Source organism: Ahaetulla prasina, chromosome 5 (assembly GCF_028640845.1).
Source record: "Ahaetulla prasina isolate Xishuangbanna chromosome 5, ASM2864084v1, whole genome shotgun sequence".
NCBI classification, from domain to species: Eukaryota; Metazoa; Chordata; class Lepidosauria; order Squamata; family Colubridae; genus Ahaetulla; species Ahaetulla prasina.
In genome coordinates, this window is record NC_080543.1 from 58,976,371 (window position 1) to 59,120,549 (window position 144,179).

The 144,179-nt window shown below is 37.4% G+C and overlaps 3 protein-coding genes, 1 long non-coding RNA gene and 2 pseudogenes across 6 annotated transcripts; 2 read left to right on the forward strand and 4 right to left on the reverse strand.

Annotated features, from left to right (window-relative positions):
• Positions 1–5,412: 5,412 nt before the first annotated feature.
• Positions 5,413–10,140, forward strand: LOC131199924 (uncharacterized protein K02A2.6-like; annotated as a pseudogene).
• A 1,854-nt stretch (positions 10,141–11,994) lies between these two features.
• Positions 11,995–22,533, reverse strand: LOC131200044 (uncharacterized). Its single transcript, XR_009155486.1, has 2 exons — positions 22,478–22,533; positions 11,995–20,514 (listed from the first exon to the last, which is right to left on the reverse strand). It is a non-coding gene; the product is annotated as an uncharacterized LOC131200044 (long non-coding RNA).
• A 6,978-nt stretch (positions 22,534–29,511) lies between these two features.
• Positions 29,512–114,174, reverse strand: BRWD1 (bromodomain and WD repeat domain containing 1). Of its 2 annotated transcripts, none has more exons than XM_058184953.1 (42): positions 113,851–114,174; positions 113,570–113,628; positions 113,427–113,456; positions 113,199–113,258; positions 110,803–110,953; positions 103,370–103,468; positions 102,358–102,518; positions 100,311–100,532; positions 98,448–98,548; positions 98,095–98,165; positions 96,711–96,811; positions 95,873–95,913; positions 94,435–94,533; positions 93,704–93,854; positions 92,851–92,985; positions 88,056–88,184; positions 86,799–87,024; positions 84,992–85,177; positions 81,195–81,378; positions 80,674–80,767; positions 80,128–80,268; positions 75,803–75,888; positions 74,918–75,107; positions 72,362–72,460; positions 68,909–69,016; positions 66,385–66,509; positions 66,216–66,298; positions 65,105–65,216; positions 62,639–62,700; positions 58,388–58,543; positions 58,074–58,194; positions 55,892–56,017; positions 54,639–54,711; positions 54,402–54,437; positions 54,117–54,263; positions 48,625–48,777; positions 46,937–47,109; positions 45,486–45,721; positions 42,909–43,076; positions 37,785–38,675; positions 34,927–35,772; positions 29,512–32,343 (listed from the first exon to the last, which is right to left on the reverse strand). In XM_058184953.1, exons 1-42 carry the CDS (start codon positions 114,002–114,004, stop codon positions 31,313–31,315), a joined length of 7,617 nt encoding a protein of 2,538 aa, XP_058040936.1. In that variant the 5' UTR covers positions 114,005–114,174; the 3' UTR covers positions 29,512–31,312. The 2 variants fall into 2 exon arrangements, with proteins under 2 accessions (XP_058040936.1, XP_058040935.1); XM_058184952.1 differs by having other exon boundaries at positions 29,513–32,343; positions 93,704–93,857.
• Positions 114,175–123,847: 9,673 nt separating this feature from the next.
• Positions 123,848–127,569, reverse strand: HMGN1 (high mobility group nucleosome binding domain 1). Of its 2 annotated transcripts, none has more exons than XM_058184577.1 (6): positions 127,358–127,569; positions 126,863–126,883; positions 126,724–126,753; positions 126,590–126,640; positions 125,750–125,873; positions 123,848–124,954 (listed from the first exon to the last, which is right to left on the reverse strand). In XM_058184577.1, exons 1-6 carry the CDS (start codon positions 127,370–127,372, stop codon positions 124,941–124,943), a joined length of 255 nt encoding a protein of 84 aa, XP_058040560.1. In that variant the 5' UTR covers positions 127,373–127,569; the 3' UTR covers positions 123,848–124,940. The 2 variants fall into 2 exon arrangements, with proteins under 2 accessions (XP_058040560.1, XP_058040559.1); XM_058184576.1 differs by having other exon boundaries at positions 125,742–125,873; positions 127,358–127,563.
• A 28-nt stretch (positions 127,570–127,597) lies between these two features.
• Positions 127,598–133,524, forward strand: GET1 (guided entry of tail-anchored proteins factor 1). Its single transcript, XM_058184574.1, has 5 exons — positions 127,598–128,148; positions 129,558–129,723; positions 131,460–131,527; positions 132,117–132,231; positions 133,213–133,524. Exons 1-5 carry the CDS (start codon positions 128,026–128,028, stop codon positions 133,284–133,286), a joined length of 546 nt encoding a protein of 181 aa, XP_058040557.1. The 5' UTR covers positions 127,598–128,025; the 3' UTR covers positions 133,287–133,524.
• Positions 133,525–136,371: 2,847 nt separating this feature from the next.
• Positions 136,372–144,179, reverse strand: part of LOC131199925 (lebercilin-like protein) — an 11,644-nt pseudogene continuing 3,836 nt past the window's right edge.

The following is a 144,179-nucleotide window of genomic DNA, read 5'->3' on the forward strand; positions in this document are numbered from 1 at the left end:
ACCTGAATTCTCTCCAAAACAACAGTAGTGTACTGTTATGAGATCAGTATACTACATTGATATAGGCATGTATTTTTAAAAGGCTTTCATTATAGAAAAGTAATTATTAATAGTTAAGGCAATTCACTGCATTCAGCTTTAAGTCAGTGATGTTTTCATAAGAAAACATTCACAGAGCTCCATATGCTTTCTAAGACCAGATGATCTTTCGAAATCATGATATAATCACAATTTTCCTTAAAACGTGGTACAATCCTTCATGTCAAGTCCATATGTATCAGAACAATGATTCCCAAAGAGAATTGAACAATTCTTTATCCAGTCTATTAAATAAGGAAATCATACTAGTAATAGGGTATTTTTTATGTTCAGAGCAAGTGCACATTTCAGTACCGTAGCTTTAAATTATTTATGCAAAGTTTATATAAGCAAAAGATGAGGCTTTTGTTTAGGCAGAAGACCTACCTTTGGTTATTGACAATATTGTTATTTTTGAAAAGATTAGATGAAAATTATTTTTAAAAAGTTGAAAGTGAATTTTAATCAGTTTATTCGGAATCTTTTTTTAAAAAAAGTCAAAACCACTTCTTGCAATGATGGAAGATTATTGTACCATTCATTATTTGCGATAAACAGTGACTTAGAAGTGCTGGTGACCCCCCAGGTTTCATAATGCATGAAGCAAAGGAATGGATTCTGGAGTGCTACTGTCACATTTTCTTCAGATAGATTTTGCAATTTAATAGTTGGAAGGAGATCCTTTCCCTGCAATGGAAAGAATACTTGGGAAGTATTGCATTAGGAATAGTCCAGGACCGGGGTCCCCTCAGTAGGTAAATAAGACTTGGTCACTGCTGGGGTTTTTTTCTTTTTTTCTTTTTTTTTAAAAAACACCGTTCTATTCTAGTTAGTACATTTGCCTAGTTGGCCTATTGTGCTAGAAGCTTTTTAGATACTACTAATTCTCTCTCTCTCTCTCTCTCTCTCTCTCTCTCTCTCTCTCTCTCTCTCTCTCTCTCTCTCTCCTCCCTGTCCCTCTCTCTCAGAATAGAGCTGGAAAGGACCTTGGAGATCTTCTAGTCCAATCCCCTTCTCAAGCAGGAGACCCTATAATTTGAGACAAGTGGCTCTTCTTAAAAACATCCAGCGATGAAGCACCTGTCAGGGTTCCAAGTAACACCCTCAACCAATGAAGATTCCAAGGCTGACAGTTCCTCAAAGTTTCATTTTATTAGAGATGTCATATTGGCACATCTGGGAAAACTCAAATCTGAAAGCTCTCGGGTTTTCCCCACCCAAAAGAAAGTCCTTTCCCCTGCACCCACATGTCCATGCTTGGTCCAATCAATCCATCATCCCAATTGGGGATGCCTCCCAGTCACGCCACTCCAGGTGCAGGCTGAATGTCCTTGACTCGCAGAGAAAAGAATGTTGTTATGGCTAAATATTTCTACCAACTCCATACAAATCCCCCTCCCAGTTTCCCACAGATTAAGTGTGGCAGCCCTGAAGATCCAAAAGAAAACCTCCAGGGCTGATAGTACCCACAATTGTTGAAGCACCCAAAACTTCTGAACTATATTCTGAAAACAATATGACCTAATTTTTTTCAAATAAATACATAAATGACAGTTTCCTTCAGCAATTTCACATTTGTCTACTAAAGTCACATATGTTAGGCTTCATATGAGATTTTTTCAAAGGACATGGGGCTTTAGCAAGTTGCATCTGTATTGGAACAACAATGTTTACATGCTCTACAGCAGGGCTGTCAAACTCACGCCCTGCAAGCTGGGTGCGTCACGTGCTGGCCACGCCCACCCCTGGTTTAGCAAAGGGGGGAAAAGTCCCGTGATGTCACGTGATGAGAAAATGAGTTTGACACCCCTGGTCTACAGTATTCTGATTATGCCTTTGCAAAAAAAATGCTCCCAGTCACAAGAAATGTATCAAAAGCTGAGGAAAGGGAGTTTCCAAAGTTTACAGATTATGGAATCATTCATGTCATTTCTATATGTGTCACCAATACTATACAACTTCAGATACAGTTCTAAAGATAGGAGGAAATCTCAAAGAAGCCACACATTTCAGTGCCATATAAAGGCATTCACAGCACTGAGAAAGAAACAGCTAGGATTTTGCATTTATAACTGTAGAAGTGAAAATGAAAGAGGTCACTTGCAGTTCACAAGCATCCCTTTTGAAACAGAATGTTCTGTCACAAAAAAAAAATCTAGAATAAATTCCAATGTATTATCTAAAAGTTTTCTGCACTTAATTCAGTATTTTAAACAATGTATCTTCTTTATCTAATGTACAGGAGTGTTTTACAAGATCACTAATTTTTACAGCTTTTCATTTTATAATCACTGAGTGGAAATTAAGAAATAGTGGTATCTATGCAATGAGAAGTAGATGCTATTTTTCCAACGAAGAACACCAATGAACAAAAAAAAGGCATAATTGGAGGGGCACGACCACATTTTTCCCTTTTTAAAAAAATGGATTTGATATGTTTTCCATACTAAAATAGATTTATTAAGCTTATTGAAACATAGATTTTCATGAAAATGTTCAGTTACTCCTAATCTAATTATACATTGAATCTCTATGTGAATAGAAGCAGGCATAACTTTCACTTGGTACAAAGTCAAACAAGCATTTCCACAACTTTGAATGCACACTTGCTCTTCACAGTATGTGTGGTTGGTTAGCCATTCGAAAATTAGTGAATTTGACAGGTGCTAAAGTTTGAACCTCTTTTAGTCAATACTTTCCAAATCTGTTTTGGCAGCAATAATAGTTTCCAAATTTTTCTTACAGTAAGGAGATTTCTGTTTTGGGAACTTTTCCCATACTCTGCTTTATAGAACCTTGGTTTCAAAATATTCTCAGGCCTCTTTGCATGAAACTGTATGTTTCAAAACTTCCCTCAGATTTTTAATAATATTCAAATGAGGGGACTGTGAAGGCCATTTCAATATCTTTAACTTTGTTTCTATAAATACATAATAGTTGATTTGAAGGTATCTTTTACATCTTTGCCTTGCGTAAATATAAATTCCCATTTCCAGAAATTTTTTATTTAATCTTGTATATTCTAGAGGTGGGGTAAATTTCTTTTCACTTAGGGATTCATTGAAACATACAATTCCAAACAGAATTATACATGATTGATACCATTTAAACCATTAAAAACAATAAAATATTGTTGTTAGTCGTGAAATTGTGTCCGACTCATTGCGACCCCATGGACAACATTCCTCCAAGCCTTCCTGTCCTCTACCATCCCCTGGAGTCCATTTAAGCTCACAGCAACTGCTTCAGTGATTCCATCCAGTCACCTCATTCTCTGTCGTCCCATTCTCCTTTTGCCCTCAATTGTTCCCAGCATTAGGATCTTCTCCAGTGAGTCCTTCCTTCTCATTAGGTGGCCAAAGTATTTGAATTTCATCTTCAGGATCTGGCCTTCTAAAGAGCAGTCAGGGTTGATCTCCTCTAGGACTAATCAGTTTGATCGCCTTGCAATCCAGGGGACTCGCAGGAGTCTTCTCCAGCACCAGAGTTCAAAGTCATCAATTCTTTGGTGCTCAGCCTTCCTTATGGTCCAACTTTCATAGCCATACATTGCAACTGGAAAAACCATAGCCTTGACTATATGCACTTTTGTTGGCAGGGTGATGTCTCTGCTTTTTAGTATGCTGTCTAGATTTCCATAGCTTTCCTCCCCAGAAGCGAGCATTTATTAATTTCTTGGCTGTGGTCCCCATGTGTGGTGATCTTGGAGCCCAGGAAAATAAAATCTATCACTACCTCCATTTCTTCCCCATCTATTTGCCAGGGCCAGATGCCATGATCTTAGTTGTCTTAATGTTGAGGCAACTTTTCAAGGCAACTTTTGCAGTCTCCTTTTTCACCCACATCAAGAGGCCCTCTTGATTCTCTTGATTCCTCTTCACTTTCTGCCATTAGAGTGGTATCATCTGCATATCTGAGGTTGTTGATATTTCTCCTGGCAATCTTAATTCCAACTTGTGATTTGTCTAGCCCCGCCTTTCTCATGATATGCTTTGCATATAAGTTAAATAGGCAGAGTGACAGTATACAGCCTTGCCAAACTCCTTTCTCAATTTTGAACCAATCAGTGGTTCTGTGTCCAGTTCTCACTATTGCTTCTTGACCCACATATAGGTTTTTCAAGAGACAAATAAGATGGTCTAGCACTCCTGTCTCTTTAAGAACTTGCCACAATTTGTTGTGATCCACACAATCAAAGGTTTTAGCATAGTCAATGAAGCAGAAGTAGATGTTTTTCTGGAACTCCCTAGCTTTCTCCATGATCCAGCGTATATTGGCAATTTGATCTCTAGTTCCTCTGCCTCTTCAAAATCCTGCCTGTACTTCTGGTAGTTCTCGGTCCACATACTTCTGGAGCCTAGCTTGTAGGATTTTGAGCATAATTTTCAGGGGTGAAATCTACTTATCTTCCCAACTGGTTCGGAAGTGCACATGTCACATGTGCGGGTGGACCCTCTGCGCATGCGTAAACCCTTCTTTGCATGCACAGAGGGCAAAAAACAGGTTATGTAATGTATTTGAATTTTTGGAGGGAAAATTGGGCGGGAAAATACACGTTCCTGATTGGCTGGTGCCTCAGCCAAAACACTATATAAAGAGAGTTGTTTGCCTATTGTTTTTGCTGGGTTCTCACAATAAACCAAAGAGCTATTGTCACTTACATCATCTCCTGCCTCTTCATTGCCCAGACTTAACATTGGCGATGAGGATGGGATTTTGAGGGCAGTGAGACTAGGAAAAGAGCTGAAGGAGCAAACTTAGTTTCAAACCCAGCCAGTTGTTGAGGGCGGCTACATAGCGATGTCTAGCTATACCCTGCCAGCACCATTCGACCCAGCCAAAGAGAAATGGGGGTCTTACATGGCTCGCTTCGAGTGTTTCCTTGAGGCAAACGAACTGCAGGGGCTATCGGACAATCGGAAGCATGCATACTTCCTGAGCCACTGCAGACCAGAAGTCTTCGATACCGCCGAATCGCTGTCGGAACCAACGCCGGTCCAGTCGGTACCGTGGCCCGTGCTCCAGACAACGCTCCGAGCGCACTACGCTTGGGTGCCATCGAAGTTCGTGCAAAGGTTTGAACTGAGGGAAAGAGTCCAACACGAGGGCGAATCGATCAGCGTTTATATGGCCGCTTTTAGAAAAGCTGCGACTCACTGTGAGTATAGGGACTTGGAGGACACCCTACTAGAACAACTCATTTGTGGGGTCAGGGACATCCGACTACAGAGGCGGCTACTCTCAAAGAGCAACCTGACCCTAACGATAGCCCTAGATGAGGCCAGGGCACACGAGATGTCCACCAAAGCAGCAGAAACCCTGCAAAAGCCGAACATGCCGAATTCCTCAGCGAAAGTGGCACCAGTCCACAGCAAGGAGATCCAGATGGAGTGGGAAGGCGAAGATGAGGAAGAGGTTTTCCAAACCGGGAAACCAGAGAGAAGCGACCGTGACGAGTGTGTGAGTTGCGGAGGCCAACACCAACGACAGAACTGCCGTTTTAAAGATGCCATTTGTCGAAGGTGTGAAAAGAAAGGGCACCTAGCTCAAGTTTGTCAAGCTACCCAACCATGCCGCCAAAAATTCAGGACTGAGATCAAACCGGCCAATGAGCAAAACCCCAGTTCCGCGAGACGACCGGCAATTGGGCAATTCAAAAAAGGTGCGAAGTCAAACCACACAATCGTACGAGTGGGCCACGCATCAACACGACTGGAGAAAAAGATATTCACCAGGATCTACATAGAAGGAGTATCGTGTAAAATGGAGGTGGACACCGGATCATCAATTACGATCATGTCCTGGGACATGATTACCAAAAATCTCCAAAGAATCGCAACTGCAGCTGCAGCCTCAGAAGCTGAGAGTACAAGACTACCAGGGAAACCAGATCCCTGTTTGAGGCACCACCACGGTTCAAGTTAAGTATGGACGGTTCAACAAATCACTTCCGATCACCATAGTCGATGGAAACCTGCCCAGCTTGCTGGGTCTCGATTGGTTCCGGACCCTGGGAATGGGCATCACCAGAGTTCACAGCATCGGTGGCGACCTAAAGGAGGAGCTGTTGCAAGAATTTGAGGACGTCTTCCAGGACAGCCTGGGCAAGTATGTGGGGACTCCCATTTTGTTCAATCTAGACCCACAAGTAGCCCCGATTAGACTGAAGGCGAGGAGGGTTCCGTTTGCCTTAAAGCCCAAGATTGATAAAGAGCTAGACAAACTAGTAGACCAGGGCATATTAGTCCCAGTTGACCACGCAAAGTGGGAGACACCAATAGTGACCCCAGTAAAGCCAGACGGATCTGTCCGTATTTGTGCTGATTATAAGGCAACGCTCAACAAAGCATTGCTTACCCGGTCCCCATCGTACAACATCTGCTGCACTCATTAGGACCGGGACAAATTTTTGCCAAACTTGACTTAGCACAGGCTTGACTTAGCACAGGCTGTTGACCACGAAACAGCTGAAGCACAAACAATTGTCACACATAGGGGCGCTTTTAAATGCACTCGACTACAATTCAGTGTTAGTGTAGCCCCTGGGTTATTTCAAAACCTAATGGAATGGCTCCTGCAGGGTCTACCGGGAGTGGTCCCCTATTTTGACGATGTATTGGTATCAGCCAGAGATTTAGGGGAATTAAGAGAGAAATTGCAAAGGGTTCTGGAAATTTTTAGAACTGCGGGACTTAAGGTCAAACTCAACAAATGCCAAATCGGAGTAGAATCTGTTGAATTTTTGGGATATCGTATAGATAAGGAAGGCATCCACCCTACAGAAAGCAAGGTGCAAGCAATAAGGAAGGCTCCACCCCCAAAAAACAAAGCAGAGTTACAAGCATTTTTGGGACTCTTAAACTTCTATGCGGTTTTTCTAAAAAATAAGGCAACTGTGGCCAAACCACTACACAAACTGCTAGCAAAAAATTCTGTGTGGACTTGGGGCAGGACTGAGGCAGCAGCGTTTGAAGCTGTTAAGAAGCTATTGTCTAGCGACAGCCTTCTAATTCAATATAATGGAACTTTGCCCCTATTATTGGTATGTGATGCTTCACCCTATGGAGTAGGGGCAGTCCTCAGCCACAAATTACCGAACGGGATGGAAGCCCCAATTGCTTATTTTTCCCGCACTCTATCAGCAACAGAAAGGAACTATAGTCAACTAGATCGGGAAGCATTAGCCATAGTTTCGGGCGTGAAAAAATTTCACGAATATTTGTTTGGGAGACAGTTTGAAATCATCACAGACCATAGACCATTGTTGGGACTCTTGGTGGGGGACCGTCCGACACCAGTTGCATTGTCTCCCAGACTGACCCGTTGGACTATATTCCTGGCAGCATATTCTTACCAGCTGTCTCACTGGCCTGCAAAGACTTGGGACATGCGGACGCTTTAAGAAGATGTCCTTTGCCAGACACAATTGAAGACCCGACCCCGGAAACACCGATTTTATTAATTGACTCTCTGGACTCTGGCCTGGTCACTTCTGCCGAAGTGGCTAAGGCATCTTACAGAGATATTATTATCCGTACAGTAATTGGCTGGGTGCAGAGGGGATGGCCCATTGCACCGGGTGAAAAGTTTAAAGAGTTTACAAAAAAGCATTTGGAACTGTCTGTACAAGGGGGTTGCTTGTTATGGGGGGATAGAGTGGTTATTCCGTTGCAGTTACGAGGGCATGTTTTAGAATTGTTACATGTGGGACATCCTGGAATTGTGAGAATGAAAAGTCTAGCAAGGAGCTATGTGTGGTGGCCACAGATGGACACAGACATTAGTGACCGGGTAGGAAAATGCCAAGATTGCCAAGAATCGAGACCGTTACCCCCTACAGCCCCAGTAAGGGAGTGGGAAAAGCCCCAGGGACCTTGGTCAAGAATCCATATAGATTTTGCGGGACCCTTTCACGGACAAACATTCTTGATTGTCGTAGATGCCTACTCAAAGTGGTTGGAGATAATCTTAATGAAAACCACGATAGCAGAAGCCGTAATTAGAGTTTTGCGGCAACTATTTGTGACACACGGGTTGCCAGACACTACAGTGTCAGACAATGGGCCACAATTCACGGCACTCAATTTGACGGGTACTTGGCCGAAGTGGGCATCCGCCATGCCCTCTCAGTGCCTTTCCATCCGGCTACGAATGGCCTTGCAGAACGTTTTGTGCGCAGTGCCAAGGAGGACTATCAAGAATTAGCCCAGGAGATTGGCAAACCAAAATTGACACCTTCCTAGCAGCGCAACATGGGACACCTTGTGTAACCACTGGCCGCAGCCCAGCGGAGTTATTAATGGGGAGGAGGCTCCGGTGTCCCTTAGACAGACTAAACCCGACATACTCCCCTGGTGGGTATCAACCTACAAGGGACAGAACCAGACTAATGGCCACAGGCGACCTTGTGTGGGCACACAACTACAGCGGGGGTCCCTCGTGGTTAGGGGGAAAGATTGTAGGGGTGACAAACCCCAAATCATACTTAGTGGACATGGGGGATGGCAGAGTTTGGAAACGCCATATAGATCAGTTACGAAAAAGAATACAAACCAATCTAGAAACCAAACAACCAGACCCTGACTACCAAACAATTGAACCAACAGCTAGCTCAAACCCGAGGCGATCGGAGAACTTATCTGAAAATGAAGAAGTCCAGCGACGCCACTCGGTTACTCCAGAAGACAGCAGGGACGACTCTGCCAATAATCCAGGGCCGGAGGGCCAAAGGGAGGAGCTGGGAGAAACAGATAGTCCCTCCGACCAGCTCGACTCCCCTCCAGGGAATGAATTGCGCAGGTCAGAAAGAGTTAGGAGACGCCCTGTCTACCTGAGTGACTACGTGTCCAAATAATATGCGAATATTATGTAAATAGTGGGCTAAGTGTTTTCTGGGAGGGGAGGAGTGTAATGTATTTGAATTTTTGGAGAGAAAATTGGGCAGGAAAACACACGTTCCTGATTGGCTGGTGCCTCAGCCAAAACACTATATAAAGAGAGATGTTTGCCTATTGTTTTTGCTGGGTTCTCACAATAAACCAAAGAGCTGTTGTCACTTACATCGTCTCCTGCCTCTTCATTGCCCAGACTTAACAGGTTACTTCCTGGTTAAAACCAGGAAGTAACGATGAGCGGGTGGGTGTACGGAGCCTTGCACCACCATTGCTACTGGTTCTCCGAACCACTGGCCACCATCGCTACTGGTTCGGCCAAACCGGTCCGAACTGGGAGCATTTCACCCCTGATAATTTTGCTAGCATGTGAAATTAGTGCAATGGTGTGGTAGTTTGAAAAATCTTTTGACATTGCCCTTCTTTGGAATTGGAATGTAAACTTTTCCAGTCCTGTGGCCACTGTTGAGTTTTCCAAATTTGCTGGCAAATTGAGTGTAGCACTTTTACTGCATCATCTTTTAAGATTTTGAATAGCTCAGCTGGAATACTGTTACCTCCACTAGCTTTGTTGTTGCTCAGTCTTCCTAAGGCCCATTTGACTTTACATTCCAGGATGTCTGGCTTGAGGTCAATGACCACCCCATTGTGGTTATCAGGGGCATTAAGCTTGTTCTTCTATAGTTTTTCTGTGTAATTTTGCCACCTCCTCTTAATCTCTTCTGCCTCTGTTAGGTCCCTGCCATTTTGGTCCTTTATCATGCCCATCTTTCCATGAAACGTTCCCTTCATATCTCCAATTTCCTGAAGAGATCTCTGGTCCTCCCTATTCTATTGTTTTCTTCTATTTCTTTGCACTGATCATTTAAGAAGGCATTCTTATCTGTTCTAGCTATTTTCTAGAATTCTGCATTCAACTGGGTGTATCTTTCTTCTTCTCCCTTGCCTTTTGCTTCCCTTCTTTTCTCAGATATTACAACCATTTTGTTTTCTTGCATTTCTTTTTCTTTGGGATGGTTTTAGTTGCTACCCCTTGTACAATGTTGAGAACCTCCATCCATAGTTCTTCAGGCACTCTCTCTATCAGATCTAATTCCTTAAATCTTTTTGTTACCTCTACTGTATATTCATCAGGGATATGATTTAGTTCATATCTGAGTGACTTAGTGCTTTCCCCTACTTTCTTCAATTTAAGCCTAAATTTTGCAATGAGAAGCTCTTGATTTGATCCACAGTCAGCTCCTGGTCTTGTTTTTACTGACTGTATAGAGCTTTTCCATCTTTGGCTGCAGAGTACATAGTCAATCTGATTTCTGTGTTGATCATCTGGTGATGTCCATGTGTAGAGTCATCTCTTGGGTTGTTGGAAAAGAGTGTTTGCTATGAGCATCGTACTCTCTTGACAAAATTCTACCAGCTTGTGCCTTGCTTCATTTTGTACTCCAAGGCCAAAGTTGCCTGTTGTTCCGGTTATCTTTTGGCTTCCTATTTTAGCATTCCAATCCACTATGATGATAAGGACATCATTTTTTGTTGTTAATTCTATAAAGTGCTGTAGGGCTTCATAGAACCGGTCAACTTCATCCTCTTCAGTACCAGTGGTTGGGGCATAGTGTCGTGTCCCCCTCCCCCTCCGACAACCGGGTCTAGGAAGTCCATATCAGGCATGGCAACGAAGCCTCTGCAGCTTTGCCAAATTCCTCCGAGGTTTCTCAGGGCAGGCAGGAGTCCAAGTTGCGACTTCAGCAAACTAGATGAGACTTTGCTTGACTCAAGGTTGCTTGACTCAAGCAGGTCCTTTATATAGGCTGTGGGATGTGGCTCCATGACTCAGCATTTATCCAGGCCTGCCCCTCCCTTCCTTCTGCTAGTGTCGCCTCTCAGATCTCCGGAAGCGAGGATCCTCCCACTTTGAATTGTCTTCTGCTGTTTGAGAAAGGGAGGGGTCAGAAGGAGTAGGCCCGAGTAATTCCAATCCGTGGCTGACTTCCTCTGATGGCTGAGCCAAAGGAACACACGCCGTATGAGTGAGGTTTGTTTGTTCATTCCTGACATCCTGTCCGGGCATGGGGCCAGGGCTGGGGGCTGGAGGCATGACAGGCTGTTCATCTTCATTATCAGACTCGGAGTCTGATAGCAGGCCCGGGAGGAGACAGGAGGGGCCTGGCTGAGGAGAGGAGGGAGGATGAGGCACAGCACATAGACTTGGACTACTATGATGTTGAATGGTTTGCCTTGGATGTGAACTGAGATCATTCTGTCATTTTGGGGATTGTATCCCAGTACTTTCTTTCCTACTCTTTTATTGACTATGAAGGCTATCCATTTCTTCTGAGGGATTCTTGCCCACAGTAGTATATCTGATGGTCATCTGAATTAAATTCACCCATTCCTGTCCATTTTAGTTTGCTGATTCCTAAGATGTTGATGTTCAGTCCTGTCATCTCTTGTTTGACCACGCCCAGCTTGCCTTGATTCATGGATCTTACATTCCAGGTTCCTATGGAGTATAGATCTTTACAGCATCACACTTTCCTTTTACCACCAGATACATCCACAGCTGAGTGTCCTTTCGGCTCTGACCCAGCTTCATTCTTTCTGGCGCTACTAATACTAGCCCTCTGCTAGTGCTAGCCCTCTGTAAAAAAAATTACATTTGTATAATTCAGCTGCCTCTGAACTTTAGTGGCAGGGATCTGTGGATTATTTACTGAAGGCAAGGAGCTACTTGGGTCATGGGCTATATACTAATAATTACTATATTTATAAAATGTATATGGTTTTGAGTTTTTCCAATCATAATAGTATCTATCTATCTATCTATCTATCTATCTACCTACCTACCTACCTACCTACCTACCTACCTTCTAACCACTTGGAGTTTTGAGCAAAGAAATTGCTACTTCAGTATCCCTGATTAATAAGTAGGACTTATCTTCAGTGTGGATGTGCTGTTTAGTACTCCCAGCAGGGATGTTTTTCAGTAAGTATTGTATTACATTGGAAACATTTAGGCATACACTCATGAGATTACTGTATTTAATAACATTTTAGAGAAATTTACGATGTAATAGTTTTAGTGCTAGACATGACTTCAATATCTATATACATGTGTTAAAATAAACATGGTATATTTTTTAATTTGGTTTTGAGAGTCATGATATAGAATGAAAAGCAAATAAGGCAGAATGAAATACAGTCGCCAATACAGAGTACAATCACCATCTAGTGGTGTCAGAGAAATTCAGTTACACTGACCCGAAAGCTGAAGAGTGGTCCAACTAAACTATAGCTAGATGAGTATCCAGAACAAACAAAATGCTTCATTGAATGAAATATCCGTAAGAATGAAGCTCAGATGAAATGCTAGTGGCACGAAGAAAGGTTTTCTAGCAGTCCAGAAACAGTTTGGTATCTGCTTAATTTCAGTATCAGTTTCAGCTGCTAAATTAGCTTATTTCTGCTATTTTTTAAAAAAAATAAAATAGAATTAATTTTTGCAGTACAGGTAGTCCTCAAGTTATGACCATAATTGAGCCCAAAATTTATGTTGCTAAGTGAAACATTTGTTAAGTGAGTTTTGTCCATTTTATGACTTTTCTTGTCACAGTTATTAAGTGAATCATTGCATTTGTTAGGTTAGTAAGATGATTGTTAAGTGAATCTGGATTTCCATTGATTCTGCTTGTCAGAAGGTTGCAAAAGCTGATCACATGACCCTGGGACACTGCAACTGTCAAAAATATGAACCAGTTGCCAAGCATCTGAATTTTGATCATGTGACCATAGGGATGCTGCAACAGTCATAAGTGTGAAAACTGGTCATAAATCACTTTTTTCAGTACCATTGTAACTTTGAATGGTCACTAAATGAATTGTTGTAAGCTAAGGACTACCTGTAATCAAACAGGTAGTTTGATTTTATTTTTATTGTCTCATGCTGATTCTGAACTCAGGGTAACTGTTATGTCCTTTACTATCGTCATAGTAGAGCTTCTGTATCCTTTTCCGGGTATCAATCTGTAATTGTTATTCTGAGAACTGCTGACCCACTTGAATCATTGCAGTAACATGGGAAAAGCACCTACTTGCAAAATGTTTATAATGCTATCATCATGACAATTTACATGAACTTTTAAAGCAGGAAAATAGAATTAGTATAGTATAGTCTTATTGTCATTGTACATCTTGTATACAATGAAATTGGTTATATTACAATGAATTTTGTAACCTGCAAGCTTAAAGTAACTATTGAGTTGTACATGTGAATACTAATTACCAGATATATGCTCAGAACATGTTCTGAAACTAGGGATGATTGAACTAGCAGTTTATTTTATGTGTTTTAACTGGATGGGGATTGTTGGTTTGGATTTTGTCTTTATTTTTAGCTTCAGTATCAGCAGTGGCCAGTTATTGATATTGCCTGAATGATATTCTTTTATCTTATTGATCAGCTGGGTGGATATTTCTGGAAGTTCTCAGTGGTTTGTGGTTTGCAGAAATGAAGAAGTTTGCAGGCCAGTCAGACATTACTTTCTAACAGATTAGGAAGTAGAAATGCTCTGTGGAAGCCCCCTTGGCTAACTCATCTATATTCAAATTTAGAAATCCCAAATATGATTTAGCGCTAACATACAAAAGCATAGATCTCCTTCCAAAAAGCCCATAGTATTTTCCATCCAACAGTATTCTCCTAGGCATCTCCATTTGTAACTCAAAACTAGGAAAGAGCATTTTTCATAGTTATCACAGGTTTGAAAACACTTGAGTCTTTTCGAAAGATTGCATTTTTTCCAGTTTCACTTTTGGGGTTTATTGAAATCAGCAGGAGAATTGGGACTGGAACTTCAGTTAGTCTAACTGAATGTTAATCTATTCTAAGGGAACATTCTAGTGGATTTTGTTATATTCTTCTGTGGCCTTTGGGGTCTGATGAGTTATGCAATATAACTAAACAAATGGAGCAAATAATATTATAAGATTGGAAACAATGGTTCTTGCCCCTTAAATAGCAAAAGTTACAGAAGATTAGCTCTGAGAGTCATTCCATGTTGACAATTAATGTATGGATATTATTATTTTTATTCACTCTAGGTTTTTTTTCCCCCAACCCAATTATAATGGAGAGGAGCATAGTAGGACAGATTAGCTTGTGAAAGTAGCTGCTGTAATTACACTGACACAAACCAGACTTTAGACTTACTTTGATAGCACATTATTTGATTTTACTTAGATGAATTACATGACCAAAGCTACTGTTTATTTCCAGAAATAATATTAAATCTGCTATGGGATTTGAATTATGACTTGACAGCTCCAGGGAGCAAAGTTGGGGAAGTTTGTCTTAGCCAGAATTGCCACAATCAAACTATTAGTCCTTAAGACCATCAAAGGATTCTTTATAGGATTTTTGCAAGAGAAAAATAAAAACAACCCAGGTAGGTTAATAACATGCATAGAGAAGCAGCGCTCCAAAATAACAAAAGTAGGTCAGAGAAGAAATTTCTCTTCTTACAAAGCCACAGTTCTGTTTTGCAGTTTGCTTATTGGCAAGTCACAGGTGATTTAAGAGATCCACCAAGAAGAATGCTCATGGGAAAGGATTGATTTCATGAGATCACATGGGAAATAGATGGGCACCAATGTGTTTATTTGGTGAAACAACAAGAATTTCTCCAGGGATAGCTTTCATTAGGCAAATTCAGAGAAAGAGTCAAGGCAGGTATGGGCATTCTATCCCTAGATATTTTCAAGCAAATGATGAACAAGACATCACTCTGGGATGATTTTAACTGGATTCCTGCACTATGCAGGAAGTTGAGCTTCATGATCCCTATGTTTCCTTCCAAATCTGTCATTTTACCTTCCCACAGTCATGACTTTCTGAAATGTTATTAAATTTTCTTACGAAGTGACAGGAGATTCATCAACACCCTACTTAATATACTGGGTTTCTTATAATAGGACACTTAGTTTAGATTTGTAAATGTTTTATGGGTATAAACACTCATTAAAGTATATTAAGAATACAGAGGAATACTTGGTGTGATCACAACTTTACAGCATGAATCAGCATACAAAAATGACATTATGAGATGTTTCCTTTATGTTATGCTCCTCCTAATAAGTTTTGTAATAGGCTAAAGCTATCCCAAAGTGTTTTCTCTAGTTAATTTGTACAGCTGTGAACTATGTCACAATTTTTACTAGAAGAGTTCAGTTTGGGGGCCTATTACAGACATATTTACTTATCTTAATCATGTTACTAAATTTCATGTCTCTGTCACTTTCTGGTATAAATAATATATGCCAAATCATTGTGGAATTCAAATAGGTAAAGTAGGGGAAAGAAAAAGAAGAAAGGAAGCTTTATAATACACTTTTGAAGTCCAAACAACTCTGTTGTAATTCTGCAGAATCCCTGTGACATGTACAACTTGAAGCTTATTTTTGTCAATTTCAGTAATTTGTATTATTACACTCAAAGTTTTCCAAAAATGTGAGAGAGGTTTACCAGAATAATTAAGCTGTCTACCATCTGCAAAAGATTTAGCATAGAGGTTTCTGAATTCTTCCCTATCATCCCATCAACATATATTTTACTGAAGCTTTTCAACAATTTCCCTTGTAACCAAAATCCAAATGACACCCACAATTGCAAAATTATTTTGGCAAAACTGTCTTTCCAGTATCTTATTCTTCACTGACATTATTAAATCATGTGTTGTCATATATGACATAATTTATATCACACCAAATGTTTATTATTAAAAAAATATTAGTTTTATCTGTAAATTATTTATTTTGTGAAGCTGATGTTAATAGCACTCGTCTATAATTATCAACATTCATAACCACTTTCATGCTCATCTTTATTCTTAAAGTAAATTATTAAGAGGTGTTATTACTTCAACATATCCTGCTTTTTACACATAAATCACTAATGGTGCCTATAACATACTACCCTTCAGTTGCTTGGAAAATAATTCTTAAGAACAAAACATAACTCGGAAATACATCTTAGGGGAAAAGCTTAACACTTCCCTGCTCTCTCTAAAATTTCAGATATTTTCAGAAACATTTGCTCTAGTGTGAATTTAATGGATCTACTCTGCTATGTTCTCCCTAAGAAGGGATAAGGATAATCAAACAATAATTGAGGATATTAAGCATTGTCTAGGGAAGCATATTTTAAATCAGTTTTAGACTATAGCTAGTCTATAACTGTCCCAAACAGAGAGTATTTTTTTCTGCTACTGCTTATATGGCTTGCAAGCTTGCTGATTGTTTCCAGTTGCCTGATTCAATTGTTATTTTTCACTCCTCCCGATGGAAATTGCTCCAAAGGCACTCTAGGTGTAATTTTAAAACTCTTCAATAAACAGAAATTGTATATGACAAATAATCAGGCTGCCTACTTTCCATGCCTTGTTCTTGCCAAGGAATTTCATCATTGAGGACCAAGGCCCTTAATAGAGGAAGGAAAAGTTAAATTAAGAACAAGACTTTTATTGTTGTGATATATGCAATCATCTCAGTGTGTTGGATTTCAATTCCCAGCCTCTTCAGAGGGTTGACCATAAATATGAAACATGAACTGATATTCATCTATAAGTAATAATTAGCTGAATTTCTCTGTGTGTATAATGGGCAGCAAGACTACCACTTTATTCGCAAAAATGAAGTACTGTGCCTAAATATGTTACCAGGCAGTTATATCTGTCAGTGAATTGTTCTGTTTTGAGTTGTATTGATATCTGCTTGCAAGCAGGTACCTTAAAAAAGCTAGACAACAGTAAGGAGAAATGTAAGAGGATATTGCTTACACAGAATCTCCCATAATTTAGAATACATTGTTGTTGTAGGCAACATTGCAGGTGTGTTAATGCAAGGTTGAGCTGCAGTCACCCTCTTACTGTGATTAATATATTTTAGAGCATGAAAATCATTTCTAGTCACAAGATAATACTTGGAAAATTCTTGAGGTATTTAGGATTATATACCACAAATTCCATATACCTACCTTTCCAAATTCACTAAGTTAATGTTTGAAGATCCTAGATTTTGTATTTTGTGAAATATTCAAATTTTAAATCATTGCTCCAAAATTTAGACAGATAAATTATAGATTGATATTCATATTCAGTGAGTAGATTAACATTCTACTTGATAATACAAAATAGAACTGACAATAATATACTAACTCAGATTCTTAGCTGGCAAACATTGTTCCAGGAATAGGTAAACAATAGAGGTGCTCATTGGTATGTTCTCAGCTTGTACTTTCAATTTTAAGTTTCAATGGTAAAATCATTCACTTTTTAGTAGACTGCACAAATTATGTCAACTTTAATGCTATGCTTGGTAAATCTGTGGTGCAGTTTATATGACAGATATAAAGTAATGAATGACATTACACTTTCAAGGGAGGGAGAGCAAAAAAAAGCTGGGTTTAGGGTTATATTAAGGTTTGAGAACCTCTTCCAATGTTTATTTGTTTGTTAATGGAGGTAGTGGTTTTATCTATGAAACTTATCTGATGCAATACATTTCTTGTTTTTAGAAAATAGGTACAGTATGTCAGATATTATACCCCAAATGTTCCTAATATATTAACTTTCTGCTCAAAAAATAGTTTGCACCTTTAGTCGAGAACATTCTGACAGCCAGGAGGGAACTGGTTGGGAGTTCTGGGAGTTGTAGTTCAATGCATCTGGAAAGTATCAAATTGGGAGGAATTGCAATATATTTAGGTCATAAGATTATGCATCCATAATTGGTCAGATTAGGCTAAAACAGTCCAAGCACATGTTTGAAAACGGAGACCTTATAGAGAGACTCTCATGCTGATTACTCAGGGTGTATGAATGGTGTGGTTTATTGGGATAAATTGGATGCTTTATACTTTGTAGACATCACATCAGTATTTTCCTCAGCATAATATATCAGAGTGAAGCTCTATTTATCGTTTTCTCTGTCACACAGAGCAGGATTTGGCTTGAACTGAACTATACACAGCCAGAACAATTGGCAAAGGCAACCTAACACCTCTTGCCAACTGATTTATTGCCAGTGTTAAGACTGCCAGGCTCCTGTCAACGGATGCTATTTCTTTGGGGTACTTTGCTGGGTTTACAGCCAATATACCATGATGTAATGTCTCTGGTTTCTAAGATACATAGTACAGTAGCTGATAGTATTAAACCTATATCATAATTTTAAAAGGAATGCAGTTATTTCAGATGAGCTTTCATGTTTTTCTCCATTTAGCCCAATTATGCATGGTGAGCTAATGTGTACTGCCATTCCTTACTTCACACCTTATTATATCTTTTCTATTCCCTGTGCATTTTTCACAATACATTTACTGCTAGATGCTAAAAATATATTTTGGAAATGAATTGCTATCTGAAAGACCTTTTGGTTTACTTCAGCCACACATTCTTATGAAAAAGGCATGAAAATATAACAAGGTTAATAATATAATAATATAATGATGAAATAATGTCTCAGAAAATTATGAGCTCATTTCTATTGGTAGCTGTTTCTTCCAGGAGGGTTTCAGCTGGAACGTATAGCATTGTTGTTTTCCACTTCTGGGTTAGAGTAAAACCTAAATATGAGGATACCCTGTTATTACCAGTGTAGATGCTTCACCCAAAGGCATCTACATTGCACACAAACTAACAATATTCAGTAAGAACAATAAAGCAAGCAGTCACAATGCAATTAAACTCCAAATATTAAAACAATATTCCTTTTTCAAAAGCATTCTAAAAGGCAGACTGGTAATACAATTTGTAGTTGCCACTCGAGAAATGTCTAAGAGTACAGGCAGGCCTTCTAAAAGGCAGCCTTAGTGATTTGAGAAGGCCTGATTCCTGACTACCCTTCAATGAACCAAATCCACCATAGGGACCTTGAGCAGCTAATAAATTCTTTTAGGCAATTTTAGTCGCCAGGAAACTGATTCTTGGTTTCTTTCCATTTTTTGGGCACGGTTAATATTTTCGGGAGAGACATACTTCTCCTCCAAGGCCTAGCTTCAATAGACTGGCTGCTTCTCTGTTTGTTGTTGCCATTGGGTTTTTCCAATCTATTTCTGCTATAGCAATGTGTGTGTGTGAATTTACTCAGCCAATCCAGGATTGTGTTATAAATCTCATGGTTTCAGGATGCCTTTGGTGACAAAGAAAAACTGCTACTGAAGGCAGAATGAAGGGTCTTCATCTCCTAGATTTTATTTGTTTGTTGTGTAGGAAGTTAGCACCCACCCCTCTCCAAGAAGAATGAAATATTTTAGAAAATATTAAAAAGGCAGAATATTATATTTCCCTGGATGAGAAATGGAGAAACATGTTTTAAGGACAAAGCAACTCCCTGCAGCTTCCTGCCTCCCCCCACCTTTGTCAGTGGGTCAGAGGCAGAAACTCATTCTCCCCACCTTTGTCACCACATCTGCAACACAATAGGACCCATCTAGCAACAGAAACTCACCACATGGCACCTGGGAAGATTACATCAGCCAGCAAGGCTAGCTAAGACCCCCACCCCCTGGGGGTTTGACAACCAATCAGGATACCCGTCCTGTGCCCCAGGAAGTTCAAAGCTCAGAGAAAGCATAAAACCAAGGCACGCTCAGTATCTCATCCCTTTTTTGTTCAGGAACTCAAACCATGTGATCCTGACCACCATTAAACCATTTTTCCAAACAGTCTACATGTTTCCAGTGTCTTTTTCCCCACTTGGAACTGAACTCAGATGGACGTTTTCTTCCAACTGTTTCTTCATGCCACACATCTCACTGATACAGTGACTTTGGGTAACTTACAATATAATAAAAGGGTTATAAAGGTAATAAATACAAAGTGATTAAAATTAAGAGAATTAAGTAGTAAAGTAAAAAGTAAGAAGTGGGGCAACATGAGCATGGGGAACTTCTCTCTACCCTATCAACCATCCCCACAGTGCACTCCTATGGGTGCCCCAGGCTAGCCAGCAGGTTTTCAGGCTCTTCCAGAAGAAGTGGAAGGGGGAGGATCTCACTTCTAGCAGGAAAATATTCCAGAGAGCCACTGCAGAAAAGGCTCTTCTCCTGGACCCCACCAGCTAAAATTCTTTAGCCAAGGGGTCCCCAACTGTGACCTGTTTAGAACCGAGCAGCACAAGTAGCAGGCACGCTTGCTCGTGCATGCACTCCACTTGCACAAGGAGGCAAGTGCATGCACTTGCATATGAATCTCCATTTGTGTGAGTGGTGGGCGCTTGCCATAGGTGCAAATGTAGCTGCGTGCGCTCACCCGCTCACCCTGCTCATGCAGAACCATCCCCTCTCCCCGCCCCCTCACTGTCAGCAGTCCACAAAGTCGAAAGATTTGCTGCTTTAACAGACAAGAGCCAAAGTAGGTCTTTCCTGCTACAGTGGGACTGAAATGCCTCCTCATAGATCAATCATAAACAAACAGAAATAGTCAGTTAAACCAATTTTAGGTCTAAATAGATGAAATAACTTTTCTTTATGATGATCCACCACCTCAAGAAACTGTCAAAAAGAAAAGAAATTGATTAGAAAATCATATACAGTAATAAAATCTACCATCATATTTTTTTGATTTGTTAGATGTCATACGATTTCAAACAGAGGCGGAAACCTTTGCATGGCTGATGGTTAGCCTTTTGTTTGAATGAGGTAGAACTATAGCAAGCAGGACAATAAAGTGAAGAAAATGGATCAATGGCTGGCATTATATAAATGAATACAAGTAAAAATTTCCAGCTGTTTATTTGGCATGAAGTCTGATCATTTTTTAATTTATTTTTACCTGTGCCTATGTTTTGTTTTAAGGAACAATTTCATTTTATCCCAATTTACTTCAATATCAACAATGAGACTTGCCTCCACATCAGATCAATCTAGAGCAGTGTTTCTCAAACTTGACAATTTTTAAGATGTGTGAACTTTAATTCCATGCTGGCTGGAGAATTGTGGGAATTGAAGTCCACACGTCTTAAAATTGGCAAGAGTGAGAAATGCTGATCTAGAGAGTTCCTCTTGAATTGGTTCCCCAAACCTCTAATATATCAGCCTTCATTTCAGTGAATTTTCCATATGATATGGGGGCAGCTGGTTGGTGTTAGGAAGGGATATATCAATTGTCCTGCAGGCAGAGTTTGTTGTATTTTCTGGACTGTGAACAGAAAGATGAGAGTTTGGTGAATAAAGGACAAATTCATATCCCTGCTGAATAAAAGCAGATCAAATATATCCTTCTGAGAGGCAATTAAACAGAGATTATCCTTTTGCATATGTACCACAAAATGTATGAATATATTCAGCATATATAAAAGAACCAAAAACAATCAGGGCACTTTATTGAGGCCCCAAGATGGAACAGATCAATTATTGTAATAGCAATAGCATTTAGACTTATATAGCGCTTCACTGTGCTTTACAGCCCTAAATGGCTTAGAGTCAGCATATTGCCCCCAACGATCTGAGTCCTCATTTAATTCATTACTTATCCAGAGTTCACTTTATTGTATATAGTTTTGCTTATTGATTATTTGTTCTGAATGCAAAACTATAGATAGTCTCAAACCACAAAGCTGAATCTTGAAATCCCTAGGTTCAAATAAGGAACAGTATACAGCAATTTTGGACATGACTTACTTTCTTCTGAAATGTAACTTACTTTTATGATCATATTATTTGTATTGGCCCTATTAGGTTATAAAATATATTGTATGCTACAAGAGTGGATGTAATCAGTGGTAATTTTATGAACCACAGTATGTGAAATATAGTTTAGTAAATAAGCGCTCATGTGAAAAGTAAGTTTATTGAGGTCATAGACCAGGGGTGCAAACTTATGGCCCACGCGCTGGATGCGATATGCACTGGCTACCAACATCCCCATTTTAACAAAGGGAGGGAAAGTTGCGATACATCATATGACGATGTGTCGTCACAAGTTTGACACTCTGTCATAGACCATTGGGAGGGGCAGGAGGAGGTTCGCTTTTCTCACTATTAAGATTATTTTCAGATAATATTTTAGTTAACATTTATAAAAAAAAAGTATTGGAAGATGAGCACTCTTTTATCATTAGATCAAAACAGAGGTACATTTATGTCAGCTTTATTCATTAAAGACAATGATTTATTCTTCTTCAGTATTCACCCCAGGGCCAAAAAAAGTCGATTACATGGACTTTTAAAGGTTTAACAGAAAAAAAAACACAAAAGTTATTGAAACTAATGTTATAGTTCTAGAACCAAGAGACACAAAAAATCTTGCCTGGCCAATATATTTTAAAGTAGACACAGAGCCAAGTAACTTGAGACCTTTCAAATCTGTTCAGTAATTATCACCTTACTGCAGCCATTTTATATATCTCAGAAACTAAGTATTAAGATCTGGCTCAGTGACACAGAGTTTACAGTGGACTATAAATTAGAAGAGATGGACTATAATAACTTATTAACAAGTTACCAATCAACTTACTTTCCCAATGAAAGCTGGTATGCTGAATAAATCAGGAAGGCACCAGTTACCTGTTTTTGGGAAAAGGAAAATTGAGATCCTAATAACTTTTTAATATGTAAAATGAATTCCAATAATTAACATTTATCCTGGGAATTATTGTTTCTGCTATGCCCAGCAAGATGCAATTTATTTTTGACTCAATTCACTTTATACCATGACTTACTTCTCATAACATAATTGCAATATTTAGCTCACAACTTTCATGCCACAAACCCCACAATCTGATCAATGACTTCTGTTCAGATGGAAAACCTGCAAGAAGATCTTTGACGCATCACTCTGAATACAATTTAAGATTAGTTTTTTTTTCCAACTTCCTCTGCATAGAAATTCCTCTGTATGGAAATATAACATATGGAGTTAGCACAATGGCTGACTGGATTTTGATTGCTCTGAAACATAGCCAAGTTTAAAGTGGAGAGTGCAGCCTGAAAGGAAATGCAATAGACACTAGACAATTTATTTGTTTCTGAGAAAGAACCTGGTTGACAGGCTGCTTCGAAGGTGGCTAACAAAACCAGTATGTTTCCATCTGGAAGCCATGTGGGGAACTCAGTTACTATCTTGAAAATGTTAGAATAGATACAAGTACTTGGAAAACAGATATTGCAGTTTTCTAAAACTGGAGCAGATCGTGAGTATAATGACTAACCAATAGCCCCAATGAAGATTTGAAACAGTTAACCTGAAAACAAATACATAATAAAATAGCATCAAATCAATGCCCTGAAACTTGCAAAGGTAGGTAACTGCTGAATATAAAAAAAAATGGTCTTGGGGACTGGCAAAACTATTCACTTCACACACATTTCAATTAACACATCTTCATTTGATTGCCTGGCAGAGGGAGGGAGGGAAGGAGGAAGGGAGGGAGTTGCCTTACACTGAGAACTGATCCATTTTACCCAGCATTATAATTGAATGTTCTAGGATTCAATGTCAATGACAATCCTAAAGAAAAGGATATGCATTGTGACATTTCAGTTTGTGTTTGAAAGCATCTTTATCCAAAAACAAACATTGCATTGTTTCCATATGAAAAATATAAAATTGCCATGCTCAAAATTAAGTATTTCTCTTGTTTTTCAATGCATGTTCATGGGCAATTGCGTGATTCAGTACTAGCAGCAAATGGTCAACATGCAATACCAGTAAGCAGGACCTCTTGTAAAAGAAGGAAAACATTCCTAATTTCCTTTTTTAGTCTTTAAGATTTATACGGCACCCTGCACAAAATGCTGCACAAAAAGTGTTCCAAGAATGTAATGTAATTGCATTATATTGCAATGTTATTGCGCATATCTGCCATCAGTGTTTAAATGTTCTCTGGTAATCTTAGTTGGAGAAATAATTCTACTTTAGCAATCGTGACATCAAGAAAGGTCAGCCTAGAAAAAATGGTGGAAAATGTAAAGTTTTTATTGTCTGGTGAAGCAGAAGTTGTGAAGGGACAGGGATAATTCTTTGAGAATATTGTCCCAAAACGTACGTGTCACCCAATAAATTGCACAGGGAAAAACAAAAGGAAGAAATGCGTAGGAAGATTTTAGCACAACTTGTGCTCTCTGGGGAAGTCTAAGAGTTGAAGTCCATGCAGTTAAAGGATTCTCAGATTGGTAAAGACTGATCCAAAGTGTACCAGAAAAATAAAGGCTCAGAAGACACTGTCAAGTCTTATAATTGATGGAGACAATTCCTTACAACATTAAATTAGCTCATGGAAACATCTTTATAAATTTACCTCCCAGATGCTGTTCAAAATAAAACAGAAAGACAAAATTTAAAAATGTTGTCCATGTGGTTTGCACAATTTATAAATTATTTACAGGTGCATGCTGAAAGTTATTATATGTTGCTACTGCCTGAAAAAAAATACCAAATAAGAACAAACATATAAAATGAATTGCCTAGTGGATTTCCTATAAGCTAGTTATGGGGAAAAAATCACTTATCTTAAACAACATTGCCCTCTTGTGTTTGTTATCTAAAAAGCTATCACAATATTTGCAGTAGAAAATCTAGAGTTCTTTAGCACAACGTATTCTTTGTTTTTTCGATGGAGTGATGATTAAAAGTGAAATGTAGTAGAATCTTGTAGTTATGTACAAAAGCAATATTCCATAAGCCTCTAGTTTCAACTGTACATTAATCTCTAAACTCTTCTGAATCAATGTATATTTTTGAATCCAAAATTTTCTAACATTTTATATGTTCACCAAACATGATAAAATGACCGTTCATTTTGTTGTTAACAACATAAATTTTAAGTGCCTTTATATATTCTAGAGAATTTCTCTGGTGACATACCAAGGATATATCATTTTATAAACATTCTCTTTAAAATTATAATATAATCTAAATTTTAATCCTTTCATACACTTATTTTCTCATTGTTCTGTATGTATATTATAACCCAATTTTTAGCCCATTTTATCATACATTTTTTATTTGTTCTTTTTCATATTTCAATAGAAGTTTATGCCTTTTAGCAATTGTTCATTATTTGTACATAATTCTCCGTCAAACTCAATCTTACAATGTTCAAAACCATAAATTCTTTTGTCAACTTAAATTTAATAATTGTAAATAAGAGAACCGTGGACTATATTCATTTGCCACTAGTTTTTCTTTAAATTGCATTTTACATTTCCCTTGACAGATTTTAATAACTTGTGATAAATTAGCCATTTGTTTGCCTGTTATTTGTCTATAAAATACTTTTTGTGCTGAGAGCTACTGTTTTGGGATGCAATCTATTCCATATTCACAATACGGCATGTTTAACGTAGTGATTTTCAAAATTCATATTACTTTTGACTATCACAAATATCCATGCCACCCAGTTCTCAGGTCATAACTCAAAGTGCCTTCTAATTCTCACCAACACCTACTTTCATATAAACTAAACTGGGAGTAACACAAGATAGTGTTTGTGTATGTGTATTGTCAGGGTAGAGATTTAAGAGCTGACCAACTGCTACAATGATGCACAGATGTAATAATAGGAATGGGTCAGCAAGGTTTTTAGCTGTTATCCCTTTAAGAGCCTGTATAAGAAGAGGCCCTGTTATGGCCTCTTTCTCTCATCGTGTGTTCTTCCCTGCTGTAATTTACTGATTGTTTGACTTCTGCCTATAATACGTGTCTATGTAGTATATATTCTTTTGTACATAAAACCACTATTTATTACAAACCTCTGTTTGCCGTTATTGCTCCTGGGTTGTCTCATGTAGTAAAGCTGTGTGCATTCTGACACACACACACATTCATCTTTGTGAACTATGCCATGATATGGCCTGAGACGCTACCTCTGACTTAAACTGATACTAGGAATAAATCAAATCTTAATTTTTTGGCAAGAAAAGGTGGCTGCTGACTATCCCAACAAATGCAGTGCCCATTTTATTGTCAGGATGATGGAAAGAGGCTGCACATAGTACATAAAAAGTCAGATAAGCCCCTATCATCATGAAATAAACGGCTCAATGAAGAAATTCAGTGGAACATGAATGTAAGTATTAGAACGTTTATTAAAGAATGTGTCAACAATTAGATACCTGCATATAAGGTTGTACTATTCCGCAATATGGAATTTTTGTTTTCAAACTTGTACATGCAGTGATGTGAGGGCTACTGGAGCTGATTGGGAGGGAGAGAAAAGTCTTTTGGAACAAGTATCTTGAGCTTTGTGAAACAGGAACAGAATATCCTGACAGTCGCTCGCCCAGCAAAATTTGAGACCCGAGTTGAAAAAGATACCAAGCTGGTGTAATCTGCATGCAGATGTGCAAACTGGAAAATTAGATCCCGAGACTGGGGAGCATCAAAACTCAAGCAGCCTGAAAAGGTTCTACAGATTAGAAAGATGGCAGACCAGTTGAAGTGTCAGAATTCCCAGGAATTCAGTTCAAAGTTGGTTTGCATCAGAAGTGGCTTTCAAATAAAAGCAGCACAGGGAATTCTACAGGGTGATATTTTTTTTGGACTAGATGTTAGAATGATGCCTTGATCTGAAACACCATCTTGTTCTACTACATGGTAATTTTCTGTATCAAACCAGTCCATTAGAATGGCTGGCATATTATTTACTTTTATATTTAATAAATTGATTGTGTGATGCATTTGTTGTATTGTCTCCCTTTTTAAAAGATGATAGCTGTGACTTCCATTCATTGGACAGCCACATCAAATGGATTTTACGTGTAAAAGGGGATGCTAGTAGAGGGTGAAATTCATTTGTTTGGACTAAAGAGGATTAAATAAGAAACATAGTTTCCAATGTCTTGTACGCTGGAGCAGCTAAAGGGAGTCAATGAGATTTCCACACTGAAAGTAACTAGACTGAATGTCACTGGGTGTTGTGTCCTGTGATTCTCGACGAGTGTATCTTTTTAGTACACTGAGAGCATATGCACCAAAGACAAATTCCTTCCGTGTCCAATCACACTTGGCCAATAAAGAATTCTATTCTATTCTATGTAATGTGTTCTCTATTAGCCTCAGATAATTTCTAGAATTTTCTAAAACTTGATAAATGGTTTACACAGCGATTTACAAAGACACAGATGAATTAAGCCAAGAAATGCAAAACTGGCCTTATCAGGTAGGCTATATGGGTCATGGCTTGGGCCATGGGATCATACCACATTGGAAGCCTATAAAGAAACAATGTAATTATTCTAGGAGCTGGCCAGCTACTAGATGTTTGCACCCAAATGCACAACAGGACCTATTAATTTAGGTGCTGTTTCCATGTTCTGTGTAGTAGCATGTAGTATTATCTTGACATGATTGTATACCTTTCAGGTACTCCCAGAAGCCAGGACAGCCCAAATACTGCTTTAATTCTCTACTGCCTTTTTCAAAAAGTTGTGCAGTTTTTCTATAGTGTGTTTGCCAGCGTATATGCAGCCATGTATCTCAGTCCTGCCTCTGATGGAAATAGAAAAGGGTCAGTCCTTTGGAACATAAGAACAGAATTTGGACAAATTCAGCTGAAGTCCTGACTCTTTATACTAGCCTTTGTCTCTTTCTGAAGTGTGTGTTGTTGTAGCCCAGCTTTGACATATTTTGTTCCTTTTGCTTTTATTTTGTTCCTATTATTTTACTGCTATTCTTATTTTAGTCTGTGAACTGTGCAGAGTTGCTGAGTCAAGTTGTGTACAAATTAAGTAGGTAGGTAAATGCGTGTTCTGCAATTGAGAAAAACGCAGGACTACCTTTGTACCTCACAGCCTTTGATCAAATTTGAGGTGTTCAGGAATCTGGAGGAAATTCAGTTAAACAAAGTAGAAAAACTTTTCCTTTGAAAATTCTATTACTGTAGACATTGATAAATAATTCAGCCAATAATTTGTGTTAGGATTTTGATTTTTTGCTGTGCTACACATCTCCTGTCTTATTTTTCTGCATAACTTATGAACTTAGATGTCTAACTCCACAAGCATTATTTGTATTTCAGGTTGAGTTCAAATGCATTTTTCTTCTTTAGAATCTACTTGTGATTAATAAAATTTTGAATTAACTCTCTAGTATAAATCTGGCAATTCTTGGAGAAAATTTATTTCATTTATAACATATGCACACCATCTTGTGATGAGACCAGAACAATAGATTTCTTTTTGACTTTTAAATTGCCATGATTTTGGAAACTCTGCCCTTTATATTCCCCTATAATTAAATGTTTGTACTTTAACACCCAACATTAAAAGGTACATTTACATGTTATCTTTCCTTGTTAAAAATAGTTTGATTTTTCTTAATCTCAATTGGCCTGTATCCCAAGGAGGGAAGGCTCTGCACCACATGCCTTTATATCATACAGCCAGGGGACTGCATTATGAGTTTTTGACATTTTAATCAGCAAGGGCACAGTACAGGTTGTGTAGGTCCTCCCTCTCATACCACCTGGGATTTAAGGTGGATACCAGGTGATCCCTCCATCCTCACAAACACAGATGGTTGCAGCACCAAGCTTCTACCCCAACATACTTGCACACATAACCACCTGCCATTTTCTCTTCTCTTTCCCCAATTTTGTTCTTTCTCTAAATTACACATTGGGAGGAGGGGGGAGAAACAATGGTAGAGCAACTAATTGCTGTGTGTTATTTTTGGCAAAAGTGTTATCTGCAATCTTATGCTTTCTAGGTATACTAAGCTGCAACTCAAGAATTCCCAATGGAAGCTCACTCTTTTAATCTAAGGCTTAAATAATTACCTTTTCCAACCAAAGGTTGTTGAGTTTTTTGAGTATTACTTAAAGTATGGATAGTATTTTTTTTAAAAAAAACTTTAAAAATGTGAACATGAAAAGCAATTATCTTTTTTTCCTTAACTGCCCATAGCAGTAATATAAAAGGTGTGAAAAGAAACTATTCAACCAAACCTAGTATTCCACTAAAGTTACCACAACATGGATTTGTCTTCTAATGTTCACAAACAGAAATTGAAACAAAAGAACTTCTACTCTACTTCTTCTACTTCCACCGACCCATACGCTCTCACAGAGAGGGACTTCTCAGGGTGCCATCCCCCAAGCAATGTCGGCTGGCGGCCCCCAGGAGAAGGTCCTTCTCTGTGGGGGCTCCCACACTCTGGAATGAGCTTCCCCTGGGTTTACGCCAAATATCTGACCTTCGGACCTTCCGCCGCGAACTGAAGACACATCTTTTCATTCGTGCGGGGCTGGCTTAAATTTTATTGATTTTAAATTTTAAATTTTATTGATTTTAAATTTTCTATTATTAATTTTAAGGTGTTTTACTTCTATATATTTTAAAGTTTTTTAGGCCAATTATAAAATAAGTTTTTTAATTTGTATTTTAATTGTATATTGTATTGCCTGTTTTTACTTTTGGCTGTACACCGCCCTGAGTCCTTCGGGAGAAGGGCGGTATAAAAATTGAATAAATAATAATAATAATAATAATAATAATAATAATAATAATAATAATAATAATAATAATAATAATAATAATAATAATAATAATAATAATACTCCTTTGATTTTTCAAGGTAATTTGCAGCCATTACTACAATAATGATGTCGTTTGAGAACATTTCATTTATTGTATGTCACTGGGCAATTAATTAATACCTTAAATGTTTTTTGGTGAAACTATTTAATGTTGTATTAGTTTTCTATTATATATATAGAACACAAACAGTTAAAATTCAAGATTATTCCAAAATTGCAAATAAAGGTGCATTTTATGGGCAGTGCAATTCAGATAAATTACCGAACTTTGGGATTTCTCTTTATCATTTGTTATTCCAGAAATAAAATTACACTTTTAAATTCCTAAATAAAATCTATTACATTCATCTTTACTTTAAATTCAAAAATGTGCAATTCTTCTCTAAAGCACATTTTAAACTTAACATACAAAAATAAAGAATTCTGAATATTAGAATTTAACATAACATAACATAACAACAGAGTTGGAAGGGACCTTGGAGGCCTTCTAGTCCAACCCCCTGCCTAGGCAGGAACCCTACACCATCTCAGTCAGATGGTTATCCAACATTTTCTTAAAAATTTCCAGTGTTGGAGCATTCACAACTTCTGCAGGCAAGTCGTTCCACTTATTAATTGTTCTAACTGTCAGGAAATTTGTAGACAACTGTCTTATCTGGATAATTTTATTTTGAGAAATCAAAAAAGTGGAAGACAAAACCAACATTCAGGATTTTGTTTCATAAAAATATCACATACATAACCCTGAATAAATAGTTCTCAAAATAAAATTTCAGGAGACCTGAAGAGAAAAATAAAACTGAAAGTTGTTAATAGTACTTTTGAAAAAGAAGTCACTAACATCTCAATATGTATACACTTACATAGCAGCATGTCCTTCCCATTTTTCATATGCTACATGAAATGTAATGATTTTATTATTTCAACAATGCCAACTTACACACCACCAACGTGAAGGTGCTTTATTTAGTTAAATCAAGCGGTGGAGTGGTTCAATTGCACTAACAATCTGAATGATAAATAATTAAATTTGAGGAACTTCAGTAAATATTAAACTTTACCAATAACACCTTAAATATAGTATTCTACAGAACAGAAGCTTTAATCATTTTAAAGAAAAAGCACAAAACACAAATTTTCACACACAAAAAAGGAAAGACCTGTATCCTAATGATCTTAAATTTACAGCATGGGTGCCATATATTAAAAGGGATATGACAACAAATTTTAATCCACATATTTATAAAATCAATAAACTTTTTTTTAATTATCTATTTGTTCAAGCTGTTTTTTTTTTCAAATCAATAGTACTGCTTATTTTACAAGTTGCTATAATATTTGGTAGCCATTTTTCACATTTTTGTTCTTTAAAATTAAGATTAAGATTAACTATTAAGATTTGTTTACAATATATTCTAGTTAGTTCTATTCATTACTGATCAATTAAATATTAAACACCTTGGTAGTCAGATTCATCTGGTTCTGAACACACTAATATAGTATGACATAGGTAGTCTCAGTCTGCAGCACCATGCTATTTAATCAAACAGCATTAAAGCTGTTTTATAATGTTATTCCCCTCATCATTTACTACACTAATAAACAAAATATTATTAAAGAAAACAGTTCTGCCTTCATAATGAGGCACATTTGGCATATGTGCACAGATAGGCAAGTGCAAGTCATATTATCAAAACAAGTGTGTCCACATTTAACTTTTTCATAGAAAAATATATATATATTCCCTGAATTAGAGGAAGAGAAGTTCCAACGTAAGTCTAGTATTACTAATAAAAGGAAAGTGGGTTAGATCTTCATGTTTCACAATCCTCTTCATCATCTGCATACCTTACAGTTCGCCTGCCCCTATTTCTAGTTCTGATTTTGGAGCGTCGATTTATTCTTTTGTATTTTGTGTAATGCAATTCGTCAGAATCATTCTCTTCATTTGCTTTTGGCCGTTTCCTTCTCTGAGGTATTTTGGAAGATTCAGAAAAGCCATTTTTACTTGCTGGCGTGGCTTTCCTTTTCCTTTTAGTTGTTTTTACACCTCCATTATTATTGATGGGTTTGGAGTCTGTCTGAGTTTCTGAATCAGAAGAAAAATGGGAACTTCTATCAGCTTCAGATTTTGAGCTCTCTGGAATGCCTAGTTGTTTATTCTTTGACAAATCACTACTTTGTCCCATTTTCTCCCTTTGTCCATTGTGCCTGGTGTTCCTCACATTTGTAAAATTATATTCCTTTTCCAGTTCAGAGTCTGCAGCAGAGTCACTTGTTACATTATCTTGACTTGAACTTTTTTGTTCCTTAGATGTAATGCTGCTGGAAGATTCTTCATCAAAATGTTTTACTGTGATTTTTTTACATACAGATTTGATAGAATCTTGTCTTGAGCCATTGCTATGACCACTCCTCTGTTTTAACATACTTTCTTCTTCAGCATCTAAATATCTTGCTTTTAGCACTTTATTAGATTGCCTAGATGAATAAGAACAAGTCTGATTATTTCTCTCCTTTATTTTATGTCCTTTCAGTTCTGTTCCACTATCTGAGAATGAAGATAAATCATCCAGTACTTTTCTAGCTGCAATAGAGGCACTGCGGAGTGGAAGTATTCTGTTCTTTTTTCTACAGTATCCAACTTCTGAGCTTGAGAATTCTTCCTTTGTATCACTAATAAGTTTTATTTTGCTTGCAGCTACAGCAGCACTTCGACGTGGAATTTTCTTTCCATTGAGGGATTTAATATTCATTGACATGTTATTCAACTCTGTACAACTTTTGTAAGTATTTCTGTTCCTGAGTACTACTGGACTTTGGTTCAATAGCTGAGAAGCTGATTCTGTAGGAGGAAGAATTTCTAGATTAAATATTGTTACTTCTAAAACAAGTTAAGACAAATGAAACAATACTTTAATCATAATTAGTCCAAATTGTTATACACTTGGTTGTGTACTCTGCCTAAAAGGTTATCTTGGCTTTTCCCTTCACTGTGAAAACATGCTATACCAGGGGTCGGCAATCTTAAATACTCGAAGAGCCACTAGGACCTGTTTCCTACATGAAAAAAACACACTGGGAGCCGCAAAACCTGGGTGGGCGTGGCCAACTCAATGTCACTCACTCCCACCCAGTCACATGACCACCTACCCATGCCTACCCAGCCACAAAACCATTCTCTATGTCTCTCTCCCCCTCTCTTCCCACTCTGTCTCCCTCTCCCTCTGTATCTCTCCCTCTCCCCCCCCCATAATTCACTCTGTATGTTTTTCTTTATGTCTCTCTCACCTCCTCTCTGTCTATCACTCCGTCTCTCTCTCTCTCTCTCTGTGTGTGTGAGTGTGTCTCCCCCCTCCCTTCGGGTGACCGTCTTCCTCCTCACCTCCTCTTCTCGCAACTCCCTGGCTGGCTGTGGCTGAGCCAGGAGCATGCGCATGCACGGAGAGACTTCAGCCTGAAGTAGCAGGAAGCGAAGGCTGCCTTATGTGCAAATGTGGCGCGAAGACAGGTACAGGGCAGCTTCGCTCCTGCACTCTCCGGTGACCCTCTTCCCCGTCTTCCTCTCAGGACACCCGGGACAGCTGTGGCTGAGCCAGGAGTATGTGCACGCGCGGGGAGACCCTCCTCAAGCGAGTGCCAAAGCTCAGGAAAGGCGCTCGCAAGGCAGACAGCAGCTCACCTACGGAGGGTTTCTCCGTGCGTGCACATGCTCCCAGCTCAGCCACAGCTGGCCCAGGGTTTCAAGAAGAGGGGCGGGGGGAGGAAAGTGCAGGAGCGAAGCTGCCCTGTACCTGCTTTCATGCCATTTATGTGTAAGGCAGCCTTCGCTTGCTGCCACTTTGGGCTGGAGTCCAAAAAAGAAATAAGAAGGGCGGGCAAACTACTGATGTGACAGGGAGCTGCAGCAGAGGGCCCAAAGAGCTGCTTGTGGCTCCGGAGCCGCAGGTTGCCGACCCCTGTGCTATACTATACTGAAAACTATAACGAAGTTCTCTAATTCAACTACTATTTAGATATTTTTGATGCTAATCTTCTAAGTGATCTTTGGAACTGCAAGTACCGTATTTTTTGGAGTATAAAACAACCTTAGTTTTTGGGGAGAAAATAAGAAAAAAGCCGATTGGCAAGTTGATCGGCTCCCATAATACCCCCAATCAGCTGTTCTAGAGATGAATTTTAGCAACAGGTTCATTGGATGTGAGCTCTATGCCTTTTTTTTCAGCCTCTGAAACAGAGGTTTCAGAGGCTTTTTTTTTCTGCCTCTAAAACTTCTGAAGCTCTGTTTCAGAAAAAACTTTTTTTTCTGCCTCTGAAAGCCTCCGAACCAGAGCCTCCGAAACAGAGCTCAAAAGGCTTTTTTTTCTGAAGCTCTGTTTCGGAAGCTTTTTTTCTGAAGCTTCGTTTTTGAGGCTTTTTTTCTGAAGCTTCTTTCAGAGGCTTTTTCCAGCCGCTGAAATCTCTGTTTGAGAGGCTAGGCGAGAGTATAAGACGCACCAAGATTTTTACCCTCTTTTTTTTTTTTGGGGGGGGGGGGAAGGTGCATCTCATACGCTGAAAAATACGGTACTCATCAGTAATGTTAATATAAGAAAATTGTTAATATAAGAAACAATTTTCCTCAGTTTAGTTTGCAATTTTTTGCTTTTCCTATTTCATAGCTTTGTATAAGAAAATCATATGTGCATTTTGTATTGTAGAATCCTGTACTATCTTTTTTGACAAACCTTTTTTTTTTTTTTTTTTTGCAAATGTTCATTTATTTTAAATAAAAACAGGTAGCCCCGACTTACAGGCATTCATTTAATAACTGTTTGAAATGCAATGGCACTGAAAAAAGTGGCTTATGAGTGTTTTTCAAGCTTATGACCATTGTAGCATCCCCAAAATTCAAACACTTGACAACCAGCATGTTTTTATGATGGTTGCAGTATCCCAGGGTCATGTGATTACCTTTTGTGACCTTCTGACAAGCAAGGTCAATGGAAAAGCCAGATTCACTTAATAATGGTTATGGTTATAGTAACATGGTTATGTTACTAACTTAACCTGATTATAAAATGGGGCAAAGCTCACTTAAATAACTGTCTTGCTTAGCAATGGAAATTTTGGGCTCAATTTGTAATCATAAGTTGAGGAATTCCTGTAAGTCTACTGGAATTGGGCAGCCTATAAATTTAAATAATTTTAAAAAACATAAAAATTAAAAGAAGCACAAACCCCAACATACAAAAGCAGTAACATATTGAAGGGAAAGTAAATTTTTTTAAAAATATTAGCTATCTATAACAAAACAGATAGATATTAAACAATATTTAATATTTTCTAGATGAAAAGGGAAGATATTGTAAAATATCAAGAAATCTGTACCCAAAACACTGCATAATTCTTTCAATATTATCAAAGATATCAGTATTATAAAAATTACCTTCCTTAATGTCATCTGTTTTTTCTTTCTTTTTCTTGGGTTGTGTTTTGACATCACTGTAGTTGGTGTAAGATTTGATTTCCAAATCAGAAGGGCAACTGGAATCTACTCTGGTTTTAGATTGTGGGTTTTTTGAAGATTCTTTTCTATTTGGCAGAGAATCAGTTCCATTTCCTTTATGCTGTCTTTCAGATTCATTTTTTGATTTTCCTGAAGAGTCTACAGTCTTCTGACACATGTGTTCCCCCTTAATATTGTCACTATATTGGTCTAATTCAGAATCTCCCTCAAATTCAGAAGTGACTATAGTATTATGTGTAAATAAAGGATGTTTATCAGGATTTCTATTCTTTGGGAGTTGGCTTTTCAGACTTTTCTCTAGAATCGGATTTATACTTTTATCATATGCAGTTCTAGGCTTGTGCCTGTGGCCTTTTTTAATATGCATTTTTTTTCTTACAGCACCTTCGGAATATGAACTGTTTTCAGAGTCACTACCATCTATCTTGGCAGCTTTGGAAGACTGAATACACTTTCTTTTACAGTACTGTTTCCTTTTTGCTTCACCAGACTCTTGGCTTCCATCTGCTGAGCTATCTACTAGCTTTCTAGTTGTAGAAACAATATTGTGACAGTTCAGTTTTCTATTATTGTCACTGTAGGTTCTGGTAGTTTCTGAATTGGTAAAGTCTTCCTTATCATTCACAAGACTTAATTTATTAACAGTCACAGTACCAGGCAATTTTCCATAGATGTATTCTGATTTACAAGCTCCTGTCTGACAATCACTTTGGAATGATCTTTTTCTGGTAGATTTGCTGAGCCCATTTGCTTTGGCAATAGAATCTATAAAAGCACATAGAATAATTATATTAAAATATAATTATATTATATTGCAATATAAAAGCATTAAAAACTCATAAAAACTGGTTGAAATAAACATATTTATTAGCAACTGTAAATAACCTAATTGAAGATAATAAAGGTAAGTAAATATCCTTGTAGCTAAGGCAAAAATTTATTCATCATTATTATCAACCTTAGAAAAACTGCAAAAACTAACAAGATGTATAACAACATTTCAGTATGTCAAACCATTAAATACTAGATTTAGTAGATAGTCAATCAAGGTTGAGGTTTTGAGCACTGCAATTTGAAGAATTACTCAGTATACCATCAAAATATGGCTGCCAATGAGATTCTTTTTTTAAAATAAATTTTTATTGTTTTTTTACCCTCACACCCACCTACACATTTTATGAACAGAGTATTGGCCAAATCATATCTTATACAACTTAACATATCCAAATACATTTTACTTAGTTACAATTTGTGCCAGAATGTTCTTTTTCTGTATAAGAAAAAAAAAGACCAGTAGATGAAATGTGAAAGATAGAATGGTTTATAGATGAAAATAATTGAAAGTGAGATATAAAGTTGAATAAAATTGAAATGTTAGTAAATGATGTATGTTAATGAAAGAGAAAAATAATTATTGAATTGGGAATAAGAATTTAAAGAAAATAAGAGGTGGAAGGTTGAATTAACTAAAAGGCTGTAAGGTAAAAATGGAATAAGTTGAAAGCCAATGTTAACAATTAAAAATATATAAGGGCAATTCTGAGAAATATACTCAATAAATGGAAAAACCGGGGTTGTCTGGATACCATAGTGAAAAATATTGAAAATGAATACAGGAAGAGAGAGATGGAAGAAAGGGAGAAGGGGAGAGAGGAAAAGAAGAAAGGGAAGAGGAGAAAGAAAGGGACGGAAAATAAGAGTAGGAGAGAAGGTTAGATAGAGAGGAATAAAGGAGGAGGGGGAGAAAGGAAGGGGAAGTAGAGAAGGAGTAAGAGAAGAAAGTAGGTAGGATAAAGGAAAGGAGGTAGAGGAACGAGAAAGAGAAGAAAGATTGGTGTAAAACGAAAAAGATGAAATGGAAGAAAGACAACCCCAAATACGTTTGAATATGTCAGGATAAAAACTGAATTATTTAAAAAATAATAAGAGAATATATATTAGCAAAAATGAAGAAATTAGAACATGAGGGCAAAAGAAGATGCGGCTTACATAAATAAGCATAGAAATACCAAGATACGATTAAATATATGGCTGCCAATGAGATTTATAGGAAGAAAAATTGTTAAAGCCTGACAAAAGTAATGGATATAAGGGAGATGGAGTTTTGACCCTACTTCTGCAAACTCTATTTCTTGCAGAATTGGTTTTCTAAGCTAATTCAAGCAATCTTCTTTCTCAGACACACACAATCCACTGTAAAATATACATAACATGTAAACTGCCTATTGCTACTTAGCCCAATTTCTTATCTTTCCTTCTGTATTCCAGTAACTCGCTTCCACAGCTTAATCTCAATTACTTCCTGTGCTATACTGCATTACACCAACTTTCCCACATGTGATGCTCAATACATATTTTATTTTCCTGCTTGTTACCTTCAAGCCTCCCTTCAAATTAGGCAGTGGCAAACTCATGTAGAACAAGAAGCAGTTGAGGAGATTGGGTTGGAAGCAAGATAGTGGATTACAAAAGGGTTCCTTCCTTTTATGGGGTGAAGAAGTGAAGGATAAAATCAGAATTAGGCTAACCCTAACCCTGCATCAGTAACTGTCTATTGCTTATCTTTTTTAAAAAAAATATGCACCTCTCAAACAATATATTACAAATATTTATTTGATGTGACTAAGGCTGTATTCCTAAAATGAATTAAGGTGGATAAATTGCACATAAGTCAATAGAATACTTTGTTGTGCTAAATGACACTAAAAGAAAAATATGGAGCATGCATTACATTACACCCTTTTATTCTAATACTTCATATATTTTATATACATCACCTTTTTTGATGCCTTTCCTTCCCTGACTTTTTCTTGAATGGCTGCTATCGGTTCCAGATTCTAAATTAGATGAGTCATTTTGGCCGTGTTTTGAAGTTTCAGGAAAGATTCTGATCTTTGAAGGAGTCGTCGTCTCATCATCCTTTCCTAACTCCACTCCTTCTGAATCACTCAATATTTTAGCTTTCCTGAAGCGAAATGATGCCCTTTTAAAAGTGTGTCTTGGTAAAACTTTACATTCTTGTTCAGAATCTGTCTCAGAGCTGCTATTGGCATTAATTTTGTATGAAGATGACAACTGATGAACTGTTTTCTGAATGCTCTCATCATCTGATATATGGTTTTTGGAGTCATCTTCTGAACATTCTGGGCTGTGTTTCATTTTGGGAGATACACGGCAAGCAGTTCTCAAATGTTTTTTATAATCTTTAACAGGGTACCTCTTTGGTGTTTTTTTCATCCCACTCTCAGAATTTGAATTACCACTTTCAGATTCACTACTATGCCTTTTTTTAACAGCAAAATATTCAGTTTTAGGAGCTTTTCTTCTGTCAGACTGTTCTTCCAATTCTTTGTCACTTTCAGAATGCATGGAACTTTCTTTATCAGAATCATTTAATAATAACTTTCTGGCTGCAGCAGAAGCATTGCGATGAGGTAGTTTTCTGTTTTTGCTTCTGGTACCACCACTTTCTGAGCTGGAGAACTCTTCTTCCACATCACTCATCATTCTTAATTTATTAGCTGCCACAGTAGCACTTTTGCGTGGTGTTTTTCTATGCCTACCAAAACTATTGCTCAAAGTTTCAAAATGTTCATTTGAATTATCAGTTTTTCTTTCCCGTATCCTTTTCCTTGAAGTCCTTTGGCTATCTGCATTCCCTTGTGAAGCTGGACATATAAATGAATGAATGAATACACATACCCATATACACACTTACAATAAACATTACATGGGCTTCAAAATGCCTTTATGCCCACAAGTACAAGGTTGCATTAAGATGCACTTTCATATAATTATCCCATTCTACCCTAGATGGGGCATTTTGGGGAGGGGGGAAAGATATACAATATTTCAGAAGACTTTTGGAACAGGAATTATACAATTCCATTATTTTTGCTTTTTTGCATTATTTAATGTAATCTCTTGACATTTTTGAAATTCTCTTAGTAGACCACCTCCCGTTTGGGCTACTGTAATATGTTCTACCTAAGGCTGCCCTTGAAAACCACCCAGAAGCTGCAACTGGTCCAGAATGCAGCACTGCTACTACTAATAGTACTACTAGTATTAGTAGTAGCAGTAATATTAGTAATAGTGTTAAGAAGGTGGACCACAGTGTACACATGTCAAACTACCACTTCATGAGCCACAGTGGCTCCCTATAATTACTAGCACCTTGAACTCTGGGTACTGGTAGTAATCACCTATTAAGCCTTCATTGCACCAGGCCAGGTTATTTGTGGGGCTGCTTCTTTTCAATTTGTTATTTTCCTCCCATGGGATCTAATATAGTAATTATGTTTCAGGTTTCTTACATGGAACAATGTCATCTGATGGGAACGAAAAGGCATGGCTTCTCTGTTGGAACCACTTCCAACCTTGTCCCTGCTAACCATCAGAAATGCAGGACTCCTGGAAACCATTTCCCCCCCCAGGCATTGAGCTAAAGTATTGGATGAGCCCATCCGAATGGAAAAAAAGACTTGAATGGAATATGCTGTGGTTGGCATTTATTTTCTTTTGGATGGTGATTGTTTTTTACTTTTAATAATTTCTAAGCTGCCAAGAGTCACTTGTATGCATTGGTAGTCATATAATTAAAATAAATAAAATCTTGTTACAATGTTTTCATGTTGTGTTTATCATACTTTTTAACAATTCTGATAGTCATTAAGTTGCTGAGGACTTATAGATATGATATACATTTTAATGGGTTCGGAGGTTATGGGGGGGGAATGTGTTCCTTTTTGTGAGGGTGGTTCCATTTGCACGGTAAGTGGGAGGGGCAGATATGGCGGAAGGGGGGGATCATATCGGTCTAGGGGGTCACGCGTTCGATGTCTGCAAGCGATCGCGTGCCCCGATCCCTCTGACTTTTCCCGTTCCCCGGATGGTCAAGACCCTCAGAGCCTGGGCCTTCGTCTCATGTTATGCAACGCACGGTCCGTGGCCAATAAGGCCCCCCTAATATACGATCTTATTCAGGGGGGCGCCGCGGATCTTATAGGCGTTACGGAGACCTGGTTGGGCACTGAAGGCGTGCCCTGGTGAAATGTGCCCACGGGTTTCCGTGCATTCCATCAGCCGAGGCCCAGGGTAGGGGTGGGGGTGGCGGTTGCTATTAAAGAGAGTCTAGAGCCGAGGGAGACCACTGTACCTCAGATTGCGGGTGTGAATCCCTCTTTGTGAGATGGGGTCATAGGTGTCAGATGGGCTTGCTGGTCACGTACCTGGCTCCTTGCTGCGTGACAGCTGCCCTGCCCGAGCTCCTGGAGGTGCTTGCCGGGTGGCAGTGGAGACCCCAGACTTTTAGTCATGGGGACTTTAACTTGCCATCTGCCGGCTTGTCATCGACAGTGGCTCGGGAGTTCATGGCTTCCATGACGGCCTTGGACCTGACTCAAGTAGTGGATGGCCCCACTCACATGGGGTGGCACACTGGACCTGATTTTTATCTCTGGTCAGTGGTTGAAGGATCTGGATTTGAGAGATGTAGTCATAGAACCTTTGTCATGGTCAGATCACTCTCTCCTTCGCCTGGACTTTCTGACCGCCACTCAACCCGCAGGGAGACGGAACCACAACGCTGGTTCCGCCCCAGGCGCCTGATGGACCCGGAGAGGTTCCGGACGGAGCTTGGGCCACTTCCTGAGGGTCTGGCTCACGGCACGGCAGAGGAACCAGCCGCAGCCTGGCAACGGGCTGCGGCGGGGCTTTAGACCGTGTCGTGCCTCTGCGACCTCTGACCCGCGCAGATCCCAACCGCCCTTGGTTCTCCGAGGAGCTGAGGGGATGAAACGCCGGAGAAGACGCCTAGAGAGCTCCTGGAGGTCTAGCCGCTTAGAGGCTGATCAGACACTAGTTAGGTCCTATACTAGGACCTACCTAGTGGCACTGAGGGAAGCGAGGCGTTGCTACGCCTCCTCCCTCATTGCGTCGGCAGATAACCGCCCAGCCGCCCTGTTTCGGGTGACCCGTTCCCTCCTTCACCAGGGGGAGCGGGATGACCCGTTGCAGGGACGTGCTGAGGAGTTTAACGGTTATCTATACAATAAAATCGTTCAGCTTCGAGACGGTTTAGACCAAACTTGCGGCGATTCAGATGAGGCGTCTGAGGGTGGTCTTGGTGATATTTTCTGGGATGAGTTTGACCCTGTCGCTCCCGAGGACATGGACAGGTTGTTGGGTAGGCTGAATGCCACCACGTGTTTACTGGACCCGTGCCCCTCCTGGCTGGTGCTGGCCACTCAGGAGGTGACACGAGGCTGGCTCAGGCGATTCTGAGTGCCTCCTTGTTGGAGGAGTCTTTCCGGCCGCCTTGAAAGAGGCGGTGGTGAGGCCCTCCTCAAGAAGCCCTCCTGGACCCGGCTGTTTTAGGTAATTATTGTCAGTCTCCAACCTTCGCCGGCGAAGGTTGTTGAGAGTATGGTGGCATATCAGTTTCCCTGCACCTGGATGAAACTGTCTATCTAGACCCGTTCAGTCCGGTTTCCGGCCCGGTTACAGCACGGAGCGGCTTTGGTCGCGTTGGTGGATGATCTCTGGAGGGCCAGGGATAGGGGTTGCTCCTCTGTCCTGGTCCTATTAGACCTCTCAGCGGCTTTCGATACCATCGACCATGGTATCCTGCTGCGCCGGTTGGGGGGATTGGGAGTGGGAGGCACCGTTTATCGGTGGTTCTCCTCCTATCTCTCCGACCGGTCGCAGACGGTGTTGACAGGGGCAGAGGTCGGCCCGGCGCCTCACTTGTGGGTGCCGCGGGGTCGATCCTCTCGCCCCTTCTGTTCAACATCTATATGAAGCCGCTGGGTGAGATCATCAGTGGCTTCGGTGTGAGGTACCAGCTGTACGCTGACGACACCCAGCTGTACTTTTCCACACCGGGCCACCCCAATGAAGCTATCGAAGTGCTGTCCCGGTGTTTGGAAGCCGTACGGGTCTGGATGGGGAGAAACAGGCTCAAGCTCAATCCCTCCAAGACAGAGTGGCTGTGGATGCCGGCATCCCGGTACAGTCAGCTGAGTCCTCGGCTGACTGTTGGGGGTGAGTCACTGGCCCCGATGGAGAGGGTGCGCAACTTGGGCGTTCTCCTGGATGAACGGCTGTCTTTTGAAGACCATTTGGCGGCCGTCTCCAGGAGAGCTTTCCACCAGGTTCGCCTGGTGTCCCAGTTGCGCCCCTTTCTAGACCGGGATGCCTTATGCACGGTCACTCACGCCCTCGTGACGTCTCGCCTGGATTACTGCAATGCTCTCTACATGGGGCTCCCCTTGAGGGGCATCCGGAGGCTTCAGTTAGTCCAGAATGCGGCTGCGCGGTGATAGAGGAGCCTCGTGGCTCCGTGTGACACCTATCCTGCGCAGACTGCACTGGCTACCTGTGGCCTTCGGGTGCGCTTCAAGGTGCTGGTGACAATCTTTAAAGCGCTCCATGGCATAGGGCCGGGCTATTTACGGGACCGCCTACTGCTACCAAATACCTCTCACCGACCGTGCGCTCTCACAGAGGGACTCCTCAGGGTGCCGTCAGCTAGGCAGTGCCGTCTGGCGACACCAGGAAGGGCCTTCTCTGTGGGGCTCCCACCCTCTGGGCGAACTCCTCCAGGACTTCGTCAACTTCCGGACCTCCGAACCTTTGTCATGAGCTTAAAACACACCTATTCATCTGCGCGGGACTGGATTAGATTTTAAAAAATTGGTTTTAAGGGGTTTTTATTATTTATATTGTTTTAAAAATTAGGCTATAGAATAAGTTTTTTAATTGTTGTTTTTAATCTGTATTTATATGTGTTTTAACTGCCTGTGAACCGCCCTGAGTCCTTAGGGAGATAGGGCGGTATATAAATATAAATAAATAAATAAATAAATAAATAAATAATATATATATAAATATATACATACCTATTTGTTTTTGCTGATATACTTTACTTCTAGTAATCCTGAATATACTTCGTTTTTCTCCAAAAGTTCCATTATGTAGCACTGGAGATGACAGAGCTGTAGAACTCTCTTTGCTCTCCTCTGAACTACTCAAAGATGAAGCAGTTGATGAATGTTCTAACTCACTTTCTGGAAGAGTTAAACAATATAAAGCTAATCAAAATTTTAAATATTTCTCTCATGTATTTTAACATAAGAAGAAGTTGAAGACAGTCTGCATTTTGTATAACTAGAACTTAATATATTATGTCAACAGAATAGCCACCAATACTTTACTATGTGCTGTGTAAAGTTTTGGTAGCTCACCAGAAAAGGTTTAGAACAATATAGAATAAGAAGAAAAAAATTATGTCAAATCCTACAACACAAAAATCCAACTGTTTAAGAATGATTGCTGCATAAGTGAGCTTTATATAATCTAAGGTTATTGTTTCTCAAAGTTCAATAATTAATGTTAACTACAGATTTAAAAGATTCTCAAGTTAAACAGATCCCACTCCAAAGCCATTTTAAAAAAACTTGGAACTTATTTGCTTTTTAGTTACATATGAAACACAGGGGTGATAAAATTAGGACTCAAAATAGAAATATTGCAATGTAAAATATAGGACATGTATATCAACTTTAGCAGAATAAAAATATGTTGATAAAGCTGTAATATTTTAAAAATAAAATTATCAGTCTTAAAAACACCAAACATTAAATCCCAATAGAGGTGACTGTTTTTCCTACATTTTGTTAACAATTGGTAAATCTGGAGCAATCTGACTATTTAGAATATTGGTTTATTTTCCCGTAATTTAAAGATAATGGAATTCTAAATAAATACAAAATATTAAATTTTATGGAAATATAATAATCACATTGGAAAATGAGAAACACTTCCATGATTATTTGACACGTGATTACTTTGCAAAAGATTAATGCTGGCATATTCCAATTTTAGAAGGATATACCAAGAGATCCTGGAGGCTTCAGCTTTATCTCTCAAAAGTCAGTGATAATTATTCACATACAGACACAAGAAGATATTATGACTTCTGAATGAGTTATGGCATCCAGGTTATGAAAAGACTATGATGGGTTATATATCCCTACAAATGAGAGATTGAAAGATCATGCCCTTGCATTCTGGATAATTGCTCCTTGTAAGGAATCTACCGGAACTGAGTTTCTTATGGTTGATTGTGAGTTGAGTGGCTTGGGAGCCAAATGATTACCATTATGCTCAAAATCATTGTGCAGCCTTGATGAACACTTGACTTGCAAAAACCCTCTTTTGGATCTAATAAATGTACAACCTAAAACAGATTTTTTTCACCAGCAGGAAAAAAAATGAAGATATTCACTGAGTCAATTTCTTTTTGGAATTAAGAAGGAAAAAACCCATATTTTAACTTAAGATTTTAACTTAAAAGAAAAAGCTTAACAGGTCTATATTTAAGAAATTTTTAAAACAGATAAAGGAACAATTATTTTAGAAGACTGATTTTTTTCTTTCTTTCATAAAAGTACTTTTGAAAATAGTAAAGCTAACTAGAAAATCATGGGACTGCTGTTCATTTAGTTGTTAAGATATATTTTACAAAATAACATGTTGTGTTACAAATCTTTAAGCTTGTAATTAAAGCACTTTTTAAAAAGGATTGAAGAAAATATCTGATGATGTCCTGGTCCTTAAACTGTACTTCCTTCTCCTATTTTTGATGCTTTTCTTGTGGTCGCCATTATATTTATATAATGGCGTAATATTTATGGCCCAAAAGTGAAAACATGTAATTACTAGAATGAAAGTAAAATGCCAAGGGATTCAATGTTCTGATGGTTCTCCTCCTGAGGTCCCATGACTGTGTTTTGCATTGATTTTGCAGAACACCAACATTTACAGTTTTTGGCAAAAGTGTGCCCATAATGAACCATTGGTTCTCTTAACAACCATTGCACTTGCTTAGGTCTCTCAAAAAAGGTCATAAAATCATGGGAAGAATGTTCTGAAGGACAGATATTCCCAAAGATTGATGGTCAAAACTGAATCTGAATTAATTTCTATTTGTTTAAAAACTGGACACTGTTACGACATTGACTAGTACTTCGTGACCAGTATGATTTCAAAAAGATAACTTAAAAGCAGAAAGAACTCTGAAAACAATGGACGCTTTAACGAATTTATAAACAGAACAACATGGCAGTGCTGTTCCTCCTTGCAAAAATATTTATAGTGACTTTTAGCCCACCATAGTCCTTTCATGTCCTTGAATATCAAAGAGGCCCCTCCCCATATGGTTGGGGTCCTAGGTGCTCTCTGAGCTTGGTTGTTTTCTTGCAGATGTTTCATTACCAAATTAGATAACATCATCACCTTTAAAAACTGTAAATTCATAAAGGATTTTTTTCCTCAGTAACGTTTTTTTTAAAGAAAAAATTCTCTTTGAAAGAGTCCCACCAATTCCTTACTCTAAAGTCAAGCAGAGAAGAAAGCAATATTAATAAAAACTGAGTAGGGTTTTTTTAAACCAAGTTTTAATTCAGTTCATTTACCTGTTGATAATGTACAACTGTGTGCTACTGCAGTGTTTCTGGTCCGTGTATTTGATCCAAAATACGATGCAGAGGTAGAGTCAGAAGATATTCCAGCAATACTACGAGTAGAACTAGTAGTATACACCTTATGGCTTGTGACACAGGATTTTTTGCCTGATGTATTTTGATTAGAAGAGTTTTCTGTCTCAGACTGAATTTCTGTTTGAGATTTACACTGCTTCTGTTTTGCATTTCTTAACATACAGAATGAAAGCAATATGTATTCAATTAATGTATTTTTTTTTCTAAATGCCTTGGTATTTAATTATGCTGTACTGGCTAAAACTTTGGGCTAAGAATGGGGGTACCCAGGCATTATTTATTTATTTATTTATATCCCACTCTTATTATTTTTATAAATAATTCAAGGTTGCAAACATACCTAATACTCCTTCTCCTCCTATTTTTACCGACAACAACAGCCCTGTTAGGTGAGTTGGGTTGGGAGACTGACCGGCTTAAAGTCACCCAGCTGGTTTTCATGCCTAAAGTGGGATTAGAATTCACAAGTCTCTTGGATTCAAGCCTGGTGCCTTAACTACTAGATCAAACTCTACATCCTCACTCATCTATGCAATTTACTAGGTGATTTTGAGCCATTCATGAACTCTCAGCCAAACCAACAATAAAGGAGAAGGAGAAAATTTAGAGGGGGAAGTGCTATGTATGATGCCTTAAACTTTGAACAATAGGTAAGATTATTTGTAATAAATAAAATAAAACACTCAATGAAAGATGTAATTACTTTATTAGATATTAATAAATATTAAAATCATATTAAAATGATGCAATATAATGCACAATATTCTTAAAAGTATTCATTGTTTGTAGTTTAAAATTAAAACTTTAGAGTTTAAAGACTAACAAAGAGAAAAAGAAAATTAGTTATTAATTAAGGAACTTGCTTGAGGTGAATTACAGTTTATTAAAATTTCTGTGGGGAAAAATGCTAAAGAAACAGCCCAGTTTAATTTTAGCAAATTTTGAAATGGGAAAGAGGTTGGACTCAATTATTTTAAAGGGCCTTTCCATCAAATGGTCCTTTTCATTTGATGCTTATATTCACTATGGAAAACAAAAAACAATAACAATTAACAAACATGAAAGAAGTAAACAACAATCACAACCAGGTATCTGTTTGATTATCTGTTTTTGTTATGACTGGTTTTCCTTCAGTATCCATTCCTGTATCCATATAAGTATTATTAATATATCCATGGATATAATTTTCTTATATGTTTATGCGGCAGAAAATAGTTTATGATATTAAAAAAAATACTAGAACAAAACCAAATGAAAGTGAGAATTTACTCCAGTCAGTTATTGGGGTTAATAAATACTGTTTAAATACAGACCAAATATTCTAGTACCAATATGATTCTAAAAGTAATATAGATTGAAAAATTTACCTCAGTATTTTGGCAGAGTGTTGTACAGATTTATTCAGACTTTGCAACTTCCTGCTGGATCTCTCACTTCTCCATATTCTTTCATTGTGCTTTTGCCCAGTTCTAAAGTCAGAGATAATTCTTCTAATTTTTTCCTCAAATAGTGCAGATAATCTCAGTGTCATACTATATATCTAGATTAAGAAATGCAGACTGAATTAATATACTATAAAGGTTATGCAACGCATAAATTAATAATTTTATTTTTAAAAGTATGAACTAACAATATACAACCTACTACACTATTCCTTTTCAGTTAAACGGTAGAAAACCAAGGAAAAGGAGCAACAAAACAGTAAACCAAAAAAATTAAATGTATAAGAAAAATAATGAAATTGACAATCTGGGTCCTCATTTTACCTACCTTATAAAGGATGGAAGGCTGAGTCAACCTTGGGCCTGGTGGGGCTTGAGCCTGCAGTAATTGCAAGCAGCTGTGTTTAATAACAGGCTGTCTTACAGCCTGAGCCACCCACGGATTTATTTCTATTCACATTAACTTAACCAGCACCTGTTCTATTTGACTACATTCATACTAAAATATGAAGTATTTTCTCTTCCTCAATTTTTCTGCAGCAGTAATTATCTTTTAAACTTTTCTTCATCCATAATCTTTTTCACTTTTACTTTCTACCAAGCACTCATTTTATATCCTGCATTAGCATAACTTCACAGACTTCTGTAGAACGTAATACAATTATTTTTACTCTGTTACAAGCAATCCCACACATCCTCTTTCCTCATCCCCCACTTGCTATTCATTCTGTTGAAATAATAATTTATTTTCTAATACCTTTTATATAGGATTTGCACTTTCTCTTCCTGCAGTCGTTCAATTATGGTTGTATGCAAATTTACCTAAAAGTATCACCTATTCAATCACAGGACATTTTTAGAGGAAATATGTATATGGTAGCACTCGTTACCCTACTGAGCACATTACCATATATACTCAAATATAAGTCCAGGCATGAAGAATAATATTTTAAAACCAATCATCAAATTTTTTATCCAAATTACCATTACCAATGTTCCATCTGTAAGAAGCTGACCGTCAAAAATTACTGTATGTTTTATTATTCAGAAGTGTCTTATCTGCTGGTAATACATTTTTAATTGTATTTTGGTTAAAAAAAATCAAAGGTTGGCTCAGCCACAAATGTATGGGATATATGGATACTTTAAAAAGTACTACTGTATCTACTCACAGATAAGCTGAACACAATTTTAGGTCTGTATTTTGGAACATAAAATTCTCCACTTATTGGCAAACATGTAGAGTGCTGTTTCGGTAAACTATTCTTGTATTTAGGCATTCTATTTCTCATTTTCGAGAAGTAGTTGAAAATATTATCCAACACATTTTAATTAAAACACATTTAGCCACATAGTTGAAAGAAGCTGCTTACACATTCAGAGCCTGTATTAAGGACTGTATAAAGTTTTGTGTTTAGTCCCCTTTAAAGTAATTATGTTTTTAAAGTAAAATTATTTACCAATTGTTCCTTAAGTTCTCATAACAGAGTTTCAATTGATTTCACACTTTCAATGATCTTCCGACATGACTTTCATTTCCTATCCATCTAACCTTTGCCTAACTGCTAATAATACTTATTTGGTTATTGCAGTAAATAGTATAGAAATGTTACCTTAGACCTTTTGTTTGGGGTATATGCTTTAGCATTGTTAAATATTAGTTTGACATCTTTCCACAGTTCCATTGGAGTATCATAGTTTTCAGCTTCTAGTGTTTCCTTTACTGTGGCTAAATCCATTGGTGTGTCTATAATTTCTCTGTAGTCCTAAATAAAGATAATCAAATGGCTCCATTATTAAAAGACTGGGGTGGAGTTTCTCATATACAGGTGGAAAGCCTGTAGACAGATAGACAAGACAGACACAGAGAAGAATTGTGCAGACTAAGTAACTTTAATACACTTTTTTAAAGGACTAAAAACAAGCACAACTAATAGTCACAGGAGTATGCAGCTTGAAATGAAGTCTAAGACAGAAATTAGTATGTCTATCTCAAATAGCATTTGAAGAACTGTATTATAATATAATATAATATATTTATATTTATATATTTATATTTAAAACCTCAGAAAACAAATATATATATATATATATGTGTGTGTAGGTCTTTGGTTATTCGGGTTTTCTCCCGCGTAAGATTGGAAGTGTCTTGGCGACGTTTCGACGAAGTCTCATTCGTCATCTTCAGGCTTCAGCTTCGTGCTTCTGGGAGCAATGTGTGATTGCAGCTGTTTCTTCCTTTTTAACTGCTAGTGGGGGTTTGAACTGATTGGGTGGGAGCTTGGCTGTGCTCTGACTGGATGGGGTTTTTTTGTGCTCTGATTGGCTGGGGGTGTGTCCTGTTTGGGTGGGGGCTTGGTTGTGCTCAGATTAGTCTGAGTTGCAGGGGGATTTGAGCTGGTGAGCTGCATTGCTGTTGTTTGGCTTCGTGTTTGTGGTCATTCTACATCTTCATAGTGGGTGTCTGTCTGCTGTATGTATGGATTGGAGGGGTTTGAAATGACTAATGTTGCAGCTGCGGTCTGGCTTCTGGTCCTTGGTCATACTTCCTGATCAGTGTGGGTTTGGGTCTGCTTTCTGGGTGGATGTGTGGTGGTGACATCCTGTGTGGACCTCGTGAGTGTGGGTATGGTGTCATTCCTCGTGTTAGGGACTCGTTTGTCAATAAGGGCAGGTTTCCAAATGGCTGGTAGGCGGGAGGTATCATCTCGTTTGTTCATGCTGTGTGGGTGTTTTTCTATCTCGATGGCTTCTCTGATTTTCTGTTGTTAAAGTGTTCAGTTTTGGTGATAGTTCTGGTCTTTTTAAAGTCAATATCGTGTCCTGTGGCTTTAAGGTGTTCGACCAGGGAAGACGTTGGTTCTTCTTTTTTGACTGAGTTCTTGTGTTCTTCAATGCGTGCACTTATTCTTCTGTTGGTTTGTCCGATGTATGTGGTGGGGCAGACAGTGCATGGGATTTCATATACTCCTTGATTTTCTAACTCAATTTTGTCTTTGGGGTTTCTTAGGATGGTGGATATTTTTTGGTTTGTGCAGAATGCTGTCTTGATGTTATGTTTGTGGAGGATCTTGCTGATTCTGTCTGTGGTGCCTTTTATATATGGAAGGAGGGCTGTGCCGTTTTCTTGTTCTCTGTCTTGAGTTTTAGTGGGGGGTTCTTTTTGGATTAGTTTTGTAATCTTATTTCTCTGGAATCCATTGGATGTTAGTACGTTTGTGAGAGTGTGTAGTTCGGTTTTTAGGTGTTGTTCGTCAGCTAAGCGTTTTGTTCTAGAGATGAGTGTCTTGGCTACGGAGTTGATCTGTGCTGGGTGGTGGTGTGAGAGTGCGTGCAGATAGCGGTTTGTGTGTGTTTTCTTCTGGTAGATGGTGTGTCCTAGGGAGCCATTGGGTTTCTTGTAGACTAAGACATCTAGGAAGGGAAGTTGGTTGTTAACTTCTGTTTCCATGGTGAACTGTATTTTGGGGTGTAGGCTATTGAGGTGTGTGAGGAAGTTGTCAAGTTTTTCTTTCCCGTGTGGCCAGATTATGAAGGTGTCGTCTACGTATCTGAGCCAGAGTTTGGGTTTGTGATCAGATTTTTCTAGTGCTTGGGTTTCAAAGTGTTCCATGTAGAGGTTGGCAATGACAGGTGAGAGGGGTGATCCCATGGGTGCTCCTTCTATTTGTTTGTATTTTTGTCCGTTATAGATGAAGTATGTGTTGGATAGGCAGTGGTTGGTCAGATCTAGGATGTGCTTGGGGGGGTTATATTTGTTTTGGATAGCTGTCAAGGCTTCTTTGATTGGCACTTGGGTGAAGAGGGATATGACATCAAAGCTCACGAGTAGGTCGCTGGGCTGTAAGTTTTGTTTCTTTATGATATCTATGAACTGGAATGAGTTTTTTACGTGTGAGGCGATGGATTCTGCATAGGGCTGTAGTTGTTTGGTGAGAAATTTGGCTAGGTTTTGTAGAGGTGAGCCTATGGAGCTGACTATGGGTCTGAGTGGGGTTCCTTCTTTGTGTATCTTGGGGAAGACAGACACACACACCAAAAAACTCCGAAGACTACAAGAACGCCAGAAACAAACCCCTCCCCCCTCACAGCCACACATGAAACAAACAGTGCATAACATCTCAGATAGGATCCTCACCAAAGCTGAAACCGATGTCCTTTCCAAAGGATTCAACTTTGCAGTCACTCCCAAATACATCCCCACTGAAGCCATTATATGCGGAGTTGAAACCAGCCTGACCAAAATCAACCCCAATGACGCTAACAAAATCAGACTCGAAATCACCAACATCCTCTGCAGCAGCAAGCCACCCAAAAGCAACTTACCCAAAGAGGAACAGACAGCACTACTTGAGTTAGAAAATCAAGGAGTATATGAAATCCCATGCACCGCCTGCCCCACCACATACATCGGACAAACCAACAGAAGAATAAGTGCACGCATTGAAGAACACAAGAACTCAGTCAAAAAAGAAGAACCAACTTCTTCTCTGGTCCAACACCTTAAAGCCACAGGACACAATACTGACTTTAAAAAGACCAGAACTATCGCCAAAACTGAACACTTTAACAACAGAATAATCAGAGAAGCCATCGAGACAGAAAAACGTCCACACAGCATGAACAAACGAGATGATACCTCCCGCCTACCAGCCATTTGGAAACCTGCCCTTATTGACAAACGAGTCCCTAACACGAGGAATGACACCAGACCCACACTCACGAGGTCCACACAGGATGTCACCACCACACATCCACCCAGAAAGCAGACCCAAACCCACACTGATCAGGAAGCACGACCAAGGACCAGAAGCCAGACCGCAGCTGCAACATTAGCCATTTCAAACCCCTCCAATCCATACATACAGCAGACAGACACCCACTATGAAGATGTAGCACGACCACAAACACGAAGCCAAACAACAGCAATGCAGCTCACCAGCTCAAATCCCCCTGCAACTCAGACTAATCTGAGCACAACCAAGCCCCCACCCAAACAGGACACACCTCCAGCCAACCAGAGCACAAAAAAACCCCCAGCCAATCAGAGCACAGCCAAGCTCCCACCCAATCAGTTCAAACCCCCACTAGCAGTTAAAAAGGAAGAAACAGCTGCAATCTCACATTGCTCCCAGAAGCAGGAAGCTGAAGCCTGAAGATGACGAATGAGACTTCGTCGAAACGTCGCCAAGACACTTCCAATCTTACGCAGGAGAAAACCCGAATAACCAAAGACCTACATACAAACATCCGCGAAAACCTCAGAAAACATATACATACATACATATATATATACATACACACACACACACACACATATATACAATAATTGTTTATTAAACTCTAAAATCCTAGTGGGATTGGCTAATCCAGTATAATTTGTTTTTCTTATATTTTTACCATTCCTTTGCAAAACTATTTAACAAGTCTCATGCTAATGAAACACACTCCCTTGGCCCACAAATATCCAAATTTCAAAAGTGAAGTTCTGTTCTCAACTGTGATAAAAAGGGGACAAAAACTGCAACAGTTTCTTTCTGAAGATTGAAAAGGCAGAATAGAAAGTGAGAAAAAGAAGAAAGACAGAGCTAGGGAAAGCATCTTGGATATATTTCCAAAAATTTGCAAGCATTTTAATTTGAGATTATTTAGAACGTGGTTCATTAAAATAACATTAGTATAGTATAGTATTAGTATTAGTATAGTATAGTACAATACAGTACAGTACAGTACAGTACAGTACAGTACAGTACAGTACAGTACAGTACAATACAATAATAATATAATTGTCAACCCTGAAGGTGACCTCACCAGAGCCATATTGGAGCTTCAGTGTTGCCACACTGGAGCTGAAGGAAAGGGAAGGAGGATTAGAGAGAGGGGATTGTACAGCCAAAATAAAATACTTTCTCTTGAGAACCAAGGACATTCTCACATCTGAACCATGGAATGAGGAGTCACCAGACAACCAGACAGCGAGGTTGTGGGAAAACTCTCTTTTAATTAGGTGAAAACTGCAGGAACCTTCAGAATCAGTTTTCACCAGAATTGTGCCAATGTGATATATCCAATAAAGCTATTCTTTGAGGAATTCATCTGCTATGGAATTTTGCTTAGTATGGGTCTATTACTTGATACGCTGACATTAAACTGACTCTCCTAAAACTCTAACTCCAACCGGAGCCGCTATTCGGAGTCCTGAGCCCTGGCTGCTTACCCGGTCTACCTGGGCAGCGGGAAGACACAGGGAAGATGACAATAATGTAATATATGGACTTTTTTATATCTAATAGGTCCATAAGTGCATTTAACTTATGAAGGGGTAGCTGATAACTGTACTCAGATTCTTCAACTACCTTCCAACCAAGACTTATCTCCTTCCTCTCCAATGGTCTTCTGCCAAACTGTTAAAGTTTTCTTTCTCCAGAACATTTTGGGGAGATTCATGCTTCAGACATTACATAATTTTTAACTTGCTGGATATGGTAAATTAAATTATTTTCATTGTTTTATTCTGATGCTGATAATATTTGTTTGATTAAGATTGTACTCTGTGACTCAAAATCAAACATGGAATGCAAATGCTTAGTGTGTCCATCTCCATTTCCATAACAAGCTTTGAGGTTCACAACATGGAAAAGATAGTATTGTTGCATGGCAAGTGTTCTTTTTGTTTAAAGTACCCTTTCTGTGCTTAGGAAATACTAGATTCAAGGTTTAGAAGCTGTATATAAAATAGGGAGTGACTTGTCATCAAAACAACTATAACCTCATTTACTTTTGGGGCAGTGGTAAGATCATGAGAGATTGCAGAAGATTTATGCATTGTTTTATGGCTGTGCTATGAATCATATTCAAAAGAGAAAAGGAGACTGCACATCATCATGGAATTGTAGGCATTCTCTTTACTTAGGAAACAAAATACTGTACTTTCTCTTAGGTGTACTATGATTGAATAAGGGTGCTTTCAGACTTATCCATCAGAGATTCCTAACTGAAGCAAACGTTTTTCTTGTTTTGAATAAGAAAGTACAATGGATAAGAGAATGCTTTAAAATGTGGCATGTTTGATGTTACTGTAACTGATCAAAGAATAATTACTTACAGGGTACTGCTCCAGATCAACAGGCTGTCTAAAGGGTTCTGAATCCTCACACTGGAAAATTAGATTAACAAGTTCCATACATTGTTTCCTCCATCTGTTTTCATCATAGCGTGATTTTGTAATATTTTTTCCCTTCAAGGATTGTCTCTTAAAGAAAAAGAGTAAAATACCCATAAATGTTTGATGACTTTTAAAAATGCAATTACAACAAATGAATTGCATTCAGCTACTTAAAAATACAAAATCCCTACTCATTCATAAAGAAAAAGGACAAAACTAACTTACTTTCCTAGAAGATGTCCTTGGTTTATAATCATCATCCTAGGAAGTGAACCAGATATATTAACAATAAATTTATTTTGAATTAAGGTAGCGAACATCATTTTGCTTAATATGTTTACTGGGTTGAATCCAAATTAATATTACAAATGAGGAAGACTAAATCTTAACAACATAGCAATGAAAGAGAAATATCAATTGCAAATATCAACTGCAAAATATATACAAAGCTAGCTTTATTACCGATTCAGTAGCAGCAACGCTGTCTTCATTTGTTGCAGTATACCACTCAAAAAAGTTGGTACAATTTGGATTCCTGAAAAATGAAAGTGTATTTTAGACACAAAAGTATAACTCTTTAACTTTATCAGTGAGTTTGAAATAAATGTTTCTGAATATTAACATTGCAGATGGCTTTTAGAAACAAATAGAAATTCATAAAGTATGTTTCAAAGTGCAACAAAAATGTACAGGTGGTCCTTGACTTATAACCACAATCAGGACTGGAATCTCAATCACTAAGTGAGATGTCACATGACTGCTTTGCTATCAACCACAATCCTACCTCCTGGCTGCTGTTGTGAAGTGAAAATTACAGGTCATAAAGTTGAGATCCAGGAAGGCATGCAAAAGTGCCTCAAATGGATTGGGGGGGGGGGGGGAAGGGAGTTGGAATAGATCATGTGCAAGTTAGGGGATGCTGCAATATGGAAGCCTCAGCCACCCCAGACTGGCCCAGTAACATTGCCACACCACAGAAGGTTCAGCTGCCCAGTTAGTTCTACAGTGCTTACAACTACAAGGGCACTCCAACTTCCTCCACTAGTCTATCTCACCCACCAATCAGTTTTTTAGCTAACCTGCATAGCAGCATTCAGTAGTGGCAATGTTGGGACTGAAACAGAAGCCCAGGGCCTCTAGCAGTATCAGGCCTCTAGTACCAGGCCTCTACTTCAGCTCCAGCACCACCATTACCAATGAGAAATGCTGCCTCAAGCCCCAGACCATTGGCCTTGCCTGCCTCACACCATTCTCCAAACCAATGTCATGTTTCTTCTATGAGTCAACCTCCTGTTCTTTCTGCAAGTTGACCTATTATTCTCAGAAACCTCCAGCTCTTCCCCAGGTCTCATGAGAATGGGACGCTGGTCTTAGAACAGGAGAAGCCCTGTTCTCATGATGCTTCAATGCCTCATTCCCAAAATCATGTTTGCTATTCTGCAAGCCAGTGAAGGATTGAAAGAATGAGATGCTGGCTTGCAACAGGGAGAATGGCATGCATAAAGAATGGGAATATGCAGTTTGGAGAATGATGATACCATGTGCACATGGAAGCAAATTGGGTCTCAGAAACATATGGAGAAGTACAGTAAATAGTATTATTTTAAGCTAGATTTAATTGGATTTTGTTCATTGAAGACACAGATAGCAAATAAACCTGGTAACACTATAAACAACAAGCTCACATTTTGCTGTTCTATGGATATATTGCTTACCTAATAAATTCTAAGAGTTGATCAGTGATTTTCTGAGCAGTCTTAGCAATTTTGCTATTGGGCTCATTGAAGGTCCGAGCATTGCTTTCAATACATCTTACTTCCCAAATCAATGCAGAAAGTCTCCTATATATTTAGCAAATAAACAGTTAAACTTGCAGTCTCTAAAACTGGAAATCTATAAGCAAAAAAATATCAACAATTCATTCTGTTTTATACTGGATACTACCAGGACTCTAACAAAAGTGGACAGTATATACTATTATACAACTACAAAAAAACACCCCAATTAAAAATCCTTAAATAACATATTTTAGCAAAATAGTGCACTCTCTTATCTAATGCAAAAAAATACTTCATTGACAGTGCTGTATTTTAGGTTAAGCTAAACCTGTTTTATATATACACATGTACGTGTGTGTGTGTGTGTGTGTGTGTGTTTACAGTATATGTATACATATCTATATATCTACGAATCTATGCGCGTAAGTAAAAGGCAAGGAGAATTTAATATATATATTTTTTTGAACCTAGCCAGGGTGGATCCTACATGTTAAATGTTACATTTATTTGATCACTTTTTCCTTTTTTGTACACTACTTTTTTCTGTTTTGTTGTTGTTAGGGTTGAATGTATGCTTTTGTTTTGTTTTGTTTTTCTGTTTTGTTATTTTACTTTTTATGACAAAAAAATAAATATTTACAAAGTCACTATTGTACTTCCTAAATGTTTAATTGTATCATGCAAAACTAGTGTTTCAAGTATCTGTTTCCTAAGGAATTACAGAAGTTATTTCTTGTTTCATCTCTTATGTATTCCAACCTTATATAATGGAAAATTAATGAGCAGCATAGATATAATTTTATATATAAGTCTTCCCCAATTGCCAGAGGACATTGATAACCCACCTATTTTTAAGAACAGGTTACTGCCAATGAAATATCCAATCTACTATTCCTATCCTAGGTCAATAAAGTAAAGGTGTCCTTAGGATATGACAGAAACTGCACATCACCAAAAGTACCACACCCATAGTGGTGGTGGTGGCATTATGCTTTGGAGCTGCTTTTCTTCAGATGGAACTGGGGCTTTAATCAAAGTGGAAGAAATTATGAACAGTTCCAAATATCAGTCAATTTTAACACAAAACTTTCAGGCCTCTGCTAAAATGCTGAAGAGGAATTTCATCTTTCAACACAACAATGACCCAAAGCATATCTTCAAATCAACAAAAAGAACAGTTTCACCAGAAAAAGATCAAAGTTTTGGAATGGCCCAGCTAGAGCCCGGACCTGAATCCAACTGAAAATCTGTGAGGTGACCTGAAGAAGGCTGTGCACAGGAGATGCCCTTGCAATCTGACAGATTTGGAGCGCTTTTGCAAGGAAGGGTAGGCAAAGGTTCCCAAGACAAGGTGTGCCATGCTGACAGGCTCCTACCCCAAAAAATTGAATACTAATCAAAAGATGCTTCAACGAAGTTATTAGTTTAAAGATGTGTATATTTATGTAGCTATGTTATTGTCCATTTTTATTGTCATTTCCCCCCCTAAAGATTTCAGTTTGTTTTTCAACTGAATTGTACGGCTTACATGTTATATTAAAGGTGAAAAAAATTCTGATTTATCTCGGTCAAGGAAAATGATCTGTTTCAAAATCCCATGGAGGACATTTTTCAATTTATGGACATAATTTTTCCTCTAAGAATTTGTGGGCAGGGCATTTGTTGCTCATCAGTGCCAGAATCTTTCAGATTTGCTGCCCAATGTCTCTTTTTCCTATATTAATTTTATTCCATTTTAAATAAAAATAGACAAAAAGCTGGTATGACGCAATGCTGGTCACCAGGCTCTTTATTTAAATTTAAATTCAAATTGGCCTCATGGTATTCTTAAAAAATTGTTTGTCATGATGAGACGCTAAAGCTTTTTCTACTTTTTCAAAAAGAGACAAATAAAATAAATCCTGAGGAGATAGAGGGCTCATTTTCACCAGTTTGTCATCTGGTATTATGATACTTGCCATTTTCACCATTTTATGAATACAAAAACTACTCTCTTACGGCAATCATATTTTAAAATATGAAAACTCTGAAAATCACATATGTGTTCATCTTCCCACAAAGATCATCAATTTTAGAAGCTAGTTCTATTAACTGGATTCTAAAATCAAACCAGACTAACCTGTAGAAATGATTCATCAGTCTCAGCTGAATAGTCCGAAGATCTGTTGGATAAGCTACTACTGTACTGTACTTTGGGTATGTATTGAGATCAACTGGATGAGCAAAAGCTGCTGAAATATCTGTTAAAATAATAGTTTTAGTTGAAACTACTAAATGCATTGTGAGTAAATAATGCAGTATACAGTAAATTGTAAATGAAATTTATTTTACAAAATCTGTACTGCTTACATCCAAGCAACTGAATTTAGTGTAAAACACTATATATGTCTTTATATTTATCAAAAAACAGCTATCAAATGTTTAAAACCTTACCAAGACTCAAAAGTTGATCAATTCCAGAAATAATTCGTTCACACTCTTCACTCTGTGAATTCCCCTGCCATTCTCCCTTTTGAGGCTTATATAGTAGTTTTGTCATCTCTTCAGCAGTAACAGAAACACTTGCTCCCAGTTCTTTAGGCTTATCAACTAATTTATAAAAAAAACCAGATGAAAAAGAGAACAAAAACCAAATGTAGCAAGGTTAGCAATTCATTTTATTCAAGCTTTTATGTCAGAAATTAGTGTCCCGCACAAATAATCAGGATCATTCATACAGTTGTAGCATCAAGGACTTATTCAAACCTATACACAAGAATCTAGCCAACAAATAGTCAGTGCTAAATTGGCAGAAATCACGGCGGCTTGGACTTGGATTTCTTATACCACACACACACAGAACCCTGCCTGAGCTTTTCCTACAGTTAATGGCGTTTTAGCAACAACATCATTCCAAATTTTTGCTTTCTAAATATTTTATCTTCAGAATTTTCCACACTAATTTCTTTGTATATATAAAACAACTGCAATGAAATTCTTTTTTGTTTCAATTTTTTTGTACCAGCTACTCCTAGAAAAAGTGCTTTAAGTGCCTATTTATTTTCTCTATCCAAAGGAAAGTGACAAAAGGAATGATTTTGAGTATATACTTGTGCCAGAACAACTTTTTGAACACCTACAGCATGAAGCAAAAACCAAACAAACCACATTCAACATATTATTTTAATTCAATCATTGTTTGTCCCAATATATTATAGTCTGCGACTTAGTATGTTTTACAAAACTCAGCTATTTATAATGCATCGAGTAACTACACTGTGTGCACAATTATTAGGCAAGTTATATTTTGGAGGATTAATTTTATTATTGAACAACTATAGTGCAGTTAAACCTGAATATTTAAGAAAGCAAAAGTGAGGTTTTGGGTTTCTTAGAAGAATATCTAAGTGTGTACAATTATTGGGCAACTATTAGTGTGAAGAATTATTATGCAACTAAATGAAAAATGAAAATTTGCTCATCTCATTCATTTATTTGCATCTGTTAAAGTGAGAATAATAAACAAAATGTACAAACAAACATCTAAAAAAAAATCAGTGACCAATATAGCCCCTCTTCTTTTCAATAACAATCATAATCCTTCCATTCATGGAATATGTCAGTTTCTTGATTTGTTGATGATCAACTTTTTGTGCAGCAGCAACCACAGCATCCCAGACTCTGTTCAAAGAGATGTACTGTTTTCCTTCACCATAAATCTCCCGTTTAAGGAGGGCCCACAAGTTCTCAAAAGGGTTTATTTAGGTCAGGTGAGGAAGGGGGGACATGTCATTATTCTTTCATTTTTAAGGCTTTTACTGGCTAGCAATGCAATGGAGTACTTCAATACATGCAATGGACAATTGTCCTGGATAAAAAACATGGTCTTCTTGAAAGATGCAAACATCTTTCTGTACTTCTTCCTGTACACAGCTCTTCCTAAACTGTGCAATACACATAAAGGAAGACAGAAGCCTTAACACTGAAGTTTACAGAAAACTCTCACACACAGATCAATATTTACATTTTGATTCCCACCATCCACTTGAGCACAAAATGGGAGTCATCAAAATCCTACACCACCAAGCTGAAGGCCTGCCTACTAGCAAAGAGGGGAAAGAAAAAGAACTAAAACACATCAAGGAAGTCCTCAGCCAAGTGGGCCTTCATCAAATCTCAAAAAAGACCCTACGGAAACTTCTCCATAACAGGCAATGAACAGAACAATAAATGAAGCAACAATGTTATTCCCTACATTGCAGGAATATCGGAAAAGCTCAGGAGGAGCTTCAGCCAATACAACATATGTGCACACTTTAAACCCAAGAATACACTATGGCAGAAGCTTGTTCACCCCAAGGGTAAAACTCCCAGACAAACCGAGCAACATGTTATATGAAGTACAATGCAGTGAGCCATGTGCAGATCTGTACTTTGGGGAAACGAAACAACCACTTCATAAACACATGGTACATCATAGGAGAACAAACCCATCAGGACTAGATTCAGCAGTCCCTCTGCATTTAAAAAACAAAGGCCACTCTTTTGAAGACAGAGAAGACTGCTGATTTGAACACATTTTGGACAGAAAAGACTGCTGGTTTGAAAGGTCAGAGGCCCACGTCGTCAAAATTGAACAGCCATCTTTCAACAGAGGGGAGGGATACAACATCTATTTCCAGTCTACAACATAGTCCTTTCAACAGTTCCAAGAAGACTCCACACCAATTTGCACTGCTCAGGTGACCCTGATGAACTGATAAACCTGCAGGTGGCCTAAACCAGAGGTCTCCAACCTTGGCAACTTTAAGCCTGGCAGACTTCATCTCCCAGCATCCCCCAGCCAGCTTTGCTTTGAAGTCTGCCAGGCTTAAAGTTGCCAAGGTTGGAGACCCTTGGCCTAAACGACTCATTAAAAGAATGCAAATAACTAGCTTTCTGTAAGGAATATAAATCCTTCTATTTCCAACCATCCTGTCAGAGCTGAAGAAGCTTCTTGTATGAGAAGCTAAACGTCTTAAAAGAAAAACCAGAAAGTTTAGTTGCCTCTTGAAAAAGCACCTTTGAGACAACCACAACCTGAATGACTGAAAATATCCATAGATATTTGAAGAAAGTGTCTTCTAAAAACTGGCAATAGGTTTGGGAGTTGACTTTGAGTCTATCTTCAACCTGAAAAGGTCCAACTAGCTCATCTTTATAATATCAGCCCATACCATTATCCCACCTCCACCTTGTTGGTGTCTGAGTCGAAGTGGAGCTTTGGGCCTGTTATTGATCCAGCCACGAGCCCATCCATCTGGTCCGTCAAGAGTCACTCTCATCTCATCAGTCCATGAAACCTTTGAAAAATCTGTTTTCAGATATTTCTTGGCCCAGTCTTGCCATTTCAACTTATGTGTCGTGTTCAGTGGTGGTGAGGTTTCAGCCTTCCTTACCTTGGGCATGTCTCTGAGCACTAAACACCTTGTACTTCTGAGAACTCCAGGTAGGTTGCAGTTCTGGCATATGACAGCATTGGAGGATAATGGGTTCCTGGCAGCTTCACAGTTGATTCTTCTCAAAACTCTGGCAGTTAATGGCAGTTAACTTTTTTTCCCCAACCCGTTTTTTGCGACCCTGTTGACTATTTGCAACAAAATGTTTGATGGTTCTGTGATCATGCCCCAATATCATAGCAATTTCAAGAGTGCTGCATCCCTCTGAACGTCTTTTTATAATTTTTGACTTTTCAAAATTTTTTGAATTTTTTCAGTTAAATTTCTTTTTTGGCCCATTTGCCTGAGGAAAAGCTGCTGCTAATAATTATGCATACCTTGACATAGGGTGAAGGTAGGCCACACCCTCCCTCATTACACAAATACACATCACCTGATATGCTTCTATCCACTAAGCATTCAAGTTTATATAGCTCGGAGGTGGAAAATATGCATAAAAATGATTATAGGGTCAAAATACTCACTTGCCTAATAATTATGCACACAATATATGTACAAAGTTAATTTTATCCAAATGCAAATTATGTTTTAAATTTTTCAGTGCATCACTTGAGATCAAGAGAGTTATGTGTATCATAGCATTATTCAAGCAACATCAAAAGGAATGCATGTGTTGTGCTATTGTTGCTGGCATGTCTATAATGAGAAAAACAATGTCTCAGTTACCTAGTTTGCATTTATAAAAAAGAATAGTTGATACATGTAATGCAATGTCATGAAATTAATTATTCCTATATGGCAGATATAGCTGTGAAGACATATTACTAACATATTAATTTATTTTTTAAGAACCTAGATGGCGAACATTGAGCTTAAAAAACATTCTGATTTTTGTTTCTTATTACAATTTATATGTGCTATATTACCAGAGATTTTGGCAGCTTAAGGGACGGGGTAGAATCAGGAAGCAGTTTGATACCCAGGCCCTTGAAGCTGGCATTTCCTCAGCAGTGAGAGCCTCTAAAAGCCCTCTTGCCAAGATTTCACTGGACAAGCAGATTCAACTTCCAGAAGTGTGACAGAGATTGATCACGACCTATACCATGTAGGGTTTTAAAGGTAACAAGCAATGCTCTGAATTGTACCTGGAAGTTAAACGATGCCAACTCCTTAGTAGCAAATTGCTACTTAACTACTAATAGCAGTTCTAGTATTAACTGAATAAAGTGATCACTAGAAAAAATATGAACAAATTAGATTAACATACCATTCTCTGGAATTGGTTCCATGTCCCATGGACTAAGTCGTTCAGTTTCACCATTGTCCCATCTATTTAACAAATTAGAAAAAAACAGTGAAGATATTTCTATGTAGAAAATATCACATTCTAGATGTAAAATTGCACTTTCGTTACACGTTTTATATATGTGCAGCCGCTGGGTGAGGTCATCAGTGGTTTCGGGCTGAGTTATCATCTGTACGCTGATGATACTCAGCTGTACTTTTCCACCCCGGACCACCCCAACGAAGCAGTCGAAGTGCTGTCCCGGTGCCTGGAAGCTGTACGGGTCTGGATGGGGAGAAACAGACTCAAGCTCAATCCCTCCAAGACGGAGTGGCTGTGGATGCCGGCATCCCGGTACAGTCAGCTGCATCTGCAGCTGACTGTTGGGGGCGTTAGTGGCCCCAAAGGAGGTGGTTCGCAACTTGGGCGTCCTCCTGGATGGACGGCTGTCTTTTGATGAACATCTGGCGGCCGTCTCCAGGAGGGCCTTTTACCAAGTTCGCTTGGTCCGCCAGTTGCGTCCCTTCCTTGACCGGGATGTCTTATGCACGGTCACTCACGCTCTGGTTACGTCTAGGCTGGATTATTGCAATGCTCTCTACATGGGGCTGCCCTTGAGGTGCACCCGGAGGCTGCAGTTAGTCCAGAATGCGGCTGCGCGAGTAGTAACGGGAGCCGCTCGTGGCTCCCATGTGACATCGCTGCTCCGTAGTCTGCACTGGCTTCCTGTGGTTTTTCGGGTGCGCTTCAAGATTTTGGTTACCATCTTTAAAGCGCTCCATGGCTTAGGACCCGGGTACTTACGAGACCGCCTGCTGTTACCCTTTGCCTCCCACCGACCCGTACGCTCTCACAGAGAGGGGCTTCTCAGGGTGCCGTCTGCCAAACAGTGTCGGCTGGCGGCCCCCAGGAGTAGGGTCTTCTCTGTGGGGGCAGTGATGCTCTGGAACGAACTTCCCCCTGGCCTGCGTCAAGTGCCTGACCTTCGGACCTTCCGTCGTGAGCTCAAAACACATTTATTCATTCAAGCGGAACTGGCATAACTAGTGTTGGATTTTAATTGGGTTTTCTTACTATTTTAAAATTTAAAATTTAATTTTTAACTATCAGCCTTTATAATTTGCTTTGTTTTAATTGTTATCTTAATTGTATATATTTTGTTTTTTACCCTTGGCTGTACACCGCCCTGAGTCCTTCGGGAGAAGGGCGGTATAAAAATTTAATAAATAGTAATAATAATAATAATAATAATAATAATAATAATGGGTGTGTGTGTGTGTGTGTGTGTAACTTTTGTTACACGTATATATTTATTTATTTATTTATTTGTGGGAACAGAATTCTAGAAAGGAGTTAGATATTTATATTAAAATGAGCATAGATCATACACTTCTCCCATATTCATCAGCAGAGCCCTGGTGATACAGTGGTTAGAATCCAGCATTACAGGCTGACTCTGGCCACAATCTGGAGTTCGATCCTTAGGGTTGACTCAGATTTCCATCCTTTCGAGCTCAGTAAAATGAGAACCCAGATTGTTGGGGGCAATATGCTGACTTTAAAAACCATTTAGAGAGGGCAGTAAAGTGAAGTGGTATATAAGTGCTATTGCTATAGTCCTATTGCTATCAATGCTCCCCAACTCCAATGTGCAGGACTTCAATGGTTTGGGTCTAGCAAAGGTTTAATTTTTTCCCACATTGTGGAAACCTAAGGAGTTTCTTGACAGCTATAATGGCCATTGAGATCTCTTTAGAACTACAATGGTCTAATTACTATCTCATTACATCTTCTGATGTGTACTAGTCACATCACAGTAGTCACTACATTAGAAGAAACTATGAAGCTCACTTTCTAGTAAGTGTTTAGGATCACAGCCCAGGTTACAAATGTCTGCATAATCCATCCATCGAAAATAAGGTAGACCTCCTAGGTTTATCTTATCTGGCCATCTTTTTTTTCTCTTTCTTTCTAAATATATTCAAACTTTCTAAAATTTGTTTTGCTTTATGAATGATCATGCTGGTTTGTTTGTTTGTTTTGTCTTCCATTCAATTAGGCAAAAAATAAAAGGCTCCAAGATAGCCAATCTGGTGTAGTTATATCAGGCTAGAATCTAGAAGACTGTGAATTCTAGTCCTGCCTTAGGCACAAGTCAGCTAAGTGATTTCGGCCTAGTCAGTCTTAGAAAACAGGCAATGGCAAACCATGTCGTGTCCGTCCCCTCCCCCAAATAGCAAAAAGAAAAAAAAAACCTGCAGAAACTCGTCCAAGCACACACCAAGAGTCAACTCTGATTCAAAGGAACCTCCAACCCATCCATCCACCCCCAATTCTTCATTATAGGAACTGACATGCTTTCATAAAATTATAATTTGCAGTTAAGAGACACAAAGTTTTTAAAAGTTATTAATAAATGCGACCATCCTGAAGCAAACATGTACGTACTTAACAATATAACACTGAAAAAGGCTATCTGGATATTGTGACTGATACGGCTCTTGACGCAAAACAATTCCAAACCACCAGGCATCATCAATAATTGAACGAAATCGATCATCTGTAAAGAAAAAAAAGTCCCAGAAACATACTGTTATCCAATCTCTTCTGTAAAAACTTCTATAGTCATTCTAAAACATCTAAAGCACTGTGCTAAGGAAGACTCCTATTTGGTCCTCAGATGCTTTTGGAATAGTTTCCATCATCCCTAATCAGCATAGCTAATGATCACTGTAGTTACAGTCTATACTCATGATGGCGAACCTATGGCACACGTGCCCAAAGTGGCACGTGGAGCCATGTCGCCTGGCACGCGCAGCATTGCCCGTTCCTCTTTCAGTTTTCTGGCATGTATGACAATGAGCTGGCCTTTTTGCACACAGCAGTGCCGGAAACTAGATGATCTTCTAGCTAGTCTTCAGTTTTCCTGTGTGAGCAGGTGTGCCGGCCAGCTGATCATCGCATGCGCACCAGAAACCTGGAAGAGTAGCTGGCTGAAACTGGAAGTTCGGTAGCTGAAACCAGAAGTTCATTTTCAGGGGTACACATGTGCCCTGGATAGCTCCTTTTCTGGGTTGTGGCTTAGGTGTGCGCTCCCTTTTCAGCACTAAGTGCCTAAAAGGTTCGCCATCACTGGTCTATACCGTACTTCAGACTGATGTTTTAAATACAATCATAGCAACATAATTTACCTACTAAGCATTAAGCAAAATTGGATATGTTTCAAGTTGTAAATTATTGGTACTACTATATACCTGTGAGAAAGTGATAGCGTGAGAAACTAACTTCTATTTACATAAAATAATTGTTAGATTCAAGCATTCAGATTTCCTGCATTTTATAAAGTGGAAGCATCCTCAAAAAGAAACTCTAGTTGTTTGATTTGGTTAACAATCCACTTTTAATACCCACACTACCTCTGTCTGGTTACCAGAAATGTTAGGCAGATTAGACTGAAACTTTCAGTTTAATATTTAAAATTAATATACAATGAAGCTATAAATAACTAAATAAGATTTTCAAGATGATTAATTCCATAGCAAGACAAAACCTAACTTACAAGGTTGCCAGTTCCTTTGCCATGCTTCATCAAAGAATTGACGCAACACCAGGAAGTCAATAACATCTGGCATATCATGGTATCTAGAAAGATTAAACTTTAGTCAAATGCGCAATGACTAGAACTATCGAAACAATCTTAAAAATAATATAGGGAAAAAGATACATACTTGAGAGAAAATGATTTGTCTTGAAGCTGCCCTGTAACATTATCCATGAGAGTAAGTTTAAGACAGCATAGTGTAGGAGGTCCAACTTCATAACGTATCCCGACAATTTTTACCAATTCTTGATCCTAACAAATGCACAAACATTTTTGTTAGTATTAATACAACAATTAGCTAAATTATTTATAGTTCTTTATCTGATAGATAGCCAATGGCATTCCAAATCACACTGAACTACCTCTCAGCATGCCTGGGGAGAAAATGCTGAAGAATGCTAGTTGTAGTTTAGCAACCTTTGAATGCCATATGTTATATGTGAAAGCATGTAAATCACAGGATAAATTGGGTAAAAATGAGCAACAACAAAATATTGCACTATATTAGGACACTGTGCAAAGAATCAACTTTGTGCCAATATATGGCATTCACCAACTTGGCAAGTGACTAGGCATCTTAATGGGACAGATTGTTTCTCTTTAAGTCTTGAATTCTGAATGACTCTGGAGCCTTACATATAAAGTACACACTGGAGTTGGGCAAGCACTATATATTCCAGCCAGATCCCCAGCTTGGAAAGCAGCCCAAACTTGCCTCATGTTTTCTATTATATTCTGGAGCCTTATTCAAGAAAGCTAGAACTTCCAGTAGGGGAAATGTGCAAATGGAAATTTAATTTATTTATTTATTTTTTAAAGAAATAGAATGCAATTTGTGGAGCTGTCAGAATCTGGAGTAAAATCTGACATACGTTTGCACAGAAATTATATTGTTTTTTCACTGCAGCAACCACTTGTTACAATTACCACTGTACGATCCTAGCTACTCTTTGCCAGGATAATTTGACTAAGAGGTTTTTACCAAGCTTTTTAACATTAGCTGATTACTTTACTCTATTTGTATGAATTTGTTTTGTTATCAAACAGTTATCAAAATTTCAGAAATATAATTAATTCTCCCAGGTACAGTCTCATAGTGAGGTTATCTTTCATACTAGCATATGCACACTCACTTCTATCAGTATGACAATGTGGGACTCAGAGTGGGAAGTGAATGCTGGGTTCTAGGACAACCCCACCCCCATCTATGTATTGTTTGATTATTTAAAATTATAGTTTAAGAAATAAATAGTAATATTGGTTTATAAGAGGAATAAATGAAAAAATAAAAGTAGACTAAAATATGATGTTCTTTAAACAAAGTAAAAAAACCTGACATGCAATGTGAAAACCATTCGAAGAAAACATCTTGTTGAAAAAAGCTAATTTATTGCTTTTTAAATCATACTTGAGATATCTACAAACTTAAAAAACACTGTGGAGTGAGAGTAAAACTGGTATGGATCAACTTTTGGTGACTCCGTGGATAAATGAAAACCATGCCAACATCTTGGTAATAATAACTCATAATTCTTCCAAAAATATTTCAGTAATCACTTTGATCTTATCTACCAACTTTATTTGTTGTCTTCCTCTACTTTATTTTTCTTCACCCTTATCAAGCATAGTAGTTGTTTTTCTAATCCAACTTCTATTTTTATCATATGTGCAGAGCATAACTGCTTGGTGACAATAACCTCAACAGAACAGTTAACTTTTATTTGGTCCAGGACTCATTGACTGTTTTTTTTTCTCAATCTATAGTACTCTTCATAACTCTTTTCAGTTCTGTAATTCAAATGTTTTTAATTCTTTTTCTCGTGCTCTTTCTTGATATCTAGCTTTCATAACAAGCTATTACCCATGAAAAGACAACTATTGAACTATTCTGATCTTTACTGTCACAGAATTATCCTTATGCATCTAATCGGGAAGGCTTCTATCTGGAAGGCTAGCAACTAGCGAGGAAAGGAAACTAGAAGTATTTCTTTTTGCTAGTGGTACCCTTCCCTCTCCCAGAGTTAGCTGTGATACACTGCTAATATTGGGGGAGGGAAGGCTAGTGATTAACAAGGAAAGGAAAACCAAGACCTTTGCCAGCACATCAGAAAGACAGGTGCTTGTGTAATTCTGTCACGTGGTACAGCAATGGAATGGCCTGGCCTCCTTCCATACCCCAAACTTCTGAGCTCTTGAGATCTTCAAAAGGTAAGTAAGTGATTGGCGATGGGAGGGTAGAGGGAAGCGTGTGAAATCCGATGAGCTGGCCAAGCAGGCTAACTGCATGTGGGAACCCAATGAGGCTGGGGGAACAGGCAGGGGGCATGCTGAGGATTGTTTCAGCATCCACATGGGTGCTGCAACAGATGAAACTTTGGGATTGAGTCTTAACTATCTTTGAGATGTTTGTCATAATTTTAAACCATCACTAAGTGACCTGTCACAGGGATTACCCATAGTAATTTTCACATAGCCATAATTATTAGATTTTACTATTTTCTGTCTAGTTTATTCTATTTGGATCATATATCCTTATTTTTTTAACTTGTATTCCCTTGCTTTGTTCTTCTTCTATATTTCTATTAAAGAAATATTTTTTTAAAAAAAGAAGCAGCATTTAATAGAAACAATCAGTACTAAGCTAGTCTTACCCTAAGCACCATTTTTCTCCAAGGTTCTTTCTGCGGATTCAACTCATAAATATTGTTTTTTCTTACTGCTTCAATATAAGCTTCATGGCCTTGTCGAAAATACATCACCTAATGTGAAGAAGAATGTAAATCAAAGAATGAAAGACAACCATACATTTATTTTAACTGAAACATTAGGACAAATTCTGAATAACCACAATCCTAACCCTTTTTATCTGATGTGAGATTGGCATCCTGCAATAGATAATTTTCCATTATTGTCCAGGGAGAGGTGTTATATGACCTTTGTCTGTAGTTTGAACCTTTGAACTTAAATCAGAGAAATCCATTACAACAAAGAAAAATAAAGAGATTAATCTCTATCAAAACCCAAGTGTATTTTTTTAAGGTACCTGGCAATCACTGATTAGCAGTGGGATTGGGATTATTGGTCACAACAAAGGATAATAATTTTTCATAATAAATTTAAATGTTTAATTCTCAGTTGATGTGAATACACAAACCCATTCTACAGGGAAAGTAGCTGACTCTACTGAGAAAGATCATGCTATAGCTTTTTTCTCCAAAATGCTACTTTTGCAATGGAAATGAAATATAATATAGCATTTAGTCAAAATATTTAGTACAGTATAATCCATGTAGCAATCTTGCATCAGAAAGCAGAGAATAAGCATGCCACCATTGTAGAATGAATTGTGACAGGAACTCTGGATATCTACCATGATGGTTACTTCTCATTTGCTGTAAAGGGACCCACAAAATAACCTATGGTCCAGAACCTATCTGCATCCTATCTAAGTCTTTGGCTGCTCATTCCTTCCTTGGCAAAATTTTAACCAATACAACTATGGAGTAGTCCATAAAGCAAAATGAGAAAAGCAGGAACATAAATTAATTCCTTAAAAATCTGTGCAATCACTGCTCAAGCCTTGTAATACAATTTTCCTTCCCAAACATTTCCAGGATGGGAGTATATCTTTCATACAAACAGGAGGTCATTTCAAAACAAGTTTTCAATGTTTCTTTCTCAGTTTAATATTAATAAAGCACTCAACAAATTGTGCTAATTATAGGCTGCCTTAGCAATTTCAGTAATTCACTTCATTTGAGATCTAAGAACCACCACCCCCTGCCATTTTTGAGCCAAATCTAATGAAAGGTTACATTTGGTAGAGCTCAACTGTCAAAGGCAGCCCTATAAGAAGCACATCCACCCATCTTTAAATGTTTCATAAAGTAGAAGATGACTAAATGGCTAACATTTAATTTTTTAAGAAAAACATGTTTTATTTGCAGTTTTCTTTTCACACCATACATATTTTGTGGACAGTGCATTGTCTGGGCCAAGTCTTTTTTAAAAAATGCTAACAATAATAATACAAATAAGTATGTGTAATCCTAATCTTCCAACTTTAACACTATTCTCTCTTCGTAATTTTTTTTATCATTTTTCCCATTAATTCATTTAAACATAAATAACATTTCTTTGCACCATGTATTTGTTATCCTCAACTAAATTACTATTATTTAATATTTTAAGGATTACTCATTATTCCACGATAACTTCAATATTCCAAATGTGTAGGATCTATCCCAGAAGTGTATCTCAAAAACCCCACAATTTCTAATCCTTAATATTTTAAATTAACAATATACTTTAACACACTATTAATGTTAATAATACAATTAAATTACCTAATCCTAAATTTCCATCTACTAATTTTATTTTTGGTTATAATAAGTTTTATTATCTATTAATATATATACTATTTTCCATTTGTATTTTCCTATTTGTATTAATATATTTTATCATTACCCCTAATCTCCTAACCTTTTTAAAATTCTAAAATTTTAAAATTATTGACTTTTTAATCACCCCTATCTCTCTTGGAATGTTGTAGCTCTTTTTAATATTTTTGTGCCTACTGAACATTCACTTCTGGATGCCCTTTGTCTCTTTCTGCTGTATTATTTGAACACCCATCAACAAGACTTTCTCATCTATTTCTTGAATATCGGGTTTCTCCTTTTCCTCCAATTGTTGAGGGACCTACATTCATTTCTGTTTCTTTAAACAATCCCTTTGTTTCCTTATTGTTCTTTATAGATTGACGCACAACTTTTAATATCGACTATTTCTTCATATCAAAGTGGGATAAAAGGTTTAATTCTTTAATACAGATTAAACAATGGAACGTATGTATTTAAAAGCTTTGTTAAGATCGGAAATCACTTTATGTTTTTTCTTTTTCTTTTTCACCCTTCCTTGCCCTTTAACTGTTCTCTTTGGCTTCTTTCTTTTCTTTTTCTTTATCTTAATTTTGTATCTGTTTTTATCTTCCTTCTTAAAAATAATTAATAAAATTATATATATTAAAAATATGGGTAACACTTGTGTAATGTAATTCTATCAACATAATTGACAGGAATCATCTCAAGAATTCTCAACTGATTGTGATAACTTGCTGTTCATAAATTAGCAGGGTGGAAGGCAAAGATACTTTGTATCTCTTCTAGTCATATGCTTTTTCTTCAATATTGTGTTGGACTGACAGAGTGACTGGGCCAAAATCAATGACTTTCGTGTCTAAGGGATGCTTAGAACTCAGTCTCAGTTTCTAGGCAGCATCCTTAACCATTGGCTCTTATGTTTATTATTATGCTATTTTTACATTTATGTACTACCCAGAAATGAATCCACTAATATTTCAGATTCAGTTTTTTATTAAATGCATCCATAGGCAATGGATATTTTACAGTTGATATCATTGTTTGCTATGAGAAATTTTTTAAATTAATTAAGAATTTGTCCCAGCAATTTGTTGATTGTGTTGTAGATTAATGCACAACATAGACTATCACTCCAGTTTATTTTCTGACCCTAAGGCAAAGCTATACAACAAAAGACTCTTAAATTTCTATCCCTTCCTATTTCAACCATTCATTTGCATTTAATTTTTGGGTGATGCCACTGTTGAATTTTATTTCACTTTATTTGATAGTTATGGCTTCTTCTCCCACACATATAGATAAAAATGATTGTTGTTACTGAAGACCACCAATTGATAGTTACAATACATTCACTATCTGTAGTATATATCAGTATTTTGCCAGTTTTAGTTTATAAATAAAATGCCAGATTTGATCAAAATGTAAAAGGATTTTCAAGTGTTAGAATTGATCCATTTGACATTTATATTCCAATTTGAGTGTTAATTTTTATTTCCAGTAGCTCATAAAAATTAAAAAAAGGATTGCATTACAAATTAAGCAAACCGAGCTTTTTATTTTTAAACTGAGTTGTAAATTTTGTGGTTTTAAAATATCATAAATTCTATAAAGTAACAAGTATATGGTAATACAATATAGCTTCCCATCTATGGATGAACTAAAATTACAGAGCCAGGTTTAAATAATCTACTTTAAAAGAAACATATAGTACAATTTTCTCACCTCATCTCCCATTTGTGGGACAAAAGGAGATCTTCGAAGTCTGATGTTTGTTATCCAGTCAGGAGGTTGAAAATCAGATAACAATGTTTGGTCTGCTGACTGTTGAGAAGCATTTACTTGTGCATTATTATAAAAAAATTAACTCAAAATAACATCATGACTGCATACAAGCCACTGATCTATAGCAAAAGAGTTACCATATTTTTCGGAGTATAAGACACACCTTTTTCCCCTCTAAAAGGGGGTGAAAATTTGGGTGCGTCTTGTATACCAAATTGGCCTCTGCCTTCCAACAATTTACCACCTTGCAACAAGCAGCAAGAAGAAACAGCCCATTTCGGCTTCAGCACAGCCTAATTAGCACAAGTTGATTGTCCTTTGGATCAGCCTCCCGACTCTCAACTGTTTCAAGCTGCAGTGATTGCCATTGCCTATTGCTGCACAGGCCTCTGCTGCTTGCTGCAAGGAGGTAAATTGCTGGGAGCAGATTTTTTTTTTCTTGTGCTAATCAAGCTATGCTGAAAACGAAAATGAAAGTAAAGCAGGCTATTTGCTGTAATGAGGCAAAATTGCTTGGAGGCAGAAACAGATTTCTTGTTTTCCTCACCAAAAAAGGTAGGTGCATCTTATATTCTGAAAAATACGGTAATTTCCCCAGGATTACCATGATCAATTCAAAAAAATTATGTTTGAACTAGACTATTTGAAGAAAACTATGTTCTACTATACAAAAGATAACCCAGTTAATAGTTTTATGAACTGCACCTATAAATTTTATTTTACAAATATATGCAAATTTAATAATATTTATAACATGAGATACATTTTTATACATTGAGTGGTATGGTGGCCTAGAGGTGGAGTTCTTGTCTCACATTCATGAGGCTGTGAGTTCGTTCCTAGGTAGATATTTCTCTCTCTGGGCACAATGAGAATAGATCTGCTGAATAAAGCTCCATATTGGCAACAGGAAGGGAATCCAGCCAATAAACACTCAATGCCATTCAGTTGCCCAGACTCCACCCCAGAAGGGATTATGGGGTCTAAAAAATGATACATTTTTATATATTGTATCCTTCCTTAAAACTTAACTTTGTATATAATTTATGCAAAATATATACTTTTACACATACTGTCCTTTAAAAAGAACATGTTAGTTAATATAGACAAAGTAATATAAAGGAATTAAAGGGGAAAATTTAATTGGCAAAGATAATCTCTAGTGTAAATATAGCAATACCAATGTGTGTTATGTGTGTACAAAATTTACAGCATTGGGGTAACAGTGTAGAAGAAATGACATTCTGCATTAACTATTGTCATGCCTACATAGATTTAGAGAACCTAGTTCTTAGCGATATCCTCCCTTATAATATTGAAACTAGTAATTATTTATCTTATGTTCAGTATTCTCACTTACTGACCATTCAACAATCATTCAAAGTCACAATGATGCTGAAAAAGGAGACTTACAACTAGTTCTTGAAGTTGCGGCCATCACATGCCACTAGTCATTCAATCATGATTTGGACGCTTGGCAACTAGTATTCATTTTCAATAGGTGATGTGTTTCATAGTCACAGAATCACCATTTGCAACTTTTATAGCCAGCTGCTGACAAGCAAAATCACTTGGGCAGGAAGTTGCATGTTGCTGCCCCATGGTGTCATGCTTTACCAGCAGTGATTCACTTAACCAACATAGCTAAAACTGATGTCATAGGTCAATCAGACATTTGACAGTTCACTTTATGACCAGACTGCTTAGCAACAGGATTGCTAGGCCCAACTGCAGTCGGTAATAAGGACTACTTGTAGTTTCTATAAAAATTAAACCTAGATAACATGACTGGAATATTTCAAACACATGAAGATGTTATGGAATTATCAGTTATTTAAATTCAGAGTTAATTTTTAAGACATTTCATTTGCAGATGTATACTGCTTGTATTAATATTTGCATATTAGTTGCAAGGAAAACTATTTTTGCATAGTTCTTCATTATTCACTATTTGAACTAAGAATAATTTATGATATTACGTGCTGACTAAATGCTGCAAAAAGTCAAATCCCAAGTAATTGTACAAGTAATCCTTGACCTACTACCATAGTTGGGATCAATATTTTCTTTATAAGTTACTGCAGTTGTAAAGCAAGTCATCACGTGACTGGACTGGATTTTATTAATTTTTTCCATGGTTGTTAAGCAAACCAACACGATTATTAAATCACTCACATAGTTGTTAATTGAATTTAGTTTTCCCAAATGATTTTTTGACAGAAACTGGCTGAGAAAGTTGCAAGCCCTGATTGCTGAAATTGGTCATAACTCTGAGCAGCTGCCAGGCGTCTGAATTGAGATCATGTGATTGCAAGAGTGGGTCATCAAGCACTTTTTCTCTGTTGTAACTTTGAACTGTCATCAAATGAATGGTCATAAATCAAGAATTACCTGTATTCCTAAAAGTAGAAAAACAGATAAAATTCAATACCGCCCTGAGTCCTTAGGGAGATAGGGCAGTATATAAATATGATAAATAAAATAAATAAAAAATACCTCGTGTTTTTTCGGTTTATATTTTTTCCGTCTTTTTCTCCTTCTTTTGGGTGGAGAATTTTTTTCTATTGATACTTCATCTTCAGAAGAAATGCAATATCTAATGATTTTACGTTGAGACATTCTCACAGGAGGATGTAGGTTAATTCCTGCATCAGCAATCCAGTCAGAATACTGACTTGAGGAATCACTATGAGGGAACAATATTATATGGTACAAGTTGAAAACCAAAATTTTTACTGTAGTTAAAAATGTTCTGTAATTAGATTAATAGCTTAAATTCTGTAAATTCTAAGACTGTTTGAAGCTAAGCTTAAATACTGTCAGTTTTTAAACAAACAGATGTTACAACATCTATTGTCCTACTGGTAATCTGTAGAGTTACACATATGGAATTAGGAGTGAGCAAGCCACAATATTAAACTTTCTAAAGGTAATATTAATAAATTAAAGTTCACAATGAATTTTAGTCATACTTTGCATATTGAAAGCTTAGAAGGGCATGTTGCATTTTCTGTTATGGCAATACAAATCAGTTTGGAGCTATATAAGACATTTTATTAATGTTGTATGTTAATAAAGACACACACTGATGTATGTGAACTAAAACCTTTCAAATATTTTAGACTATTATTCTAAAGAGTTGCAACAGGATTACTGAGCTTTAATCAAAACATTCAGCAAACACAAGACTGTGTCAACAGCAGCAGTCAATAGCAAGCCATGCAAACAACAGCACAGCATCTTTTTTAGTGACAAAGCTGATACAACTCCTCCTGTATTTAAATTCTAAACTATTTTTTTTCAAGAGGTCCCCAAAGAAATTAAATGCAATGTTGCCAAGTTTCAAGTATATGACATATGTATATCTGACAGTGATTTTACCTGGAACTATTACTGCTGGATTTCTTGTCACTCTTCCATTCTTCCTCACGGGAAGTCAAACTCAATCCATCACTTTCTTCTGCTTCCTAAATTACCAAATAGTTTGAGTACTAAACTATATCCTAATTTAAAGATTATTTATTACACTGCTACTTTATCACACAATTTATCATTCACTAATAAAGTAGAATAGTTTATCAATCCTTTTGCTAGCATCTTTGCCATACTGAACACCTCGTGTATAAAGCTTATTGAAAAACATAAAATCATATCATAAAATCATTTTAAAAAGTAACAAAAAATATTTCTATTCTATATGTGTTTCAAAGAGAATATGTTCACAATATTAAATAATTCTTAGGCCAAATTAGAATCACTGAAAAAAATTGGAAATTGGAAATGCAGGTATTCAGATTAAAGGTTAGTAAACTATCTCCCTAAATAATCCATTTCAGAGTCAAATTCCTCTTAAGAGTTAGGAATTTTCTCCTAATTTAATTAGAATTTTCTTAAGATTGGAAATAAAAATATAGACAACATAAACTCTATTTTTGGTCATTGATGATGACCAAAAAACCCACTTTTTCAAATCAAAAGACAGGATTAAGACTTCTTATGCCATGGAGGGACTTCCATCCAAGTCTTAAATGTACCTTTTAATGAGGAAGAGAGTTTCTGTTTCTTCAACTCTATTGAAGAAAGAAGCAATACATGTAGTCCTTGACTTACAACCATTCATTTAGTGACTGAAGTTACAACAGAACTGAAAAAAGTGGCTTATGATAGTTTTTCACACTTATGACCACTGCAGCATTCCCATGGTCACATGATCAAAATTGGACACTTGGCAATTGCTATGTACTTATGTCAGTTGCACTATCCTGGGGTCATGTGATCACCTTTCGTGACATTCTGACAAGTAAAGGCAATGGGAAAGCCAGATTCACTTAATAACCATGTTGCTAACAACTTTGGAGCTTGGTGGCTCATAGTTAGAATACTACGTTGATAACCTGCAAGCCCATGTTCAAGACCCGAGTGCTCCTGTGCAATGAGGTGAGCTCCCGTCATTCGTTCCAGCTCCTGCCAACCCAACAGTTTGAAAGTATACAAAGTAGATTAATTGGTACCACCTTGGCAAGCTCATTAACAGGGACATGAAAGGAGCTCCCAACTGGGTATCTTTCAGGCACCTGTGAAGTCACCGGCTAATCCTTTCAATCCAGAAGTTCCTCTGAAATGAATATAATGATGTCTAACAACTGCAGTGGTTCACATAACAAATAATGTCTTAAAAGGAGGCAAAACTCAATGAACAACTATCTTGCTTAGTAACTGAAATTTTGGCTCAATTGTGGTCGTAAATTGAGGACTACTTGTAATCCGTATCTATTCAGGATTGTGGTGATCAACTGCATGGTAGAATAGCCATGAGAGAAGCTTTGTTTTTGTAGACATGGACAACAGGATCATCCTGTGGACACACTGTTAAATATCCCTTTGAGTCACGTGCTCTCGCTTAAAATATGAATCACAGACATGGGAGATGGGTCAAAACTCAACTAAGATCAACTAGGTACTCTGTTTGGAAAATTCACTAGTCCCTTATAATGGACAATACATGGCATTTATTTCAATCTGTTCTTTTGTCTCATTAAAAAAAGACTGAGAGAGTCATTTTACACTCACCACTGTAGGCATAAGTACACCAGTGGGATCCCTTAAAGATTATATTGATATCACTCATGCATTAGACCAATGCTTCTCAATTATTTTCTGTCATGCCCCCCTAGGAAGAAGAAAACATTTTTCGCGCCCCCGCGCGCGACTGTAAACACGGGGCTTAGCTTGTTATGACAGTGTTTGCCGAGGTCAAACGCGCCCCCCTTTACGGAGCCTCGCGCCCCCCCTGGGGGGCCCGCCCCACTATTTGAGAAGCACTGCATTAGACAGATACAAGACCATGATTATGGGACATAAGGAACTGGCTTCTTCAGGAAACACAAAGCTTGGTACTAATAAATAGGGTGGAGACTTTTTTGCTGCTGTGGGAATTCAAACCACAAACAACTTTTACTTTGTCCTAATTCTACTTCTTTGGATTACTGGAGATTTCATTCTTAAGGAAGGAAAAGTAAGAGTAAATGTGCCATGATAAAAGAGTGCAGTTCCTCAAAGTGTTGAAGGTTATTCATGAATGGATGGCCTAAGAAACTGAAATAATAAACAAATGGGTTTGATGATAATCAAGATGGTATAGTGTTGAGAAAATCTTTTCCCCTCCTTTTGAATTAATCAAAGAGGACATGCATTGAAGTTCAAGTATATTCTTAAAGAAAGGTTTCTTCCATTATTGATGAGCAGAAAATTGGAAGTACATCACAGGGTATGGGAGGCTATCTGTCACCTATTCAGCATTTGAGCAATCTTAACAAGAAATATTTACTGGTATCTTTGTGTTATTCACAGTTCCCCCCCCCCCAAAAGCAACAACAACAACAACAACGAGAGAGCTGTTATGAACTTCAAAGCACTGAACTAATTCATCAGAGTTTGGACATTAAAAATTTAAGATTTAGAGCAAAGACTGTTCTTTCCAACAATTTCCTGGCATCAATATGGCTGTCTGATGATACAAAGTTTTCATATTCCCATCAGATCACTGCACTGCAAGTTTCTCAGGTTTACTTAGGGATTACAATTCAGAAAATCTTGGCATCAATGAAATGGCTTCTCAAAAACATGGCAAAATTACAAGGCATGATAATTGCAGCTCAAGACTTCTGCTCTATTTACAGAGGCAGTTTAGTAGTAACTCACTTAAGCCTGATGATCAGGTGCCTATGATGGCTATTGGTGTCAACCAATCTGTTTCAAAGAAATGCTCTTAAGAAAAGTTTGCAAGGGCCAAATCACCATAAGTACCAGCCCTACATAATGGGAAACTCAGTTCCTTAAATAAACGTGGTCCAGAGAAGAATCAGGCTTCCCATCATTCAACTGGAAATGAGGAAAGTGTGACTATCATCTGAAGTGTTTGTGTCTTTACTATAGCACCACCTTTGGTGTATACAAAGTTTCCACAAAAATATACCCAAACAGACAAAAGAAGGGAGAGAGAGAAAGAAGAGTCAAAGGCTCCAAGTAGAGGTACATTGTCACATTATGGGTGGATACAAATTATATCTGAAGACTGGCTCAGCAGATAACTTCTCAAGCAGAATGAATACTAAATCTAGGGATGTTTCAGAAATTATGGATGGATGGGAAGGTTTACATTTTGCAGGGAGAGATAACAGGAAAGTGAGTAGGTTCTTCTCTTAGTTTCAACAATGTTCTGATGACCCCTTGACCATAAAGTCTACTGCATGAATTCCCATGTTTCCATTTTAGCAAAAATGATGTACAAGAGAGAATACTAGCACAAAGTGATATTGATCATTCCTCCTTTTTAGTCCAGTCTCCAATGAACATTAGTAAAGATGAAGAGAGTAAGGAAGATTACATTGCCAGAGATAGAACATCCAAATGATATTCAGTATCAGCCCAGACACCTCCCTAATTCACTGACACAGGAAAAGGTAGTACAGCAAAATCAGATTTCCAAGATTCTGTTATTATAGCCAACCTCAATATGATAATTTTTAACCATCCTAGGGAGTTGGTTTCTTGGTCTGAGCTATCTAGTGGAGCTGTCAAGAACCATAGTACCTTCTAGCAAGGCCAAATCTTGACCCAGGACCAATCCTGCATCCAAATCAGATGGCAACTCAGATTTCTGGTGATCAAGAAAAGCAGTTGCACTTGTTGTATTTTGCCTTTTCCAACACCAGAAGGTAGACCTGGATAGGTTCCATCTAGGGAATTTCTAAAGTAGGGAGTGGTAACCTGTACAGGACGCAGAAGCTTTAACTCTGCCTTCTGACTAAGAGAGGGGATTTAACCCTTTCCTGATGGGTTCATTGCCTGGTGACCAAAATGGCACTTTATGTTAAGTCTAACTGCCGCTGAGATACACCATGTATAAAGGTGATAGTATTATAACGTATCACATTCAAGTATGCGTCTACCAGTCTACAACTTTCAGTCTATTTGAATTTAGCACATCTAAATCACAATTGGATTACCTCTATTACAAATTTATCAGTTCATTTAAATGGCTATGTAGTAACTATGATGTACTATCTATCATAAAGTGATTATATAGTTTAACATAGCAAAATGCCTAGTTAAACAATCTATTCTACCTGTAACAATAACAGCCTGAAAATCAAAGTAAATTTTTTTAGTAATATGAATCATTAAGGTAAACCAAAAATGCTTACCTGGTCAATGAATCCAAAACAATCATGTATATCTTCACTGGAAGAATCAGATTGTTCAATGTTGTTCCGTGATTGATACGATGCATATTTACGCCTAAAAAGCCTTCTCTTAGATTGTATCAATGAATCTTCAGAATCACTCTGAATTAATGACATTTTGAAAAAGAAAATCAGGGGTTGAAATAACCATCACTGAAATAATGGATTGAGTTCAGTCAGAAAGGAGACATCCTTTGGACACTTGCCTTCAAAAATAATGTAACTGACTTAACTACTAGAAAAACCAATTATCCACACTATTTGCCATCTTTATGTTTATGATGGTTCAATAAAGTACAACCCACAGCATGTATTCTTGCATTCATAATAATTTTATTTAAATTATTCTTAACTGCAGTGATACATAATTTAATATTACTTAAAGCAGCCAAGCAAAAGAAATACATTTGTCTGGATTTTTAACTGCCATACTTTTTCATACTTAACAAGCTAATCTTTTAAATTACATCTGTAAATTATGCATTTCAAAAGACATGGATTTCTTACCTTTTCTGAGGACTGAAACATCTTCCTTTTCTGCTCTGTTGTATACAGCCATTTTTCTTCTTCTCCTTTTGAAATCCTATATTCTTCCTGATTTCTAACATATTATTTTGAAAATTTGTCAGAAAAAAACCTCAAATATGAAAGTAACTACTTTATTTATTGCTAACATGTATCCCTAAGAGAACTAACAACTACAAATTAGTTTTCCTTATACAAAAATGGTTTTTCAATTAATCTTAGCTTCATAGTTTATTTGACTAAAAAAGATGAAAGAAAATCCAACTCCAGAACTTTTTAATTTAGAACACCATAAAAGCTGTTGTTTTTTTTTACTGAAAAAGAACCAATAGATAGCGAAGACTAGAAAGTGTACCTTTATAGTAATACAAGTGTTATCAGCCCAAGAGATAAATAAAGCCTAAGAGCAACAATACTGTTGTATCTGTCTGTGATTACAAACGAAAATAAATGAGCAAGTGCTCATAGTTTCAACAGGTTTTTAGCTTAATGGGTCTGCTCACCTAAATATACTAGATGTTATTTCTGGAACAACTACTCTTCGTCTCCAAGCCTGAAGGTCTCTTTCTGTAGCAATTTGACTTCTTGGAGCATTTTGGTGCATCTGACGGACACCCTCAACTTGACCACTACGTCTCAGACCAATATTAGGAGGTGACTGAATATCTGAGCTTAGCCTGCGGAAATCTTTGAATTCATGAAAAATAGGTGAACATATATTCTTGGAACAAAAACTTTAGTATCTTCTGCTGGATAATATACCTATTATCATATTCCAGCCTTTATTTAATAATATTTTTATTGAGGTTTACAGATACAAAGATTAAAAAGCTAATAAAAACTAACACAAATATTAAAAAGTACAGAGAAAAAGAAGAAATAATAATAAAGACATACGAAGAATAAACTTCTAAATTTTTCATCAAGAGAAGTAAAACCAATCTCAGTAATCTCTTTCTCTAATATTTCAACAAAAATAAGATATGGAAAGAAGATATCTTATCTATGAAGAAAGCTTTAAAGCCTCATTATTCAGTCCTAGTCAAGATCCACATTTGAATCTGCTTCAGTTTCTATTTCATCCAGAAAAAAATTCTTCCTCTTCAATAATCCCTTTTTTTTACTTTTTATAAAGGAAGACAATTTTAAAGAGTAATTTTGAATTCTTCCAGGTATTTTTTGCTTCATTTAGTATTAATACATATCTTCATCTTTAATTGTAATCTTAGCTCTTTCTTGTATCTTCTAATGTCAACTTTCACAGTCCCCTTATCACGTCCCGCTCCCAAATCATCAATATTTTCACATAGGAAGGTTTTGTAAAGTTAATTTCAAAATCATATATTGGACAGGGGGTTGGACTAGAAGACCTCCAAGGTCCTTCCCAGTCTTATGGTTCTATTATTTTAAGTCTTTCTAGACCTTTAATCCATTCATAATTTTCCAAAATCAATTTTATTATCACCTTTTTGCTTTTATTGAAAAATTTTAAAGAAAATTTCAAGTCCTTACACTTAAATAAAACTTGTCAAGGATAGAACCAGTGCAAATTCATCCAGTATAATGAAACTTGTCTTTCTAAAGGTTCTTGATATCCAAAAAGCTTTTAACAAGCAATTTCCAAAAGTGATTGAAAAAGGAAGTGTGGGAACCCAGTATCCTTTTAAAAGCTCTTAATCTCAACTTGGGCAGCGATGGCTTTCCCTCAGTTCCCAAAGCTCTAAAACCCACCAGACACCATTGTTTTCTTATGGGAATTCACTGTATGGAGCACTTGTGGACAATGTTGACTCTTTCTTACCTAGAGAGGAATTATGGGTAGCTGATCCATTCAGAATTCATATATTAGCAACTGTTTTGGATAACCTAATATAAGCCTGTAGACCAGTGTTAGTCAACCTGGTCCCTACAGCCCACTAGTGGGCATTCCAGCTTTCATGGTGGGTGGTAGGGGTTTTGTCCGATACTGAAGCACTTTCCTTTTTTTAAATTTAATTGATTTTTAAAAAAAAAAATCATAGCATTATTTAAAAACATTTTCATTAGGTTTTCATAAAATTCCCCGTGACAATTTAAATTTCTGAAAATATTTGTATCACCCATGCATAAGTTTAGTTCACGTTACATAAGTGAAACTAAATGGTGCTATAGTGCAACTACAAACAAAAGAGCCTCGTCCCAGAATAGCTCGCGTATCTCCCCCCACACCACCCAGCTGTACCAGACAAGCCAAGCTGGTAGCCGGCGCCCCCACCCCCAAAACCCAATCCACGATGCGCAGGAGGCATGCGCAGAAGATGATACACGGCACATTACTGTGGTTAGAAAATTTTACTACTAACAGAGATACAAAAGTGGGTGGTAGGTATAAAAAGGTTGACTACCCCTGCTCTAGACACTGCAGTGCCTCAGCTAAACAACGTAAAATGGATTAATTTTATATGGTGTTAAGTTAGGATGGCCAAATAGCTAATCTTTTTTCAAATGAGCAAGTAATAGTATCTGAACATTTGAAGAGAATTAAGAACTGTGAACTCAACCCCAAAAGAGATTTTTTAAATATGTATGATTTTTTAACTTGCATTATGTATTTTCCCCATATTATAATTCGCTTAGCACTGAGCTGAGTCTTTGGAATAAAGATTCAGACCATGCAGACAGAACATTTAAAGAATAATACTGAAATAAATATGTACTTTTAAGAATCTACAACATTCTAAATATAAAGTACAGGGAGTAAAATTCACATCACAGAATAACACATAAAAGATGATTAACTACTGTAATAGTTACAACAGAAATGTTAAAATTATATAGCAAAATATTGCATGAATGAGTATGTAGTCCAGTTATTTGGATTAGGAAATAATGAGGTCTTAAGAGAATACTATATAAATAAAATTTAAAAGATGAATCTTAACATTTTAGGATAACATTTATTATGAAGTATTTCAAATAAAAAATAAACCCAAAGATCAGAAGGCAAAAAGAAATACATTGTATAGTGCGGGTGTCAGCAACCTGTGGCTCCGGAGCCACATTATTCCTCAGCCAGCCCGGATTTCCAAAAAGAAGAAATAAAAGGAGTAGCAAAGCGCCCCAAGAGCAGTTTGCTGGCTTGGCCCAGCTGCAGCTTTGAGAGAGACAGAGAAAGAGAGAGAGAGAGACAGACAGACCCACACACATACCGGGGCGGGGGGAGACAGAGAGAGACACACACAGAGTGATACACAGAGAGGGGTGAGAGATAGACAGAGACACACACAATGATGCACAGAGAAACAGGGAGAGAGGGGGAAGATAGGGAGAGGCTGGGTAGGCGTGGCTAGGGGTCATGTGACTGGGTAGGAGTGAGTGATATAGTTGGCCACACCCACCCAGGTTTTGTGGCTCCCGGTGTGGGTTTTTCTTGGTGGAAAATATACTATATATAAATATTTAAGGTTGCAGACCGCTGGTATAGTGTATCCAACAAACCTGTCCCTCAAGAAACAAAGTGCTTTAATTGTGAAATATCCCCACTCAAATATTATATACTTCCCCTAAATATACTGGCATTATAGGGCCGGTGTATACTGGCATTATAGGGCCGGTGAATAGCGCAGGCTGGTAAAGCCTGTTATTAAGCCTGTTATTAAGAACACAAAGCCTGCAATTACTGCAAGTTCGAGCCCGGCCCAAGGTTGACTCAGCCTTCCATCCTTTATAAGGTAGGTAAAATGAGGACCCAGATTGTTGGGGAGGCAATAAGTTGACTTTGTAAAAATATACAAATAGAATGAGACTATTGCCTTATACATTGTAAGCCGCCCTGAGTCTTCGGAGAAGGGCGGGGTATAAATGTAAACCAAAAAAAAATATTAATATTTCTCCCTAAATCTACAACATTCTAAAAGCCTGAGATTCTCAGAATGCAAACTGTGCCCATATTTCTGTTGTTAACCACCAGGAATCTCTCAAGATTACTGCAGCCTAGCATTATCATTATAGCACTTAGAGTTATATATCACTCCAGTGCTTTACAGCATTCTCTGAGTGGTTTACAAATGTCAGCATATTGCCCCTAACAATCTGGATCCTCATTTCACCAACCTCAGAAAGCTGAATCGACCTTAATCCAGTCAGGATCAAACTCCTAGCTATGGGCAGAGTTAACCTGCAATACTGCATTCTAACCACTGCACCACCACAGACACACAAAAAACTGGCGGTAAAGAACCAAAATAAATATTTAAAATTCTAGCAAATATTTAAGAACCTAGGAAACAGCAAAAATTAAACTTCATTCTAAACTACCAACCTCTTCTAGGTGTTTCTTGTCCATAGTGTGGATTAGCTGAAACAATATCCTGGTCTATGCCAATTCTTTGATCCTGCAATTGTTGTAGCTGTCTAATCATCCCATCAAGTATGCTGGGCTCCAGACTCTGTTCATCCTGCTCAGCAGTCTGTTGTCCTATTACTTGCTCTATAACCTCTCCGTCACCTTGCAAAAGTTAAACAGAAATATTTATTTCAGTATGAAAGGATTTTCAATAAAACCTGCCAATAGTATTGCAGACTCATGTAATTAAAAGTGTTCATTTATACTATTGGGAAAAGAATTCACTCTTTTTGGATTTTTTGAACAAGCATCAAATGTTGATACTATGGGTTCACTTACAACCCCACTTCATTTATAGTTTAGGACCACACAAAATTTTAATAATATTCAAATGAATATTATGGAGATTTTCAATCATCCAGGTCATGATTGTCCCAAAGGTACTTTTTCAAAAGGCAACTGGACTTTCTTGGTTTTTTCTTTGAAAATATTTTGCTTCTTATTCAAGAAGCTTCTTCAGAACTGGGACGTTCAAATGATATGAACAAATTATTACATTAAGATGGCATGTATCTGAAATATAATATCTGGAGATATACAATTCTCCATAGCCTCAACAAAAACAGCTAAGTATAATGCACCTTGACAACTGTACTTTAGAAGTATCTTTGGGTCAGAACTTTCCATTTATATAAATATTTAATCTGCAAGTTCTTCTTGCCTACTGTTAGGAGGTAATCATTCAATGTTACTTTCCCCTCACCCCTAAGAAAATTGGAAATCTTGAGTGTATAAAGGCTTCTCCATTTTTTTCATTAAAAAAATATACACTGGGCAAACTTAGAAAAATATCCTTTTCAAGAATGGGCAAAAAGTAGCTATTGAAGGTACATATGAAGGTAGGCCAGGAATCAAAAACTTGTTGTTGCCTATGGATATATCTAGACTCTTGACTCTTTGTAAGTAATGTTCTCACAAAGTGGCTACTATGGAAAGACATTAAAACATTTAGCTATTTTGCTAAAATGCAAAATGAATATCCTTTAAGAGTAACATTCTTCGTTTTTGTCAAGATGTAATAAGGCAAATCTTACTACAAAGACAGTTTTCCCAAGTAGCTAAAAACATTGTTAAAAGACTCTTCTTCCATAGACACACCAATAGGAGAAATAGTTTTTAATGTGAAAGAAAATTTGAATGAATAATTTTATTTAATGTGAGAACTGAATGTTCTCTTGAAATGTACTTTCTCAAGTAAATTTTTTAAACCCTCAACTGTAACTCCAGCAAAAGAGACAGAACAAAAGATGTACAGTATGCAAAATGTTTCAAGTTAAAATTTTGCAGCATCTCGTATCTCATAGTTTCATTGGCTGTTTTCAAGGTTAGAGCACCACTGGAATCTTCAAATAGCAGTCTGGCCAGGTAAAATGGCACATTTCAGATTTGTTTCACAATTGAAACTTAGAAAGAAAAGATTTTGCATACCGCTGCATGTATAAGGGAGCTCTGAATTCTGGGGAAACCTACATTCATTCTGAGGATATAAAACAGATCAGAATGTATAACAATAGCCTTTTTGTTGAAAATTCCAAGACTTTTTCAGTAAAAGAATATTTGTATCAACTCTAATCTAATGAAAGCATTAATATTTTATAGCTTGAATATTGTGAATCTAATATAAGTACAATTCGAACACAATATATTGATATAGCATTTTTATCAGTTTTTATCAATTCCAAAAATAAAATTTTTGCTATAGATTTAAATATTCCTTTCATACTTGTTGCTATATATCCCAGTTGAGGAATCAGATGTTCATCTGCACAATTCTCTCTTCCTGGTACCAATCGCTGGTACTTTGTTGGGTGAGGATTTCCATCTACATCTACCAAGAATGGAGGAGGCATGAGGTGGGGTGCCTGTTGTGTCTGTTCATCTAGGACATAATTATTAGAATCTCGAATCAGTGGTCGATAGTCAGTGTGGAAGAACATCTGATCAGGAATCTAGAAAACAATGAAGCTTATATATAATTAACTTTATTAACTATATCTAAATTAGATATGTTACAGTAAAAACAAAAAAGATAAACCTAAGGAAAACTAATTTATTTTATGAGAAATATTTAACAAATTTCAATCACTGGTTTTCTAAGAAGCAAATTGTTGTCATAAGACTTATTTGATCTAGTACAATCATTCATACAAAGTATTTTTTTAATTATTCCTTTTGCAGAAGATGCTTCTCTATGTTCTCTTAACTCAATCTCCAAGAAGGGCAATATTTTACTATAATTCCAGTCTAATTTTTTCTTCATTCTTTTGTGTAATAGTTGAGACTTTTCAAGGTAAATATTTTGTTTTGCAAAACAACAGACTCAGCATCTAAGACTAAGAAATGTTTAATCTGTATTTACTCAAAATATAACTGAATTGTCTGTGTTATACACAAAAGAAAATTGGTGAAATTGTTACGTTTCATAAATTATATTTTTACATATAAATATTAACACAAAATATTAATAGTTTAGCAACAATCTTAATAATTTCTATAATTTATTATTATGATTATTTCCTGATTGCTTATTTGTACCCTATGACTATCATTAAGTATAGTATCATTAAGTTAAATTAGTAACTTATGACTATCATTGTTGTAAGTGTTGTACCTTGATGAAGGTATCTTTTCTTTTATGTACACTGAAAGCATATGCACCATGACAAATTCCTTGTGTGTCCAATCACACTTGGCCAATAAAAAATTCTATTCTATTCTATTTAGAAACAAAAGAAAGCCCATCTTTTGAGACTAGAGAAGGCAACTACTTGCAGTGATGTACCTTATTATTTTTTAAAAAAGAAAGACAATATGTTGTTCAGTTCTCAATCCCTCTACAGACTGAGGTCTAATATCACTAATTTACCAATTAAAGCTTTTGCTGAATGTATGCACATGAAATAAATGAATACATGACAAGATTGGTGAGATTAGAACATTATATATTTTAACAGGTAAAAAAATAAAGCTGAAAGAATACCTTTTCATATGATTTGTTACAACCAAACCCAAATATCAAGAGATGACCATGAGAATCTGTACAGGTAAAATGCTGGCCATCTGATGAAAACTTGCAGTCAAACACAGCACCATGTCCTTGACCTTCAATCTAAATAAAAATCAAAACAAAAACTTTCCAGAACTGCTTATAGCTTTTCAGATGAAGTCTTATCCATCTGTAACTGATGACCTCTGCCCTATTAGCATAAAATGTGCATCTCAGCAAGCAGATTAGTAAAAAGGAATCAGTTGAGTTACTTAAAAACAATGGATGGCAAGGTAAGTTGAAGGATACTGTCCCTACTTTGTGGGACAGTAGGAGAAAGTGGCAGCGTGTGGAAGCCTTCGGCCTAGTATGGCTTCCAAAGCTGACAATTGGCTAATTACAATTGTCTAATTAGGTCACTTCAGCTTTGTTAACTATGCTACAGCCAACAATATAATTGCATCTTGTATGGTTCAATTACAAATGCTAAGAATAAATAATTTAAATTTTTGTAAAAATAATTTAAAAAATGAATAATTAAGAAAAATGCTAAGAAGCTAGTTGGTCTCCGAACCACTATTTTAACCTATATAAAGAGAATCCTGCTTCCAAGCTGAAACTTTGAGTGATTAAATAGAAAAATAACAAATGTAAAAAGATGCATCTGAACGTATCAGACCTATGGCTGTCCAGAGTCATTAAATGAGATGGGCAGCCATAGAAATTGAGCAAAATAAAAAAATAAAAAATACCATTCTTTTATATGCCAATTGTGCATTTCATAATAGAGCCACTATCATTCTTCAAACATGGGGTGCCATTAAAGCAGAGCTAGGATAACTGTGGCCTTAGGCTTACATTTTCATTGCAGTCTAATTTCAAAAACCTTTTAAATGTAATCATACCACTAGCAAGAACAGTATTTTCTCTCTTACAAGAATCCTCAGATAAAGAAAAGGGAGTGGAGATGGAAATTCTAATCTTAATTTATATTGGCATATATACCCTTTACAAATTAGCTCTAAAAAAAATAACTTTTATCAGATAAATAGCTCCTCAGTCTAGAACAGGGATGTCAACTCAACGCCCATGGGCCGGATCCGGCCCACGGGGTACTTAGATCTGGCCCGTGGGGCCACCCTAGGAATAGCAAAGGACCGTTCTGTGGCTCCTCGGCCTGGCCCAGGCTGACCAGGTGCTGATCTACAACCTGGTGGCGTCTGGCAGCGTGCTGGAGGCGGCCGTAGCAGCCGAAAACTTGTCTCCTCCTCCTGACCTCTACTGGTGGTCTCCCATCTATTGCTGAGAATGCTTTGGTTACAAAGCTGGGTCTCCTCGCATGGAGAGGGTGTGGACCACCCTCTGACCTATATACTTTGCCCTCCTACGCACCGCATGAGCAACCTAACCAAGGTGAGCACAGCAGCAATAGCCTCGAGGAAGAGGTAACTGCAGCCTGGCACTCCCTCAGGCAAATGGGCTGGGCTGTGGGGCCCCAGTCCCTGGGAACTCAAAGGCTGGGCTGGCCGCTTGCCCTTTGCTGCCTAGGCTCTGGACAGCCTGCACTGCTGTCTAGAGGTCCTCCGTGTGGCCTGAGAGGGATGGCGAGGCTCCTCTGGAGGACAAAGGTTTGGCCCTCTCCCTGGTCTCGCTTTCCTCTGCTAGAGACAATGGATCCCCCCCAGCCCTACCTGGGACACTATAGGCACCCCCGAAACAAGTGACATCAAGCTGGCCATATCACCTCGGCCACGCTGATCCGGTCCGGTCTCCCAAGATCAAACACAATCCTGATGCAGCCCTCAATGAAATTGAATTTGACACCCCTGGTCTAGAATAACAAAACTTGACTTTTTAATAGTCATTTCAAGTCTATACAACTGACAATTATTATTGATTAAAGAAGGGGTCTCCAACCTTGTCAACTTTAAGGCTTGTGGACTTCAACTCCCAGAATTCCTCTGGGAGTTGAAGTCCACAAGTCTTAAAGTTGACAAGGTTGAAGACACCTGGATTGAAGTATTTATACTTTAAATCTGATGCGCACTTAAAAATATAATTGGGAAACTGAATTGCCAAAATGAATTATAAGATTAAACTTTTTTTAACATAAAATTTTACATTTTCTATTGAAATTGTGAACACTATAGTCTTTTCAAAAATCCTTCTTCCAGAACAGGATTGTTCTAAACCTGGGAATTATAGGCCTATTTCACTTTTGAATAATGACTATAAGATTTTTGCTAAAATAATAGCGAATAGATTAATGTTAGTTTTGCAACAAAGAATTCATATTGATCAATTGGGATTTATAAAGGGGAGGCAGATGAGGAATAATGTTAGACAGATTGTAAATTTATTGGAATATTTAGAAAAGAAAAATCAGACTTCAGCAGCATTTATTTATTTGGATGCAGAGAAAGCCTTTGATCGATTGCACTGGGAATTTTTATTTAAATTAATAGATAAAATGCAATTTGGAGATTGTTTTATGAGAATAATTAGGGCGATTTATGGAGAGCAAACAGCCCAGATAATAATTAACGGTAGTTTGACAGAAGTTTTTAAGATTACGAAAGGAACAAGACAGGGGTGTCCTTTATCACCATTATTGTTTATTTTAACTCTGGAGCCTTTACTGGATAAAATAAGAGAGTTAAAGGAGATAGGTGGAATTAAAATTAGACAACATGAGTATAAAATGAGAGCGTTTGCAGATGATTTGGTGATTATTTTGTCAAATCCTATAAACTCAAGTGTATGTTGTTGGAAATAATTGATCAATATGGAAAGGTTTCAGGGTTTAAAGTAAATCAGAATAAAATAAAAGTGATAACAAAAAATATGTCTAGACAACAGAAAGAAAAATTAGAGGAAACAACAGGATTTGAAATTGTAAAAAAGGTTAAATATCTAGGGGTTTATATTACTTCATCAAATGTGAAATTGTATAAGAATATTTATTTATTTATTGGCAAAAAGTCCAGAAGGAAATGCTCAGTTGAAAAAAATTACAATTATCGTTATTGGGGAGAATAACAGCTATTAAAATGAATGCTTTACCTAGATTTTTATTTTTGTTTCAGATGATACCAATAATTAAGAAAGATAAAAATTTGGAAGAATGGCAGACTGGAATTAATAAATTTATATGGGAAGGTAAAAAAGCGAGAGTTAAAATGAAAATAATTCAAGATACGGGAAAGAGGAGGTTTAAAAATGCCCAACTTTTAATTATATTATGAAGCAGCTGCTCTTTCTGTAATAAGTGATTGGTTTAATTTAACGGAGGAAAGGATTTTGAACATAGAAGGTTATGATTTATTATATGGATGGCATGCATATTTATTGTATGATAAAAAAGTGGATAGAGCCTTTAAGAACCATGTGTTAAGAATTGCTCTTCTGCGTGTCTGGAAGAAATATTATTATAAGTTAAATTACAAAATTCCTATTTGGGCAAATCCCAGGCATGCAGTAGAGAATATAAATATAGAACAGAAACAGGAAATGATTACTTATAAAGATCTTTTATATACTGAGAGAGGTAATTTACAATTAAAATCCTTGCATACACTAAAAGAAGAAGGGAGAAATTATACTTGGTTTCAATATGGGCAACTACAAGCTAGGTGGAAAAAAGATCAGAAAACTGGTATCATGCAGAATGAAGAAAACTTGGTAAAACAAATTACCCAGGTGCATATAAAGAGATTGTATAATGTGTTGTATAATGTATAATGTGTTGATAGAAATAGATTCTGAAATGGATTTAGTAAAGGATTGTATGATAAAATGGGCACAAAATATTCAGAAACCAATATTTTTGGAAACTTGGGAAAAAATTTGGGTTAGAAATGTTAAGTTTACGCAAGCACAGAACTTAAGGGAAAATTTTTATAAAATGTTTTATAGGTGGCATTTAGACCCTAAGAAATTATCATGTATGTATCCAGATATGCAAGCGAAATGTAGGAGATGTAATTGTGATGATGCTACATATTTTCATATCTGGTGGACTTGTAAGAAGATTAAGGCTTTTTGGATAAGGATCTGGTGGATTATATAAAATGTTTTGAAAAAGAAGATAAAGTTCCTACCGCAATTTTACTTACTGGGAATTATTACGGACTGTACAGTAACTGAGACTAAGCTGATTTTAAACATAATAACAGCAGCAAGACTACTGATAGGACAATACTGGAAGAAAAAAGAGGTACCTACTATAGAAGAATGGATATTGAAAGTTACTAATTTGGCTGAGATGGCTAAAATCTCAGCCTTTTTGAAAGATAATACACAAGAAAAATATCTAATTGAATGGAAAAAATGGATTGAATGTACGCAAAATAGATATCAGATTAAGAGATATCAGATTGCCTTTGAATGATTAGGATGTAATTATCTCTGATTTGTATGGGGGAAGTTAGGATTTGAGAAGAAGGGGAGGATTATAATTTGTGTTAGGGAAAATTTAGCGTATGATTGGTTGTTGGTTTTTTTTTTTTGGTTTTTTTTTTAACTATACCTTGTGCTTGCTCTGGGAAGTCAGGCGGGGGGAGGGGTGGTTTTGGAGGAGGGGAGAGGATGGAGTGGGGGGAAGGGGGGAAAAGGGGGGTGAAAATTTTTGTAAAAACTTTTTCAATTAAAAAAAAAATCCTTCTTCCTAGATTAAATCAGCTGCCTGGTATTTCTAATAAATAATTGTTTAAGTGGCAATAAAGCTGAAGGTAGCAATTTTAAAAAATGCATGCCTTGCTAAAACAATACTTTTAGAAATAGTATTTACCATATTAAAATAATGTTTCATTTGAACGCCTTTCTCTATATCCCAGATAAAGATATTGCCATCATGGCCTGCAGACAACATAATCCTGGAATCAAATGGATGGGGCTCCAAAACGAACACCTCGTCCGCATGTCCCTTTTTGAATAGAAATTAATGTATTAGTCATGGAGAAAAGTGGATTTTTCATTATTAATTGCTAAATTGCAAATAAATATCTATGGAGATTCTCAGTCATCCAGGTCATGGTTGTCCCAAAGGTGCTTTTTCAAAAGGCAACTGGACTTACTTTGTTTTTCCTTGAAGATGTTTCACTTCTGATCCAAGATGCTTTAGTTCTGACTTCTTTTGACTATGAAAAAGCACCTTTGGGACAACCATGACTAGGATAACTGAGAATTACCATAGACAATTTATCCATTTATCCAAATTTAATATCCAAAAAGATTCTGACAACCCCTAGTTTCTGAGGCTTAGAGATTAACAATCATTGAAATTTTGCTCTGTTACATATTATAGTGTAAATAAAAATTTCAAAAATTGTCCAAATTTTGGCTTTCACTACCTTCAAGTAAGCATTTTTGCTGAGTTTTTCTTTAAAGAAAGGTTATTATCTAACTTCTATTTGGTGCTATCATTTCTAGTATCATTCCTGGTTCTATTCACTGACTGCTAGCCACTTAATTACATTCATGTTTGTTTCAGCTTTCTTAACAGTGTCCTATGAATATTATTATATTGTCCTATGAATATATTATCGTATTTTAAGAAAATATATCTAATAATATTTCTTCTGAAGAAAAATGAGAAAACAGAAATTTTTACTTACTTACTTACTTTACTTATTTTTACTTACTTTGAGATCATGTAAAAGCTGCCCAGAATAAGAATTCCAAACTTTGAGCAGATGATTGTTCACAGCAGTAACCACTACATTATCGTTTCGACTCCAAGCTATCATAGTCACTTTGGGTTTCATAAATTTATCCTCCTCTGAACACAGGTCACTGCTTTGAATGAATTCAAGTAAACATTTAAATACAGTATTCTGCATTTCAAATATGCTATTTAATTCATGCTGGGAGAAACAGCTGATTGTCTCCTACTGAGGGCCAAGGCCCAGAAGTATTGTTCCTCTGTTGTTGGCCCAGCCCTCTAGAATGGCCTCCCACCAGAATTGTACTTGGATCCAACTGTGGTCATCTTGAAATTTCTTAAATTGGAGTTTGTCTGGATAACATTTTATCTATTTTGATTGTTGGTTTTAGTCTATAGAATATTTTATTTTTATGTTTGTGAGCTATGAAGAGTCAATGTACAATTGTGGTGAACTATAAATATGACGAATAAAGTTTAAAATATTAATACAGAAGTCACTCTATAGGGGCATACCAAACTTTTCTACGAATAATAAACTATATTAACTCAGAGTTATTTTAAAGTAAACTGACCTTAACCCTTCCACCAAACTAAATCCTTTAAAAAATATCATTTATCCCAAGTATTTAGAAGGTTCCTCCAAATTACATAGTGCAATCTTTTTGAAATTAATTTAATGCTGATACTATTCACAAATAAGGTAATTACCTTGGTAATTTGTCAGCCATATCCAACAAAATGCTCTTCCACTCTGCTTGCTGAAATTGCCAGATTCGAGCTGTTCCATCTCTGCTGCCACTTATGAACCTTAACATAAATTTTAAAAAGACTATGTGATATACAAAATATAAATCATTTGTTCATATTTTAAATAGCATCTTTCTAAAATGCTGAATCCATGCATTTTGCATATATAAAATGTAACTAGAGCAATACCTCCCACAAAAGTTGATCCCCAATGATATTTCTTAAGAGCATAGAGATCTTTATTTACAGCTCACCAAATCATACAGTACGGGCCTACCAACAATTTATCTATTATAACAAATGCTCTGAACCCAAGTCTACATATTCCTGTATCAGAAGAGAGCAGATATTCTCCTGAGCCATTATTTGTTTCTCCCTCAATATATTTATTTCTATTCTGTTCACAGGTTGGCAGCTGCAACTCTGAAGTAAGACAAGGACAAATAAACCCATACACACATTAAAGTACAATAACCTTGCTATGTGAGATCCAAGCATATGGGCATCTCATTCCTGTACTTTCCTCTATAATAAGCACAATATATTCTAAAACTAGGCTGTCCAAAAACTGCCATTATGGAGGTACATACATACAGTCTGTACATTTTTTGCAACTCACAAGTACAAATTGTAATATATGCACTAGGGCTTATTCTTCCCATTTCTTCATGTATTTTCCTCTCTAACCATACCATATTAATTTGTATGACTTTGTTATATAACAATTAAAAATTTATTCTACTAAGCTTTTGTCAGCCATCTGCTGAACAGAGTATTAAACTACCATTGCAGAAATCTCTGCCTTTATATGCCATTAATCAATTTGGCCATTGCGCTTGTAATAGGGCCCTCCAGCTGTCTCCCACTTGTAATCAGCTGGGTTGTTTTTGCTGTTGTCATGTTGGTTGATGGAGGCTTAACTCCTACTGTTTCCTCCCTCCTAGACTGCTTATCTGTAAAGGATGATGTTAGCCTGTCAACCATCGCAATTTGCTGTCTTATCTGTGACCTTGTGGTCAGCTTTTATGAAGAAAGCTTATAGAATAAAATTGTAATTATATTACTGTTCTAAATAATGTACTTTAAATAGTAATGGATATGTTTCTTTGATAGATCTTACTACTACAAATGAATAACCATCTGTCTTCAATAAAAGTTGCTCCTCCCAAACTACAACTTATTCCAGCAAAATGTTCAATAAATTCTGATAATTCAATTCTGAGATATGAATATCAAACTTGTTTTCTGGATGAATACCTATAATCACTGGATTTCATCTACATGCTACTTTCTGTTCCCCCCCAAAAAATCCAGAGAACATTTATCTTCTATGAATGTTAAAACAATGCTAGCTTACTTTGACACAGTTCATTTAACAAAACAATCTTTATAAAAATACCTGTCATCTCTGTTTGAAAACTGAATACTGTCAACTTTGTCCTAAAACAAGAAACATACGTTAAAATAAAATTCAAGCAACATGTGTTCAAATTTGGAAATGGTCCTACTTTTATTTAATGAAAGCAAAGAAAGATCATGGTGATAACAACAGGATTGTCCATATACAGGAACAAAACTGAATTAGTGTCCAGGTATTATTTATTTATTTTTCATACTTAGATTCATAATGCATTAAATATGAATATGAAACTAACAACAATCTTTTATCAGAAGGAATTAGATATGCTTTGGAAGTTTTCAAACTGCATGAAATCACAAACAACTGACCAGGCCTTGAAAAACAAAACATTTAGGTCCAGTGGCTATTTTCACTGTCACCTTGATTCCCTGGTTAGACATCAAACTATCTACCTTTCCCCTGCAATGGCTAACCCCATGATGGTGAACCTGTGGCACTCAGAGCCCTCTCTGCGAGCATGCCAGCCGTCACCCCAAGCCCAGCTCCATTGCACATGCACGTGTGCGCGTTCCAGTGGCCAGCTGGTCTTTGGGTCTCTGCTATGCATGCGCATTGAATTTTGGGGGCTCGCAGGCGCGCAACCCTTGCACCTTGTTTTAGGCCTGAAAAACCTCCTGTACCAACCTGGAAACCAAAACGGGGCGTGAGAGCGCCGCGTGAGCCCCCTCGCACCCAACTTGTTCTACATCTAATTATACCAATTGCTTCAACTTGGATTGAGAGATAAAATATTTTCATTTAGGTTACAGGCAGTCATAAATCTTTCTTTTATATTAAGATGTGAATTTATGGCAAAATTTAATATTACATTACTTACAGCATGGCTCTCTAGTTCTGCAATTTTTTCAGGAATTTCAGAACCAAAATAATATATTCTGATAACATGGTCAGTACTTCCAGTTACTAAAAACATTCCACCTAAAAAAAATAAGAAATTCTTAAAACAATGAAAAGAAACAAATGCAAATGATGAACTGGAACTAGAATAAATTGGATTATTTCTAAAGTTGTTGATAGGTTTGTTAACCAATCTGTCCTGATTGTAATAGGTTCTCTTAAACCAAGGGTCCTCAACCTTTAACGGGCCAATTCACAGTCCTTCAGATTGTTGGGGCGCCGGACCGGCTGGGTGGGCATGGCCAGGTCATGTGACTAGGTGGGCGTGGCCAGTTTAGCAGTCCATTAAACAATGCACACAAATTAAACTGTAATTTGTTTTGCTCCTGGGAGTGTTTTATTTGCTTTTGTTTGCATGTTGCTCTCTTTTTATTAGATTATTTTTCAGTTGTTTAGAAGTCTAGTGGTCCACTTTAGGAAACTCAGTTTTGCAGCAATTCTTCTCAGCCCAAAGGAACTTACAATCAACAAGTCTCTCTCTCTCTCTCTGTCTAGTTCTCTCTGTGTGTCTCTTTCTCTCTCTTTCCCTCTCTCTCTTTTTCTCATTTCTCTCTCTTTCCCTCCCTCCTTCTCTCTTTCTGTCTATATCTCTCTCTATCTTCTGGAGATGGGGGATGTAAAAAACGGGGGGCACAGATGTCCCGGGAGGCCTCCATGCACCCCATTTTTGGCCTGCAGAGTGCTACTGGAGGTGGGGGAGGCCAAAAACAGGTCCATTTTTTATCTCCCGGGGCATTCGCACCCCCTATTTTTCACCTCCCTTGCCTCCAGAACCATTCTACAGGCCAAAAATGGGCTAAAATTGGCTGTTTTTGGCCTCCCGGGGCATCTGCGCACCCTGTTTTTCACCTCCCCCGCCTCCAGAACCACTCTGCAAGCCAAAAATGTTGGGCTTACCTTCCAATTCCAGCTCGCAGAGCTCGCAAAGGTAAGTACTACACTCAGCCAAAAGGTGGGGGCCGGCAGGTGGGCAGGGCAGCCTCGTGGTTCTGCGCGGGCTAGATTAATGCCTTGGGCGGGCCGTATGCACCCCGTGGCCAGTAGTTTGAGGACCCCTGTCTTAAGCTATTTTGAATTGTATCTAAACCATTTGTACAGATCTGGAAATATTTTTTAAAATCTTCAGTGAAAAACTGTCAATCAGTCAAAGAAGACTTGGATTATTCATGGCACAATTTTGCGTATACCTAAACAGAAGTCTACTGAGTTCAAACAATTTAATTACAACACTAAGGAAAGTAGTATCTGTAAATATTAAAGTGACCCATACAAACACATTCGGCTTCAGTATATCATTTACTTACCAACGCTAAAAGAAGAACAAAGCATCTGAACTCCAGGTCTAGGTTTTTCTATGAATTTCAATGGCCTGTTACTTCAAAGACAACAAGAGTTACTTATATGTATGTAGCACTATGAATAGTATGGAGATTTTACATTAACAGCTCATGAAAATAAAATCCTATTTTCAATGTATTCAGACATCTCCATATTACAAAGAAAATAGCTTTTCTTTACTTCCTTTTGTGGCAGTAAGATTCTCTTTTTATACTCTGTAATAAAAAATCATTTTCTTATTGAAACGTAAAAGTAACTCTAACAAACTAAATATGCTATTTATCAAAATAATTAATTAGTAACATAGAAAGATACATACTTAAATTTCATGGATGTGGTATCCCACTGCCAAAAGCATACCGTTCCATCTACACCTGTGGATGCCATATATCTTATTGAACCTTTGACTAATGGGCTGAACTGTAAAATAACCAGTTATACTGTGTTACAGATAGACAGACAGATGTTTTGAATAAATGTTAGAAATTCCAGCATTTCTGTCAGTGTACAAATTTCCATGTTTACTTCCTTAACTAAATATAGTTTGCATACTCCATCTCTAAAAACATTAAAAAATAAAAATAAAATATAGCACCAAGTGATATAATTTATTAACACACTACAACAAATGTGATTTACAATCACACATATGCTCACTATGAATACATACAATTGTCTAGGCCCATGATGCGAACCTATGGCACATGTGCCACAGGTGGCACGCGTAGCCATATCAGTGGGAATGCCAGCTCAGCTCCGGTGCACATGTGCACAACAGCCAGCTGATTTTCGGGCCTTCTGGGCCCACCAGAAGTAGGGAAACAGGCTGTTTCCTGCCTCCGGGGGGCCTGGGGGGGATGGGGAAGGCCCGTTTTTCTTTCTCAACTGGCTCCAGATCCTCTCTATGCATCTCGGGAGGGTGAAAACAGCTTTCCCCAGACCCTCTGGAGGCCCAAAACGGCCTGTTTCCCAACTATGGTTGGACAGGAAGTGATGTTTTTTGCTGTCCCCAGCCTCCAGAGATTCATAGAGAGGCTCTGGAGGCTGGGGACAGCAAAAAAGTCACTTCCTGTCCAACCGGAAGTTGGGAAACAGGCTGTTTCAGGCCTCCGAGGGGGTGGGGAAGGCTGTTTTCACCCTCCGCAGATGCATAGAGAGGATCTGGAGCCCGGTGAAAAAGAAAAATGGGCCTACTGGGCCATCAGGTGCCAGGAGCGGGGGGGAGAGGGGTTGCGCGCGCATGTGTGGGGCGAGGCATATAGAATTATGGGTGTGGTCACACGTGCGTGTGAACCTCTCCCCCCCCCCCCCCATCCTGGTATGCAATGGCAAAAAGGTTAGCCATCACTGGCCTTGGCTTACACATTCTGGAGCTGATTTTAGTTTGGTATGATACTAGATAATTAAATTTGGAGTTCTAGCTCATGACAGTCTGTAATACTGTAGCTGTTTCATTTGTCCAAAACTATGCAACATGTTCTTATTTAACATGAAATCAATGCTTAATTTCTAATGATACAATGATTTTTATCAACCTAGCTGGGGACTAGAAAATGGTTTCCTTCTTATCATATGAAGACTCTCAAAATCTATTTAGAGAATTGAATATTCTAGAGCATATCTGAGGTATCACAACAGAGGTTCAATAAGAGAATAGAATTTTATCACCAGCATTTTCAATAAGCAGATTTGTATTCAAAGAATAATACAAAAAGGTAATGTTCAGGACAAAATCAGCCAATTCAGATGTTCCAAACTGGGCAGCAAATGTACCTAATACTCATCCTCCTATTTTCTCCCCAACAACCATTTTGTGCGGTGAACTGGGCTGAGTGAGTGACTGGACATGATGACAGCAGAATGAATGGTCTCCTGCTTTCTAACCTGATATTTTAACCATTACACCAAATTTTCTGTCTTATTTTAATGGATTTGGTGGTCTATAAATATGATTTTAGAAATCTGCAAATACTATGATCTCAATCAAATTAAACATGCAACAACAAAGAATCACATCATTTTCACAAGCATCATTAATTATACAACTGCAACTTTCTGGTAATTACAAATTTAGAAACACACAAAGTAAAGATCCCAAAATGTACTATGGTATAAAAAGCAATTTTAAAAAGTGTTTGTCAACATGCATTAACAAGCATATATAAATAAATTAAGAATTTACTTGCAAAGATGTAATTGATCCTGTGTGACCTTGCAAAACAGCAATTGGGGCACATGTTCTAAGACACCAAACTCTGATAATTTTATCACAACTACCAGCTGCAATCATTGTGTTCTCAAAGTTCACAGCCATATCAGAGATCTCTGCTGAATGGCCTCTTAGGGTAGCTAATAACCGACCATTATGCGTGCACCAAATTTTTACCAAGCAGTCATCTGATCCCTGAATAAAAACAAAAGTTAATTAGCATCTAATCATCACTTAAATTTACAAGTGTCACAGGAGTATATATAGATTTATTTTCAAATGCAGTTTAATATAACGATTTGTAATATTCTACATCTAAGTCTGTTTTGAAATAAAAGAACACATCTGAGTAATAGATAAAATGAACACCTATTGATTTGGCCCACACACTGTGCTAAGCCATAATGTATTCTCTTCAAGTTCAGGGTGTTTGTGAATACATCACTGTGGTTTGTACATCCCAGTTTATAATTTAGCTTTATTTAAATGGTGGTATATTATTTTCATTATATAGCTCAAAATGTAAACTGAACTAACTAGTCTGTAATAGTCTACCCTGATTACAATTTAGGTTTAATAGGATGATATACCAAATAAATAGACAAAAAGGGTAACTAATGGATTAATATTACCATTAAGTGATATTTAATTTAGCACAGACTAATATATTTCCTGACAATATATTTTTAACATTTTTACAATTATTCTAGTGCTATTGTTTCCTTAGCTCTGCCTTATTTTGATTTCTTAGTTAATATAAAACCAAAAGCATTTCTTAACAGAAGAAAAGCTTTCTACAATAGAATGTTCTATTGACAGCTACTTCTATTTTACCGCCATACAAATTATCAGTTTCATAATGAGCTATAAAATAAATGCAGCAAAGTATGTTTTAAATAGGACTTGGTGAAATAAACAATCATGCTTTGAATCCTATGGCTCTCAAGCAGCTTAGGTTTGAGAATGCACATACAGAACATGGCTTCCTCTACCAGGTACAGTACATGCAATAAAACCTCCTTTTAATGGATCATTTCAGGAAAAGGTGTCCAATTAAGCCAAATGTTTGTTAAATTTGAAATTGCACCATTGATGTAATTAATAAAATTACAAAATTGATATTTTTGTATTTTGTATTAATGAAATTATAGAAATCATATTGACATAAATGCATTATTATTAAACAAATTGCATTCATTGATGTAAATTGCATCATTTGTCTAGGCAGACTTCAAAAATCAATGAAGATTGTTTTTTGAACCACTATTTCAAAGATGAAGCCTAAATTGAAATTTGGTCCATAGTACCCAAAGTTAGTTAAACAGGAACACATTTAAATTAATATTTCATGATATTAATGAAAATGAGTGATTTTACTCTAAAAGGATTTGACAGATCTGGAGTTCAGTCAAAATGATTTATGGAAGTTCTCCTCCTATCCCAGTATCCACCAGTACAAATTCTGATATCTGGCATATTTCCTGTTTTACTGAAATCTTTTAGTCTTTAACATATTTTTTTAAGTCGCTTTACCAGGAAATTTATATTTCTCCATTATCTGTGTTAAATACAAAAACCCATCTAGGACAGAATTTCAATAGCAACAATTACTTAATATGAATTGCTAGACTTCATGTTTCTCCATTTTCTATTAAATTCCAAACATACAACTTTAACAATAAACTTATCTCCACCTGTTTCCAATTATGTCTGCTCATCCTATGAGGTCCAATAGGATATTCTCTAGGCTCCCTCTATGAAACAATGCTATCTAATGGGATTCAGGAGAAAATCAGAACCCCCATGATTTGGATGATATTGACTTTGCTGGCTTTTCAGAAGGCATTAAAACCCAGCATTTTTATAGGATCCAGATATTAGGTGAGCTCATTTTGCTCTATGCACATATGTATGTTTTTGATTGCTTTTAATAATTATTTTATTGTATTTGTTAGTCATCCAGAACTCCATATCTATCAGGCAAATCATATACTTCTATCAAATAAATAAACAAACTCACAGTGAATATCCTATGTCCAGTCCTATCAAATGCTACACAATAGACTGCAGAAAGATGACCAAGAATCCGTCTATGCATCTTTATATGTTGGTACATATTTTCTGGGAATGAACAACTGAATCTTGTACATCCAGTCAACTGTTTTGCATAATTTAATTCCACTAAAATAGGAAAAAATGTTAAGATTATGTAATTTTTAAAAAAGGGAAAGGATAATCATTCCAATTATAATGTTATATTTAGGATTTCTAATCAATGGTTATTTATGCTGCAATAACTAATACAGAACAAATGAAGTTCCCTTATAGCAGGTTACATCTTCATCTATCTAGCTTGAAACTGTTTATTCTAAGGGACATTTCTCATTTTTATTTGAACTGTATATAAACAGATCTCCTGCATACAAAGCACGTGCACAGCCATTGAGCAGTAGCATTATTTCAAAAAGCTACTTAGCAAGCAATCAAGTCAAAGCAATTATAAGTTAGTTCTTTAATTGGACAAAGGGAATTCTTGAAAGTTTGGCAGCTACTTTCTCTCCTCCTAGATAGCTATAATAACTCTAAGTTTAAAATGTGTTTGTTTTAAAGGTGGGGGATTAATTAAATACAAAATTTTGTTGATGCTGGGTTCAGGTTTCAGAGCAAGGAGTAACAGAGAAATTAATAGATAAGGTGAACGTATCTTGTTTCCCCCAAAATAAGACATCCCCTGATAATAAACCCCACCGGGCTTTTGAGCGCATGGCAATAAAGCCAAGTGCTTATTTCAGGGATCAAAAAAATATAAGACAGGGTCTTATTTTTGGGAAAACATGGTACAAAACATGCAGCTTTTTGTATATTTTTCAAGCATTTTTAATTTAAGATTATTCATATCAGGTGTACTCTAATATTTTGATATCTAATCATTGTAATTGTATTATCTTACATTTCAGTAAGATAAACAGCGTACAGTTTAGCAGAAGTAAAAAAACCTGTGAGCATAAGGTATTAATAGAAAAAACATTTACCTAGACTTGGTTTTCTGCCACAGTTAATAGGTATTTCAGGTGGTCTTCCTCTATGGAGGGCAGCAATACCTGAGCCTTTCCAATTTGTATATTTGCAATCTGCAAAAGTGTATTTTAGTTGTACACAAAGTAACATTAGGATTTTAGCTAAATCAGAACATTAAAAATATCCTGAGAAAATGTAATGTCATTTATATTATCCTGTTAAGAAAACTGTTCAAGTGCAATCACCAAAGAGATAAGCTCTTCAGAGCTTTGCAATAATATATACCTTTTCACATATAAATTATTCTATGTGTCATATGAGGTTTTTGTGAATTTAAAAATGTGTGTAACAGAGAGACTAAATTTAAAATGTATTTCAAATTCAATTTTCTTTAAAAATAGCCTACTTAACACAGTATTTTCACATTTGAATTAACAACCTTTATTGGTAACTAAAAGACACAAAGCATGGGAAAATATTTTATGGTAATCATTATGATTGTGCTTAATAAATTTGTCAAGACATTATATAAGACTGCAGATATTTACAAGATTTAACACAATTCCAAGATTTAACTCAATCCTGTTTAGTAGCAAGATCCACTGGAGTAATCTTATGTCTTTTAATGCTCTATCTCAATTTTTAAATCATATTTGTCCTGTTACATATTAGCATTTTCCATTGTGGGAAAACAACTGTAAGTCCTTAACTGCATCTAAGGAGACAGACATGCATGTGAAAATGAACTGAAAGAAAATTACGTTTCTGCGTAAAAGAGTCTGAGGAAAGACAGGATATTTGTAATAGGAATAGCAGCAACAATGGAAAGAAACACTCTTATAAAAGCCATCAAAGTTTTGTTTAGCTATAAGTTAGCTTGGCTATTGAGAGAGACTGGCCAAGCCAGGGGGAGGAATCAAAAGGGAAATTAATTTGGAATCCCTACATGAGCACAAGACGGCAAAGTCGTAAACGCTGTTGAACCTTATCTACTCTTTGCACCTTGGTGCAAACTGTCAATCTGAAAAGATTTCTATGTATTAGGCTTGAACAATAAAACAGCTAATTGAATTCTTCACCTGTAGATCTGGTTATTTGCATCTGACATTAATCTTCTCAGACACATCAACTTTTCTCCTAGAGAGCAACAACTGGATGGCAACTGATACCCAAGTGAGAGCAGCAGCAAACAAAGGAATAATGGATGCTGTGCTACAGTGACAAGATAGAATAGAGAATGAAGTATACAATTTGAGAGCAATAGTACTTCAGCTAGTGCAACAGATGCAAAATCTGGTACAGCCAGAAACTCCGGTTGCTCTGGCTCCACAGTGTGTTGCTGAGTGGCGGAACTTTCAACTGACTCTCAAGGGTATTCTTCATCTTGAATCTGTTAAAGAGTGTCAGCACCTCCGAATCATCAAAAAAGAATGACTCAATTATGGATAATTATCCAAACTTCATGGACAACTTCAGAGGTCATTTTGGAGATCCAATAAGAGTGACAGCTACCGTCCAGATCCACCAGCTTAAACAGAGTAACAGAAAGGTCAGGTTGTATGTAGCTGAATTCAAATTAAATCTACAGATCTGGAGTAGAACTAAGTAGTCCTAACTGCTCAGTATAGACAAAGGATAAACGCTAATATCACCACGAAGCTGATAAGACAAGGCATTCCCTAGAATTTAGACCAAGTTACCAGCTTTTTGTGATCATTAATGCATGCCTCGGAGAAATTGGATGCCTAGAAGAAATTCAGAGAACTGAGCTCAAAATCTCACTATTCAGCCTTCTCCCCACTCATGCTGGCAGGGACTGAGTTGGGCGAGGAGGAACCCACGCAAGTAAAGGTGGCAAAGAGAACAGCAGATGAAGAAAGGCAGAGGTGTGGAGACCTAGCACTCTGCTTTTATTTCAGAGAACCTGGACATATGGTAAGATTCTGCCCAACCAAAGGCCCTCGAAAAGAAGAAAGATCATCCAGCCTGGGTATGGGAGAACACTGAACTGAGTGCAGAGTCCAGGCCTGCGAAATAACAACATGTGAGTATTAATCACTAAACAACTTGATTCCATCTGAATCAAGGTATGTTGCTGAAAATTTCTGTTACTCTGACTGTTACTGTTTTTTTTTTTTTTTTATTCAAAAAGTTTTTATTAGTCAAAAAAAAAGGTTTATACAAATACATATCAGGTATGGTAAATTTTCATTTTTCTTATCTAAAATAAGAATTTTACTCAAATTTTTTAACACATACAACAGCCATATGGCAAGCAGGTAACACGAAGTAGCTAAGTTTACAAATTTTAAATACGTAATAAAGAAGGGTCAAGAATAAACAGAATATCGTACAAAAGAGAATAAGGAAAACCAACACAATCCCAAATATCTTTATCACTTCCTAGTTTTGGATCTCAGAACTCTGGGTTCAGCCTGACCCAACTCCAGGGCCGCAACAGCGGCAGCCGCTTCCGCCCCATGATCTATAACCTCCCTTCTTCAATTCCTGGGTCATCTGATTCCAGGAGGGCTTTGTGTTCCTCCACATAGGCCGTAGCCTCCATAATTGTACTGATTTTTTCGTAATGCCCTCCCGGAAAATCATCAATCCCTCTGGCATCAGCCATCTGAAGCCCACTCCTTCTGGTACAATTTGCTTGACAAAAATAATATTTCTTTCTTTTTCACGTACCTGTCTGGGAATCTGCCTCAGAATGGCTATCTCCCTGCCCCTGTAAATCAGTGCCCCACTCCTATGTTTTCTAAAATTTCATCTCGTCTCTCTTCTCACAAATTTGACATGAACCTCTCTGGGAACTGCATGCGTGCATATTGCGAATTAACTCTATAAACTCGATCCACATCCCAATTCATGAAATCAACACCTCTCCCAAGAAATTCTCCCAACAATTTAGTCACAACATCTCTCAAGTCTTCTTGGTCCACTTCTTCCAAATTTTGAAACCTAAGGAAATAAGACATTTTATCCATCTGTGGTCAAGCACAGCATTGCCTGTCGTCTCCTCTCTTTTCTGCACTGCCGCATCTCACCCTCAAACCTTCCACTTTCTGCTTGTTTTCTGCTGAAACTTGTTGAGTATCCTTTAAATCCTTTTGGATAGTCACAATTTCTGCTCTTATTTCATCCAATTTCTTGTCCATATTAGATAACTTTTCCAAAATTCTCTCCATCTCTCCAGCAGTTGGTCTCTGACCTTTTGCCATTAAGGAAAAAAAAAAATACAAAATCCTCAGGCAGGCACAGTATCCTTGTAATTTCCTCCGGATCCACCAGGGGGCACTCACAGGAGCAACGAGTCCAGAGTACAGTTAGTCAACCAGGAAGCCGAAGGGAAGTGATGTCATCAAAATTCTCATAGTGAAGGCGGAGCTGGGCGCCACCACTGTTCCCCAGAAGGGGGGGCCTCAAACCTTCCCTCCTAAATTTCTCCATCACCTCTTCTCTCCAGAGCTCCACAAAACCGGTAATCTTCTTATTTTAAGTTCTCCTCTCTCCAGAATAACTCGTGCTCCTTCCAACCGCAGGGGAGAAAAAACCCCCCCGCACTCCGGAGCACTCCACTCACGTTTACCGATATTCCCTTCCCTTCTCCTCCTCAATTCTTCTCCGTTCCTGTTCACCACCAGGCTGCTGCAGTTATAAATCCAATGCCCGGTGTCACGGGCACAGCGGCAAGCGGCGACCAAAATAATGGCCGCGGCCTGTGGCCTCCAAACCCCGCCAAGCCTAGGACGCGCCAGCATCGGTCCCCACAGTCCTGTATGTCGGCTGGGAGACCCCTGGCGAGCCGTCCGTGCGGCAGGTGTCCTTTTCGGAACACCTGGCCCCTGAGGGCCTCGGCGGCGGCCGGATTCGGGCGCTGGAGGCAGGGGGAGCCTTCCAGACGTCCGTTGCCGCTGGACACCGGAAGTCGTCTCTCACTGTTACTGTTACCTCATGGGCGAGAAGAAATGCAATTTTATAGATTTAGTAATAACTGAAGCTAACAATAGCAAAACATGCAGTAGAATTGTCCCTTAATGTCATGCACCACCCTCACATCCCAACTGCATTAGGATCAATGTAGCTGAAGTTTGACAATAGGGAGAAAGGCGATCAGGAGGCAGGAATACTGTCTTTTCCCACTCCAGCTTGCCAATTCCATCATGCGCAAGCAACCTGCCCTTTGCCACAGACAAAAGAAAATTCCAAGGATGAAGAGGCAAAGTTACCAACTAAGTACACAGACTTTGTTAGGTTTTTGGGGAAGAGGAGCCATCAGTCTTTTTCCCACATAGAGACAGTGATTGTGCAACTGATTTGGTCCCGGGGCTAAAATCTCTAAGAGACAACATCCCATGTCAGAAAAAGATTTCTCAATTTTGAAGCAGCATTTGGATTCTAATCTGCAAAAAAGATTTTATTAGACCTTCAAAATTGCCAGCTTTGGCGCCTACACTCTTTGTCCCATAGAAATAAAACCCAAGTTCTCCACAACCAATGAGGTTCCAATCAGCACCGTGTATTACTACAAAGCCCTTAATGCGATTACAATAAGGTATCATTACCACTCATATCGGACTTAATTGAAAAGTGTGTGCATACTAGACCTCCAAAATACATATACAGTAACCTTATCAGAGTCAAGAAGGGGCCTGAATTTTTGAGTGTTCAATAACAAGTATGACAAAATTGACTATGTGCCGTTTGGGTTAGTAAATTGTAGAGTTGTGCTTTCTAGATTTATGAACCCTTTTTTTCTGATAAAATTGACATTTTTATTGTAATTTATATGGCTGATCACCTAATCTATTCAGGAAATAAGAAACTATATGACCACATATGTGAAGTCTTAAGAAGATTGAGGGAAAAGCACCTCTTTGCTAAATTATAGTAGTATGTGTTTGACTTGCAACAGATTTCTTCAGTCACCACATTTTACATATGGAATCCAAATGGATCCCCAGAAAGTGCACAGTGTTCTCATGTCAGGCTCCCCATAATACAAATACTATAGAGTTTTGTAGACTTTGCAAACTTTTACAGAAGGTTGATTCCTAGCTTTCCTCATAAAGTTAAACCTCTAGCTTAGTTATTAAAAAAGAGTGTAATTTGCTTGGATGAATACACAGAAGACAGTATTTGAAGAGTTAAAACAGTTATTTGCATAACAGCCCTTTCTTCAACACCCTGATATATCAAAGAGATTTACTGTATTCCCCTCACAGAGTTTTCATAGATTAATAATTTGCACACATTGATTGCTATGACTCCCTTTCAAACTTTGTAGGGCAGACACCTGAGGGTTTTACTGAAGACAATGTGGAAGAAGGCTCCGTCTCAGGGGCGGTGGATTTTTTGAAAGAACAATTGGCTGCCCAGACCCTACTGAAACAGCAGCTCGAACAATCTAAACAGTCTTAAAAGAAGGCTGTGGATGCTCATCAGCAGGAAGAGCTGCAAACTGCTGAAGGTACCAAATTCCTGATTTCTACTAGACCTTCTAAGAAACTTGATGCAAAGTTCACAGAGTCCTTTAAGGTCCTCCAGCAATTAATCCTTTAGCCTTTCCTTTGCAATTACTACCATCTATGAAAGTCCATCCAGTTTTACACCATTCATTGCTAGTCAAAGGCCCTCTTAGCCCTATACACTCTCAGCACAGATTGCCTCCACCAGTGATTGTGCATGCTGAGGAAGAATATGAAGTCGAAGAAATTTTGAACTATAGTCTAGACAACAGGTGGCATGCGTAGCCATATCAGTAGGCACGCCGGCTCAGCTCCAGCACGCATGCGCATGCCAGCCAGCTGATTTTCGGGTCTTCTGGGCCCACCAGAAGTAAGGAAACAGGCTGTTTTCTGCCTCAGAGGGCCTGCAGGGGGTGGGGAAGGCCTGTTTTTCTTTCTCACCTGGCTCCAGATCCTCTCTATGCATCTAGGGAGGGCAAAAATAGCCTTCCCCAGGCCCTCTGGAGGCCCAAAACGGCCCGTTTCCCAACTTCCGGTTGGACAGGAAGTGACTTTTTTTCTGTCCCAAGCCTCCAGACTCCTAGATAGGCTCTGGAGGCTGGGGACAGCAAAAAAGTTACTTCCTGTCCAACCAGAAGTTGGGAAACGGGACATTTCGGGCCTACTGAGGGCCTCCGAGGGGGTGGGGAAGGCTTTTTTCACCCACCCCAGATGCATAGAGAGGACCTGGAGCCAGATGAGAAAGAAAAACGGGCCTAACAGGCCACTGCATGCCAGGAGCAGGGAGGAGGGGGTTTGCACGCGCATGCGCATAAAATTATGGGTGTGGGCACACGCGTGCGTGAACCTTCCCCCCACCCACCCCATCCTGGCACGCGATGGCAAAAAGGTTAGCCATCACTGGTCTAGACAGAGACAAAGGCATCATTTGATCCATTGGCAGAACTACCTAGAATCCGAACTTTCCAAGAAAATGCCAGATATTCATGACTTGACCAATGTTCACACTTATGACCGCTGCAGCATCCCCATGGTCATGTGATTTACATTTGGATGCCTGACAACTGTCTCACATTTATGACAGTTGCAGTGTCCCAGAGTCTTATGATCCCCTTTTGTGACCTTCTAACAAGCAAACTCAATGGGGAAACCAGATTCACTTACTAACTGTGTTAGTAATTTAAGAATAAAGTCATAAAATGGGGCAAAACTCACCTAGAAATTTCTCACTTAGCAACATAAATTTTGGGCTCAATTATGGTTGTAAGTTGAGGACTACCTGTACAGCCAAGGACTAAGCGGTAACAAAGAAGATTAAAAGACAAATGAATAGAGAGGCTGGTGGAAAATACCACAGCATTTGGAAAGATAATCAGATATCAGCAAGGACAGGTGCTAAAGTTCCAAGAAGCTCTGGAAAAAAAAGTTATTGTACCCTGTGCTCAGTCTTGTCTCTAAGCTACAACAAGCCAAGAAGATAATCTCTAAATGCGCAAGGTTGTTCAAGTTGGGATAAGGAACACTTGTATGAATCGGCAAGGGAGAGAGAGAAGCAGTTAAGAAACTGAAAAACTCTACATCTTTACAGTTTGTTAAGCTAAGGCTATATATATATATATATTAAAAATAAGTGTATAAGTATTATTAAATAAATTTTATTTAAATGAACACAAATAATTTTTCTAAAAAGCACTGTAATAAGTAATTATCACAACAACTTAGGGAACTATGGCTTTATAGTCTCTTATCATTTTTTTTCTATCCTTCAACACTATGAAATGCCACAAAGTAATATAAAAAAATGTATGTATGTATCATCAAAAGAATTGAGTATGTTCAAGCAGCTTTCATTAAATGGGTAAGGACATTCATCCTAATTTGGAAAACTAAGATGTGCACTTTTGCATATACCAAGCTCAGACATATTTGATTAGAATTTAATAAAGTATGCAATAAATAAAATTTGAATATACCTTTTGCTGTTCGCAGCAGGGACTGTTTCCCAGCACCCAACAACGAATTCACTCTTGGAATGCTGGGTGGAATCTCCTTATCCAGTATAGGACAGATTCGCTTGCAAATTTGTAACAAATGGTCTGGAGCCACATGTTTGTTAGATAATACCTAACATGCAAATAAAATTACAACTTAAAGTTAATATAACGTAAAATGTTTACATAATCGAAATATTTTAGATTTATTATTTATCCCTTCCTTATTGGAAAGACTTGATATCACATAATTTAGTCTTTTAAAAAAGCACCATCATTTTACTATTTACATTATTTCATCCTCTACCCAAAAGATACTTTACTTTGCCTATAATTTAATAAAATAACTTCAAATTAATTATACAGTTAGTTGCCTTCTATCAGAAATACTCAGAATACATAATAGGAACATAATACCGGAAGCCAATAGTCGCTGTTTTTCACTAACATATCTTCATAAAATCAAGACCAATCATACATCCTGATAAGGTAAAAGGTAAAGGTTCCCCTCACAGGGGGCGGTGCTCATCTCTGTTTCAAAGCAGAAGAGCCAGTGCTGTCCGAAGATGGCCAAAGGGGCATGGAATGCTGTTACCTTCCCACCAAAGGTGGTCCCTATTTTTTCTACTTGCATTTTTTATGTGCTTTCGAACTGCTAGGTTGGCACAAGCTGGGACAAGTAACGAGAGCTCACCCCGTTACACGGCACTAGGGATTCGAACTGCTGAACTGCTACCCTTTCAGCACCTCTATATTATACACCCCTATAATTTGCCCTAAATCTGAATATCCCAGAGGATACCTCTTCAAGAACAGAAAACTTTTTTTGCTATGGCAACCTATCTATTAAATCTCTTTTATGGCTTCCTTTAATAAGGAAGGTTGACGGTTTACGTCAATTGCCTGATCTTCGGACCTTTCGGCGTGAGCTGAAAACGCACCTATTTATTCAAGCGGGACTGGATTGAAATTTTATTGGGGTATTTATGGTTTAAGATTTTAAATGGTTTTAAAATTTTGGCCACATTATAATATTTCTTTTTAACCTCTTTTTAATGTTTATATATTGAATTTTTACTTGGCTGTACACCGCCCTGAGTCCTCCGGGAGAAGGGCGGTATAAAAATCGAAATAAATAAATAAATAAATAAATAAATAAATAAATAAATAAATAAATAAATAAATAAATAAATAAATAAATAAAATACTTTTCTGACCAAATCTATTTTATTTTTAGAAACTTTTTAATTTAGTAATTTTTACTTCGTATGAATATGTTTTCCTATCTGACGCTACTATCTGAGTATCACTTGCTGCAATAAAGCACCTTAAAATGTGCACCTTATTTTGCTTTTCATATTAACATGGAAGTTAAATACATTGATCTGGTTTTGGAACAATTTAATTGTAAAATACCTAGCCTCCAGAGAATCATTTCTTATAAAACAAACCAACTACTGAATTTATTATCCTGAAACTTTCATCTACTATAATAATATCAGAGAGAGATACAAGAAAATTCAGGATTAAGAAGCTACATTATTAATGTAGAACAATTATTTATTTCTGAAAATAAATGCATGTAACTAAATGAGCAATCGCAATAATGTCAGATACACATTACTAATTATAAATTACTAAACCTGGCAATTCAATTTTATGTACTGTATTTTTCATTGGAAATCCTATAACCAAAAATATTTAAATTCTAATATTTTTAAAGTTTTATCATTTTAAAAAAGTCTCATAACTTTAAGAAAGAAAAACATGGATTTCCTAAGAGAATATACTGTGTAGAATATTTAAACTGTGTATCATTTGGAGGAAAGAAATGGAGACAGAAAATGATAAGGATCTTAGGCTCCAATAAACTAAGAATCCTTTTCTTCCTGAAAGCCCTAAAATCAGGGCAGAAATATTCAGCAAGACTACTAAGCAGCATTCTTAAAACAAAGAAACTTTGAAGATAAACTTCTTCAGTACAAACAAAATACAAAATGATCCAGGTTATGAGTGAAAATAAATATATCTTCAAAAGCAGAGAATTGAAGTTAACCAGAAACAACGATCTCTGCTAAAGTAAAATTATTTAAGAAATTTCTAAACAAATCAGGAAAAAAATCTCTCTTTCTATTTTTTCATTTTGAAAGACAGGGAGGCAAAAACAAGGTTGATTTTTTTACAACTCATCCTGTGTGACACAGTCTCAGAAACCCCACCTCCTTTGTGATGACAACATTCGCAGTTTGCAGTCCCATTTATGGTTTTAGTTGTGGCAAAATAATTAATACATCACAGTAAGTAGGATGATTAATAGAGTAATGATTATCTTAATAAATGCACTTTTATAGTTCATTTCTAAACTAACTAAATCTCACCAGGTCTTCATAACGTCTGTAATGCTCCTTTCCTTCCCAATCCAATCGTTTAGGAAGCAACTAAGTTCAAGGGGGAAAAAGGGGGACATGAAAAGGATAAGTTAAAGTTACAATGGATGCTTGGACTAATGTCTTGAAAAAGAAATGTCTACAAATAAAATCAAGAACTATGAGCAAAATTTGAGTGTCACAAAAGAAAAGTAGAATTTTAAAACAAGTCAAGCAGACCTGGTATTGTTCCAGTTCTCGCACCAGCACCTGTAGGGAAAGAACGAACAACATCTTTAAAATTCAAAAAGCGCGGCTGCTGGCCAAAGCGAGGGGGACACTCTGAATTTTTACTCGGGGTACGAGTAAAATTCGGAACTCACCTCGGCTGCTTTTCTACAAGGCCCAGCGCCTAAGAAACGAGCTATGAGGAAATATAGTTCTGCGGGGGAGAGAGAGAGAGCGAGATGAATTCAGAGCTGAGCTCAGTTGGAGGAGGGCGAGAGAGGGGAGGGGTGGGAGATCCCCTTAGGTGACTGTAATTCATAATCAAGATCACGAGTAAGATGGCGGCGTCGGAGGTGCGGGGAACTGAGAGGCTGAGCTTGTCCACCTCGCACATTTTCCCGTCCCCTTTCGCGACAGCGCTCACTTTTTGTTTTACCTGATTCAATCAGCGACACAGAAAGACCGCCAGCGGCCAAGGCAGAATTGGAGGCCTTCGACAACTCGGCCATTTCCGTAGCGGCCGCTGTTGCCAGATCGAGATTACGATTCAGTGCTCTGTCTGGCGCGGCGGCCCAGGCCTGGCTCGACATAAACCTGCTAGCGCTCCCCTCCCCCCTCCGTACTTATGTCTATGTATATCTAAGGAGGGACAGCGATCCGGCGGGCACGCGCGCGCTTTGCTGTGCGCGCCACCCTAGCCGCTGCGTCTCAGATTCATGTCTTCCAGTCCCGCTGCAGCCATTATTGCCGAGAAACCGCACACGACTGTGACGTCAGCTGGCCAAGGAGAGGCGGGGAAGACTGATGGCAGGAGGGAGATGAGAAAAGTAGTCCATCTTCTGCAACAAATAAAAACGTTGCCTTAGAAAAATACAATCCTACCCGGGATTGATTGGTTTTTCATTGCTTACAGGATAAAGTGGGACGATCCACTTTGCATTAGGGGACAAACTGAAAATTGTGGCGTGTGGCCTAAACGCGGAAGGAGATGAGATTAATTGCACCACGGTGAACCACTTCAAAGGGAGAGAGAGCAAAATGAGTCGTAAAATGTATTGGCGGTGAAATTTATTGTAGCTTGGGGAAGGAGAGAGTAGTGTTAAGACGCATTTAAACGTTTTTAAATACGTATCGAAAACATTTGGAGACAACTTTGCTACGTGGCGCTTTATTTCCAAAGATGCAGGAAATGCTTTGACGGAATATTAACGGTCAACTGATCGCTGTCAAAAGTGTGACGCTCATTTCTAATAAACTGGTTTGTACCAAAATTATTTGCATCGCATATATAATATAATAATATATATAATACAATATAATCCCAAGAAAACCTGCTATACATTACAGCCTAGAGTCCACGCGAAAATGTGAGAGCTTGTTTAGAGATTTTTTTTTCAAAATACAAATTATATACCGAGTGCAACTTGTTACTGTTACAATAACCCCTTTACGATTGATTATAAGAAATGGCCATTTAATGGTCACTTTAAACTGTCTAGTATAAAGATTTTTTTCCAGCTGAAAATAGTGCTCGAAAATTATTTGAAACTAATCAGTCTGGTTCAAAACACTTAGAAATCTAAATTCTGCAGAGATTACCAAATTTCCAAAAGAAAAAGAATCAGAGCAATAATTGAACAAGATTTTGCTACTGCTAATTATAGCATAACGTCTATTTAGCTAGAGCTACCGTAGATAAGCAAAATCTACCCACATCAGATCAACAGTTTTAGACCATATTTTTCCCCAGAGCTCATAACTCCCTAATCCCGCCACCCACAATACTTTTAACTGTTCTAGATGATATAAAAAATAGTAAAATACATTTTTAACAGACGCAAAAATATTTTCACTAAGATGTGTCTGACTCTTCACGCCCACATGGACCCTAGCACACTGGCTCCCCCACCACCTGCCCCCTTGTGTCATCTCATCATTTTCCATTCCCCTCTCCTTTTGCCTTCAATCTCTCCCAACCTCAGGGTCTTTTCCAATGAGTCCTCTCTTATTTAATGGCCAAAGTATATATATTTTTAAATCAAGTTTATTATTTTTGTATAGCTTATACATATCATTATGTGAATAGTGTGATATCTGAGTATCATAAAATTCAATACAAATAAACATATTATTACATTCCATTTTCCTTACTCCATATTATTAATACATTGCTTTATCACCCTTCCATTCTAAACTTTAACATTTCCCCCCCTTTCACATTATTATATTCAAAGACATGATAATCTGTTTTATTATTCATATTCCCATTATTTAAGTCTTCCTCTCTTTATATATTAAAGTTCCTTTCTTTCTTCCATTAATATCTCAGTAGTGACTTTTAATATCTATTACAATCATTTAAAGCATTCAACATATTCCTATTCTATCTTTTTTCTAATTTTCTAATTCAAACTCTAGTTTTCTTGTTGCATATAATTCTATTATTACGCATAGCTGTATCTTCTCATTTCCAATTAATAGTAAATTCTCATTTATAATTTTTCTAGTTATATATACATTTATAGTAAAATGTTTATCCTAATATTTATATTACATACCAACTAATTATCCAGATGATATCATTCTAATATTAATACCATTATTAAAATATGATCATAGCTTTTTCTCCCCTTAACCATTATCTGTTGTCCACATCCAATCCTTTAATCCTACCTTTGTTTTACTTCTCCATATTTTTCTCTTAAGTCTTTTATTCCATCTACCTCAAAGTTTATAGTCTGAATCCATAATTTAATTTTTTCTCCTTGCCGTGCCCTTTCCCACTATTTAATCTGAAAGCTTTCTGTTCAAAATCCTATATCCCCCCACCCCAAGCCTCTTCCTGTTCCTCCCATTTCTTTTTTTAAATCTTTTAAAGTGTTTCCCCCATTTTAAATGATGGTTAAATGATCTGGATTTAGGAGATTTAATTACCGAGCCATTGTCATGGTCAGATCATTTTCTCCTTCGTCTAGACTTTTGGACCGCCGCTCAACACCGCAGGGAGACGGGACCAACACGCTGGTTCCGTCCCAGGCGCCTGATGGACCCAGAGAGGTTCCTGATGGAGCTTGGGCCACTTCCTGAGGATCTGGCTGAGGAGCTAGTTGCGGCCTGGGAACGGGCCGCGACTGGCGCTTTAGACCGTATCGCGCCTTTGCGGCCTCTGACCCGGCGCAGATCTCAACCAGCTCCTTGGTTTTCCGAGGGGCTGAGGGAGATGAAACGCCGGAGAAGATGCCTAGAGAGTGCCTGGAGATCCAGCCGTTCCGAGGCTGACCGGACACTAGTTAGGTCCTATAGTAGGACTTACCTAGTGGCACTGAGGGAAGCGAAGCGTTCTTACGTTTCCTCCCTCATTGCGTTGGCAGATAACCGCCCGGCGGCCCTGTTTCGGGTGACCCACTCCCTCCTTCATCAGGAGGTGTGGGATGACCCCTTACAGGGCCGTGCCGAGGAGTTTAGTGGTTATCTATACGATAAAATCGTTCAGCTTCGGGACGGATTGGATAAACATTGGGTAGATCCAGGTGAGAGGCTGGAGACATGTCTTGTTGAGACTATTTGGGATGGATTTGATCCTGTGACTCCCGACGACATGGACAGGTTGTTGGGGCGGTTGAATGCCACCACATGTTTATTGGATCTGTGCCCCTCCTGGTTGGTGCTGGCCACACAGGAGGAGACACGAGGCTGGCTCCAGGGGATTATCAATGTTTCTTTGATGGAGGGGGTTTTCCCCGCCGCCTTGAAAGAGGCAGTGGTGATGCCCCTCCTCAAGAAGCCCTCCCTGGACCCAGCTGTTTTAGGAAATTATCGTCCTGTCTCCAACCTTTGCTTTGTGGCAAAGTTTGTTGAGAGTGTAGTGGCATGTCAATTACCCCAATACCTGGATGAATCTGTCTATCTAGACCTGTTCCAGTCTGGCTTCCGACCCGGGTACAGTACGGAGATGGCTTTGGTCGCGTTGGTTGATGGTCTCTGGAGGGCCAGGGACAGGGGTTGCTCCTCTGCCCTGGTCCTATTAGATCTCTCAGCGGCTTTTAATACCATCGACCATGGTATCCTGCTGCATCGGTTAGGGAGTTTGGGAGTGGGAGGCACCATTTATCGGTGGTTCTCCTCCTATCTCTCTGACCGGTCACAGACGGTGTTGGCAGGAGGGCAGAGATCGACCGCGAGGCCCCTCACATGTGGGGTGCCGCAGGGGTCGATTCTCTCGCCTCTCCTGTTCAACATCTATATGAAGCCACTGGGTGAGATTATCAATGGCTTTGGGGTGAGGTACCAACTGTACGCTGACGATACGCAGCTGTACTTTTCCACCCCAGGCCATCCCAACGAAGCCATCGAAGTGCTGTCCTGGTGTCTGGAAGCTGTACGGGTCTGGATGGGGAGAAACAGGCTCAAACTCAATCCCTCCAAGACGGAGTGGCTGTGGATGCCGGCACCCCGGTACAGTCAGCTGCAGCTGCGGCTGACTGTTGGGGGCGAATCATTGGCCCCAGTGGAAAGGGTGCACAACTTGGGCATCCTCCTGGATGGGCGGTTGTCTTTCGAAGATCATCCGACGACCGTCGCCAGGAGGGCTTTTTACCAGGTTCGCCTGGTTCGCCAGCTGCGCCCCTTCCTTGACCAGGATGCCTTATGCACGGTCACTCATGCTCTGGTTACCTCTTGCTTGGACTACTGCAATGCTCTCTACATGGGGCTCCCCTTGAAGAGTACCCGGAGGCTCCAGTTGGTTCAGAATGCAGCTGCGCGGGTGATAGTGAGAGCCACACGTTGCTCCCATGTAACACCACTCCTGTGCAGTCTGCACTGGCTACCTGTGGTCTTTCGGGTGCACTTCAAGGTTTTGGTGACTACCTTTAAAGCGCTCCATGGCTTAGGGCCAGGGTACTTACGGGACCGCCTGCTGTTACCGAATGCCTCCCACCGACCTGTACGCTCGCACAGAAAGGGACTCCTTAGGGTGCCGTCCACCAAGCAATGTCGGCTGGCGGCCCCCAGGGGGAGGGCCTTCTCTGTGGGGGCTCCCACCCTTTGGAACGAACTTCCCCCTGGACTTCGGCAACTGCCGGACCTTCGGACATTCCGCCGTGAGCTGAAGACCTATTTGTTTGTTCGCGCAGGACTGGCATAGGATTTTAATTAGTTTTAATGTTTTAATATTTTATAATTTATGGGGTTTTATTCTAAATGTTTTAATTTGGCCATTTGTGTAATAAGTTTTTTAATTATGGTTTTATGTGTATATTGCTGTTGTTTTTACTATGGCTGTAAACCGCCTTGAGTCCTTCGGGAGAAGGGCGGTATAAAAATTTAATAAATAAATAAATAAATTTTAGTTCCTCAATCCTTATTAATTTTAAAAGTATCTCCTCCTTGTTATCTTCTTTTTGCTGGTTTCTCAATTCTAATTCCCCTTCTCTTCCAATTGTTAATTTCATTCTTTCCTTGTCCTGGTCTTTCCTCCTTGTCTCTTGTATAGAATTTTCTCATCTTCTATCTATACAATCAAATATTTCCACCATATCCTTCTGTAGTTCCAGTATAAGGTCCTTAATGCTTTGAATCATTGACTCCATTCTGTTTAAATCTCAGCAATCATCAGTTCCAAAACCAAGCCTCCAAGTTTTAATGTCTCATCCATGTTCAAACAAATTAGTTAGTTACTTCAGGCATCCTCCACCTCTCAAGTCTTTTTATATATCCAATAATATTCAGGGGTCTTATTAAATAAAATCTTATTTAATATTCCAGTCTCCAGTGGTTAAAGGGTAAATATGTATAGTTCAATAGTTATTTTCATTTATTTCAATGTTTACTCCTAAGTTGCAAAAATTCACTTTCATTAGCTTCACTCTGCTACCTCTCTGTTTTTATTTTGACAAGTTCAATTTATTTATCTTGTTTGTTTTCACAATAATTGCACACCACTGTAACAAATGGTTCTAAAATGTATTCCCCTTTTTTGGGGGTCTGGCTTCAGCAATAAATCTTTTCTCACCCAGACGACACATCATTCACCGTTTCTCTCCTTCTGCACAAACTTATGATTTCTGGCTCTTCCCCAGCTTCATGGCAGCCACTTTGACTGCTGCTGCTCCTAGTCTTCAAATGAGGGGCTGAAGCTTCAGTATCAGTCATTCCAAAGAATAGTCAGAGTTGATTTTCTGTAGGATTGACCGATTTGATCTCCTTGCAGTCCAAGGGACTCTCACATTTTCTTCAACACAATTCAAAAGCATCAATTGTCCAGTGCTCAGCCTCCCTTACACAGTCATACATTATTACTGAGAATTATAGCTTTGACTATATGGACCTTTGTAGCAAGGTGATGCCTCTGCTTTTTAATATGCTATCTTGATTTGCTGTAGCTTTCCTCCCATGGAGCAAGCATCTTTTAATTTCATGGCTGCAATCACCATCTGCAATGATCTTGGAGAACAGACAGTAAAATCTGGCACTGCTTCCATTCTTCTCTTTCCATTTGCAAGGAGGTGACAGGACTAGATGATCTTAATTTTTTTTTTAATGTTGTTTCAAGCCAATTCTGCTTTTTCACCCTCAAGAGGCTCTTCAGTTCCTCTTCAACTTCTGCCATTACAGTGTTATCTTCTGGATAGCTGAGGTTGTTGATATTTCTCGGGGCAATCTTAATTCCAGTTTTGATTCATCCAGCCCGACATTTTGCATGATGTACCGTGTTTCCCCCAAAATAAGACCCTGTCTTATATTTTTTGAACCCTGAAATAAGTATGTGGCCTTATTTTGGGGGGTGTCTTATCCCCCCTGTACCAGTATGAGGCAGGGGGGCAAGCAGCCCCTCGTGGCAGCTTCCCAAAGAGTTGCAGCAGGCCATCCCACCATTCACAAAACAGCTGATTCGTGGTAGTGCTCAGGCCACCGCCTCCAGCAAATGTGGCCACTTTTGTGGCAGCAAAAGAAGCCGGATGCCAAGCAACGCACCCCACACGCCTCGCACTCTTCTTACCTAACGATGAAAGTCACAGCAGAAAATTCCATCCACGGAACACCTGCCTCAGGGGTGCTGCTCTAGCCAGCACCTCCAGCAAGCGCAACCACTTTTGCCATCGATTGCGGCCACAAAAGCAGCAGGAGGCCAAGCGGTGTGCCCCACGTGCCTTGTGCTAGCCTTTCAAAGGGTACTGTAGCAACAGCTATCCACAATTTCTTTACCCTTATTTTGTCCCAACCCATGTGGCCCAGTACCATGCGTATTTCAACAAATAGAAGATTCATGTGGAAACAAGTTGTAATACCCCAACTTTAAAACATGTAGCCTTAACATATTCAAATATGAACTTTAGTGAAAATCACATTTTGGTAAAATAAAGTAGTACAAATGGATATTTACAGATGGGACTTTCTTGCATTGCAGCATTATTAACAAGATTAATGATTGACATTGAAATGTTTAGGTTCCAAAGTAATGCATAATAAAGTTTGTTTCATTATAAATCATGCCTCTTAGTCAAAGCCAAACAATTCTATAGAATCAAATAGAAATTTATCCAATAGGACAAAAAGCTTTCTCTAGACAGAAATGGGAGAATGCCAATAACGAATCATAAAAGAAACTTTTCTGAAGAATACCTAGTTCTATGTTCCATACTTGGCCACATATTACATATTTTAGTCAAGTAAAATTAATTTTATTTTTAGCTATAAACTAATTTGTACTAAACAAAGCACATTTTTCACTTCTCCACCTTTTCATGTAGCTATATTAATCTGGGAGATTTGATATTTTAAAATTGTATATTTTTTTATGCCCTCTGCATTTTAGTAATACTGACAAAACTATGAAAAATTCTTTTACCAAAGTGCATGTAAGCACCAGGATTAAAATTCTACTTTTCTTACTACCACTGCTGCTATTGCAAAACAAGCTTGCAATGACTACCATTAGATCATCATTCAACGCATGGTAATGCAGGGTACTTCCTCCCATTTTATATTCCAGATGAAGGGGTTACCTGGAAGAGAGATGGGAAATATAGATAGGGCAGGACTGAGGGAAACTTCAAATGCAAAAATAGGAAAATCTCCATCTATCAGTGACAAGATGAATTCCAGTAAGGCAGATTGACAACATGCTGAAACATCTAAGATATAAGCTTATAGTATAAGCCAGTGATGGCTAACCTTTTTTGTACAGAGTGCCCAAAGTGAGTGCATGTGCGAACCCCCAAAATGCAATGCACACGCGCACCTCTGCGCATGCGTCCCAACCCCCACGCATGCTGAAACCAGAACAGCTGACCGTTGGGAGGCATGCACATGTGCAGCGGAGCTGAACTGGGGCAATGGCTTGCATGCCTTCAGAGAGGGTGCTGTGTGCTATCTCTGGCATGCGTGCCATAGGTTCCCCATTATGAGTATAAGTAAACAAAATAGACCTGATCCATAATTTTAAGGAAACCACTTTATAACCTATTATATTCTCTAAAAGCTGTTTTGATTCCTTTTTAAACATCAAATAAGGAACGTTACATATACAGTAATAGGTTGTGGTTTCCTTAATATCACAGTTCAGTTTACTGTGTTATCTTCCCCAAGTTCACCATGTTAATGGGGATATATTTGTTTTGGAAGGAGAAATAAAAAATCTCAATGAAAGTTCTGTTAACCAGTTAATTGAAAGAACAAAACAACGCATGGTCAATATTTGAAGGATTTAGAAAAAAAAAGCCAATTAAAAACCCACATGGAGTTGGTTAAGATCAATAGGGTTAAAGAAATTAAGGGCTTTATTTTAGTGACTCAAGAACAGTTTTTGCTAATTGCATGAAGGCAAAAATTAAATCTCTAACGAACAGCAATTATCACTTTTCTAGTAAAAAGGATAAAACAATTGACCACTTGATCAATTGCTGTAGCAAAATTTCACCGAGTGTGAGTATTATAACCGAGTTGCCAGAATTGTTAGAAATTTTGCCAGACATTTGGATTTGAATGTAATAAAAACTACTGGGACCATCAAGTTGAGCATTGGAAAAATGAGTGGATTAACATTTTATGGGACTTTTATATCCAAATAGATAGGCATCTTGTTCATAACATGCCTGATATAACAGCCATTGAAAGAAAATCTGGTTCATTGTTATTCCAGGTGATACTAAGATTGAGAGAAAACAATTGGAAAAAAATATATAATCGCAGAATGTTTATGGAAAAATAAATCCATTGTTGTACCAATCATGATTGGAGCCCTTGAAGCAATACCTAAAGGACTTCCTTGATACCTGGAAATATTGATCAGATCTGAATGCCCTAATTTTATAAACTACCACCCTGCAAGGAACTGCCTATATTCTTAAATGATACCTTAATTGGGTATCATCAACATACTGATAGCAAACCGGCAAATGACTTGCAGTGGTTTCATGTGTATGTTGAAAACAAAGACAGAATAAAGCCCCGCAGCACCTCACCTGATGTGATTGGGTCCCCACCAATCAACGCAGAATGAACATTAGCAAATATTATCAAGGAATATATACCTTCATTTCTTTTATATTTAATTGTTATCAACAAAACCAATTATTAAATTGAAAAGTAACAAATGTATTTCATAAATTTGGCCTAAAGGGTCCTGCCTTAGTCATTAAAGCCAGTTGGGTGGCTTTGGGCCAGTCATTTTCTCAACCCAACCCATCTCACAGGGAAAACAGGAGGAGGAATGTATGTTGGATATGTTCACCACCTTGAGTTATTTGTAAATAAAGGCAGCATACAAATAAATGCATTGAAAATAAAAAATACTGATATAATAGTCAGTATCTTAATATAAGATGAATGTATTGATCTTATGAAACCCCACTTATTTTGTATTGATTTCTCATCAAAAATTTTTTTGAGAACTTTAATTATACCAATTACTCAGGAATAGCCAATGAGACCAATAAAAAAAAATCAAGTGATTTTAATAAACTAATCACAGCCAAAGAGAACACTTCTGCAGCTTTGTAAAGGCAATGATTGTGGGGAGAGAAAAAAAACGGAATCGAATACCACTTGTTTTGTTTTCTAATTGTCAGTTCAGAACCAGGACTGATGAGTTCTCTTCCAAGGACAGAAGACGATATCTTTGCCCTGGTCTTCCTCCTAGAACAGGGCTGTCAAACTCCCAGCCCATGGGCTGGATACATCACGCACTGGCCACATTCAAGCCCGGTTTAGCCAAGGGGGGAGGGGGGGGAGTCCCGATACATCACATGACATCACTGTGACATGAGTTTGACACCCCTGTCCTAGAAGTTAAAGCTTTTCTGGTGACTCTATTCCTATAATTGAGAACAGAGTTTTCACTACCACTCCTTTTGCTAGATTGCAATGTCAAAATCATCAGTATAATTCACTACAAAGACTACTACAAGGAGTTACAGCAAGCATTTGTGATCTCGCATTAACAGAAATAAACTTTAATGGTAGCAATTTACAGACTTTGGGGAAAAACAATTACCATTTAACTTTCCAATTATTGAATTAAAACAAGACATCATTTAATTTTGTAAACTATTACATAAAAGCTGGTTTAGTCAAGTTGAAACTGTAAAATTGTCAATATTTTATTAGATCATAGAATGAATCACATAAAGTATTCATATAGTTTTTTCTTCCAATAATTGAACGTAAACTCCGTGTTATCACAATTTCTTTGATAACCCATTCAAATTCGAAAAGTACCAGTGTCTCAAATACTGTCATGTCAAGTCGTATCGTTAAACAGAAAATTTATACAGCACACACACCACACACCCAGATCCCCAATCTTTCACAATGTATTAGAAAACTTGAAAAAATAAACTACAGTTGTACTACAAAAAATAGCTCTGTCATAGATTAACTTGAAAGTGAGATCATCCATCAAGGAATCAAAGTTGAGAGCTGTGAATCCCTCCCCCCACACACACTTATTTTCCTTGAGGCAATGCTTTTCTTAATAGTTTATTGAACTATCTTTCAATCTACAGAAGGAGTAAGCAACTTATTTTCTACTAGCATACAATTAAGCAGTTTTCAATTAAGAGCTAGAAATTTAAAGAAGCAATCCTGTATTCATTAAAACGAAAATCCTACATAGACGATATATTGTAAGTTGCCCACCCTGGGCCTCTGGAATGTTAAACCTACAATCCTATGTATATTTATTGAATTAAGTGCCTCTAAATGGACATCCAGAAGATTGCACTGTAAAGTAGTAAAAATTTGAAAATATTCCTTCATCTAACATTCCATTAAATTACTGGTTGTACAGAGAACATATAACCAGTACATGATTTTAATTTCATTAAAACAAGGCATATACATTCAATTACATTAAAAGAGATATGGGGAAAGATCCTATTTTAAAAATGTATTTGCTAAAATCACTAAAAAAACTTGCATTTAAAAATAGTTGATAAAAATATTCCTCTGGATTGTACAAGGCAGCGGTGAGAGAACCACTGATTAAACTTTTACTCAGATTTTTCTTCTTTTTCTCCTGGTGTATCAGATACTGGGTCCTGAAAAAAGAGAAAACTTAGTAGTAGTAATACTTTATTTCCAAGTTCAAACTTAAAAGCACTTAAAACATTTCAAATTTGATATATAGGCCAACACAACATTTATATCATGAGCCAAGATGTATTAAATCATTTCAATCAGTTTAAAATTTCTGCTTCAGTGTAGCCATTATATATTAACATGTTCAATCCATGAATTTACAAAATTTAAGGAATACAATATTGCTCCATAACTAAGAGCTACAGTGGGTTATATCATATCTGCATTTTCTGCGATTCTATTCTCTTATTAAGGAAACCTAGCAATTCCTGAATAAGCTTGAGAATGTTACTTTATTATACTCAAACATAATTAAAAATGATACATGGCTGAAATTTGATGAATTGATTTATATGCTGTGAATATTCAGGCTGAAAATTGTTTTGTTCTCTATGCTCTTAAATAGGAATATTTATAGTGGACATTAAGTCAAATCTATTTTTTCCGTTAGATATTTTATGGAAAGGAAACAGGAAATAGAGGACTAATTTACCAAACCCGGGTACAAGACTTCACTTTTTGCCATTTTCAATCCTTGAACTCTGTTCTATCTCTTTCCGACTGCCCTTTCACCCCATAAATAAGTATTATGACACTAAATTTTTAAAGTGTCCTCACATAAATACAATAGCAAGCTGCAAGGGTATCTACATACAGTTCTCTACTGAGGTGAAATGAAGTCTATCTTTTGAAACAGACAAATTAACTTAAAAGAAACTCCAGATATCTATGGTTTGATAGAATTACCTCCTCACTTTTTGTTTCTCCATTTTCTGCAGGCAAACTATCCTTTATTTCTTTTTTGTTATTATCTTCAGTTTGTTTATCTTTCAGTCCTTTTCTCCCTTTTGTTGAAGCTCTCTTTTCCTCAGACTTAACCTATAATAATTCAGAATAGATAATTCATAAAGGCAATTATCAACCATTGATTGGTAACTTCATTTCTAAAGCACTGGGCAAAGCATACAACAAGTTACTCAAATAAAGCTATTCTTATAAGTTACTTACAAACAAGTAGTCCTTGATTCACAATAAGAATTGAGCCCTAAATTTCCATTGCCAAGCAAGGCAGTTGTTAGTGAGTTTTGCTGGTTTACAATTTTTGCTAGTCATTAAGTGAATCACTCTAGATGTTAAGTGAATCATGTGGTCATTAAACAAATTTGGCTTCCCCCATTGATTTTGCTTGTCAGAAGCCCTCTGGGAAGGTTACAAATGGTGATCTCATTACCCTAGGACAGTGCAACACACAAAAATACATTCCAGTTGCCAGGCAGCTGAATTTTGATTATGTCACCATGGAGTTACTATTATAAGTGTGAATACACATCATGTAACTTTTTTCAGTTCCATTGTAAGTTTGAACAATCACTAAATGAATGATTGTAAGTCAAGGACAAACTGTATACTACAATATTAAATTTCTGTTGAAAATAGTTTTGCAATTTGAAAAGTTTTACAAAGCTAAGTCATCAGATGGTAAATTATAATAGAGAGACCGTGGTAGTTAATGTGCATATTTTTAAATCATCAGCCAGCTTCCAAAGCAGAGTTCAAGTAATCGAATATACTTCCCACAAAAAATAAATCCTTACCTTTGAAGTGGGCTTTTTTGGTTTTATCTCGACTTTGGCAATGGCCGGTTTCTGAAAGGAACACAAACACATGTTTATTATGCCTCCCTCTTTCTACAAATTGCAATAATAAGTCAATCAAAACTTCTACTCACAGCCGATAATCGTGCGGATCGCCTCTTCGGCTGTTGCAAAACAGAAGGACAAAATCCTGAAGTTAATAGCCTGCTCAGTACTACCTACATAACCTCTTTCCCTCCGTTTCTGTTAGTATTCCAGCCACGCAACACTTACCTCTTCTTCAGCAGGATTCACCTATAACGAAAGTTAATAGTATTAAAAACCGCGGGAGATGACATCGCATGCGCATAACAGGCTGAAACGATACCAGGAGTTGTGACCTCACGGCGCGCACGCCCCCTTTCCCACCGCCGTATCGGGATCACTAAGCTGAGGCCGAGTTGCGCCAAAGGCCACGCAAAATTTAAGAGGCGGGAGTGCGCTCGAAGTTTTCGGAATTACTTCGAAAGGAGGCCAACTCGCGGCCACTAATAATCGCCACGTCCCCCACCCACCCCTCTTGGTTCCCTCCACGAGCACCGAAATACTGGGCCTCACGCCGGAGCCGCCACAGAAAACTATTCCAATTTTAAAAGAGAACGCCCTCCCGGTCTTATTTTTTAAAATAAAATTTATCAATCATAAAAGAAATGGCAAGATGAGGTAACGATGAGAAAGAGACCGTGCGTCCTTGACGCACGTTAGTGTGCGCGCGCGCCTGTCGCCAACCTTTCTCTTCGGCATGGCTGAGTAAGCTGCCCTCGCCTTTTCTTGTGCTTTATATTTTTTGCCCTTAGCGTCAGGCCGCGCGGGGACTTGTTCTTACAACCGGAGCGGTGACGACTGCTAGTTCTTACTCCAGCCTACGGGAGCCGGATTCTCACTGCTGCGCACAAACTGTCTCTTGACTGCTGATCTCCCCCCCACCCCATCCCAGCAGCGCCAGCGGCACTGCAACAAGATCCAGCCGGATTGAAGGGAAGAGAGGGCGTGCGCGCGCGCTCTCCTCAGCGCCGCCCTCTCTCGACTGGGCGCGCTCCTTCCTATTGGCCGCCTGACTTGTAGGACAGCTAATACACCTCAACACTCGGCCCCATCTGCAAGGCCAGATTTGTCCCTTTGAATTTGGTCTACCTCGGAGACACGAACGCCTTCTAGGCGGATCTAACCGGGGTTCCGCCCACTTCGCACACGTCACAGTAGAAGTGTGACAGATGGCCACCGCATCTGCGCATTGCTGAACGACTTTTGTGAGGCACCGTCGCGCCGCAAAGATGCGCGCTTGCGCATTTTTGACAAGTGGGCGCTCGCCTCAAGTGTTTGTCCGCTCGCCTAATTATTTATCCTGAGAACAGCGTTTCTCTCTCCTTTTTATTTGCACATCTCTAACCCAAGACATGACTGAACTACGTGTTGAGGCGAAACATTTGACGACGGAGGGTGGCGCATGGCTTCTCGTCCTGAGCTCCGTGTTCTTATGCAACCTCCTCAAAATCCTTCTACCCTCCTGTTCTTCCATTGTAAGTGTCAATGGTCCATCGGGTTTCCATGGCGACCGCATCTGATGCACTCTTTGACCTTTTATTTCTCAGTAGAAGAGAAACTATTGAATTGTATCCTGGGGATGGAAGAGAGATGCATGAGAGGAAGCATTCTAATGTCGCTTCCTACCCCATTTTTATTTTCTCCTTATATTTAATGTGTGGCAACACTTCCCAAAGTAGTATTCTGCTCCAAGTCCAAGATTTGCTAGCTTGCATGGATACAGCAAGTTATATAGCCCCAACAAATGTTTTTTCAGAGATGTTTCCTTGCCAGATTTCTCAATGCCTTCAGCATTGACATCTTCTAATGTACTGCCTTCACTGGAAAAGTTCTTTAGAATTCTGGTAGACATTTGGACATGTATCTTGAAAATAACCTGTTGAGCTGTATAACACAGTTAAAAATGGAAATGCTTTGTGATACTTTGTATCACATCATAAAATGGTTTATTATCATTTTATGTCATTGAATGCTTTATAACATTTGCCAGATTTCAGTTCCACAGGGATCATGGGTTCCATGTTTTGGTCACAGTTAGCCCATTTGAGGTATCTTAGTTCAAAAATGGTTGCCCTATGATGCACTGCTTTGCCCAGTTAAAAGATACACACAGATTTTAGTATATAGATTCAAAAGGAAATATCCATTGGATCCTGGTGTCAAAGCTGAATAATCATTTGAAGTTTTTAAATGTATCTACAGTAGTTAGAGGAAACTAGTTTTGCTATGGAGTCCATCCTCATGTAAGAATAAAATTAAGGCACTCCTCAAAGCTAGCTTGTCTAACTTCTGCATTTGACCAAAAAATAATAATTGCAAAAGGGAATCATGATTCCTAATTAGAACGACATGTGAATTTCTTAGTGTTAGAAAGTTGTCTTTCTAACATTTCATTGGACTCTGCCTTTCTGTAATTTTTATTTATTGTCATTTCAGTTTGTAGGCAATTTTATTTCCAAAGGCTCCAAGTGGCTTATAAAATATTTTACAAACTAGGATTAAAACTGTTGGAAAAGCAACAACAAGCTACCTGATGTACCAACATTTGAGCTAGTATGTTTTCTGTTATTCTGGAGTGCTTTCCTGAAGAACCATGTTAACAGCTCTCCAAAAATGTAATAGGTAGAATGTGGTCCTCTAGCAAGCTTTCACTCTAAGATTTCACCAGATGAGCTGATTCAGCTTGGAAGAGGAGTCTTACAGTTCTAGTGTGATGAAATTCTAATTCTGGAAATAACCATTTTTTCCAAATATTGCATACAAAGAACCGAACAATATTTGTTATGAATGTTGTGATTATTTTATGTAATGGTATGTTAGACACTCATTTAAAATTATGAAATAAGACTAAATAGACTTTTAGACTTCCTTTTCTCTTTATCAGATATCTAGGTTGCTACAAAAGGATGCTGAACAGGAATCTGAAATGCGATCTGATATTCAGAGCATGAAGCAAGAACTTTCTACCATTAGTATGATGGATGAATTTGCCAGATATGCTCGATTAGAAAGGAAAATTAATAAAATGACTGATAAGCTTAAGACAAATGGTACAGATTTGTTAACTATATTTGTATAATTTCAGTTCATTTTTGCCAGCTTTTTTCAAAAGCGTTGCTAATCTTATGATTTCATAGGTACAAAATGAAATATGGTGATATTGAAATGCATTTTGACTGGGGATTAAGCTGTATGCTGGCTCATCTTATATTCTTATGTAAAAACTTTAGCTTTTTAAAGAAATTAAAAGTTATATATGCACTTTTAATTCAAATTAACTGTAGATTTATTTTTTAAAATAATGCATTTTTCATTTAATTAATTGGAATTGCTTAAAACGATTTTTTTTACAAGTTTCTGTGTATGTATACATTCACTCTAAGATTCAATTTATTTCACATGTAACATTTTTCAATACAGGTTATCAAAACTCAGCATAGATTTTTGAAAGAATCTGATTTTTGTATGACATTTCTCAAGTTGCTGAAATAGTAGAAATACGTTTTAATAACAATATTTAAATTTGACATATATATATATATATATATATACACACACACACAAATACAGGTATAGATATTTGCATGTATGTATAAATATATGAATATATGCAATATATATATGTATATAACATGCAATACACACAGATATATGTATCTACACACACATGTACACATGCATGTGTGTGTGTGTGTGTGTGTGTGTGTGTTTTCTGAGGTTTTCGCGGGTGTTTGTATATAGGTCTTTGGTTATTTGGGTTTTCTCCCGCATAAAATTGGAAGTGTCTTGGCGATGTTTTGACGAAATCTCATTCGTCATCTTCAGGCTGGTGTTTTCAGCTTCGTGCTTCTAGGAGCAATGTGTGATCGCAGCTGTTTCTTCCTTTTAACTGCTAGTGGGGGTTTGAATTGATTGGGTGGGAGCTTGGTTGTGTTCTGATTGGGTGGAGGTGTGTTCTGATTGGATGGGGGGGTTGGCTGTGCTCTGATTGGCTGGGAGTGTGTTCCCCAGAGAAAGAACACACCCCCAGTTAATCAGAGTACAGCCAACCCCCCCATCCAATCAGAGCACAGCCAAGTCCCCAACCAATCAGAACATACCTCCACCCAATCAGAACACAGCCAAGCTCCCACCCAATCAGTTCAAACCCCCACTAGCAGTTAAAAGGAAGAAACAGCTGCGATCACACATTGCTCCTAGAAGCACGAAGCTGAAAACACCAGCCTGAAGATGATGAATGAGACTTCGTTGAAACGTTGCCAAGACACTTCCAATTTTACACGGGAGAAAACCCGAATAACCAAAGACCTACATACATACATACATATGTTAGTAACATGGTTAAGTGAATCTGGTTTCCCCATTGACTTTTGTTGTCAGAAGGTTGCTAAAGGTGACCACATGACCCTGGGACACTGCAACTGTCATAAATATGAGTCACTTGCTAAGCATCCAAATTTTGATCATATGACCATAGGGAGTGCTACAACAGTTGTAAGTGTGAAAAATGGTCATAAGTCACTATTTCCAGTGCTGTAACTTCGAACAGTCACTAAACAAATGATTATAAGTCAAGGATTACCTATATGTACACATGTGCATGTGCATATACATACATACACACAGTATTCTATGTTTTTGGAATTTCTGTTTTGATTGAAAAAAAGGAAAATGAAATAAAATAGATATAAATAAGCAAAAACAAGTAAATAGGGATGAAATAAAATTTGCCATAAAATATAACTTCTGTTTATATAAATCACAGATTATTGTTTTTTATTAACAGTGAAAACACGAACTGCTCAACTAGCCAAAATAAAGTGGGTAATAAATATTGTGTTCTACATTTTGCAAGTAAGTAAATTTGAATTATGTACACTAAAGATACATGTTGTAAAAATAAATTCTCTATATAGTAGCTTAAAACTATTAATTATTAATAAAAATAACTACATAGAAAGTAAGATTAGAACTTCTTTCCATATGTCTGTCTTTTTCTTAGTATTAGCTTTGTACATGTATGGTACTGTTTCATACAAAGAGCCATTCATTTGTCTGAAATAATTGCAATTTACAATCAAATCAGACAGATTTGTTAATTAAACCATATGATTTTTCCTTGTCCTGCCTTTCTTTTGAGCAATTAATCATATAATGTTGGGTTGAGTGATGTGCATCCTGATGTGGCTGGAAAAGAATACCTCAGTTCCTTTCCTTGAAATGCAGAGCCAAATCAAGAGTGAGGCAAAAAGTAATCATGTTTCTGATGTTTTTTGAAATAAAAGTATCGTATGAATAGACCTGAATTCATGCAAGTGCATTTTCACAAAATGGTATAGTTACATCACAGTAAGCTTCAGAGATATCTACCATAGTTACTGTAGTAAAAATACAATGGCTTTGTTTGCATCTTTCAAACATATCTGATTTTTTTTTATTTTAGGGTGCCTTAATGATATCATTAATTTGGAAATATTACTCGGAACCAGTTACTGTGCTTCCAAGCAAATGGCTAGCCCCTTTGGAACGTTTAGTAGCGTTTCCAACAGGAGTGGCAGGTAAGACATGTAAAATACTTCCTGCTCTTTTGTATGAATATAATACTTCTTTCTTTCTTGATTTTAAATACATTGTGGGATTTCTTCAGAAACTTTGACCCATAATCTATATCCCTGTATCTGTCTATAGATGTATATTTAACAAACAAAAGCACACATTAACACATTTTTCAGGATTAATTTTTCATAGAGCTGAAAATGTTCCAAATCTAATGACCATCTGCCTGTTATGGTAAATAATATGGGGCTAAATAAATCAGTGTTTCGATTCTAAGACAGTTGTGTCTAACAGCATGCCAATAAGATAGAGCTACCATAGTTCATATATTTAAGGGAAAACTGCATATTAAAGCACCATAATTGTGGCTAAATATTTAAGATTAGAAGTGTATTTCACCTATTAATCATAGTATATTTCAGGGGTGAAATTCAGCAAGATCTGACAGGTTTTGGATACCCGGTAGCGGAAATTTTGAGTAGTTTGAAGAACCGGCAAATACCACTTCTGGCTGGCCCCAAAGTGGGGTGGGAATGGAGATTTTGCAATATCCTTCCCCTGCCATGCCCACCAAGCCACACCACGCCCACAGAACCAGTAGTAAAAAAAATTGAATTTCACCACTGGTATATTTGGTTTATTCCTTTAATGCATCTGAATGGTTCTCATTGGGGGCAAGTCATATAATCCTTTAAAATGAAAAATTAATATGCTAAAAGCAGTTTATTGAGCAATTCCCATTCATTCTAATGAAAATTATAGTAAACCAGATAATTCTGGGGTATGGCCAATGTGCATAAAATCTCTGGATTTTACATATTACTTGTACCATATAATCACCTGAATCAATAATTACTCTTTTTTCCTAAACTCCCAAGGGCAGATTTAAGTACTTATTCATTTTTGCTATGCAAATCTTTTTGATACATATGCATAAACTACTGATACTTGGTATTTATAGCATATTTTTTTATCTTTTATAGGTGGTGTTGGAATTACGTGTTGGTTGGTGGTTTGCAACAAAGTTGTTGCAATTATGCTACACCCATTCAGTTGAGAAAGAAACAAGTTTCACTTTCAGCAATTTAGAACTCCCTGTCATTTTTTCAGTATTCTGCTATGATAGGAGATAAATCACAAGAACGTGAAAGACTAGAAGGGTGCAGTTTTAAAAAAATAAACAAATATTTAAAATTCTCTTCCCTTTATGGAAGTAATAGTATTTGCAAATGAACAATTTTTGTTCACTTCATAGTTGAATATTCAGTAATTGAAATATAATCTACAATCAATGACTTTTATTTGTTGTTATTTCCCTTCATTGTTAGATGTGTAGGATACATGCTGACTATGAAATATTCCTGTGCTCGATGTTATATTTTTATTTCTATTCTCATCTGTTCTTTCTTGTACAGATGGCAAAAGAAAAAAAATAATAATCACAAGCATTTCAGGAAATCAAGAGTACTTCAAAATAATCATAGAATCATAGAATAACAAAGTTGGGAGGAACCTTGGAGGTTTTCTGGTCCAACCACATCCAGGAAATCCTATAGCATCTCAAGCCAGTTGTTCAATCTCTTTTTGAAAACCTTCAGTGATGGAACACTCATAGTTTCTCCTTAATTCTAAGATGGATCTCTCTTTAGTAATCTTTCATCTGTTACTTCCTGTCCTTCCCTTAGGTGCTTTGAAGAATAGGTCAACCCCCTCTTCTCTGTGATAACCCTCAAATATTGGGAAATTACTATTATGTATTATGTCACCTTTAATTCTTCTCTTTGCTAGACTAGACATGCTTGGTTCCCTCAACCATACATCATATGCTTTACCACCAGCCGTCCAATCATCTTTGTCACTCTTCTCTACACTCTTTCTAGAGTCTCAATATCCTTTTTGTATTGTGCAAAAGGGCAATTATATTATATAAAATAGCCCACCATAACTGCTTTAATAGCATCCCAGACAGTCATTGAATTTGTTCCTTTACTCAGATTATCAAAACATTCATTTAATTTCTTTTTACAATCCTTTACAATAATCTCCTTTTGTAAAATAGATTCATTTAATCTCTATCTATAGTTCAAATTCTTAGATGGGGCATGTGCCAAATGATAATAAATTAAGGCTTCAGGGAAATCTTATTTAGAGGCAGAGATTGATAGGCATAAGTCATAAAACATCTTTTTCAAAATTCCTTTAATATTTATATTTAAACAAAATGTGTAAAAAGTACACAAAATAGAGATTTTTGTGAGGCTTATTATAATAACTATAGAAACTAATATCTAATATCTATTAGTTCTAATACTATTATCTCCTAATTCTAATACTATCTCCTATCTCCTAATTCTAATACTATCTAATATCTCCTAACTAATATATCCCAGTTCTAATACTATCTAATATCTAGTATGTAATATCTACTACTTCTAATATCTATACTCATGCTTTAAAACATTTTTTCAATAGTTAAAAATACTGGGTATGGGATGAAAAAGTAAAACAATTAATTAAAATTGTCCAAGAAGGCAATTTTCTGAAAAACATGTTAATGGGCTTGATTGGAAACATCACACTGCAAATCATTATTTGTGTATCAAACCTCATCAGAGGTTTTTTTACGCTGCAACGCTTTTTTCTACCCTCCATGCTTAAATTACTATTTGGACCATTGTTATTTAAGATGCGGTTTGGACCAAACAGTTTTTCCAAAAGAAGCCTTTCTTTTCTGGAGGTATGTTGGGACCATTTTGTTCACCAGCAATTGAAGTGGTTTCTTTTTGACTATCCTTGGGAAATTTGGCAAATAAGGGCTCATAACTAGTGATTGAATCTCCTATAAAGTGGTTATTTCACCCTGTTGCCATTTCTTTGGTCTTCTGCTCATGGTATCTGGGTTGATTAAGGGACCTGTTGAAGGATATCCCTGATGCAAATTTTTAATAGCCCCTGAAAATACATACTGGTTTTTTATATATAGGTGGTGTTCTATGCCTTTGTATTACTGTTGTTAATTTGCTCAAACAGCTTCTTTGTCCTCTTTGTCTTTTTTATTTTCCTTCAACATCTTCCAAATTGTTTTCTTTTGGCTGAATGTGATGTGTAGGAAGACATGATGGTTCTGTCTTTAACTGAATAAACCCTTCTTTCAATAAGTCCAGCTCTTGCCTTTCTCTCCTGTTCTTCTGTCTTGACTGGAATCACACGATGCAAGCCATCATTTTGTATTTAAGATGTGATTTGGACCAAACAGTTTTTCCAAAAGAAGCCTTGTCTTTCCTGGTGATATCTTGGGATGTCTCGGGCGATGAAGGGTTGTCTTTTTGTCTTTCCTTGGGAAATTTGGCAAATGAGGGCTCATAACTAGTGACAGAATCTTTTATAAAATCGCTTATTTCACCTTGTTGCTGATTCCTTTGTCTTCTACTACATGGTATCTTTGGGTTGACTAAGGGACCTGTTGAAAGATATCCTGATCTAAACTTTGAATGGCCTCTGAAAATACATACTGTTTTTTAAAGGCAAATGTTGTTCTGTGCCTTATTAATTTCTGATAAACAGCTTCTTTTGCCTCTTCTTTGTTTCCCTGTTTTTCAATTGCAACATCTTCCAACTTGTTTTCTTTTGGCTGAACATGATGTGTATGAAGAAATTATGGCTGTATCTTTAATTTCTCAAACTCTTCTTTTAATAGGTCCAGCCCTTGCCTTTCTCTCCTGTTGTTCTGTCTTTCTCTATTTTCAGTCTGGATATTTTTTAGACCTTGTCTAAAAGAAGTGCAGAGGTTTAAAGAAAAGAAAAAAGGAACCATTCCTAGCACAATAAGCCCTATGTGGATCTCAGACAAGCCAGGAAAGAGAGAGAAAGAGTACTTGCAAGGATGTTTAATTTATTTATTTAACATATTTATAAAGCTGCCTATCTCATGCATGTGACTGGGCAACACATGAAATTCAGTCAAAGCCATTATAAGCCATTTTAAAAAACTAAAATATAAATATTATCAAAGCCTTTGGATGTGCAATCTGCAAAAAGTTCATGAAATACAGGTTTTTGTGATGATGCTTACAATAATTATAGAAACTACTAATATATTCTAGTTCTTATACTATCTAATATCTACTATCTAATATATCCTAGTTCTAATACTTACATCTGCTACCATCTCCTAGTTCTAATACTATCCAGCATCTAATATCTACTAGTTCTATGGGCTTCACTGGAATCATACAATGCAAGCCATCATTTGTGTATCAAATCTCATCATAGAGGTTTTTTACTGAATAAAGATGTTTTTTTTCCTCCAAGCTTAAATTAAAGTTTGGATCATTGCTACTTAAGATGCAGTTTGGTCCAAACAGTTTTTCCAAAAGAAGCCTTTTCTTTTCCGGCAATATGTTGGGACTGTTTTCTTCACCAGGAGTGGAAGGGATGTCTTTTTGTCTTTCCTTTGGAAATTTGGCAAATGAGGGTTCATAATTGTTGACAGAATTGCCTATATAGTCAGCTATATTGCTCTTGTTGCTTGTTCCTTCGTCTTCTACAGCATGTTATCTTTGGACTTGTTGAAGGATATCCCTGATGTAAATTTTGAATGGTCTCTGAAAATACATACTGTTTCTTAGAAGTAGATGGTATTCTATGCCTTTTTATTATTAATATGTCACAAACAGCTTCTTTTACCTCTTTATCTTTTTCCTTGTCCTTTTTTTCAACTGGTTCGTTCTTTAATATCTCAAATTCTGCTTTCAATAGGCCCAACCCTTGCCTTTCTCTCCTGTTCTTGTGTCTTTCTATATTTTCTTACTGGGTATTTTTTTCTCCCCTTGGGCAGATCTCTTCACTTTGTAATCCTGCAAAAAATATTATTTCAACTAACTATTTTAGAATACGCGTTATTTGTTAGAGAAAACAAGAGTAACAAGCACATTATTCTATCTAGTGTTACAAATTTTTTAAACTGGCACCTTCAGTTTAAATAAACTGTCCAAGAAACATGCCAAATTCTGTATTTCTTCTAAGGAGCAGACATTATTCACAGTAATACAGAGCAGTTATAAAATAAAGCCTTATACCACTATTTGAATCCTTAAGCAAAAGGTATGTCTTATGATTTTTACAGTTCAATATTTATAGTCATTTATGGTTGTTACCCATGAATGTCCTGTTTGAAATGTTGTGCACTGGTAATTTTTCAGGGAAACTCCTGTTTCAGGGGCAAGTTTTTTAGCCATGTTAACTAATTCTTCCACTTCTCTGCTGACTTTCAATTCCTAAAAGATCTACAGAAAAAAGCACATGTCTGTAAGTGCATGTTACCTTTTACATGTATAAGTGCTAAAGTGTCATTAAAACTGAATTAATAGCCTCCCTTCCATTTCGCTTTTCTCTGTCTAATAAAGTATCTCTCTAAAGTCTTCTAATATTGTATTAACATAGTTTTAAATTATAATCCAAGATAGGAAAACATAAATAAATAAGGGCTTTATTTTATTTATTTCTTAGGCTCATATCTCCTTCAAGACTTCCATATTGCCTCCAAAATTTCTGTACAATACAAACTCCATATTATTTGATTGATAGTCACTAAAGCAAAGTTGCCTATGGTATTTCGAGTAAAGGTAGACTTGAACTTAGAATTCCTAGATACCAGAAAACACATGACTTCTTTGGTCATTGTTTCAGAGATATCATCTTACCGCATTACTCAATGCCTTCAACAATAACAGAGCTTCTAATGTACTGTCTTCACTAGAAAAGTTCTTAACAATTCAGGAAGATATTCAGAGATGTATCTGCCTTGAAAATAACCATGTTGAGCTATATACATGGTGAAACATTAACAGCTGACTCCAGGAAATATTTTGTGACATTTTATTATTACATCCTAAAATGTCTAATGAAAATTTTATGTCATAAAATCCTTTATTAAATCAGCTCAATTTCAACTTATCAGAAAGCCCTGGCTTCCAGACTTTGGACAAACAGGAGAGCTTTAATAATATATAGATATGACTGACTACTTTCATAAACAGAGTCCCCAAGACCTTGTCTAAAAGAAGTGCAGAGGTTTAAAGAAAAGAAAAAAGGAACCATTCCTAGCACAATAAGCCCTATGTGGATCTCAGACAAGCCAGGAAAGAGAGAAAGAGTACTTGCAAGGATGTTTAATTTATTTATTTAACATATTTATAAAGCTGCCTATCTCATGCATGTGACTGGGCAACACATGAAATTCAGTCAAAGCCATTATAAGCCATTTTAAAAAACTAAAATATAAATATTATCAAAGCCTTTGGATGTGCAATCTGCAAAAAGTTCATGAAATACAGGTTTTTGTGATGATGCTTACAATAATTATAGAAACTACTAATATATTCTAGTTCTTATACTATCTAATATCTACCATCTAATATATCCTAGTTCTAATACTTACATCTGCTACCATCTCCTAGTTCTAATACTATCCAGCATCTAATATCTCCTAGTTCTATGGGCTTCACTGAAATCATACAATGCAAGCCATCATTTGTGTATCAAATCTCATCATAGAGGTTTTTTACTGAATAAAGATGTTTTTTTTCCTCCATGCTTAAATTAAAGCTTGGATCATTGCTACTTAAGATGCAGTTTGGTCCAAACAGTTTTTCCAAAAGAAGCCTTTTCTTTTCCGGCAATATCTTGGGACTGCTTTCTTCACCAGGAGAGGAAGGGGTGTCATTTTGGCTTTCATTGGGAATTTTGGCAAATGAGGGCACATAATTGTTGACAGAATCACCTATAAAGTCAGTTATATCGCTCTGTTGCCTGTTCCTTTGTCTTCTATTGCATGTTATCTTTGGACCCGTTGAAGGATATCCCTGATGTAAATTTTGGATGGTCTCCGAAAATACATATTGTTTCTTAGAAGTAGATGGTGTGTCTATTATTAATATGTCATAAGCAGCTTCTTTTGCCTCTTTATCTTCTTCGTTTTCCTGTTTTTCAACTGGTTCGTTCTTTAATATCTCAAATTCTGCTTTCAAGAGGTCCAACCCTTGCCTTTCTCTTCTATTCTTGTGTCTTTCTATTTTTTCATACTGGATATTTGTTTCTACCTTTGGGCAGATCTCTTCACTTTGTAATCCTGCAAAAAATGTTATTTCAACAGCAACTATTTAGAAACATGCATTATTTGGTAGAGAAAACAACAGTGACAAAAGTACATTACAAGTAGTCCTTGACCTACGACCACAATTGACCTCAAACTTTATATCACTAAGTGAAATATTTGTTAAGTGAATTTTGCCCCATTTTTCTTGTTACTGTTGTTAAGTGAAGAATAGAATAGAATAGAATAGAATAGAATAGAATAGAATAGAATAGAATAGAATAGAATAGAATAGAATAGAATAGAATAGAATAGAATAGAATAGAATAGAATAGAATATTTATTGGCCAAGTGTGATTGGACACACAAGGAATTTGTCTTAGTGCATATGCTGTCAGTGTACATAAAAGAAAAGATACCTTCATCAAGGTACAACACTTACAACACTTAATGATAGTCATAGGACATAAATTTAACACTTAATGATACAACACGATAGTCATAGGCTACAATAAGCAATCAGGAAACAATATCAGTATAAATCGTAAGGATTCAAGCAATAAAGTTACAGGACTAAGTGGAAGGAGATGGGTGATGGGAAAGATAAGAAGATTAATAGTAGTGCAGGTTTAGTAAATAGTTTGACAGTGTTGAGGGAATTATTTGCATGTGACTAAGCAACACAAAATTTAGTCAAAGCCATTGTAAGCATTAAAAAAATCAAAACCTTTGGAAAGTTCATTCAAAATTGTACAAATAATATAGCCATTTCCAGTTCCCTATTTCGGTAGGATCACCAAGCCCACCTCTTCAAAAGATGGTAGCTGTGCCAAAACTCTCCCTGAACTTCTAAACTCAGAAATAGCTTGGTTTGGAGAATTGCTTCAACTTTTTTTGTGATTGGACTTGTCTTGGCATGTTGGGTGAACTAGCCATTATTTTTTCAGCAAACCACAATTAAACCATTGATCAGTATAAAATATTATCACAATCCATAGATTGTCCCATGTCTTAACTAGTTCTTGTTAAAACATTTCCTTAACTGTCCTAATGATTTCCTACTAATACAATACAAAATTTTAAAGTTGCATTCTTTAGCTCCCTTTTCAGTAACAAAGTTATGTTTATAACATAGCTATAAAATGTTTGGAAAAGAAACCCTCCAAAAATCTTACTATAAGATGCATGTTACAAGAAGGCAATTATTAGCAGAAACAAAATTTACAAAGGATCAAAAATTAAGAATGATAAAAGTATTGTTCAGCTGTTCCATACCTCATGGAAGGTAATTGGACTTCCTTCAGGCTCATGCTTCCAAAGAGTTGTTGCTTTTAAGCTGATATTTACTTGAATTGCTTTGCTGACTTTAACAACTATGAAAACCCAAAAAATAAATAAATAAACACATTCATGACTGATATTAGCAATAGACAAGTAATATTTGACTTTCATGTTTTAAGCAATTTAATTTTTATGCTATCATATCGTTTTTATTGCACTTTAGTGTAATGTATCAGATTTTGGTACCAAAACAAACTGGGGGATTTGGGGCTGGTCACTCTCTGTCTACTCTAGAAAGATGGCATGGGGTAATGGAAAGGTTGTTCTTGGGATGGATGAGGGGGAAAAACCAAAAGTCTATACTTCCAGCAAGTTCTCATAAAGCATGAAGATCATCTCAGCTGCTCAGTGAAAGCAAGCGGGAACCTACAAGTATTTGTTACACAAGTGTGCTCTTAGGCTCAGGTTATGGTCACTCACACACACTCCCAGCCCTGGGAAATTTCCACACTCAAGCTACTTTCAGCTGAACACTGAGACACAAACGGTTCCTTAAAATACCCAGAGACCCAGTGAATGTAAAATAAAAGCACACTTTTACTGATTATAAAGTAGATCTATTTGTTCTTACAAACAAAAATACATCCACACATACATCCACACTTACTCAAGCTCCACAACTAGGCTGCCAGGCACTAACCAAAGGGATGAAAGCCGCCATATCTGTGATCCAAAAATGGCTGGGCAGGCTTCAGGACCCCTTTTTATCCCCCAGAGTTGGTGGGGAGGGGCTTCCCATGAGCTCAGGGCCAACTTTTGTCCTTTTTTTTCCCTTAATGACTTGGTTCCTTTTCCTGGCTTTTCTCCATGCTGCTTACATACCTTCACCATTTTTAGTTCAGTGGCTTCGGCCTAGTCTCACATATTCCTCACTTAATCAACAGTTGCTTTGCCTTCAGAGTTATGATGCTCCTCCCAAAGTACTTATGACCCAGTTTCATTGTTCTGATGCCACTGCCCCCATCACATTAGTCTCTTTATGCCAAATTGCAGTGATTTTTGCTAGTAATCAGCATTTTCAGCCGGTTTCTAGAAAAAACTGGCCATAACAATGCATTTACTTGCTTAACAACCAGAGGTGGTATTCAGCAGGTTCTGACCAGTTCTGCAGCAGAAATTTTGAGTAGTTTGGAGGGTAAATACCACCTCTGACTGACCCCGCCCCCATCTATTCTCTGCCTTGTGAGTCCCAGCTGATCGGGAGGAAATGGGGATTTTGCAGTAACCTTCCCCTGGAATGGGGTGGGAGTGGAGATTTTACAATATCCTTTCCCTGCCACACCCACAAAGCCACGCCCACAAAGCCACACCCACAGAATCAGTAGTAAAAAAAATTGAATCCCACCACTGTTAACCACCATGTTTGCTTAAGGATTCAGCATTTGCTTTACAACTGATGTGTTCACTTAAGAACCTTCACAAAAAAGATTGTTAGGTTGGTCACATAGATGCCTTGATTTACAACCATCATCTTACGATGGAAATTTTGAGCTCCATTACAGTCATAATTTGAGGACTGTGTACATTGGATAGCATGATATGAAGATGTTAGATAATCCCTTCGGTGGCAATGACAAGGGGATTATTTCATACTGCATGGCACAAGTCAGTGATAAATCTCTCCTGTATTTCATTAAAAAATACAAGAGGTACACAAAGGGGTGAGACATGGCTACCGTGTTTCCCTGAAAATAAGACCCTGTCTTATATTTTTTTGAACCCTGAAATAAGTGCTTGGCCTTTTTGCCATGCACGCAAAAGCACAATTGGGTTTATTATCAGGGGATGTCTTATTTTGGGGAAAACAGGGTATATGCACTTTCCTTATTAATTCAACCTACCGGTATATGTTGAATGTATATGAGGGAGGTGGGTTTGGGGGAAAAATGTGTGTTGCTTTAAATTTGGAGGAAGAAACACAATGTGATCTGGGTGTATCTCTAGTGAGACGGGCAGCTATGCTATATAAATTTGACAAATATATAAATAAAATTGTCTCTTATTAACACTTTTTGCTTCAAAATACATGATTTACTCATTTGTATAATGGCACAAGGAAATAAAGCAATTTCAGTTCCAAAGCCAGGCTTATATCCCAAATCAAAAGACTCTAAAAGTCACCAAAATATAAATCAGATTATACCTAGGTATGATTTAGCTGTGATCTATATAACAGATATATACACTAAAATCCTATAATAAAGAACTTTTGAATTTAGTGGAATTTCTTAGTAAATACCCATATAACTCTTTCCCCCTTATCTCTCACTTCTAGAGAAAATAATGAGAATGATCCTGTTTAATCAGGACTGATGACTTAAATAATGAGCTCACAAAATGAAGTATTGCCATTTTAAAAAAGAAAACGAGCAAGGATTTAAAATGTTTTTTTGTCAAGGCAAAAAATTGTCATATTTCTTATTTCACAATAAAGTATGAAGCAAACACTGTGCTACCTTTTGGCGAAGAACATGAATCTGGTTTATGCATCCGACTGATGTTTATGCATCCACATATGCATAAATATGTGTAATGCTTAGTTCTCGTTCTCTTTCCTAAAAAATGCATTATTAAATTTATGTTGATGATTTAGTTTATTGTATTATGTTCTTCAGAGATAGCATAACTCCCCCCAGTATCTCATTTTATTATCTGTATTTTAAATATTTGCTTATGCATAATTTGGCCAAATACGTCCTTTTTAAACTGTGAAGTTTGTGATCAAGTTTTTTTTTATTTTTACCATTCATAAAGCATTAATTAAATTGACCTTAAAGGTCCTTCCAAAATGTTTTGACATAAAATAGTTATGACATTAACAAAGTATACAGTATTAAATGTGTACTATAATTACAATGTAAATATTAACTGGTTCTCAATTTTCTATCAATACAGGCCTCGATTAACATGTTTTCATGTTGAGACGCACTTTTCAAGTACTGTCTGTTCCTAGAAATGGTAATGTGCAAATGGCCTAACATAAATTAATACATTTCTGCAATCTACAGTTTAGATAGTTACAGGCTGAAAGAAAGACCCACAAAACAAGATAGGCTTACCTCAAATGAGCATTTAGTGAATAGCATCTTGGATGCCTTCTGTGGTAAGAGAAATTTAATTTAAATTCTAAATACCTTAAGTTTTAGCTTCAGCGACTTGATTTCCACTTGTAAATTTTCCCTGATTGACTGAGCTTCAGTGATCTTTTCTCTCAACTGCTAATTGATGATTAAAAGAAGCAGTATTCAACAACAGCTGCTTTTCCAAATCCTAAGCACATTAGAAATAAACCATCAATAAGATTATTGAATTTTTACAAACATACAATATTGAATTAAAAATTAGAGGAAAACAACTAAAATTTTAGCAAATGTTTCCAAAAAGATGAAAATCCTCAATCTCAGTTATAATACCCACATTTTTTGAAATGGGAATCGGCCCACATTTTGAAAGAAAAACTGAAAAAAGAATCTGCGCAATCAAAAATAATGTCATATGATGCTCACAATCTGTTAT

What these genes read in the sequence shown, in the direction of transcription:
- GET1 (XM_058184574.1), top strand. Translation starts at nt 128,026, where the DNA reads ATGACTGAACTACGTGTTGAGGCGAAACATTTGACGACGGAGGGTGGC. An exon ending in TTGTGTTCTACATTTTGCAA is followed by an intron (nt 131,528 to 132,116) that starts GTAAGTAAATTT and finishes TTTTTATTTTAG; the next exon opens with GGTGCCTTAATGATATCATT. An exon ending in GTTTCCAACAGGAGTGGCAG is followed by an intron (nt 132,232 to 133,212) that starts GTAAGACATGTA and finishes TATCTTTTATAG; the next exon opens with GTGGTGTTGGAATTACGTGT.
- BRWD1 (XM_058184952.1), bottom strand. Translation starts at nt 114,004, where the DNA reads ATGTCGAGCCAGGCCTGGGCCGCCGCGCCAGACAGAGCACTGAATCGT. An exon ending in TGGCAGAAAACCAAGTCTAG is followed by an intron (nt 102,519 to 103,369) that starts GTAAATGTTTTT and finishes TTCCTATTTTAG; the next exon opens with TGGAATTAAATTATGCAAAA. An exon ending in TGATCAACTTTTGAGTCTTG is followed by an intron (nt 58,195 to 58,387) that starts GTAAGGTTTTAA and finishes TTATTTTAACAG; the next exon opens with ATATTTCAGCAGCTTTTGCT.
- HMGN1 (XM_058184576.1), bottom strand. An exon ending in GATCCGCACGATTATCGGCT is followed by an intron (nt 126,641 to 126,723) that starts GTGAGTAGAAGT and finishes TGTTCCTTTCAG; the next exon opens with AAACCGGCCATTGCCAAAGT. An exon ending in GAGAAACAAAAAGTGAGGAG is followed by an intron (nt 124,955 to 125,741) that starts GTAATTCTATCA and finishes CTCTTTTTTCAG; the next exon opens with GACCCAGTATCTGATACACC.